The sequence below is a fragment of the Podarcis tiliguerta genome, assembly GCF_965153285.1.
Source record: "Podarcis tiliguerta genome assembly, chromosome: 2".
NCBI classification, from domain to species: domain Eukaryota; kingdom Metazoa; phylum Chordata; class Lepidosauria; order Squamata; family Lacertidae; genus Podarcis; species Podarcis tiliguerta.
Genome location: NC_139535.1, coordinates 9,184,552 through 9,324,225, shown reverse-complemented (window position 1 = coordinate 9,324,225; position 139,674 = coordinate 9,184,552). Strand labels below are relative to the sequence as shown.

Genomic DNA, 139,674 nt, shown 5'->3' with positions numbered 1-139,674 from the left:
TTGCTTTGTCCCGGGTTCAATCCCTGAAATCTCTTAAGTATTTTTTTTTAAAAATAAAAAGAGCATCTGATTGGCTGCCGTGAGAAAAGGGTGCTGAACTTTATCCAATAGCTGAGCTTTCTTATGTTCTAAAACAGTGGTTCTTCAGACATTTTTTCTCCAGGCCACACTTTCAGAATAAAAAATGTGCTCAGACCACACCAGTTTTTTATTTGATAATAAATACTTTGGAAAGCAAAAGGAAACAACACCTTGCAGCGCTTCATTTATAACGTCAAACAAAACTACAGTGGTACTTCAGGTTAAGTACTTAATTTGTTCCGGAGGTCCGTTCTTAACCTGAAACTGTTCTTAACCTGAAGCACCACTTTAGCTAATGGGGCCTCGTGCCGCCAAAGCACAATTTCTGTTCTCATCCTGAAGCAAAGTTCTTAACCCGAGGTAATATTTGTGGGTTAGCGGAGTCTGTAACCTGAAGCGTATGTAACCTGAGGTACCACTGTACTTTATAATGTAATCGTGCGACACTTAGAAAGTGTAAAACAATGCATCCACATAGCAACATGAATTATAAACGAGCCTCGTACCTTAAGTATGTATACAGACTCAATGAGTCGTGAGCTTGCAGCATCACTCGATGCTGTTGCTCGCATTTTGAAAAAAATATCTGGACATACTCTCAAATAAATAAAATCATTCTGATGCTATACTACGTTGAAATGTTTCTTGGTGGTTCACAAACTGCACCTGGTTCAGAGCCTGGCAGCCAGGCTGCAAGTTAGTCTGGGCACACAATGGCAATCCTGGCCCAACTGCAGTGGCTACCAGTTAGTTTCAAAGTGCTGGTTTTGACCCATAAAGCCTTATGTGGATCAGGAACCCAATACCTCAACCGGGACATTTGCAGGGAACCCAAAATGCTTGTTTACAAAGCTATTGTACTACCAACCTTACTGTATGCTTGTGAAACATGGACCACTTATAAACGCCATCTCCAACTCCTTGAAAGATTCCATCAACAGTGTCCGAATTTTTTTTGCACGTCACTTGGGAAGACAGGTGAACTAATGCCAGTGTACTGGAAGAAGCAAAGATCACCAGTGTCAAAGCAATGATTCTTCAATGTCAACTTCGTTGGACTGGTCATGTTGTGCGGATGCCTGATGATCATCTTCCAAAGCAACTACTCTATTCCGAACTTAAAAATGGAAAGCGTAATGCTGGTGGCCAACAAAAGAGGTTCAAAGACTCTCTCAAGACAAGTCTTTAAAAATGTAGTATAAACACTGACAACTGGGAAACACTGGCCTGCGATCGCTTCAGTTGGAGAACAGCCTTTACCAAAAGTGTCATGGACTTTGAAGACGCTCAAACTCAGAAGAAAAGGGAGAAACGTGCTAAGAGGAAGGCACGCTTGGCAAATCCACACCATGATCAACTCCCTCCTTGAAACCTTTGTCCCCACTGTGGAAGGATGTGTGGATCCAGAATTGGCCTCCACAGTCACTTACAGATTCACTGTTAAAGCCTTATTCATGGAAGACAATTTTACTTGGCTACGAGTGAGCACCAAAGAAGAAGAAGAGAAGACTTTGAGGACTACCTCTCTCCATTTGAACCTCCTGCAAACCCTGTGAGAAATCTTCAGGATGGAAACATGAGAAACAGGCCTTTTCAGTGGTGGCTCCCAGTTTGGGGAATCCTCTCCCCAGAGATTCTCGCTTGCAGCCCTCTTTGTCGAGTTTTTTTTAAAAAATTCTGACCCTAAGTCTGAAAGGTTTTTAAGTATTTGTGGCTTTTCTAGGGCAGGGTCTGCTAGGCCCTGTGGTTATTTGTACAGAAGGTGTGTGTTCGTTTTTTATTGACTGTGTTTATTGTAATTGTTTCTGATATTTCTTTTTTCGTGCCTGTAAGTTGCTTTGAGCTGTTTTTATGAGTGAAGCGATTAGTAAGTATTAATAATGCCTGAGGAAGTACCACCCACCTTGGGCCCATAAAAAGCAAGTTGAGACTTTTGTGGGTAAGCTGAGAGCCTTTTTGGACCCTGGGAGATAACCTGGTGTGTCAGATGGAAAATGAATTGAGATATATACAGTACCGTATCTTTCGCTCTATAGGACGCACTTTTTCCCCTCCAAAAATGAAGGGGAAATGTGTGTGCGTCCTATGGAGCGAATGCAGGCTTTGGCGGAAGCCTGGAGAGCGAGAGGCGTCGGTGCGCACCGACCCCTCTTGCTCGCCAGGCTTCAGGCAGCAATCCGCAAGCCTTGCGCACCCGGGGGGAGTTCCCCTGGGCGTGCAAGGCTTGCAGGCGGCAGCCTGCAGCGCGCAGCACGGGACGCCCTTCGGAGGATGCCCCGTGCTTCACGCAGGTGTCGCCAAGCCTTGCGCGCCCGGGGGAACTCCCCCCAGGAGCGCAAGGCTTGCGGGTGGCAGCCTGCAGCGCGGAGCACGGGGCGCCCTCCGGAGGACGCCCCGTGCTTTGTGCAGGTGTCTGCAGCCTGCCGCCCGCCCGTGGGGCGCCCTGAAGCAGAGCGCCCCTCGCGCCGGGCAGACATCGGCCAGCCCCACAAGCTTGGGGGACAGCGGGGAGGCGCAGCGCAGCCATCCCACTGTTCCCCAACCTGGTTTTGGGGGGGAAATAAAGGAAAAAAATTTTTCCTTTATTTCCAGCCCCAAAAAGTAAGTGTGTCCTATGGGACGGAACATCCTATGGAACGAAAAATACGGTAACTTTGTATTAAGGTAACTTTTTTATATGTAACTATATTTTGCAATATTTTATTTAAGTTGTGGTTTCAGTTTTCTGTATACCACTTAGAGATATTTTTAATATATTAAGTGGTATAGAAATTAAATGATGATAATAATATTTTTAAATGCAGCAAGTGTTGGGCCTTATCCCAATGAAGTACAATTAAATTTATTAAAACAGGAATAAAATACATGCTTCTATTTTTGTAATGTCCTTTGGAGACTGGCCAGACCTGCGTCCCAGACCAGTACATCGCTACTCCCTGTTCCTTATCTTGAAACAATGTGTTTAACATCTCCTGTTATAAAAATAAAACTTTGAATTGGTCCAACTTAATCAGTCTTCTAGATTAGTCAAACAAGTTGTGTTCACGGCAAATGCTGTTTTTAGCACTGATGCTTTTAGTATGCCCAGATGCGAGCCAAGGACATTCTTGGTTTTGGTAATATGTCTTACGTAACTTCTATCCGGATACACTTTTTAAAAACAACCGTTGTTTGCTGTTTGATATAGTTTTATTAGATGTTGCTGAAATGGTTTGGCTTTAATGATAGTTAGCTAAGTTGAATCAAAATTGTTGCAGAAGTTGCAATGCATGTATTTTGGGCATACGATTTATCAAATCCTTTCATGTGGTTGGATATCTGTGGAATGTAATCTTGCTTTTCTTTGATAATGGCGGGGGGGTGGGGGTGGGGAGTCTCCTTCCAAAGAAAAAAATGGCTACAAATATCCCTTTGTTTGAGCATCTCCCATCCCTTTTCCTTGTACAATTCTAGCTTTGCTGATTCTGGTAATTATGATTTAATTTCTCAACTCTGCTTCAAATCAGTATTTTAGATTTGTAGTAATATTCGTAAAAATACTTTTATTTTTGTACGGCTTTTATGCCATTAGCCTCATTTATCTTCTTTTCTGTAGTGCTTAAGTTCTGAACAGGTCAAAACTGCATGGTGGTTGTGGGGAGAGAATGTGTGAGGACAGAATGGTCCCTGAGCTTTTTGGAGGAAGGTAGGGAGAACTCGGCTTCTTCCCACCCCAGTTTATTATTTTCTTTATAAAAAATATTTATATACCATTGTATCATAAAAACACACCACTGCGGCTTACAACGTTATAAAAATAAAAAACGGAGTAAAATAATAAAAATAAACATCAGTAGACAGATGGCTACATGGCACGCAAAATAGTGTTTGATATTGAACATGGACTCTGGGGGGTTGGTCTTGTTTTTATGATTATTATTAATTGAGTTTATATACTGCCCTATACCCAGAGGTCTCAGGATGGTTCACATAAAAGATATATATGAGCATACAGACAGTAAGGGTGGTAGTAGGATGCCAGAGGTGAACTTATTTTTGGAAATAAGTTCTTGAGATTGTTAGAAATGCACCACTTAGTCCATTACAGGTATAGGAAAGAAGAGGTTAGTATTCCCCTCAATAAAGATGGAAGATCTCCTAGTGGCTTTTAATACATGCACATGATTTAAACCACAGGGGTCAGCAAACTTTTTCAGCCGTGGGCCGGTCCACTGTCCCTCAGTCCTTGTAGGGGGCTGGACTATACAGTGGTGCCCCGCAAGACGAATGCCTCGCAAGACGGAAAACCCGCTAGACGAAAGGGTTTTCCGTTTTTCGATGCACTTCGCAGGACGAATTTCCCTATGGGCTTGCTTCGCAAGACGAAAATGTCTTGCGAGTCTTGAGCTTTTTTTTCGGTCCCCACCCCCTTTTTCTAAGCTGCTAAACCACTAAATAGCCTTTTAGCAGCTAATCCCTTAAACCTTTAATAGCCGCTAATCTGCTAAGCCGCTAATAGGGTTGCTTTGCAAGATGAAAAAACCGCTAGACGAAGAGACTCGCAGAACGAATTAATTTCGTCTTGCGAGGCACCACTGTACTGTATTTTGAAAAGGAAAAAAAATGAACGAATTTCTAACTCAGATATGCATTTTAAATAAAAGCATTCTACTCATGTAGAAACATGCTGATTCCCAGACTGTCTGCGGGCCAGATTGAGAAGGCGATTGGGCCGCATCCGGCCCCCGGGCCTTAGTTTGCCTACCCATGATTTAAGGTCTTGCCACGTAATTTGTGGCCTTCAATCAGTTGGGAAGAAGCTGTAGCATAGAGCAAATGTTTCAAAGGTAGAAACGTCCAGGTTCCGTTCCTGGCATCTTGAAGCAAATCAGCAAGCAGTTAACGTTTCTCTTTCTTCAGGTGGTGCCGAAGGAACGCCTCACCCTCCTTAAACAAAAGAGAGGAGACCGTGAAGTTAAGCCCGAGAAGCCAGCGGACAGCAAGAAGATGCTGACTGAGGAGAAAGTTGAAGTATCAGTTGCTACTGAGGAGTTAAAGGTTAGGAACATCCTCTCCTGTTTTTCTAGGGCTCCATAAGCCCTTGGCGTGCTGCACACACAAAAAAATTAGATTATCTCTGTGATGTTGGGGTGCCAAAAGGCAAGAAAGAGACCTGAAAGCCTTTATGAGGAGGGGTGTGGTTCAATTGGCAGAACATCTCTTGTACGTTCCTGGGTTCAATCCTCAACATATCCAAAAAGAATTGGGAATGTTCCCGGCCTGAGCCACTGGCCTTAAGTGTAGGCAGTCCTGAGGTGGCTGGACCAATGTCCTGATTCGGTATGAGGCAGCGTTCTTTAACTCTGGCAAATATTCCCACCTCTGCACCAGTGTTAGTGTTGCAAGTTTATATGGAATGCCTGTGGCAGATAGTGTCCAAGAATCGACAGACGCAGCAGTGGAGGAAAAGAAGGCAAAGTTTATTGCTGAGCAATAAAGACCCAGTGGAATCGTTTCCAGAGCCTGGGCGCCGAAACCCCTGTGCATTGGGGTTTTATGTTGTTGTTGTTTAGTCGTTCAGTCGTGTCCGACTCTTCATGACCCCCTGGACCAGAGCACACCAGGCACTCCTGTCTTCCACTGCCACCCGCAGTTTGGTCAGATTCATGTTTGTAGCTTCGAGAACACTGTCTAACCATCTCGTCCTCTGTCGTCCCCTTCTCCTTGTGCCCTCCATCTTTCCCAACATCAGGTTCTTTTCCAGGGAGTCTTCTCTTCTCATGAGGTGGCCAAAGTCTTGGAGCCTCAGCTTCAGGATCTGTCCTTCCAGTGAGCACTCAGGGCTGATTTCCTTAAGAATGGATGTGATTGATCTTCTTGCAGTTCATTGGACTCTCAAGAGTCTCCTCCAGCACCTGAGGAGACTGGGGTTTTATACCTGAGTACAACAGCATAAGGGACGCGGGTAGTGCTGTGGGTTAAACCACAGAGCCTAGGACTTGCCGATCAGAAGGTTGGCGGTTCAAATCCCCGTGAAGGGGTGAGCTCCCGTTGCTCGGTCCCTGCTCCTGCCAACCTAGCAGTTCGAAAGCATGCAGTGCAAGTAGATAAATAGGTACCGCTCCGGCGGGAAGGTAAACGGCGTTTCCGTGCGCTGCTCTGGTTCGCCACATGACCCAGAAGCTTTACGCCGGCTCCCTCGGCCAGTAAAGCGAGATGAGCGCCGCAACCCGAGTCGGCCATGACTGGCCCTAGTGGTCAGGGGTCCCTTTACCTTTACCTTTACCTTTACAAACAACATAAAACATGACATAGTCGTATGTTGCAGCAAAAATCAAACCAATGAGCGCGCATAAGCTCTTCCTCTGCCCATGTAAAGAATACTTCTGCTTTCCTCTGATGGTGCGTCAATTTGCCCTTTACCCTAATTTTCAGCAATAAAGAGGAAAAGAAACCTATTCGACCGTTGAAACCTGAATAACCCCCACCACCTGTTATTGACTTAGAACATTGCATTGTGGCTGGCTGCTTTTTCCTGTTCCCTAACTCAGAGTCGGTCACGACTGGACCTAATGGTCAGGGGTCCCTTTACCTTTACCTAACTCAGCCCCATCTTGTGAGCCTGAGAAGCTGTCTGGAGAAAGGCGCCACCCTGGCACCCTGGAATCTTTACTCGGTTGCAAGTGGCCAATAACCAGGTGCAAAATACGCCTGGAGAATTTCAAACGCTTCTTTGCACCAATGCTGCTGGTTCCAGAGATAACTGGAAAAGGACCTGAAGCTGGTTTTCCTCACCCCAGTTAGGCACAATTCAGCTTCTTGGAATGGAAATGCAAAGTATCTCCCTATTTGTGACGTCCTTCAGAGGCAAGCCAGAGCGCCATACCAGACTGGTTCTCCACCACTTCCCCATCTTGAACCAAGGCGGTTATGTCTCACCTCCTCCTTTAAAAAGAAAGCCTGGAATAGCGCTTTATAGATTACTTAGTTGTCTTCACAGCAGATGCTATTTTTAGCGTTGATATTTTTGGCACGCTCAGATGTGAGCCAAGCACATTCTTGTGTAATTTAGGATTTGATAATGCGTCCACGTAACTTCTGTCCAGATACGCTTTATAAAAATAGCAGTTGTTTGCATTTGATGTCATTTTATTAGTCGTTGCTAAAATTATTTGGTCTGAGAGTAGCAAACTGTTTCATCAGAATTATTGCAGAAGTTGCTTATGATTTATCAACTCCAAAGGAACTTTGGAAATCGGAACATAAGCCTAACAACCAGCTAAACCAGTAAACGATTCCTAGAGGCCCTTCGGATGCTGTTGGACTCTGAATCCCATCAGCCACCAAGCCAGCACGGCCATGGATGATGGGACTTGTAGTCCAGGAATGTCTGAAGGGCAACAGGTTCCACATCTGTGAAGGAGGAGATAAAACCTGGCCTAGCCACATCTGGAAGGTTGCCCATCGCTTGTGCAAGCTGTTAAATGTAATAATACTGCAAAACAAAAACACACCACAAAACTGGTCCGAGGTGTGAGTGGTTCTACCTGGTGGTTTGTTTCAGACAGTGGACCATTTTTCTGGGCTTATCAGACAGCTTGTGTCTGATTTCCAAGCTCCTCAGAGTATAGCTACGTCACTGCAAGATGCCAAGGTACATCGAGTTGAGGTGCTGGCCTGTGGATTGTTTAAACCATGGTTTCCTGTTACACCCATACCAGGAAACTGATTTAATCCCCAGTTATGAAACCAGGACTGATTTCTAACTATTAATTCAGCCACGTGCCCAGCAAACCATGGTTTCTGTCAGAGAAGGCAGAGCCTGTGACCGACATTTGCACAAATGGCAGACAGAATAATACATGCCGGATTCATAAGGGAACACTCCATGATGACCCTACTGCTGTTGCTTGCTGAAACCTTTTTAAACCACAGAAACTGCCTTGGTGACCAGGAATGTTATTCCAAATTGGATCCTAAGGGTTTCATTCTTTCTCCTTCCCACCTCCCATTTTCAGCACGAGAAATTGCAGGAGAGTCCGTTAGATATCATAAGCGAGAAGGTTAAAGAGGAAAGCAGCAGCGACGAACTGATGATCGAGGATCCTATGGAAGAGGAACGCAGAAACAGCAACGAGGTACAGCAACTAAATTGTCCTGGAAATACAGGCAGAAATATTTTCCAAGAAATAAAGGAGGAAAAATTATTCAGTAGTCCTTCCAAGACGATCAGCAATTTTCAAGTGGTCCGCTGGGGAAAGGGGGCAGGGAGTTTGGGAATTTTGTTTGTCAGTGTTGACGCCTTGAATTGGGCTTGGTAATTGGCAAGCAGTTGCAGGAATAAGCCATGATACAATCAGCGCAATCCCTGTTAAGGCTTCTGCACATATCACCGCCATGGGCCATGAGTTTGATGGCACAATGATTTTTAATCTCTGCTAAACCAGCATCCCAAGGCCGTTTGCGCGGAAGAGAATACAACGAATGCTTTTTAAACTTAAAGCCCTAACAAGTGGCCGCTCATGGTGAAGACCCATTTAGTCAGCCGGGAAAGACTGTTGGAACCAAAATGAGATTTGATCGCTTCCAGGAAGTGGGTGCTTGTTGTATCTCGACAGGGGTGCTATTCCACAGAACAGGGGTTGCCACGCTAAAAGCCCTGTGCCAGGTTACTTCTGAGGCCTTTGGGAATTTTAGGATAAGCATCCTGCAGACTGCAGCATGATCTACTTGGGTGTAAAAGGGATAAGGCAGTCTCCCAAGTAAAGTGGTCCTGAGCTGTATGAGGGTCTTATATGTTAGTAACAACATGTATACAGCCATACCTTGGAAGTCGAATGGAAGTCTGGAAGTCCGTTTGACTTCCAAAACATTCAGAAACCAAAGCAGGAAGCTCCTGCAGCCAGTTGCAGACGTTTGGGTTCCAAAGAACGTTCACAAACCGGAACACTCACTTCCGGGTTTGCGGCGGAGTCACAAGGCGTTCAGGATCCAAGGTACAACTGTATATCACAGCTGAAGTGGCTGAAAATGTGGATAGACTTTGTGGCTAGGTTGGGATGAAACTTGAAGAGAGACACTAGGAGAGTGTCTGGCCACACGAATTCTTAATCTTCATGGTAACTGGAGCTGCATATTTCTTTAAAACTCAAAAGGAGGAAGCGGCGGCTGTTGGTTTCTATTGAACTTAGTAATTTTATTCATTGGAAGGTGTTGCCAGATTCCGAAGCGATGGACCTGAGGAAAGAGAAGAAGGAAGAAGATGGAGAAGACGGAAACAGCAGTGAGGAGATAGTGGTAAGGTTTTCTGGGGGTGGAGTTCAGTAGGGTAAGCAGACTCAATAGTTGATCTGACACGGGTGGGCAGATTCCTTATTGACCCAAAACACGGAGCCAAGCCGGCTATCATAAATTACAGGGATTGCCAGCAAAGTGCCCATGGATGCCAGCATGCCTGCCAGTGCCTCCAGCAGTGGCATCTGCAAAAGGCCTTTGTAAATATCCCCTGAAAAATCCACAATGCACAGGAGACCCTTTGCTCTTCTTGCCGAGTTCCTGTTTGCACTGCCTCAGCTTCCCCTAAATGAAAAACCCCCTCTTAAACATGCCCACATTTCATTGGATGAGAGGACTGGGCTCCTTCCCTTCTGCGCTGAACAGGGGAGAGGTGCAAAGAGCTCCCTGTGACTGGCGGGGGTTGATGTGGGTGCCTCTTCCCCTCATCATCTTGGGGAAGGCTTGCCCACATCATCTTGGGGTCCTGTTTTTTGCTCATCAGTGTTACACCCAGTGGCGTAGTGTGGGTTGTCAGCACCCGGGGCAAGGCAAGTAATTTGCGCCCCCCCCCCCCGCTGCACTGTCCCTCCCCCAGATAGTCCCTTGCTCTTTCTCCGCACCGCACGCCTGGCACCCTCCCCTCCACAGTGGGCGGCGACCCGGCGGCTCGGATCGGATTCGCACAGCCAGCACTGCAGGGAGAGAGAGTGAGTGAGCCAGGTAGGGGCAGAGAGCTGTGAGTGCGAGCGCCCCCCCCCCCTGATGTTGCGCCCGGTGCGGCCGGCCCCCCCCTGCACCCCCCACGCTATGCCACTGGTTACACCACGCCACCATGGCGGCCATTTTGTGACTGGTGCCCCAGGCACTTTCTCAATCTCTCTAATATTTATATATTTATTATCTATATATTTTAAAAAGGATAAAAAAAATGTGTTACCACTGCAGTAACTGTCCAGTTACTGTCCAGTGTCAGTGAGTGCCACAGCTGCTGTCCGTTTTTATTAGCTCCTTTTTCCAAACGAACATTAAAAACAAGTGCAAGAGAACAATCTAAAATTTTCACCCAGGACCTCCGTACAGGCTTGTGCCCCGGGAAGGTCACTTTGGTACTGTGGTTTGACTTCACCCCTGGAGGTGCACTCCATTGCCCCTTGGGACAGAGGCCAACAACCTGCTGCCTGTTGCTCTTGCTGGGCTCTCATTTTTTGTAAGAAAATGAACAATTTCGCCCTGTACAGCTCATGGTTTGTGCCTTTCTCTCTCTCTCTCTCTCTCTCTCTCCCCCCCCTCCCCCAACACCCTTCCCTTGCAGGATTCGGGAAGCATTGAAATCAGGTAAGAATCCGCCTGCTTTATTTTTTTTAAAAAAATATATTTTTATTAAGGCTTACATAAGAGAAAAAAGAAAAAAAGAAAAGACAAATACAAAAATACAAAAACAAAAGGAAAAACAGATAAAAACAATTCCATTTTCATAATATTCCTTACATTTACCTATTTCCCAGACTTCCTCATACCTCCCCTCACTGTATTCTAGTTTAAATATTTAATCAGCAAATCCCTTCCCTTAATCTTTGTCTTAATATCTTAATATATCTTAATCTTTATCTTAATATCTTAATGTATTAAACCTTTAATTTCACATCTTTTAACCTTCAAATTTTTCATACTCCTTGACCGCATTATTGCTAATAACCTTTTCACCTCCATCCAATGTCATTCTAACATTCATTAATCTTATAATATTTCTGTAGATAGTCTTTAAATTTCTTCCAGTCTTCTTCCACCGTCTCTTCTCCCTGGTCTCTGATTCTGCCAGTCATTTTTGCCAATTCCATATAGTCCATCACTTTCATCTGCCATTCTTCCAGAGTGGGTAGTTCTTGCGTCTTCCAATAATGCGCGATGAGTGTTCTTGCTGCTGTTGTGGCATACATAAAGAAAGTTCTATCCTTTAACACCAATCCGCCTGCTTTAGGGCTTTTTCCCCAGAGGTGGGGGTGGGAATCGTCATACTTGTGTACATCTGACGCCCCAATCGTACCATACATTCAAAGCAGTATTGTGCCAATTTACACAGCCACGGCTTCCCCCAAAGAATCCTGGGAAGTGAAATTAGTGGGCCTACAATAGCCATGTCCATTAAGAGCCAGCATAGGGTTTTGGGGCCTGGGAAATCAGGGTCGAGTCATAAGATAAGAACGACCTACGATCTTCCAGATGTTGCTGGAATCCCAGTTTGCCACCATTTCTGGCCATGCTGGCTGGGGCCAATGGAAGTCCAGCCTTACCCCTGTTGACCATCTTCCCTGCAAGGAACGGAAAAATAAAACACATCTCTGAGGTATTTTGTGCTGAAGGTCTTGGCAGGGATACGAACCCAGGACCTCTTGTGCATTAAGGAGGCTTTCTATTAACGTAGAGTCTTTTTTTTTTTGCTGTTCAAACATAAAGCTATTTACACGGTTCATTTTCTGTTTACGTATTCCCCCACCCCTCTCTCCCACTGCCTCATAATCCTCAGGGAAGAAGAGGACACTCTGGCGCAGAGACTTGAGGAGCTCAAACGGAAATACGGTGATCTCTGTCAGAACAGCCCTGCCTTCCAGGAGATGATGCTGAGACTCAAAGGTCTGCATCTTCCACTCAGCGTTGGGCAGACAGACCTTTGTTTGTTAAGGGTTTGGGGATTTTTAGCTCTGAAGGGGGAACAAGGGTCCCAGTTTGGGTGCCCTTTAAATGCATGTCCCTTAGCTGCTTAGATCTCTCTTTGCAGTGAGCTGCCTAGTTTGCTTCCTCTTTTATTTGAAGCATTTTTGCTCCACTCTTTACTCAAAAATGCTCAAGAGTGACTTGGAAAGATCTGTCGTAAGAGGGTCGGCCCTCAATCCGAAAAACACAACGCATGTGGAAAAAGTGATGGGGAGGGGGGAAGGAAAAAAGCAACTGCACCTGTTTCTTGAAGTTGCAGTTCTTATAATGACTAGCTCAGATAGATAATTACTATTTATACCCCACCCATCTGGCTGGGTTTCCCCAGCCACTGTGGGCGGCTCCCAACAGAATATTAAAAACACAAACATTAAGAAATTCCCTAAACAGGGCTGCCTTCAGATGTCTTCTAAAAGTCAGATAGTTGTTTATCTCCTTGACATCCATGGGGGAGGTTCCACAGGGCGGGTGCCACTACCGAGAAGGCCCTCTGCCTGGTTCCCTATAGCCTCACTTCTCACAGGGAGGGAACCGCCAGAAGGCCCTCGGAGCTGGACCTCAGTGTCCGGGCAGAACAAGAGTTCAGGTAGCCTGATGGATCGGCTGCTAGTTGATGTCAGTTCAAGGATGGCCAAATGCAGTCAGGCTTCCTCAGCAGAGGCGATGGAGTAGCCTAATGGACTGGCTGCCACTAGGTAATTTAATTTAAGTTGCCGGCTTGATTTCAGGTCTATCTTTGCAGCAGGAGTAGATCTGCTGAAATGAGTGGACCTCATACTTAGCCGCTTTCGTAGATTTCAGTGGGTCTGAAATACAATCCATGAGGACTAGAACCTTGCTTCCAAACGGCGCCTGCAATAATATTTACCTTTGATTAGCCAAATCTGCTGCTGCTGCTCTGTTTGATGAATTCTCTCCTTGTCTTGACTGTCCCTGCAGCCGGCTGGTTAGGCCACAGCAAAGAAGGGGAGCCTTCTCTGGGGAGCTCGGAGCGGCTGCAGCTGAACCGGATGATGTGGGGGGGAGACGAGGTCAGCTTCCCCCGGGGGGACGGCCAGGCCGGAGCATCCGAGGGCCACTCTCTGGACAGCCGGGGACCGATTTCCATCCCTTTCGGCAGGGGCTTCTTCGACTTCAGCGAGTTCGCCGTGCAGCAGAGCTTCTTGCAGAAGAAGGGTCTCCCAGAGGTCTCGAAGGGCTATGGGGTGGTGGGCCTGAGCCCGGGCGGCGCGAAACCCCCGCCGGCCGAGAAGCCCTACAAGTGCAATGAGTGCGGGAAGAGCTTCGGCAAGCGGTCGACGCTGAACACGCACGGGCGGACGCACACGGGCGAGAAGCCCTTCAAGTGCTCCCACTGCGACAAGCGCTTCAGCCAGAGCTCCCACCTGCAGCTGCACGAGCGGACCCACACCGGCGAGAAGCCCTACAAGTGCCTCCTGTGCGAGAAGAGCTACAACCAGCGCTCCAGCCTCATCATCCACGAGCGCAGCCACACCGGGGAGAAGCCGTACACCTGCCTGGAGTGCGGGAAGAGCTTCAGCCAGAAGGCCACGCTGGTCCTGCATGAGAAGAGCCACCGGGGCGAGAAGCCCTACAAGTGCCTGGAGTGCGGCAAGGGCTTCAGCCTGAGCGCCGACCTCATCCGCCACCAGAGCATCCACACGGGCGAGAAGCCCTACACCTGCTCCGAGTGCGGGAAGAGCTTCAGCCAGAACTCGCACCTCATGGCCCACATCCGGACCCACACGGGCGAGAAGCCCCACAAGTGCCTGGAGTGCGGCAAGGGCTTCAACTGGACCTCGGAGCTCGTCGCCCACGAGCGGACCCACACGGGCGAGAAGCCCTACCAGTGCCTCTACTGCGAGAAGAGCTTCAGCGTGCGCTCCAGCCTCAGCAAGCACGAGCGGACCCACACCGGCGAGAAGCCCTACATCTGCCTGCAGTGCGGCAAGGGCTTCATCCAGCGCTCCAGCCTGGTGGCGCACGAGCGCTCCCACACCGGCGAGAAGCCCTACATGTGCCTGGGCTGCGGGAAGTGCTTCCGCGAGAGCTCCCAGCTCATCGCCCACGAGCGGACCCACACCAGCGAGAAGCCCTACGTCTGCCCCGAGTGCGGGAGCTGCTTCAAGGCCAAGGCGGCCCTCATCCGCCACCAGCGTTGCCACCTGGGCCTGAACTCTTTCATATGCGCGGACTGCGGGAAGATCTTCTCGTCGGCCGCCGAGAGCCCGGAGAAATGCCCCGAGTGCGTCAACCTGGGCCTGATGGCCGACCTCGCACAAGCCTCCGGTGAGGCCTACCTCGAGGCGGCAGAAGGAGAAGGAGAAGATGGAAGTGAGGCGAAGATATGAGAAGCGTTTTTTCCTTTCCTCTTGGCCGGTGACCTCTTGCACCCTCTTTCAGGTGAAAGGATGGCGTCAAAGAACTGTGCCACAGCTGAGGGTGAACTCTGGTCTGGTCAGTGAAGGAAGAGCCGGTGGGCACGGTTGCCTTCTCCAAACATAGCTGTGAAAAGGATGGGGCGGCCCTCCCCTCCATTTTGGGCTAACTGCTTCCTTCTCTTTCCTTCTCCTCTTTTTTCCGGCCCTACGGCTCTCCGTTCTCCATGTTGGGCTTGGTAAGGAAGGGGCACTATAGAGGTGTGAGGCTGCTGCCTAGCAACAGCCCACCATGTTCTTCATCGGCCTCCCAGGAAGCAAGAAAAGGCCTGTGCAAGAACAGGCCCAAATGCCTAACGGTTCCCTCCTTGTGGCAATAGCAATGGACATTTTCAGACCACTGGGCGAGGAAAGCATGGGGGGGGGGGGAGATTATGCATAGGAAGGAGGGATGGTGACGTGGTTTGAGGCCTACCCCATTAGTCTCCCCCTCAACCCTTGCCTCATTTTGTTTTTATCTGGTGAGGAGGGTTTGGCGTGGCAATTGGGCAGCCATGTTAGCATTGATTCATGCTGTGGCTTGGCCTAGATAACCCCCTCGCTGTCAAGCCCTAACCGGACTGCAACATTGCTTGGATTTGGCAAATGAATTTCGCCCGGGCTTTGCTTTCCGCAGAATAAGTTTATGAAGAACTGCCCATCAGGACAAGGTGGACCCAAGCTGGGGTGGCAGAATGGGAATAGCACTGACCGCCAATCTGAGCCGGCCGAGGTGCCGGTCCATGTGCTGGCACACAGCAAAGGATTCGAATCCATGCCGGCCATTTTACCCTGAGAAATGGGTTGGAACCGTGGCAGCATAATAGGAATGGACCAGGCTTTCTTTTTTAGATGAATTACGTTTTGATTGTAGGAAATGAATTCAATTTTTTGTCTTGTTTAGCATCTGGCTTGGGTAGCAGTCTCAACTAGCGGTGTATGTGATATTATTTATTTATATATATAGATATATGTACGTCTGTGAACTGTCTCCTCTTTGTCACCCTGAGGGTAGGCTTTTTGCTGGGGGATTTTTATCCTGTCTCACATTCATTTTTCAAACATCTCCAAACTGCTGGAATGGGCACAGAATTGGACTTTAGTTTAGAGATGTAGCAGGATGCGGTGGTAGAATCCAGAAAAGGGTCCCACACCACTCCTGTCCCCCTTTTGAATCACACAGATACGTTTGGTTGAAAGGAGAAAGCTAGCAGATAAAGGGGGGAAGAGTCTAGCCCAGATCACTTATTGCAAGGGAGTTTAAGTGAGGAATCATTTTTAAAAACACGGTTCGGTAGAAGTTACAGCCCCATTTTACACTTCAGGACTCTTGCCACCTCGTTCCATTCTTTGTGGAGACAAGGCCTTAGAGCAGAGATGAGGAACCTCTGGCCTTAAATATGGTGTTGGACTCCATCTCCCATCAACACCAGCCTGCAGAGCAGCTGGGCATGATGGCAGTTGTAGTCCAGCAACGCCCAGGAGGGCAACCTGTCAGCACCTCATACCAGGTTCAAGGAACCTTTGGGTGTTGCTGAACTAGAATCCCCTGGCTACTGGCCATGCTTACTGGGGCGGTGGGAGTTGTAGTTCCTCACACCGGTTTTAGACAATTGGGCGCCAGCCCAAAGAATCATGGGAGTTTCTGTGAAAGGGACAAAGAGTTTCTCCTGCAAATAATTCTCCTCAGCAACCTTCTCCAACCTGGTGCCCCCCCAGATCTTGTTGGACTCCGGTCATCCCTGACCATTGCCGTGCTTTCTGAGGCAACGTTTGGCTCTCCAGATGTTGATGAACTGCATCTCCCATCAGCCCCCACAAGGGTGACCCAGGAATGCTGGGTGTTGTAGTCCAACAGCAGGGTACCATTTCCTCATCTTGGCCTTAGAAGGCCCTGAAGGGCTATTGAAGGCCTCATAGGAAGGGCCACCCCCCCCCTTCACCCCACTCCTGAGCTGCTCGACTGGGGGGTGGCGATCTTGAGTGATCCTTGCCCCTCTACCGCCGGTTCAACAAAGCTTGACTTAGATTGACTTGGTTCAGAAGTAGTCCCTTTTTCAGATGTGGGTACCATTATCTCATGGCCCAGATGCCTCGTCGTTTGAAAGTAGAAATTCAGTGTTGGATTCTCCCTTTACGTGACGAGCTTTCAAGCCAGGGAAAAGAGTGGATTTAGAAGTCTGGCACCCACGTGCTTCAGATATAGGAAAAAGAGGGAGAAAAGCACAGGTGCACTTTCAAATAAGTAGTGCCCCTCAGCGTGTGATGTTTCTGTCACTTATTTCAGATAAATATATAACTGTGGAGAATCTATGCCAGTATTTGGGAAAGGTCTCTTCAGAGTGTGGCATCTGACGGGGGCGCTTTACCGCTGTGCTAGATCCCAAATACAGGAATCTGCTGTCTGAAAGTTGTGTGGTTCCCTAAAAAAAATAACTGAAGGAAGAACCACACATTTCATTCCTGCCAGCAATATAGGAGGTGAAGCTGTGACCCTCCGGAGGACGATCGACTCCAACTCCCATCAGCCCTGCAGCCACCATGGGTCAGAGGGTGATGGGATTTGTAGTCCCACAACCTCTGGAGGGCCGCAGGATCCCCAGCCATGATCTATATCTGCACCACCAGAATCTTCACTGGTGTACGCAAGACACAGGGAGCTTGTAGCCTTCAGTATGTTTTTGAGCTCAGTTCCCATCCCTGGCCTGCATGGGAAATGGTCATGAATAATAGGAATTGTAGACCACGTTTGGAGGGCCACAGATTCCTGTGTTGCATTCTAGGGTTTATTTAAGGCCATGAATTTCCCCTGAAAAAATTGGACGCTACTAGCAAGAAAGGGGAGACGTTACTGAACAGCCCTAACAAACAAACAAACCGACTGCCTGTGCGTAGCTCTTTTTAATCCCTTTTTGCTGATTTTTGTTTTATTTTATAAAATGGTATTGTTCGCTTTCTCTCTCTCTTCATCTCTAGCTTTGCTTTGAATACAAATATGCTTTGTTTTGAATACCTTTCTGCCTCTTTTTCTGCTTTATTTCTTAAGCTGAATAAAATGATCTTTGCAAAAGCAGGATGTTTCCACGCTGGTTGTCTTGCCAAACTGTCAGACTACAACCCTCAGCATCCCTGGCTGTGCCTGATGAGTGTCGGAGCTCCATTTGGAGGGGGCTTCCCTGTCCCAATGGTTAAAAAATATATACTGTATTTTTCTCTATAGGACGCACCCGACCATAGGACGCACCTTGTTTTAGAGGGGGAGAATAAGAGAAAACAATTCCCCCCCTTCAGCAAAGCAGCAGGAGAAACGGAGCCCCTTCCATTTCTCCTGCCGCTTTGCTGAAGGGGTGCTGCACAGAGAGGGAGATATTTTTCCCCTCTTGTTCTCCCCCTCTAAAACAAGGTGCTTTCAGTGTGTTCAAGGTGCATTCACCTGAAGCCTCCGGAGCGCAGCGGGAGTGCCCGTTGGGCTCCAGAGGCTTCGGGTTCCTTTCAACCTGCTCTTTGTGGCTGGCGGGGGGAAGCGCTGCTTTCTCCCACAGCCAGCCCCAAAGAGCAGGCCGGGGAGCAGCGGAAAGGCTGCATGCAGCCTTCCCTCTGCCCCCGAGCTTGTGGGGCTGGCGGTGGGGGGAAGCGCTGCTTTCCCCCACCGCCAGCCTCAAAGATCCCTGAAGCCTTCGGAGCGCTGTGCTCCGAAGGCTTCAGGCAGTGCACCGACCCCTCTCGCTCTCCAGGCTTCAGCGAAAGCAACGCAAAGCCTCCAGAGTGCGGAGGGAGCGCTACCTCTGCGTTTCAGAGGCTTTGCGTTGCTATCGCTAAAGCCAAGGAGCCTGCATTCGCTCCATAGGACGCACACACATTTCCCCTTAATTTTTGAAGGGGGAAAAGTGTGTCCTATAGAGCGAAAAATACGGTACAATACTTAAGTTAAGACTCTTGGTCTATGTAGATAAGATGCACACACACACCCCAACTTGGAATGAATCACTTTATAGACTTTTTTCCAAAGAATTTAAAGCAGAGCTTTCCAAACTTTTCATGTTGGTGACACACTTTTTAGACGCATCATTTTGTGACAGAGTAATTCAGTTTTACTAGCAAACCAGAGGTTAAACTAACCCTTTTCTAGCCGCCGGGAGCATTCGCGTGACAGACCTTCACATGATTGACGCACTAACATGTCACGACACACCGTTTGGAAAGCTCTGATTTAAAGGCTCCGTTTCGCCCACCATTTTATCCTTCCAGCAATCCTTTGAGGTAGATGACGGTGACTTACCTCACAAAAAGTCACCCAGTGAGCTTCATAGCTGAGGGAGGAGTGCGGATTTGAACTTGGGGCTCTTAAACAGCACAACGCCAAACCCAGCCACAATTTGGGAAACCACCATTGGGTGGGATGTGTTGGGTGCCTCATTTTTAGTCAAGATCCCATCTGTGGATGAAACCGATTTAACACTTGCTGTAAATTAAGGGAGAACAGTCCTTCAGCCCATGATGTTCCCTTCAGTACAGTGGTACCTCGGGTTGCAGACGCTTCAGGTTACAGACTCCGCTAACCCAGAAATAGTACCTCGGGTTAAGAACTTTGCTTCAGGATGAGAACAGAAATCGCGTGATGGTGGCGCAGCAGCAGCGGGAGGCCCCATTAGTGGTACCTCAGGTTAAGAAAAGTTTCAGGTCAAGAATGGACCTCCAGAAAGAATTAAGTTCTTAACCCAAGGTACCACTGTACTATCGGTAGCTGTGGGGACTAGCCCACGGCCTTCCAGTTGTTGCTGAACTACAACTTCCAGTCAGGGATTATGGGAGTCACAACCCCCCATCTAGAGGCTGTGTCGGCACCTGGGAAACTCATGCTGTGCCAGTTGCAGCTGGTGAGGTTTGGAAGGGCAGCAAGAAGTGGGCAAGGAGTGTCCTTCAGGCATTACGGAAGAATCCTCGGAGGCTGATGGCAGCAGTTCCCAGGGGACAGTGCAGGATCCTACGGCGACTATCTGCGAAGGACCAGGAAGCAAGTCCCCCTCTATGCTGCTTTTGGCATTTGCCTCTGAACAGTCTTGCTCAGAGCCATAACGCCAAGAAAATCAAAATTCAAGCGTCTACCGCCTGTACCAAACACCCCATTCCAAATTTCCTCTCCACATCAAACCTGTCAATAATAAATTTCCATTTTGTGTGGCTAGGAGGAACTCTTGGGGAGATGGGAAGCTTCGTAGTAATCTGCCTTATACGGAGTCAGACCACTGGTCCATCTAGCTCAATACGGTCTACACTGACTGGCAGCAGCTGTCCAGGTTTTCAAGCAGAAATCCTTCCCAGACCTAAACTGGAGATGCCTATGTTTGAATTTTGGATTTTCTGCATCCAGAGCAGGCATTCCTTGAGCTACATTCCCTTCCCTTCAAAACTCATGTGTTGAATAGCTGGAGGGCAAGTTAATCTTGAAATTCTTCTCTGGCACAAATTTTTTAATCTCAGCCAGAGAATAATTTGGCGTTCTGATGCTCATCTCTTATTTGAGGTGGGCATTACTAGCCTTTTGCTCTGCTCTCATTTCAGATACATCAAGCTTTACCACATCTCTTGTTCTGATTCTCCACAGTGAAGGAAGTTTAGATTGAGACCTGGCAGGTAGTATTAATATCCCTAGCTGTCTCTTAACAGGTGCACCACAGTATGCAGAAATTCAAAAAGCAAGCTTACACCCATCGCTGCAGCACCTGTTGAATTCCTGCCCGTGTTACGTGCTCTCCATTTCTGTAATCCACTTGCCTTGCTGCTCTGATCTCTTTTGTTTAAAACACTTTTATGCAGTGGTACCTTGGTTTAAGAAGAGTTTAGTTTATGAACAACTTGGATGAAGAATGCTGCAAACCCGGAAGTAGGTGTTTTGGTTTGTGAACATTGCCTTGGAATAAGAACATGTTTCACTTCCTGTTGAGTGTGTTCCATTTGTAAATTGATTCCCCCGCTGCTATGGGAAAGCACGCCTTGGTTTAAGAACACTAATACATAATCTGTTTTATTTAATGTTTGTGTGTGTTTCAGTTAGGGCTGCAACATTAAGTTCATTCAATGGTTAGATCAGTTGACTGGAAATGTTTTGATTGAATAATAATAATAGTAATGATTCTCCCAGATTAAATGAGCAGATTTTTAGTCTGTTACAGTCAGGGAGGGTTCGTGGTTTCATGAGTGACAGTCAGTGCTGTGCAACAACCCAACTCTGAAAATTCAGGACTGACACAAGTACTGGCCAATCAGTGCTGTGCAAATCTGAGTTCAACTAAAAAATATACCAGCAGATTTTCCTTGGTCCTGATCCTAAGAAGAAAGTTGTGTGTCAGATACACTCCAAGCACACGTCCGTGACATTTACACTCAGCATAAAACATGCATGTTCTTTGTATCCCAGCCCTGTTAACAGGGGGCAGAGTGAGAAAGGAAAGAACTTGAGGTAAACCAACTAGCTTTATCAAGCAATGTAAGAGATGATCTCAAGAGAAGTAAAGACTGCGTTGAACACAAGGAAACAGAAAAACATAACCAACAAAATAATAACAACAGTGAGATGTATACATCACATTCTTATGTTGAGGACTAGCGCCTTTGCCTCATAAGACCAAATCTTGGGAACTAGATGTGAATCTCCATCTGCTGCAACAGCGGCTCCTCTTCAGGTCCTGAAGATTCGCGTGGAGTTTCCTTTGATGGGCTGCAGTGAATTTTTGCCACTCCAGCTCAGCCAATCCATACTTCTCTGCCCCCCCAACCCTGGTTCATTCTCCCTCGCCATACAAAATGCATACCGCTGATATTAATTCTCTCAGTGCGGCTCCACCTGCACGATACACTTAAAGCAGCATTGTACCACTTTAAACAGCCATGGCTTCTCCTGAAGAACCCCAGGAACTGTAAGAGTGTTGGGAGATCCCCTCTATTTTCCCTCAGAAAGCTATAACTCCCTGGGAAGAAGGACGGAAAACCGGTCTGGGAATTGTAAGCGCTGTGAGGGGAATAGGCGGTGTGTGTGTGTGTGTGTGTGTGTGTGTCTCCCAATGTCTCTCATCACCCTTAATAAACTACAGTTCCCAGAATTCTTCACACGAGTGTTTAGATGGGGACGCCGAGGCTCTTCAAACTGGGCGCTTGGCCAAGGCCAACTAGCGAACTTGCGGCTGAAGCCCTCGATTCGTTCAGAGGGCTTTTGGGTCGTGCTCTGTTATGCCAGCCCAAAGCTTCGAATGTTGAGATGGTTACCCATCTGTATGCAGTTGTGGATGGTGACTGTTGAGCCTGGTGGAAGCCTGACAGTAGATGGCGCCAGAGAGCCAATGTCAGGCAGAGCCGACTGATTCTAGTTCTGTCCTGCCATCTTCCCTGCCGAATTCTTCCAGGGAAACATGGAGACTAAAGAGGAAGCTGACAGACAGTGCTGCCACCCTCTGGACTGGAAGTCGGGTAGTTGGGAGTCTGGCTGGCGAGGTTGGCGGGACACCCCCCTATCTGCCCTTGTGTCTCAGCCACCGCTCCTCACAGGGATTCTTCATTCTACATTAAGGCGCCACCTTCATTTAAAATGTCCTCCCCGATTAAAGCATCGCTGTCTGCCTCCCGCCCGTGGGTTCTTAGGTGGGTGGCAAGGTGGGTGGTTCGAATGAAGCTCTTCCCACAATCGGGGCACTTGTGGGGTTTCTCTCCCGTGTGGATCCTCCGGTGCCGAGTGAAGGCCGACTTCCAGCTGAAGCTTTTCCCGCAGTCGGCGCACTTGTAGGGCTTCTCCTCGGCGTGCGTCACCTCGTGGGAAACCAGCTGCGCCCTCTCGCAGAAGCTCTTCCCGCAGTCCAGGCAGCTGTACGGCTTCTCCCCGGTGTGCAGCAGGAGGTGCCTGATGAGGACGGAGCTGCGGCTGAAGCTTTTCCCACAGTAGGAGCACTTGTAGGGCCTCTCGCCGGTGTGGGTCCTCTCGTGCAAGAGGAGCTGCGCCCTCTGGACGAAGCCCCTCCGGCAGTGGGCGCACTTGTAGGGCCGTTCGCCCGTGTGGATTCTCTGGTGTCTGATAAGGTCCGAGTGCCAGCCGAAACGCTTCTCACAGCCCAGGCACTTGTAGGGCTTCCCTCCGGTGTGGGTCCTCAAGTGCTCGATGAACTCCGAATTCCAGTTGAAGCTCTGCCCGCACTCAGAGCACTTGTAGCGCTTCTCCCGGGCGTGGATTCTCTCGTGGATGGCGTGGTAGGCCCTGCGGATGAAGCGCTTGTTGCAGAAGGAGCATTTGTACGGCCTCTCGCCCGTGTGGATTCTCTGATGTGTCAGGAAGACCGACTTCCTGTTGAAGTCTTTCCCGCACACCACGCAGTGGAAGGGTGTCTCGCCCGTGTGCGTCCTCTCGTGCGCAACGAGCTGCTCCTGCTGCCGGAAGGTGTTCCCGCAAACTAAGCACTGATACGGTTTCTGTCCGGTATGGATCTGGTGGTGCCGGAGCATGTTCGCCTTGGAGCAAAAGCGCTTCTCGCAATCCAGGCACTTGTAGGGCTTTTCTGCTTGGTGGACTTTCTTATGCACGGCCAGTTCTGAGCTCCCCGCAAAGACCTGCTTGCAGGCGGGGCACTGGTGCGCTTTCTCCCTCTTACGCATTTTCCTGCTTCCTGAGAGCTGCCTGCTCTGACTCTTCAGCTCTCCGCAGCTTGAGCATGTCACCCTCGCCTGGGTTTTCTCTCCCAAAAGGTTCGCCCTCCAGCCAAAGTGCTTCCCGCAGTGCGTGCATTTGCGGGTTTTCTCTGGCTTGTAGATTCTCTGACGTCTAAGGCGATGGGAGACGGGCTCTGCGCTTTCCCCGAGGCGCAGCTTGCGTCTGCCAGCCTTCCCAAGCGCCTGCATGTTTTCCGATTCACCGACATCCGCCGAGAGTCCCTCTTGGGATACACTCCTCCTCTGATCCATGGGGTTACCTGCGAGATCTACAGATGCTTCTTCCGGCACATGAGACATGGAAATGTTCTCTTTGGCTCTGTCAGGTGAGGCTCCGGGTTCGGAGAGCTCGAGGTGCAAGGAAATCTCCTCGCTCTCAGTCATGGAAGCACAACCTACGACAACAAGATTTTTTTAAAAAATGAATCTCTTCTTCTTAACAAGGTAACAGCCTGTTGGCTGGATCAGGTCTGTGGCCGGTCTAGTCCAGCCTCCTGTTCTCACACTGGCCAAGTCCTCAAGCAGGACATGAGTACAAGAGCAATTTGTCTAATCCTCTCAAAGCCACCCAGGTTGGTGGCCATTCCTGCCTCCTGTGACAGAGAGTTCCATAGGTTAACTGAGATCTACAGGTATAGGGCAGTATACAAATTTTATTAATAGTAGTACTAGTAGTGATAGGGACGTGGGTGGTGCTGTGGTCTAAATCACAGAGCCTAGGACTTGCTGTATCAGAAGGTCGGGGGTTCGAATCCCCGCGACGGGGTGAGCTCCCGTTGCTCGGTCCCAGCTCCTGCCAACCTAGCAGTTCAAAAGCACGTCAAAGTGCAAGCAGATAAATAGGTACCGCTCCGGCGGGAAGGTAAACGGCGTTTCCGTGTGCTGCTCTGGTTTGCCAGAAGCGGCTTAGTCATGCTGGCCACATGACCCGGAAGCTGTACGCCGGCTCCCTCGCTCAATAAAGCGAAATGAGCGCCACAACCCCAGAGTCAACCACGACAGGACCTAATGGGTCCCTTTACCTTTACTAGTAGTGATTATTATTATTATTATTATTATTATTATTACTATTATTTTATTTATACCTCGCCCATCTGACTGGGTTTCCCCAACCACTCTGGGCAGCTTCCAACAAAATATTAAAATAGTCTGTCAAACATAGTCTGTCAAATAGTCTGTCAAACATTAAAAGCTTCCCTGAACAGGGCTGCCTCAGATGTCTTCTAAAAGGCTGGTAGTAGTAGTAGGAGTATTAATAGCACCCTTTATTGTTCATATAGCTGAGAATTTAAATTGCCAATCTCTTCAGCCAAATGAAACTAATCTGTGAAATCCAAAAGCTTGCATCCTTTTACCAGCAAGAGAAATTGATCCAATCAAAGGAATTGCCTTAGAGAAGTTTTCATTTAATTCTTTGGGAACAACAATTTTTTGTAGACAAAAAATATATTGCATTAAGTCCTGGGAATTTTTTTTGTTTGCTTTATATACAAAAACAACAACTTTGTTGGACTGGTCATGTTCAGATTATCGTCTTCCAAAGCAACTACTCTATTCTAAACTTAAAAATGGAAGTTCAATGCTGACGGTCAACAAAAGCAGTTTAAAGACTCTCTCAAGGCAAATCTAAAAAAATGTAGTATAAACACTGACAACTGGGAAACACTGGCCTGCGATCGCTCCAGTTGGAGAACAGCCTTTACCATGGGCTTTGAAGACACTCGAACTCAAGACAAAAGGCAGAAATGTGCTATGAGGAAGGCATGCTTGGCAAACCTTCACCGTGATCAACTCCTGCCCGGAAACCTATGTTCCCACTGTGGAAGGATGTGTGGATCCAAAATTGGCCTCCACAGTCACTTATGGACACATCGTTAAGACCGTGTTCATGGAAAACAATCTTGCTTGGCTAAGAGTGATCACCCAAGAAGAAAGATGACTATTACTAAGTTGCATTCCAAAGTTTGAATTGTTTCCCATTCCAGTAGGTATGAGAAGGAACCTGTGGCCCTCCACAAATTGCTAGACTACAACTCCCATTGGCTCCAGCCAATGTGGCCAGCAGAGAGGAATGATGGGAGTTGTAGTCCAACCAAAATATCTGGAGGACCATGCAGGCTTCGCATCCTTGTTTCAGTCAATGGTGAATTATTAGTTCACCGGTGCCATTCAGATTATTTCCTCCGGCTCAGATACGGGGTGGGGGGGGGTGCAGTTTTAATGGTATTATATGCTTCACCCACCACTGGGATGTGGCCCCTGAAAGGGAATGTGGCCCTCGAGGTGATAAAGATTCCCTCATCCTTGTCACAGCCAGAGTCTTACCTGTTTTGGAGTCCAGCGCCATCTTATAGTGTCTTTGGGGAAAGAGAAATAGGCTGAGAATCTTGCTTCACAGACATTCCAGCGAAGCTGGCGTATGTTGTCATTTGCCTCTGCGTAAAACAGGAAGGCCAGTCCCTACACGAAAGAAGAGGACAAAAAGAAAGAAAGAAGAGGGTGGCGCTGTGGGTTAAACCACAGAGCCTAGGACTTGCTGATCAGAAGGTCGGCGGTTTGAATCCCTGCAACGGGGTGAGCTCCATTCCAACTCTACATTTTTATGATTCTATATGGGAGCGCTCCCAATAATCTGCCCAGGTATGTGCACAGGTAAAACGGCAGATCTAGCCAAAAGGCAAATCACAGAGAGCTGCACCAACTGTCACAGTGCATACCTAATTTTTAATTATTATTATTATTATTATTAAGGACGCGGGTAGCGCTATGGGTTAAACTACAGAGCCTAGGACTTGCCGATCAGAAGGTCGGCAGTTCAAATCCCCGCGACAGGGTGAGCTCCCCTTGCTTGGTCCCTGCTCCTGCCAACCTAGCAGTTCGAAAGCACACCAGTGCAAGTAGATAACTAGGTACCACTCCGGCAGGAAGGTAAACGGCGTTTCCATGCGCTTCTCTGGTTCACCAGAAGCGGCTTAGTCATGCTGGCCACATGACCCGGAAGCTGTACGCCGGCTCCCTCAGCCAGTAAAGCGAGATCAAGACTGGACCTAATGGTCAGGGGTCCCTTTACCTTTACTATTATTATTATTAAAATTTGTATACTGCCCTATACCCATAGATATCAGGGCGGTTCACATAATTAAACAATTACTGTATATGAAGGTCATATCTTAGGAGGAAAGTGGCTGTAAGGGAGAGTGGCTATGGCACTCATGAAGGGACCCTGCACTTTGGAATCTGCCGCTATATTAGACTACAACTCCCATCATCCCTCACTGTTGGCTACAGTGGCTGATGGGACTTGGAGTCCAGCAACTTCTGGAGGGCCACAGGTACCCTGTCCCTGATTTAATGGGAGATATCAGGGACTGGCAGATTAAGTTGGTGGATTATGCCAAATTGGCAAAAATGACCAGAAGAATCAGAAATCAGGAAGACCAGAATTTTAATAGGGGATGGGGAAAATTTATAATCCATCTTAAAAACTATTGTAAACTGTTGGAACTGTTAGTAGGACTGGAATAACACTTGTAGTTTAATGGTGAATTTTGGACATAACGGAGATGTAAAAGATTTGGATTATCGTGAAAGATGCAGGAGGAAATGGCTAACAATAGGACCCACAAAGAGGAGGAGGAAAGTCTGGGAGATTCTTTGGAATCTTGTTTTTATGTTGTATATTGGATATGTGACTGTAAAACTTTGATCTGAAAGCAAAATAAACAAATAATGATGATGATGATGATGATGGAAGCAGTTGCTCTGCCCCTAAACTCCATGTAGGAGCAAAAAGACACGAACCAGGCAGGACTCGGGAGTCAGGCTACAGGGCTGGCATTCCTACTTACAGGCCTCTATGGTGTGAAATGCCCTGATGTCTGCGGATGGAGGGCAGTATACAAATTGTAATAATAATAATAATAATAATAATAATAATAATAATAATATGCAACTGGTTTTGCTGATTAAGACTCAGCAGTCTCCTTCCCATTCATGAAACTGGAAGCCCTGGGCCCTCTTAAACCCAAAGCCGAAGTGTTGCTCCTGGACCATGGATGAGGGAGTCTATGTGTGGCCCTCCAGGTGGTGCTGGACTCCAACTCCCATCAGCCCCTGCTGTTGGCCAAACTGGCTGCAGGGGCTGATGGGAGTTGAAGTCCAACACCAGGTAGTGCTTAGCCAGGCCCGTTTTAATCCACGACATACACAGGATTTTAATATACTGTGATCAAAAACCGAGGAGAGGAAATGAGGTAACTAGGCATGTAATCATAACCATAAAAACAACAGAAACAACACTTTGGGAACCTGACAACAACGCCAGTCCAGAAAAACTGACAATCCAGCACCCGCCAGATGCTGTTGAACTAAACTCCCATCCACCCCTGACAACTAGGCAGCGCAGCCTAGGGGCTGATGGGAGTTTGGAGCCCCACAACCTCTGGAGGGGCCAGGGGTCACCCCCCATCCCTGTAAGAAAGAAATGTGCCTGGATGACATAACTATTTATATTTATTTAGAAAGGTCTGAATCCAAAAACTCAGAGCAGATCTCTCCCCCAGGTGCAGAAGACATTAGAGGCAATATATGAGAAATGTTTTCTCACAGAATCTCTCTGTCGGCTTTTTCATTCCTTTGTCCTTTCTGATGGCCTTTGTTCCCAAATGCAGCAGACCCCAGACTGGTTTCTTGATTTCTTTTTCACCCTATTGAACATCTGCCTCTGGCAATAAAAAATATAAAAAATGCAAAAATCTGAGGTGAATTGGCTAAAAAAAAAAAAAGAAATATCTCGAGTAGATTGGCATTTATTAAAAAGAAAAGGGCTGGACCGCAGTCCTGTCTCTGCACTCCTATTCCTTAGGAACGTAGCCCTGAGCAGGTAAAAATTAAAATTAATATCAACGCACCCGCAGATCAGTTTGCTTGCGAGTTCCTTCGCTCCACAGACCCGTGGAGATTAAAAATGGTAACAAGGACATAACGCTTCTTGTATCCAATTTCAGGGCCTCGGATCTTACCTCTGGACACAGAAATAAACAGGCCACATTGCTGGCACCCTCCCCCTTTATTTTGCAAACCCGATCTCAGATACACACCCACCCAAACCCCTAAATGCACACACCCTTTAGTTGCATTTTGTGAAACTTACCAGGGGCTGCAGCAAGGCTCCCCCACGGAGACAGCCGCGCCCCGCAAGCCGTGCAAAATAAAATGCATGGGAAGCCCAGGCAGCCCCTTGAGGAGTCGATCATTTAAGGCAGGACGGGATCCACTTTCCTGTCTTTCCCAGTGCAACCTCCGGGAGCCTCTGGTGGCCGCACGAGGTATCACAGAATCGTATAGTTGGAAGGGACCCCTAGGGTCATCTAGACCAACCCCCCCCGCAATGCAGGAATCTTAGAGAAAGCATCCCTGGCACAGGGCCATCCAACCTCTGCTTAAAAGCCTCCAAGGCAGGAGAGGCCACAACCTTCCAAGGGAGCCTGTAGTGACCTCTGAAAGTTTCACAGGCCAGCGTGGAGGATACAGGTGTGCAATGTTTTCCACCCCCAGTTAGAGGGACTCTTTGCTTTTTATACTCCGAGTGAGGAAAATCAAAAGCTGCCTTACAGAATTGTAGAATCATAGACTTGGAAGACAAACCTAGACAGCATCTTAAAAAGCAGAGACATCACCTTGCCAACAAAGGCCCGTATAGTAAAGGCTATGGTTTTCCCAGTAGTGATGTATGGAAGTGAAAGCTGGACCATAAAGAAGGCTGATCGCCGAAGAATTGATGCTTTTGAATTAAGGTGCTGGAGGAGACTCTTGAGAGTCCCATGGACTGCAAGAAGATCAAACGCATCCATTCTGAAGGAAATCAGCCCTGAGTGCTCACTGGAAGGACAGATCGTGAAGCTGAGGCTCCAATACTTTGGCCACCTCATGAGAAGAGAAGACTCCTTGGAAAAGACCCTGATGCTGGGAAAGATGGAGGGCACAAGGAGAAGGGGATGGCAGAGGACGAGATGGCTGGACGGTGTTCTCGAAGCTACCAGCATGAGTTTGACCAAACTGCGGGAGGCAGTGGAAGACAGGAGTGCCTGGCATGCTCTGGTCCAGGGGGTTGCGAAGAGTCGGACATGACTAAACGACTAAACAACAACAGACTTGGAAGGGATCCCCAGAAGTTAGAAGAAGAAGAAGAAGAAGAAGAAGAAGAAGAAGAGGAGGAGGAGGAGGAGTTTGGATTTGATATCCCGCCTTTCACTCCCCTTCAGGAGTCTCAAAGTGGCTAACATTCTCCTTTCCCTTCCTCCCCCACAACAAACACTCTGTGAGGTGAGTGGGGCTGAGAGACTTCAGAGAAGTGTGACTGGCCCAAGGTCACCCAGCAGCTGCATGTGGAAGAGCGGAGACGCGAACCCGGTTCACCAGATTACGAGTCTACCGCTCTTAACCACTACACCACACTGACTTATCTAGTTGAAACCCCCCCACACACACACACACAAAATAGTGCAGGAATCACAACTAATACATTCCTGACAGATGGCCCTCTGTTTAAAAATTTCAGTCCGCCACCTTCTGGGGGAGTCAGAAAGTTTTCTCCTGCTTCACAGGGTGAGAGACAAACCAATAGCTTCAGGTTACAAGAAAGGAGATTCCGACTAAACACCAGGAAGAACTTTCTGACTGTGAGAGCTGCTTGACAGTGGAAGGGGCTCCCTCAGGAGGTTGTGGCCTCTCCTTCCTTGGAGGTGTTTAAAGCAGAGGTTGGATGGCCACCCATCATGGATGCTTCAGCTGAGATTCCTGCATTGCAGGGGGTTGGACTAGATGACCCTTCGGGTCTCTTCCAAGTCTACTATTCTATGGTCTCCAGAAAAGGCATCTGGTTTGGCCCCTGTGAGCACAGCAAGGTGGACGAGATGGGCCACTAGCCTGATCCAGGTGAAGATTCCTCTGGAGGATGATGATGGTGATGATGATATTTATCACATTTATATACCACCCTATACCCAGAAGTCTCAGGGCAGTTCACAGAAAATATCAAAATAATAATAATAATAATAATAATAATAATTTTATTTATGCCCCACCCTCCCCGGCCAGAGCCAGGCTCAGGGCAGCTTACACCAATAAAATCACAGTAAAAACTTAATGGGGGGGAAAGAGGGGGTGAGAGAAAGAAAAAAAAAACAATTTAAAATACAAGTTAAAATGCAATTTAAAATGCAGCCTCATTTTAAAGTAGCTGATAAATCAAGACCATAAGGGGAGGGAAACATAAGGGTCAGACAGAGTCCAAACCAAAGGCCCGGCGGAACAGCTCTGTCTTGCAGGCCCTGCGGAAAGATGTCAAGTCCCGCACAAAACATAAAAACCACAATATGTATATATAATCAAAATAAAAACAACAACCCAATAACACCCCCCGCAAAAACCCCCACATTTTAAAAGGGTATAGGATGTCAATCAGATCAAAGGTCTGGTTAAGGGTGAACGTTTTTGCCTGATAATTAATAATAATAATAATACAGCAGCAGCAAATGAGAGCTTTCTTCATTTCCATGCAGGTTGAACTTTATCATGAAACCAACAAGCTCTCTTCCTCCTGCTGCACAGTACAGCACAGCACACAAACACACAACACACACTCTTTTCTCAGGCAGAAGCACACAAACGCACAGAGGGAAGGCAGGAGGCAGCTCCGCCCTGCTTCGGAGCGGCTTTCTCAGGGTTAAGCGCAGCGAGTTCGAAGTGCTAGAGCGGACAGTCCTCCCGCCCCCGGGCCCTCCGCCGGCGAGAAGGAGGAGGCGGCGGCGGCGGCGCGGGGACTTCCTGGCCCGCCCACCGTGGGGAGGCGGACTTTGGCGGACTCCGGGAGCCTCTTCCCGGCGGGTTCAGAGGAGCGGAGGAGGGAGGTGGCTCCGGGCTGGTCTTCTGCAAGCAGGTGCTTCTGTGGGTTCAGTCCTTGGCCGCGACCCCCTTCCGTGGGGAAGGGAAAGGTCTCAAAGCCCCCCGCCGCGCCCCTTAGGATACTAGGGTGCCCAGGTGCGGAAAGAGGGCAGGGGTCCCGCACCTGGAATGGTTGTTGCAGGGGAACCCTTAATGGTTGTTCAACAGGTGCAGCTGCCAGGGCTCCAGAAGGAGGAGGTGCAGCAGCAGATGCGCCTTTAACATTTTTTTATCATTTTTTATGGGATTTGTGAATTCCTTAAATCTCTTAAAAAAATAAATAAATCCCAAGCACCTCAATTAAAATAAAACGTACATTTAAAAAGTACTGGTAAAAGTCACTTTTTGGTTTGTTTTTAAAAAGGGTTGGTCTTTTTAAATGCAAAATATAAATAAATCAGCATGGTAAAATGAAATTATATGCTAAGATACAAGTCGGCTTTGCAAAATACCGTCACTGTTCTGATAAAACTGATCATAGCTCTGCATAGCTGCATAGAAGACAGCCGTTCAGCAGGTGCAGCTGTCAGGGCTCCTACAACATTATTTTATTTTAATGGGATTTGTAAATGGCTTAAATCTTAAAAACTGCCAAGCAGCTTGCTTAAAATAAAAAAGACATTAAAAAGTATCAATAAAAGTCAGATTTAAAAACAAGTTGATCTTAAAAAAAATAAACAAACTATCAATAAATTGGCAGTTTAAAATATACATTGTAAAATAAAGTGATATGTTAAAATGCAAGTCAACTTTACAGCAGTATTCTGGAGCAGATACCATCACTATGCTGATAACGCCCAGTCATAGCTGCTTAGAAGTTCAGCAAGTGTAGCGTTCAGGGCTCCTGCACCATTAATGGTTGTGTAGAAGGAAGAAGTTCAGCAGGTGCAGCTTGTGGGGCTCCAGCACTTTTCACAGCTGTGTAGAAAAAGTAATGCCAGGCAGTGTAGCTTGCTCTGCAAGTTCTGGCTTCCCCAGCTTTTAAAAGGGATCTTGAAAAGAGAAAATCTTCCTTCCTTATAGGGTGTAATGATGGCCACTGACATACAGATACCTTTAAAAAAGGATCAGGTAAATTAATAGAGGATAAGACCATTGATGTCTCCTAGCCACAGTGGCAACGTTCTCCCTCCATTGTCAAGCATTCTTTGGGGAGAGGGATTGATTGTTAAGCCATTCTGGGAATTGTAGATCCATGAAGGGGGATAGGGTTTCTCATAACAATACTTAGCACCATTAACAAACCACTTCCCAAAATTCCTCCTATACTGCCTTAAGTGTTTAGTTCAGATGGGGCCCGAGGCTGTAGGTTTTGTCTAATGTGTCTTCATTCTCTTTCCCTTCCATTAGGGAGAAGCCTCCTTTCCTTAACCCAGATTCCTAAATTCTGTCTGCATAAGCCACCTTCTCTACCTGTGGACTTCTCTGAAAACAACTGGCCACTGCAGGTCAGGCGCCAGTGGAAAATGGCAGTAGAGCGGGGCGATGTATCGACACTGGGTGTAAAGTTAAAGTCTGCCCCCTGGACTACAATTAAGGTTGAGGAGCCGGACCCAGAAACGGAGCAGAGTCTGGTTCTTGAGATCCAGGAAGGGAGCACTAGAGGATTCTGGGAAAGAACCGTTCCGCCACAGGCCAACGGGGAAGGCAACGAAGAGGTGCAGCGGAGCTGGGAAGCTCAACTTCAGGGCTTTGTGAAGGCGCTCGAGTCCCCTCATTTGGACGGGGGCCGCTCTCAGCCGCCACGGCCCACCCTGCAGGACAATTGCGTTAGGGAGGTGGCTGGAGGACAAAGGGCCACCAAACTCCCACCAGGCCTCTGCTTGGAGGAGTCGCACAAAACCCTGCTGCCCCAAGATGGGGCAGGCGGCGGGACAGTGAAGGAAGAGGCCCCGGAGGGGGAGACGGTCGCTGAGGATACTCTGCGGCTGCGCTTCAGACATTTCTCCTGCCGCGAAGCGGAGGGGCCGCGGGACGTGTGCCGGAGGCTCCGCGAACTTTGTCATCGGTGGCTGAAGCCTGACAGGCGCACCAAAGAGGAGATTGTGGAGCTGGTGGTCTTGGAGCAGTTCCTAGCCCTTCTCCCGAAAGAAATCCAGAGCAGGATCAGGGCCTGGGACCCAGAGACTTGCTCCCAGGCGGTGGCCTTGGCGGAAGATTTCCTGATGAGGCAGGGGCAGGATGAGGAGGAAGAAAAGAAGGAGGTAGCTGGGTTTGATAACTGAGTGGTCCTCGTCCAGCCTTGCTTTATTTTGTTTATTCCGGGGATGGGAAACCACCTTCCAGATCTTTGCCAGACTTCAACTCCCATCAGCCGCAGCCAGTGTGACCAATAGGCACTGGATGATGGGAGTTGTAGTCCAGGGATTATTTAACTGTAAGCCACTTTGGGGGCACAAGAACACTGAGTAATGGCTTTGTCCTCTGCAGGATTAGCCAGTGTGGTGTAGTGGTTAAGAGCGGTAGACTCGTAATCTGGTGAACCGGGTTCGATTCCCTGCTCCTCCACATGCAGCTGCTGGGTGACCTTGGGCCAGTCACACTTCTCTGAAGTCTCTCAGCCTCACTCACCTCACAGAGTGTTTGTTGTCGGGGAGGAAGGGAAAGGAGGTTAGGGTAGTGATAAGGTGGGATATCAAATCCAAACTCCTCCTCCTCTTCTTCTTCTTCAGATCACTCATCAAGATGGAAAGGCCAGGGCTCAGTGGCAGAGTTTCCTGACCTCTCTCATAATGCCAAAACTCATGGCCTGAATGTTGGAAGTTTCAGAACAGACAAAAGAAAGAGTTAAACTGTGGAACTCGCTGCCACAAGAAGCGGCAATGGCCACCAACCTAGATGACTTTAAAAGAGGACTAGACGCATTCATTGAGGAGAGGGCTCTCAATGGCCATTAGCTACGATGGCTGTGCTCAGCCGCCACAGTGAAAGGCAGTAATGCTTCTGAACACCACTTGCTAGAAAGAGAAGGGGAAAGGGCTCGGATCCTGCTTGTGAGGCAGCTTGTTGGCCCCGTGAGAACAGGATGCTGATCCAGCAGGCTCTTCATATATATATATATATATATATATATATATATATATATATATATATAATTTGCAGAATATACATGTAGGTATCTGTTCAGAATGAGACCAAGAGCATCAAGTGATACTGAGGACAATCCTAGCAACGTTTTCCAATGTATTTCTTATCAACAAAAAAATGTGGTGCGGTGTGTGAGCACATTTTTATTCTGAAAAGTGTGGCCCAGAGAAAAAAGTTTGAGAACCACTGATCTCGGAGGAAGCCCATGAGTTCTAGTGGTACAAGACACAGGGAGAAAAACATTTATCTTGCCTGCTTTCTCTGCTCCTCTGTTACGTTCCCCTGCCTAACTTGCTTTTTCCCTTAACTAAATATATAGGCATCCGTCAATGAAATGCTGTTTCTCAATGCTGTTTCAGGTAATGAGGTCATCCAGGGATAAGCCAGATAGTCTTCCTACGGCAGAAGCGGAACCCCTGGACTTGTGCCAGACGCCAGCCCTGAAGGAGATCAAACAAGAGGAGGACTTGGATGTTACCACGCAGGGTAAGGACCTTTTCTGTTATTGGATTCAGAGTTTCCAATTAGGGGCTTCGTCAAAAGACATTTGATGAATCTGGCATCCGGTTCTGGTAGGAATGTTTCCCCACCACCCCCACCCTAATTTTGCTGCTTGCCGAATTCTGCACATGCTGTAGGGCTGGGTGCTTTATCAAATATCGCTGAAAACTGGTTTGAATTCCATATTGTCTTATCAGTTTCGTAGTTTTTGACTTAGCAATGTATTGCGAATCATGATACGTGTTTGTGTGCGCGCTATGCAAAAATCGCAATGTGGGAAAAACCATGACCATCCTCATTTCAGACATTGTGATATATCAGCACAGTCGTACCTTGGAAGTCAAACAGAACCCGGTCCGGAAGTCCGTTTGACTTCCGAAACGTTTGACTTCCAGACCGCAGCTTCTGATTGGCTGCAGGAAGCCGCGGAAGCCCCGCCAGACGTTCGGCTTCCAAAAGAACGTTAAAAAACCAGAACAATCACTTCCGGTTTTTGATCATTCAGGAGCCAGAACGTTCAACTCCCAAGGCGTTTGGGAGCCAAGATACGACTGTATATCACAATGTTTAGCTGGTGATATCTCACAAAGTTGAAAAGCAGCTCCATCCTTAATCCAGATACTGTGCTATATCTGAATATTGTGATGTTTAGCCAGTGATATATTGTCATGTTGAAAACCGGATATCGCCCAGCCTAACACACTGGAAGGTCGCTTTGAACTCTATGATTCTATGACTCGAGGGGGCTCCACCTCTTATCATCCCTGACTGTGGGTCTTGCTGGCTATGTTCTGGCGGAGGCAGTGGGAACCACAGGAGGGGAGAGAGCTCTTGGGGTCAGATCCTGCTTGCGGGTTTCCCCCAGGCATGGTTGGCCACTGTAAGAACTGCTGGCCTAGGTGGGCCATTGGCAGGATCCTGCAGCTGGGCTCTTGTTACATTCTCATGGCTGTGGAGGCTGATGGGAGCTGGATTCTTCACTACATATGAAATAGATCAGGAGTCAGCAAACTTTTTCAGCAGCGGGCCGGTCCACTGTTCCTCAGACCTTGTGGGGGGCGGACTATATTGGGGGGGGGGTGGAATTAAAGAATTCCTATGTCCCACAAATAATCCAGAGATGCATTTTAAATAAAAGGGCACATTCTACTCATGTAAAAACACGCTGATTCCCGGACTGTCCGTGGGCTAGATTTAGAAGGCGATTGGGCCGGATCCGGCCCCTGGGCCTTAGTTTGCCTGGGCCTTAGGTTGCCTACCCATGAAATAGATCACCGGGAGGAATGGAAATGGGATGGAGCAGCTAAAATTCTGGCAGAACAAAGGGTGGCATTCAACATCACACTGAGTTAAAGGTCCCTCAGCGGTCTACGAGTTGCGCTTGCACAAGAGAAGGCCACGGATCTCACAGCTGGTTTCAAAACTGATCGCTGTAGCCGCTGATACTTCTAGTTGCACAACTGTTTTGCTGGATGTCTTAGCTTGCAACCGCTATTCTTGCCCTTACATTGGTGGACAAGAGAGCATTGAATCTGGACCATAGGTAGGATTCAGCTTTCTCAGAATAGACCCATTGACATGAATGAACATGACTAAGTTTGTTCTGTTAATTTCAGTGGCTCTGCTCTGCATAAAATCTGTTAATTTCAGTGGCTCTGCTCTGCATAAAATCTGTTAATTTCAGTGGCTCGGCTCTGCATAAAATCTAGTTGAATAACACCTATAATATACCTTTTCTGCTCATTTTAATTCTTTGCATTTATATGTATATCAGCATATATATCTCTGCTAACAAATAATCCCCGTTCTCAAATCTTTGCTGCAGGGCTTGGGTGTATTGTTCTTAGTATTTGATTTGGATTTCAATAAAGTTCTACATGGGGATCCAAGGATATCTTCTATATTCATGTCTCCTGTTGTTTTATTAAAATGTGATTCGAGGATCCCTTTTCCACTGTTCAGGGAATCATTCAGTTTCTGCATTCTCCCCCTTTGTATTCTAGAAAGTAATTTGAGGAAGGAGAAGACCCATACAGAAGTGTCTGGAGACGTGCAGCCATATTGGATATCGTCAGGGATCTGCGACCAGCACATTTCCCCCCATCCTGATTTTTGGGAGGCCTCTGAGAGCCGCATGGGAAGTGGACCCGAGAATGAAAGTTTGGTTCATTGTCCTCAAGGCTGTTGCAAACAATTCAATGGAACAACCAACCCTCCGAGAATCTTCAAAGGCGAGGGACGGATCTCTTGCACTGAGTGTGGGCAGCTTTGCAGAAGCGATCATGGTGAAGATTGGAGAACGCACTCGGAAGAGAAGCCTTACGAGTGCTCGGATTGTGGGAAGAGGTTCAGCCGGAAAGCCGACCTTGTCAGTCATCAGAGAATACACACGGGGGAGAAACCCTACAAATGCCCAGACTGCGGGACCAGCTTCAGCGACTGCTCGAGCCTCAGCAGGCACCGCAGGACCCACAGCGACGAGAGGCCCTACATCTGCTCGGAGTGTGGGAAGAGCTTCGCTCAGAGAGCAAACCTTATTAAGCATCACCGGACCCACACAGGGGAGAGGCCTTATACCTGCTTAGAGTGCGGGAAGAGCTTCAGCCAGCAGTCGAACCTGATCTTGCACAGGAGAACCCACACGGGAGAGAGGCCCCATAAGTGCCCTGAGTGCGGGAAAGGCTTCAGCCGGAGGTCCCACCTCCGCGTCCACGAGAGAGCCCACACCGGAGAGAAGCCGTTCCTGTGCCCGGTTTGCGGGAAAGGCTTCAGCCGGAGGCCTAAGCTGGTGACGCACCAGAGAATCCACACGGGAGAGAAACCGTACGAATGCTCCGACTGTGGCAAAGGTTTCACGGGAGCCTCTAGTCTGAACAGGCATAAGCGGATTCATTCCGGGCAGATCCCACAGGTCCCCCCACGGCAACTGATTTTTAACAGAAGCCATGTTTTGAACTGAGCAACGGTTTTGAGGGAGGGTAGCAGCACAGTGTTAGGCCCCAAAGACCTACAGGCCCCAACGCCTCACTTCTATGCACAATGGACTCTGGTGTCGTGGTTTGAGCGTCCGGCTAAGACTGTGAATATCCGAGGCTGTAGTCAATTCACTCCCAGCCTGAGCGGACCCATTGAAGCGAAAGAACCTACATCAGTCATGTCCGTTAACGTCTGTGTGTCTACTCTGAGTAGGACTAGCATTGAATACGACCGCTGGGATCAAATCCCCACTCAGCCATAAGGCTTCCTTAGGGGACCTTGGGCTAGGGCAGTGGTTCCCAAACTTTTTCGGGTCACTGCCCTCTTGGTTCCATAAGCTCGCCCCCCCCCCCCAGTGCCCCCTACACTATGAAAGGCATTATTCAGAATAGCGGTTTCCACGACCCGCTGAGGAAGATAACAACACAATCAAATTCAAAACAGGAACAATTAATTGCACAGATATTCTAAATCCAGTTAAAACTATTTCGTAGCGTTGGAAGGGACCCTGAGGGTCATCCAGTCCAACCCCGTGCAATAATTTAGTTTAATTCAACAAAATTGATTAACTTGATCCCCTGATGCCAGCTTTTCAAAGTCTGCTGGTCACTTACACTTCCTGTGTATATTGTTGTTCTTTACATTTTAAGCAATGTGCTCCTTGTATTCTCTTTCCTCCACCCCGGCATCCCTTAGAGTCTGCTTGAATTTATTTTGCCACAAGTTTGTGTTCCATTTTGTTCCCTACATTTGAACAAGACTTACGTTTTCTGAAAGATGCCTTCTTGCCTCCAATAGCTTCCTTGACTCTGCTCATTAACCACGCTGGCATCCTCTTGGCTCTGGTGGCACCTTTCCAATTTATTCTAGCTGAGCTTCTGTTATTGAGGTTTTGGTGCCGCCCCACTTTGGGACAGAGATTTGACCCCTTTGGCTTTCCTTTTCAAAATTCTTTATACTAATTCCTTAGTTTTTGTAAGTTTCCTCAGTTTGAAGTCAAACATGACTGAGTTGGACCTCCTTGGCCTTTGTTCAGTCATAAATATATTGAATTTGATAGCGCTTGGGTCGGCATTTCCGACCCAAAACCACTTAAGTGGTTCAACACCACTTAAGTACCCTGCCCCAAAGTCCTAAGCAGCACTTAAGATCTCAGCCTAGCCTGCCTCACAAGGTTGTTCGTAAGGGGAAATCCTTGCAAGGTGGGGTATAAAAATGTAATAAAACACATGAAATAAGTAAAAAACCAACGTATGGGCAGTGATGTGCGATCCCCTCCCCTGGAAAAGTGGATTTTGTGTGATCCCTTGGCATATTCACTTAATGAGGGGTGAACAATGCATGTATGAACTTGCCGCAAGAAGGTGATTTCAGGTGCAGCTGGAGATCTTTTAGATGGCACTTGAAGCATCAATATGTTGCTGGACTCCAATTCCCATCATCCCTGACCATTGGCCATGCTGGCAGGGCCTGATGGGAGCTGGAATCCAACAACTTCCAGAAGGCCATAGGCTCCCCATTCCTGGATTAAAACATCCACTGTATATTTTGGAATCTTGTTTGTCTGTTTAATGTGCATTTTTGGACACCTCTTAAGATAATTGTGACCTAATTTCCAGTTACTGTCCCTGAGTTCAACACACAGGCTTTCTTCCCTGTTTGGATACAGCTGGACGCCATTTTGAATCAAGATGGCTGACTGGACCCTTCAGAACAACACTGATTTAAAAACTGCAGTGATTTTGTTGTGGTCGTTGTTACTTAGGGTTGTATCCAGTGCTGGTCCTACTCAGAGTAGACGGATTGAAGTGAATGGGCATGACTAACTTAGGTCCATTAATTTCAGTGGGTCTACTCTGAGTAGGACTTCACTGGATACAGCCCTTAGGATTCCAGAGGATTGCCTGTGTATGAGGCTGCTAGTCAGTAAATAAAGTCCTGCTTATCCACAAAGTTCCTTTCCAGTTGTCCTTCTGTTCTCTGGCTTCCATAATAAATGCCCATAACCAGCTGTTCCCTGGGTTCATTCCCTTCCCTTCTCCTCTCTTTAGGGTCTAAAAATCCTTTGCAGTGGACTTAGGCTCAATCTGTACTATACATTTCAGGCAGTATTGGAACTCTTCAAGCAGTCGTGGCTTCCTGCAAAGAATTCTGGGAAGTGTAGTTTTTTTAAAAGGGGGGGCTGAGAGTTGCTAGGAGACCCATAATGCCCATTCTACACTTTTGGTGTGGCAGCTTTTACACTTCAGAACTCCCTGCTCAATGACATTCGGCAGGTGCCTTTTCAGCGCCTGCTAAAATCTTTTGTGTTTAGGGAATCCTACCTGGACATGTCTAGACAGCATCTTAAAAAGCAGAGACATCACCTTGCCAACAAAGGTCCGTGTAGTTAAAGCTATGGTTTTCCCAGTAGTGATGTATGGAAGTGAGAGCTGGACCATAAAGAAGGCTGATCGCCGAAGAATGGATGCTTTTGAATTATGGTGCTGGAGGAGACTTGAGAGTCCCATGGACTGCAAGAAGATCAAACGCATCCATTCTGAAGGAAATCCGCCCTGAGTGCTCACTGGAAGGACAGATCCTGAAGCTGAGACTCCAATACTTTGGCCACCTCATGAGAAGAGAAGACTCACTGGAAAAGACCCTGATGTTGGGAAAGATGGAGGGCACAAGGAGAAGGGGACGACAGAGGACCAGATGGTTAGACAGTGTTCTCGAAGCTACCAGCATGAGTCTGACCAAACTGCGGGAGGCAGTGGAAGACAGGAGTGCCTGGCGTGCTCTGGTCCATGGGGTCACGAAGAGTCGGACACGACTGAACGACTAAACAACAACAACCTGGACATGTAAAATTGATGTGTGTTTTAATCTGGAGTACTAGTTTAGAATGTATACCGTATTTTTTGCACCATAGGGCACACCGGACCATAGGGCGCACCTAGTTTTTATGAGGGGAAATAAAGAAAAAAAAATCATTTCCCCCATCCAGCCCCAAAGAGCAAAGAAGCCAAGACAGCGAGCGGAATCCATCCAGCCAGGTGAGGCTGCGCACTGCTTTGGCAGAAGCCAAGACAGTGAGTGGGATGGATCCGGCTTGCTGTGTTGGCTTCATTTTTAGCTGCGGGGCTGGGGCAGGGGAAGCCCAAGCTTCCCCAGCCCCCAGAACGGGTCCGGGAGCGGTGGCAAGGTTGCGCACAACATCGCCTTCGCTCCCGGAGCTTGCTGCTATCCGCAAGCCTTCTGAGCCTGGCAGATAGCTGCCTGAAGCCCGGGGTGCGCAGCGGGAGTTGGCGCTGCGCTCCCCGGGCTTCAGGCTGCAGGCCAGCGGGAACTCCCGTCACGCTCCGAAGGCTTGCAGATACCTGCCTGAAGCCTGGAGAGCGAGAGGGGTCAGTGCGCACCGACCCCTCTCGCTCTCCAGGCTTCAGTGAAAGCCTGCATTCGCCCCATAGGATGCACACACATTTCCCCTTCATTTTTGGAGGGGGGAAAGTGTGTCCTATAGAGCGAAAAATATGGTACTTTTTAAACTCCTGGTTCTAGTCACCTTTTTATATAAACTTGTTATGAACATTGGTTTCTACAGACATTTTTCATCTGCTTTGTAAACTGCTTAGAGGTTTCATTTGCAGTCACGTGGTATACAACTTTTGTTGACTGAATAAAATGCAAATACAGTCAAACCTTGGTTCCCGAACGGCTCCGTTTTTTAACGTTTCGGCTCCCGAACGCCGAAAACCCAGAAGTAAATGCTCAGTTTTTGGAAGATTTTTCGGAAGCCAAACGTCCAACACGGCTTCCACTTGAGTGCAGGAAGCTCCTGCAACCAATCACAAGCCGTGCCTCAGTTGTTGAACGTTTCGGAAGCCAAACAGGCTTCCGGAACAGAGTATGTTCAACAACTGAGGTTTGACTGTAGTACAGCCTGTGTCAACTGAGGAGATCTGTAGGCCAGGCGCAGGAAACCTGTCCACCCTCCAGATGTTGCTGAACTACAACTCCCATCATGCTCTGCCATTGGGGGCAGATGGGAGATGTAGTCCAGCGACATCGGGCACACCAAAGGCTCCCTGCCAGTGTTAGAAACTCAGCGTATAAGCTAGGCGCCAAATTTCTATGATCTCAGCTACATTGCTTGACTGTAGCTTGCTATTACAATTCATTGGCCCCAGTATGCAAGGAGAAACACACAACGGAAATGGTACTGAAGATGGGCTAAGGCCGAGGTTTTTAAACTGTGGTCGCCAACCAGGTGCCCACAAACCTTCACGCAGTTGCAATTGGACCCTCGCCAGTAGCAAAACGCGCCTGGGGAATTTCTAACACTGCTCCCTGCACCTGCACAAAGGTTTATGCCTTGATAATCATGCCTCCAGCAAGAGAAAGCCACGAAAAATTAAATGATTGAAATGATAGCGTTTGAGAGATGTAAGGGAGCTTGGAGGTGGTCCAGACTAGCCTTCGCCAACCCGGTGCCCTGCAGACGTTTTGAAACACAAATCCCATCCCCCCACTGGACTACTGTGCTGCCTTCCATGTGGGGTCTCCTTTGCGCTTGGTCCAGAAGCTGCGGCTAGCGCAAAATGCGTCCGCTCGGTTACTGACAGGAGTGAGACCCTGACTGCATATGATGCCTCCGCTCAGAGATCTTCCCATTTGCAAACAGGCCAAGTTCAAGGTGTTGCTATTCGGTCCTTAACACCTCGGGACCAGTTTGCTTTCCGGATCGCCTTACCATATTTGACCGCCTCATTCTGCAAAATCGGCACTTGTTATGGGTGCCACATACGGTAATACCCATTCTGTTTGTGTAAGAAATCTTTTAACATGGCAGCATTTACACTTTTGACCCCAGGCAGGCAATTTTGCTGTATTCTTCTTGGCACCTGCTTGAAACATTTTTGTGAGGAAGCATAGCCAGACATGTAGAAGTTACCTGTGTTTTATCTTTTTTAAAAAACAAAAAACCTGTTGATTTTAATTTTTTGAATTTTGGTTTTATCAATAATTTAAATTTTTAGAGGGCATTTTAAAAAGCAATAAAGCAGTTTAGAAATTAAATAATAGTAAATAAGGTCTTTTCCAATCCAGCCTAGCTCAATACAGGATGCAACTACACCGTCTCTTGACAGATGCCTCTCCAGACTTTGCTTAAATTTTCTAACAGGATAATTCTGTACATGTTGACTCAGAAACAAGCCTCATCATATAAATGCCATCTGTGGAAAAAGCTTCCGGCATCAATCACACCTTACCAGAAAAGGGGAACAATGAATTAGGGGAGCAACTCCCCTTTGTGGAAAGGTTGCAACACTGGGGCCTTTTGGTTGAGAGGAAAGGCGAGGAAGAGGGAACAGGCTAGAGGCGCATACAGTTTTGTGCAGTGTGGAGAAAGCACTAAAATTTGCCGTCATCCAACGAAGCGGAATGTTCTGGAATCCTGCGCCGCCCAGGCCACATGACGCAGAGGAGGAGGTGGTGGTGCGCAGGTGCAAGGCAAGAGCATGGGACCAAAAAACGGGACATTCTGGGATGCAATCAGAAGCCGCGATGGGTTTCTGTAATTGTCCCTGACAAATTGGGATAGTTGAGCGATAGGACTCTCCAATCAGGCAAAAGCACCTGAGGGGGAGGGGGGAGCAAGGCTGGTGAGGGATATGTCCCCAAGTGTCACATAGAGTGTCCTGGAAAGTCACACCTGGCAGAAAGGCCGGAAGTTTCCTATCTCTAATAGAGGTAATGGTAAAAGGACCCCTGACCATTAGGTCCAGTCGTGACCGACTCTGGGGTTGTGGCGCTCATCTCGCTTTATTGGCCGAGGGAGCCAGCTTCCAGCTTCCGGGTCATGTGGCCAGCATGACTAAGCTGCTTCTGGCGAACCAGAGCAGTGCACAGAAACACCGTTTACCTTCCCGCCGGAGCGGTACCTATTTATCTACTTGCACTTTGACGTGCTTTCGAACTGTTAGGTTGGCAGGAGCAGGAACTGAGCAACGGGAGCTCACCCCGTCACAGTGGATTCAAACTGAGCGGGGATTCGAACCGCCAACCTCCTGATCGGCAAGTCCTAGGCTGTGTGGTTTAACCCACAGCGCCACCCGCATCCCAATCTCTATCATACAGGATTAAAAAAAACCAAGAGTAGATTCCTAGACTCAGCCAAACCATCAGATTGGGATGCGAGTGGCGGCCTCTTGTCTGATGAAGTGAAGCCTCCAGAGGAGGGCAACCAAAATGGTCAAAGGCCTGGAAACGATGCCTTATAAGGAAGGGCTAAGGGAGCTGGGCATGTTTAGCCTGGAGAAGAGGAGGTTAAGGGGGGATCTGATAGCCATGTTCAAATATATAAAAGGATGTCACATAGAGGAGGGAGAAAGGTTGTTTTCTGCTGCTCCAGAGAAGCGGACACGGAGCAATGGATCCAAACTACAAGAAAGAAGATTCCACCTAAACATTAGGAAGAACTTCCTGACAGTAAGAGCTGTCTGACAGTGGAATTTGCTGCCAAGGAGTGTGGTGGAGTCTCCTTCTTTGGAGGTCTTTAAGCAGAGGCTTGACAACCATATGTCAGGAGTGCTCTGATGGTGTTTCCTGCTTGGCAGGGGGTTGGACTCGATGGCCCTTGTGGTCTCTTCCAACTCTATGATTCTATGAAGCCTTCGCTTCCTGTTCCTCACACACTCGCTGCATCATGGGATGGGAGGTTATGGGCTGTTCTTATTTTTATTTTTTATGTGTTTTTATATTGTGATTTTATCTTGGGAACAGCGCAGAGACCTGCGGAATTGAGTCATCTGCTTGGACACTCTGAGAACAGGAAACTGAACTTGATGGACCATTGACCTCCTGCAGGCTTTTCTCACTTTCTGATTTACTGTTGAATGTGGCGCAAGTTTGTGTTGGCGTGTGTGGCTGTACTGTGAATTGAACGTTGCCCTTTGTGGCTTGTCCAAGTTACCCAAGATTGATCGCAAGGCTGATGGAGCAATAAACACGTCCTTCTGTGAATGTGTATGTGCTAGCCACCTTGACAGGAGCACCTATGTGGCCTAATAATAATAATAATACTTCTTTTAATAATACAGTGGTACCTTGGGTTAAGTACTTAATTCGTTCCGGAGGTCCGTTCTTAACCTGAAACTGTTCTTAACCTGAAGCACCACTTTAGCTAATGGGGCCTCCTGCTGTTGCCGCGCCTCCGGAGCACGATTTCTGTTCTCATCCTGAAGTAAAAGTTCTTAACCCGAGGTACTATTTCTGAGTTAGCAGAGTCTGCAACCTGAAGCGTATGTAACCTGAAGTGTATGTAACCCGAGGTACCACTGTAATTTTTTAAATTAATACCCCACCCATCTGTCTGGATTTCTCCAGCCACTCTTGGCAGCTTCCAGCAAAAATAAAAACATAATAAAATGTCAAACATTAAAAACCTCCCTAAACAGGGCTGCCTTCAGATGTCTTCTAAAAGTCAGATAGTTGTTTATTTCCTTGACATCCACAGGGAGGGTGCCACAGCTGAGAAGGCCCTTTGTCTGGTTCACCTCTCTCCTGAATACAGTGGTGCCTCACAAGACGAAAAGAATCCGTTCCGGGAGTCTTTTCGTCTTGCGGTTTTTTTCGTCTTGCGAAGCAAGCCCATTAGCGGATTAGTGCTATTAGCACTATTGGCACTTTAAGGGCTAAAAACGGCTTTTTAAGGGGTGGGGGATTAGCGGTTTTGCTGCTAAAATGCTTTTAGCAGCTTAGCGATTCAGAATAAGGGGTTTTGGAGCAAAAAAAAACCTCAAAATTTTTCGTCAAGTTTCGTCTTGTGAAGCAAGCCCATAGGGAAATTCGTCTTGCGAAGCGCCTCTGCAGACGGAAAACCCTTTCGTCTTGCGGGTTTTCCATCTTGCGAGGCATTCGTCTTGCGGGGCACCACTGTAAATGCTCCCTGGGACTAGAAGTGTATAACTACCATCCTATTGCAAATACAGACAGCCGGTTGTGCAAGGCAAGGACCATTTCCTTCACCCGATCCCATTGTAAGAGTTCTCTTTCTCCCACTCCAAGCTTTCCAGAGTAGTTTTCGGTCATGCATTTTACTACCCAAGACAGGCTCGTTTCTTTATTAATATCACCAACAATGTACAAACGAATAAAAACCAATAGCAGGATTCGCTTCCTCGTTCTTTTAAAAATTCAGTCGAAGAATATACATTCCCTGGTGCGACAAGAACTGCCTTCCAGGGTCTTGAACAACTGTGATTGTGTTATTCGTAACAACAACCCCGGGGTGTAGGCTGCCGATATTTGCCTCCCTTTTCTTGGCTAAGTGAACCCAGATCTCTCAGGTCTTAGTCTGAAACTAATAAAACTGGAATGATATGACAAATAAAGGATGAAATAAGGCAGTTTTATACATTTTACTTCCACCAGCCCATCTACTTGAAAGAAGTACCTTAGCTGCTTATCTACAAACCCCTTTGGTTGTTGTTTTTTTAAAAAATAGAAGCTACCAACTGGGATAGAGAGGATTTTCATTTTACAGGATTTTCCACCTATGTGAGTTCTTGAATTGAGATCAGTGGTTCCCAAAATGGGCAGTACCATCCCCTGGGGTGGGGGTGGGATTTCCTAGCTGGGGGCTAAGAGGCAACAGGAGAATTGGAGGGACCCCCAGGGGTCATCTAGACCAACCCCCTGCTGTGCAGGAATCACAGCTAAAGCATCCACGAGAGACAACCATCCAACCTGTTTAAAAACCTACAACAAAACAGATCAAGTTCACCAGTTGGTTAAATAAATTAAACTAAATCATTCCCAAACCGGAATTAAGATTGCCAGAAGAAATATGAAACAACCTTGATGGCAGAAAGTGAGGAGGAATTAAAGAATCTTTTAATGAGGGTGAAAGAGGAGAGTGCAAAATATGGCCTGAAGCTCAACATCAAAAAAAAGGAGATCATGGCCACTGGGCCCATCACCTCCTGGAAAATAGAAGGGGAAGAAATGGAGGCAGTGAGAGATTTTACTTTCTTGGGCTCCATGATCACTGCAGATGGTGACAACAGTCAGGAAATTAAAAGATGCCTGCTTCTTGGGAGAAAAGCAATGACAAATCTAGAAAAGCATCTTAAAAAGCAGAGACATCACCTTGCCGACAAAGGTACGTATAGTTAAAGCTATGGTTTTCCCAGTAGTGATGTATAGAAGTGAGAGCTGGACCATAAAGAAGGCTGATCGCCAAAGAATGGATGCTTTTGAATTATGGTGCTGGAGGAGACTCTTGAGAGTCCCATGGACTGCAAGAAGATCAAACCTCTTCATTCTGAAGGAAACCAGCCCTGAGTGCTCACTGGAAGGACAGATCGTGAAGCTGAGGCTCCAAGACTTTGGCCACCTCATGAGAAGAGAAGACTCCCTGGAAAAGACCCTGATGTTGGGAAAGATGGAGGGCACAAGGAGAAGGGGACGACAGAGGACGAGATGGTTGGACAGTGTTCTCAAAGCTACCAGCATGAGTTTGACCAAACTGCAGGAGGCAGTGGAAGACAGGAGTGTCTGGCGTGCTGTGGTCCAGGGGGTCACGAAGAGTCGGACACGACTAAACAACTAAACAACAACAAGTCATTTGAACTGAACTTTAAATCAATGTGCACTTAACTGCTGCTGTTTAGAATTTTATTGTGTTAATCTCTTAAGGGAGTTGTGCAAACTGCTATCCTGAATAATGCTTTTGAAAGGGTGGGGCACTGGGCACAAGCTTATCAAAACAATGGCCCGAAAAAAGTTTGGGAAACGCTGATCTGCAGTAAGGATAGGGAAACCTGTGAACCCTCCGAAGTTGTTAGGCTACAATACTCATAATTCCCGACCATTAGCCATGCTGACTGGGGCTTAAGGGGACTTGATCCAGAGGAGAGCTCTGAGTTTCTCCAACTCTAATGTAAAGAATACGTGAATGACATTTGAAGCACATTCCATTTGATCCAGGAAGCCCAAGGATTGTGCTGCTATACCGTGGTACCTCGGGTTAAGAACTTAATTCGTTCTGGATGTCCGTTCTTAACCTGAAACTTCTTAACCTGAGGTAACACTTTAGCTTAATGGGGCCTCCTGCTGCCACCGCGCGATTTCTGTTCTCATCCTGAGGTAAAGTTCTTAACCCGAGGTACTATTTCTGGCTTAGCGGAGTCTGTAACCTGAAGCGTCTGTAACCTGAAGCGTCTGTAACCCGAGGTACCATTGTACAGTGTAATCACACGTCAACCCTCTCTCTGGAGCGGCACCACAACTGGAACAGCAGTGCGTCACAACCGGCCGGAATTTCTCAGGAAATGCTCAGGCGGAGCCTTCATCTGTTCCCACAGGAGTTTCTCCACCTTTGTGGGTTATCTGATGCTTAGTGAGGATTGCGCTTCGGCTAAAGCTCTTCCCGCACTGTGAGCACTGGTACGGCTTCTCCCCCGTGTGCACTCTCAGGTGCGAGGCCAGGTGGTCACTCCGATGGAAGCTCTTCCCGCACTCTGAGCACTTGTACATCTTCTCCTCCGTGTGGATTCTCCGGTGCAAAGTAAGGTGCGGCCTCTGGCTGAAGGACTTCCCGCACTCCAGACACTGGTAAGGTTTCTCCCCGGTGTGGATCCTTCGGTGCAAAGTGAGGTGCGTGCTCTGATTGAAGCATTTCCCGCACTCCTGGCACTTGTAGGGCTTCTCCCCGGTGTGGATTCTCTGGTGAGAGGTAAGGTGTGTGCTCTGGCTGAAGCTCTGCCCGCACTCCTTGCACTTGTATGGCCTTTCCCCTGTGTGGATGGTGCGGTGGATGGTCAGCCGCCTGCTGTGACTGAAGCTCTTGCCGCACTCCAGGCACGTAAACGGCTTCTCTCCCGTGTGGGTTATTTTGTGGAGGATAAAATAGGTGCTCTGGCTGAAGCTCTTCCCGCACTCCAAGCACTTGTACCGTTTTTCTCCCGTGTGCATCCTCTGGTGCTGAGAGAGATGCCCGCTCTGCCTGAAACTCTTCCCGCACTCAAAGCACTGATAGGGCCTCTTCTCAGTGTGGATTCTCTGGTGTACGTTAAGGCGTGACTTAGAACAAAACATTTTCCCGCACACAGGGCACTTGTTCCTTCTCTTTTCCTCCTGCACATCTACTTGGGCTTTGTGGGCCTCCCCATCCTTGCTGGCATTGGACGGTCTCCCGCGCTTAAATCTGGTGGGCGTTTTCCTGCCTTGCTGCCTCGTGGCTTCATCTTGAGTACTGGTGCTGACATCCACATCTAGATCTTCCATTTTTGTAGACGCTCCTCCTGGTTTGCCTTCGTTTTCCCTCTCCCAGCGTCCTCCTACTGGAGCAGAGAAAGAAATGAGAGCCAAGGAGAAGAGACACCAGTTAACTGGAATATTATTTCATCAGTCCCCAAAAGAAGCAAGCAAGCATTCCCTATTGACAGATAATCTGGGCCTTGGCCTAATACTACTACTACTACTACTACTACTACTACTACTACTACTACTAATTTATTATTTATACCCCACCCATCTGGCTGAGTTTCCCCAACCACTCTGGGCGGCTCCCAATCAAGTGTTAAAAACATTTTTATTAAAAACTTCCCTAAACAGGGCTGCCTTCAGATGTCTTTTAAAGATAAGATAGCTGCTTATTTCCTTCACATCTGAAGGGAGGGCATTCCACAGGGCAGGTGCCACTACCGAGAAGGCCCTTTGTCTGGTTCCCTGTAACCTCACTTCTTGCAATGAGGGAACCACCAGAAGGCCCTCGGCGCTGGATCTCAGTGTCCAGGCTGAACAATGGGGGTGGAGACGCTCCTTCAGGTATACAGGACCGAGGCCTGAACAAGTATACCTGAACAAGTGTCTCCACCCCCCATCGTTCTGGGCCTTGATGCTCCACCACTAAGCTTCTCCTCCCCAAAGGTTCTCCTCCTCCCTTTCTCTCTGCTCAAGTACACATTGGAGGTTTTTAAGCACAGGCTGGATGGCCATCTGCCTTGCATGCTTTAGCTGAGATTCCTACATTGTAGGGGGTTGGACTAGATGACCCCAGGGTCCCTTCCAGCTCTACGATTCTACGTTCACCTTACCCAGCGAATCTTGGCCGTCCTCCTGCTTGACTCCCTGGGACACGAGCCTCTGTGCACTGCCTGAAGGAGCATCCTCTGCCTCGGGGAAGGTAGCGGCCCAGTCCATCAACAACACCGACACCTGAAACGGTTAGGGATTACCAAGAGAGGTAAGAGGTGGGGCAATGGGTCAGCGCGCCTGGCTGCTAACCAGAAGGCTGTTGGTTCAAGCCCACCCAGGGATGGCTGTGGGCAGGATTCCTGCATTGCAGGGGTTGGGCTGGATGACCTCTGGGGTCCCCTCCAACTCTACAATTCTATGAGAAATGAGCCATCTTGACCACGGGGTGCCCTCAGCCTTGCCAAGTTCAATGAGGCAGTTTGGAACAGGTTTAAAGTCAACCCATATGCAAAAAGCACCATCTTGGCGCATGGTCCTTAAAAATGGTGTGTTTCTTGGGTTCTTCCTTTCCTAGGTTGGGAAGGGAAGTGTGTGTCATCAGAACAAGAGAAGGATAGGCAGAGCCATGGATTAAGTGTCCCTGCTGATCTTGAACTTCAATCGCCCATGTATTGCCCACCCTTCACCGGCAAGTCTCAAAGCAGCTTACAGAAAAAGTAAATTCATAAATTTAAAAACGGCGAAAAACATTTGTTACTAATAATATTATTATTATTAGGATTATTTTGGTGGTGGTTGTTTATTGCCATCCCTTCAGTGGCAGGATAGGTTACAACATAGCTGTCAACTTTTCCCTTTTCTTGTGAGGAATCCTATTCGGAATAAGGGAATTTCCCTTAAAAAAAGGGAAAAGTTGACAGCTATGGGTTACAACCGTTTAAAATCAGGAATTAAAAATAATTTAAACAGATTTTGGGCACTGAAAACTGGATGGGTTCCAAAAACACACGTGTGAGGTGTCAAGAAATAAGTGCACCTTTCGCAAGTTTGCAACACCCGACCCGCTCTCCTCAGATCTTGGGGGTGCCTGGGAATAATAATAATAATAATAATAATAATACAATGCAGCCCTATCGGCAACACAGAACCTTTGAGGATCTTGAAAAACAGGATAAAGCCTTTTTACAACTTGAACAGAAGTAAGAACATTTTATAAAAAAAGACAAGCAGGATAAATCACTGACTGCACAGCTTGCTTGCTTGCTTGCTTGCTTGCTTGCTTGCTTGCTTGCAATATCCTGCTGTTCAGGATCCACAAACTAAGAAGTCTTCCCCCACTTTTGCCTTCCTGCTTCTCCGCCTCGGCTCTTCTCTCCTAAATCCTTTTTGAGCAAACAGGCTCCGCAGGCGCTGATCTCCACCACGAAACAATTCAATGAACAGCAACACCCCTCAAAACACACACACAACCCTCTCCCTAAAAGAGGAGGGGCAGGAAATGACTTCAGCCCCTTTGCAGATCTTTCCTTCCTGCCAATTCGCTTTTCTAGGGGTGCAAACTCGCACACTTTAACCCTTAAGCCGAATTGCAGCGACGCAAACCCAGTTCTATATTGGGAACTGTAGTTTGCCCGGCACCCGGCACCCTTACATTACAGTTCTTATGTTTTTGGGGTTTTTTTCAGGGGGAAGGAGCATATGCTTTTAATGTATGATGCCTACACACGAAAGCCAATGTGATGTAGTATTTAAGGGTGCTGGACTAGGACCGGGGGAGACCTGAGTTCAAATCACTCCTGGGCCAGGAAGCTGGACAGGCAACTGCCTCTCAGCCTAGCCTACCTTGCAAGGTTGTAGTGGGGATCAAATGAAGAGGGGGAGAACCATGAGCACCACTTCTTGAAGAAATAAAGGTGAGAAATAAATACCATAATTAGCAAATCAAATCTTTGCAATGGAAGAGCTCAGGGCGAAGACCTCGGTTCAAATCTCGCCTCTGTGCCCAAACTCCACAGAGTAAGGGGTCCAATTGCTGGAAGCCACAGGAGAGGGGGGGGGCTCTTGAGGCCGGATCCTGGTTGCTGGTTTCCCACAGGCATCTAGTTGGCCACTGTGGGAAAAGGATGCTGGACTCGATGGGCCATTGGCCTGACTCTGCTAACTCTCTTTTTCTATGCGCACAGCTAGCAAGATGTTTGCCCGCGAAGCTGCCCCGTACCAGAGGTTAGCCTATTTGTTCACCAAGGCCAGTATTGCCTGCACGGGCTGGCAGCGGCTCTCTCGGGTCTCCAGCACAGAAAGGTCCTTCTCTTCGCCTTTTAAGTGGCCGATCCCAAGGGGGCCTTTTGCATGTCAAGCATATGCTCTGCCACCGAACTACAGCCCCTAAACTGCATGCGCACTTAGGTTTTTATTTGCACTGTCAGACCAACCTTGATGCTTCCAATTTGGCACAGGCGAGGGATATTTAAAAAATGCAAAGGAAAGCACCTCTGTGCTCTGGTTGTCACAAAGGGTTAAGCTGAGAGAGTCGGGATTTCTAGAGCGGCACTCCGGACGGAAATTGTTATGACTACTGAAGGCCCTCCTCTTCCTTTTCTCCCCCCTTAGCGACTCTATGGTGCTTTTCTTTGCTGCAAAGTAGAGGCTGGAAAAGAGATTTTTCAGCTCCCGGGAGGGAATCCGGTAAGTGGGAAGCGCCTTGAGGCAGGAGCAGAGAGCTGGCCTGCAATAGGAAGGTTTGCTTTAGGGATCTAAGAGGACTCCCTGCTGGAGCAGACAGACCCCTCCCAGACCAGCCTCCTGCTCCCAGCCAGACCTGGGCAGCCAGACCTCTCTGGGATGCTCAGAGGCGGCGAGGCAGCAGCAAACCTCTTGCTGCTCTCTGCCTCCATCATTTTGCAGGTAAACTACTCCTGAACATGCAGGTTCTGCGGAGCTGTGATGAGTTTTGGAACATCCTCTGTGGATTTCTCTATCCCACCCCCCACCTCTTTTAAACATAAAGTCTATCAGGGGCTATTCTTCATCATGGCTATGTCTTGCTTGATCAGTTTTCAGGGACATTATGTCAGGGGTGGTCAGAAGTCAGATGGGGTGCTTTGCAGTAGATTCACTAAGTGTCTCTAAGGCTCCTTGATTGCCAGTTGATTAGAAATAGCAGCAACAACTCCTTCTCCCGCCCTGCAAAAATGAAACAGCTTCTGAATGTGAGAAAGCGCAGTGGGAAACCAGGACTGGACTCTTGTGTGAAAGGGCTGTAATCAGGGTGCCATCTGCACTATGCATTTAGCACAGAGCCTAGGACTTGCCGATAAGAAGGTTGGCAGTTCGAATCCCCGTGACGGGGTGAGCTCCCGTTGCTCGGTCCCTGCTCCTGCCAACCTAGTAGTTCAAAAGCACGTCAAAGTGTAAGTAGATAAATAGGTACCACTCTGGCAGGAAGGTAAACAGCGTTTCCGTGCGCTGCTCTGGTTCGCCAGAAGCAGCTTAGTCATTCTGGCCACATGACCCGGAAGTTGTACGCTGGCTCCCTCAGCCAATAAAGCGAGATGAGCGCCGCAACCCCAGAGTCGGTCACAACTGGACCTAATGGTCAGGGGTCCCCTTTACCCTTACCTAATTCCACTTTAAACTGTCATGGCTTCCCCCAAAGAATCCTGGGAACTGTAGTTTGTTAAGGGTGCTGAGATTGTTAGGAGAGCCCCCTACTCCCCTCACAGCTACAGTTCCCAGAGGACTGAGCATGCTCAGTATGCACGGAATACTGACTGCTGATGGGTGGGGTGGAAAACATGGGGGCAGAGAATGGAAAGGAGTATCCTGGACAGGAGTGTTCCACGATGCAACTTTTTGCTTCAGCTCCCACTGATTCTCTTTCCTTGCAGAGGCACCGGGCCTTATAAACAACCCTGGACCTGGCAGCTGACATCACCGAGAAACATGGGATAGCAGTGTGTGAGTGACCCCTGCCAAGCCCCGGAGTTAAGAGGGGTGATGGCGTCCGAACGCAGGGATGCAGCTGTCTGGTCTGTCCCCCGAGATGCCCTGCTGGAGGACACAGTGAAGACAGAGGCCCAGGAGGAGGCCCAGGAGTCTGAACCAGAGGAGGCTGCAGGGAGCCTCAAGGAATTGTGGGAAGGGACCATAACAGAGCACATTAAGCAGGAACCCGAGGAAGGGCCTCCGGAGGAGTGCTGGGGAGCTCAGTCTCAGGGGATCCTGAAGGCTGTGTGGTCTCCGCAGCCTGAGCCGGGAAACCTGCAGCTGGCCAGCAACGGGCCAAGGGACGCTCAGGCTTCCTTTGAGGGCCGACCAGACATTGGGCGAGGCAGGGTGATCCGCCACCTGCCTGGCCCTGGAGGAGACGTCCCCCAGCCCACCCACAGCGTTTTGGCCCTGGGTCGTGGGGAAGTGAAGAAGGAGGCTCCCAGCCAGGAGGTGGAGCGCCTGTGCTTCAGGCAGTTCCTCTACCAGGAGGCCGAGGGGCCGCGAGATCTCTGTGGGATGCTGTGGAGGCTCTGCCATCGGTGGCTGCAGCCGGAGAGGCGCACCAAGGAGCAGATCCTGGAGCTGGTGACCCTGGAGCAGTTCCTGGCTGTCCTGCCCCCGGAGATGCAGAACTGGGTCAGGGAAGGCGGGCCGGAGACTTGCGGTCAGGCAGTCGGCCTGGCGGAGGATTTCCTGGAGAGGCAGCAAGAGAACGAGCACGAAATACAACAGGTGAGAGGGCAGGAGAGCAGTCCTGGGAAGAACAAAAGGAGCAGTGGCAAGGAGCCCAGAGGACTAGCCATTGGGGCAGTTTTTGCTGGCTGTAAATGTGCATTGGACTGACTGTTCCCTTAGATCAGGCATAGGCAAACTCGGCCCTCCAGATGTTTTGGGACTACAGTTCCCATCATCCTTGACCCAGTGGTCCTGCTAGTTGAAGGCCAAAAACATCTGGAGGGCCGAGTTTGCCTACGCCTGCCCTAATGGTTTGAAAATGGGATCTGGCCGAATCAGCAGGGGTTGGCTTCATTGGCAAAGTAGAACCTCCAGGTTCTGAGGCAGTGTACCTTAGAATGCCACTTGCTGGGGGAAGACTAAGGATGGTGGGCAGCGCACTCTCTGCCCTAAGGGACCAGCTTCCACTGCTGTGAACAGGCAGTCAGTGTGGTCTCTGGCCCTTCAGGGCTCTGTATCTGGCATCTGGCATCTGTGGATGGTTTCCTGTGCTCCAGTCCCTGTCTTGAGATGGGCTGCCACATTCTGCACCAGCTGGTTTAATGCATCCCCCTTCAAAGACAGCGCAGAGGACAGCCTTTGCCTGAAGAAGGTCTCCTTGAGAGTCTGGAGAGCTGCTGCCAGTCAGTGTAGGCAATACTGTGAAAGATGGGCCAATGGCCTGACTCAGTCAAAGGCTGGGAGCCTGCAGCCCTCCAGATGTTGCTGGACTCCCACTCCCCTGACCCTTGGCCATGCTGGCTGGGGGCTGATGGGAATTAGAGTCCTGTAGCGTCTGGAGAAGCTCCAGAGGTCCCCCACCCCTGAATATCAGGCGATTCGCACCCATTTCTTTGTCTTGTTCTTTCTGCTGTTTCAGGTCCTCTGGCCCTTCAAGGAGAAAGCGGATGATTCCCCTGAGGCCGACAGGGCTCTGTCAGACTCCGGCGAGTGGTCGCTCACCAAAGTGGAGGATTCGGCTGCTGATGCCCCTTGGCTGGGTAAGTAGTCTTTGGCTGGAGGGAGTTCTCTTGCAGGGCGGGTTGTGCAAATGAGGGGCCACCACTATAAAGGCTCTGCCCACATATCTAGTGCACACCAATTATTATGATTATGATTTATTTCATTTCTATACAGCTTTATATTTTTAAGAAAAATCTCAAAGGAGTTTGCAGAATATTAAAACATCAATAAAACAATTTGAAGAAAGTCAAATATAGAGTACACAGCCAAAGCAACATAATTAACAGAAAACTAAAATGTGATCTTAAAGATAATAAAATGAAACATTACAAAGGAGGTGAAGTACAGAATACATATTTAACACAAACAAAGTTAACAAAATAAACATTTTTTTAAAAAAACATTACTAGTAAAGTAAAATATAAAATGCACATTTAAAACAGCATAATTAACAAGAGAATAAAATATTATCATAAGCATGACGCGGCTGTTTGGCAGGCACAAAAAGATGGGGCAAAAGAATCCAACTGTTAGGGTTTGTTGTCAGGCATAGCAATGTCCCTCTGGTCTCACCAGGAGCCTCTTTAGTAGAGCTGGTGAGTGTGGGCCCCGCCCCCTGGGCCTGGTGGAAAGGGCTTTGCAGGGAGCAGCCTTCAAGACTCACAGCCAGGTAATCTAACTGACCTTATAGATGCACTAGCAAGCAGGATCTCCGAGGCCACTCTTAGGGCTTGTGTGGGTTCCTGTAGGTGGTCCTTCAAATAATTGGGCCCCAAACCCCTTATTTGCTGTGTAATCTGATCCACGCCATCCTTTCTTCCTGCTGAAGGGAAATCTCCCTTTGTAAGGATTCTCTGTTTTTTTTCAACAGACAATGAGAGGGCATGTTGGAAAAAGAATCTGCCAATCAATTCTGAAGGAGCTGAACCACGTTGGATGCTGCCAGGAAGAGCAGAACAGACAGTTTCCCGTTATCCTTACTGGGGAGAAGCATCCGAAAACCAGCAGGAAACTCACCCCCATAATGAAGAAGGCAAATCCATTCCTTTCCAGCTGCCTGCCATGCCAGTCCAGCAAAGGTTCCTCAAGGGTGAGACATGCGCTGAGTGCGGAAAGTCCTTTCGCTGCAAGGCGGAGCTCACCGAACACCAGAGAATGCACTCAGGAGATAAACCCTACATCTGCTCCGACTGTGGGAAGAGCTTCTGCAGTAGGAATGTCCTAGTTGCACATCAGAGAATCCACACCGGGGAGAACCGCTTCAGTTGCTCAGATTGCGGGAAGAACTTCAGCCAGCAATCGCATCTTACGGCACATGAGAGAACCCACAGGCAAGAGAAGCCCTTCGTTTGCCCAGATTGTGGACAGAGCTTCAGAGGGCACAGCGGGCTTGCGGCTCATCTGAGAATCCACACAGGAGAGAGGCCCTACCATTGCCCAGACTGCGGGAAAAGCTTCCGGCAGAGATTTGACCTTAACCGACATCAGAGAATCCACACGGGCGAGAAACCGCACCAGTGTCCCGACTGTCCCAAAAGCTTCAGGAACAGGTCGGCTTTTGTCGTGCACCGGAGAATCCACACCGAGGAGAAACCGTACCCGTGCTCAGGGTGTGGCAAGCGTTTCCGTCATCGCACGAACCTCCTCACGCACGAGAGGCTCCACACGGGAGAGAAGCCCTACAAGTGTACGGTGTGTGATAAGAGCTTTGTCGAAAGCTCGTCCCTCATGAAACACAAGCGAGCCCACACGGGCGAGAAGCCCTACAAGTGTGCCGAGTGTGGGAAATGCTTCTCTCAGAACGCTGGCCTGGTTCAGCACGAGAAGATCCACACGGGAGAAAAACCCTTCCAGTGCCCGGACTGTCCCAAAAGCTTCCGGGACAAGTCGGCCTTTGTCGTTCACCACAGGACGCACACGAGGGAGAAACCGTTTCACTGCTCGATCTGCGAGAAGAGCTTCAGCCATCGCTCCAACCTTCTCAAGCACGAGAGAACCCACACTGGGGTGAAGCCATACAAGTGCCTGGAGTGCGGAAAGGGCTTCACTCAGAAGTCAAGCCTCCTCTCGCATTCAAGAAGCCATCGGCCCCGTATACCTGAAGGAGCGTCTCCACTCGCATCGTTCAGCCTGGGCATGGAGGTCCAGCTCCGTGGAGGGCCTTCAGGCAGTTCCGTCACTGTGAGAAGTGAAGCTATAGGGAACCAAGCACTGGGCCTTCTCAGTAGTGGCGCCTGCCCTGTGGAATGCCCTCCCCTCAGAGGTCAGAAAGATAAACAACTGCACAACTTTCCGGAGAAATCTGAAGGCAGCTCCGTATCGGGAAGTTTTTAATATCTGAAGTTTCATTGTATTTTTATATTCTGTTGGAGGCCGCCCAGAGTGGCTGGGGCAACCCAGTCACATGGGCAGAGTACAAATAATAAATAATGATGATGATGATGTTGTATACATTGGCTTAGAGGGTGGGGAGTACTGTCTCCCTGGACATCCATGGAGGGGCAAATGGCTGAACAATAAAATAAGGTCACCTATCTGCTTTTAGAGATCTTCAGTTTCTTGGCATTTACTGCCATTATCAGTTGGCAACGAGGAATATTAGGAGAAGTGTGTGCTTTTTATCTGGTGCGAAAGGAAGGGGAGGGCATCGGGACACAGTCATCTCTCATTGCGAACGTCCTTTCCATATCATTCAGTAATTAAATCCTGCAGGGATGAAAGAAGCACCTAACAACATCAGGAAACCCAAAGGGCTGTTGAGTCCCAACAGCAGGTTTACCACAGCTTAGTTTAATTTCTTCAAATGCCACTTTCCCGCAAGAACCCCTGTCCCAAAGCGGCTCACAATGAACATTATAGCTTTGTGGAGCTGAATAATTATAAAGATGCCTGACATTTAAAAACACGCCCATCCCAATTTGCCTCACCACATATCAGTAAATTCAAATGTGGCAAAATCAACAGTTCAGTAAAACACGGGATAAATTCAGGATCACAATGGAATAATCTAGGTTTAATACAAAAGCAGGGGGGTAACTGAAGTGAATACATAAGTACAGTGGTACCTTGGGTTAAGAACTTAATTCATTCCGGAGGTCCATTCTTAACCTGAAACCGTTCTTAACCTGAGGTACCACTTTAGCCAATGGGGCCTCCCGCTGCCGCCACCGCATGATTTCTGTTCTCATCCTGAAGCAAAGTTCTTAACCCAAGGTACTATTTCTGGGTTAGCGGAGTCTGTAACCTGAAGCATCTGTAACCTGAAGTGTCTGTAACCCAAGGTACCACTGTACGTAAGTAGTATAAACCTGATTTTTCTCCGCAGCCAACTCTAGTTTTGCTGCCCTTTAAGGAGCCACAACAATTCATACTATAAATGCTGTTCAAATCGGTGAGGTGGGGTTTCAGCCGAGATCAAGGTTGGCTAACCTGCATCACTCCAGGCACTCCTGAACTACAACCCCCATCACCCCTGGGCATTGGCCCCATTACTTGGGGGTGCTGGGAGTTGTAGTTCATCAGCATCTGGAAGGCCTCAGGCTAGCTCTTCCTGGGATGGCCACTTCATCTCTCTCCAGAGGAAACTGATGGCAGCCAAAGGCAGGTGCTGGGGAGGAGGGCAAGATGGTGAAACCCTTTTCCTCGCCCTCCCAGGGGCTTCATCTCATCGTGTTGCCTTTGCCATACAGCGGCCAGATGCTTGCAGGAAACCCACACATAGGGGGCATGGAAGTGGGGCGATTTTGCTGGCAATGTTCCCTGAAGGAAGCTGAGAGTTCAGCCAGAAGAAGGAAAGTGCTTATAAGAGGAATAATAATAATAATAATAAAATTTTATTTATATCCCGCCCTCCCCAGCCGAAGCCGGGCTCAGAGCAGCTAACAAGCAGGAAATTGCCCCGGGAGACCACCTGGGAACTCTGTGACCCTCTAGATGGGGTTGATGAACTACATTTCCCATCATCGCTGGCTATTGGCCATGCTGGCTGGGGCTGATGGGAGCTGGAGTCCATCTCAACGTCTGAGGGCCACAGACTCCCCACTTTTGGCTTAGGCCCACCACGATCAACACGGCACTCTCGAAAGTGTTTTGGACTCCCACCAGCAGGGCCGGTTGTGAGGGATGATGGGAGTTGTAGCCCCAAGACCTGGCAGGGAACAGGTGGGCGAGGTCTGGCTTCGGCCTAGGCGGAACTGCTTCAAATCATCTTGCTGCTTCCTTGGAATTTATAAAAATAAAACCCTTTGCCTTTTACTTCGGCCTCTCTCATGAAAGGAGGCAACGGCCCTCTCCCTGCTGCTCATCACCAGGGCCTGGTATTTGGAGGCAGACTGCTTAATAATAATAATAAATGTTTATTTATACCCTGCCCTTCCTGGTTCAAAAACGGGCTCAGGGCGGCTAACAACAAATTTAAAACAATTATAAAAGCAGTATAAAAACATGAATAACAATTAAAAAAAATCAGTTAGATAATCCCCAGGGCTAGCTGGCTGAATTAATCCTACTTGGGCCAGCGAGGAGGCCAGGGGAGAATTAGCTGTGGGGTCTCAGAGCGGGTGATCATCATAAAAAGGGGAGGGGGAGGGAAGAGAAGGGAAGGGAAATAAAAGATCAGGCTGAATTCAAATTAAAGGCCCGTCGGAAGGAGGTTAAATCCTGCAGGGCCCTAGTCTCATGGGACAGAGAATTCCACCAGGTCGGAGCCATCACTGAAAAGGCCCTGGCCCTGGTGGAGGATAGTCTGACTTCCTTAGGGACTGGGACCTCTAAACTATGGTTATTCATGGACCTTAAAGTCCTTTGTAGGGCATACTAGGAGAGGCGGTCCTGTAGATACGAGGGCCCTCAGCTTCTGGGCATGTAGGCACTCCGTTGGCTGAGGCAGATGGGAGTTTTAGTCCAAAACAAGTGGAGGGCACCAGGTTGGCGAAGGAGGCTCCAATATAATTATATCACTGGTTCTATGGGCTGCTGTTGTCTTCATGCTTTGCTCAGAGGCTTCCCAAGTGGAATCTGCTTGGCCACTGTAAGAAACGGGGTGCTGAACTTTACCATCTTTAAATGTGAATTAACAGGGCTAGTCTTACGAGCAAATTTTTTTAAATCTGTTGCAGCCCTACTTTTGAAATATCTTATGGCAGAGGGGGTGAGGGTTGGAATTGTTCAGACTTCAGTGTACATGAGGAAATTAATCTATACAAGGGCTCTAACGCATTCTGTAGTCACGCCAAATGAACATTTGGGAATGTGGCGTAAAAATGGGAAATGGTTTTTTAAAAATCTGGTTTCTGGTCTTCATGAGTACAGCAATAGGCTTAACAAACAGAACAAGTAAACCTGGGGAACTGGGGGTCAGAAATAGGTTTCTGTTCTTAGGGGAGGCTCCTTGAAGTTGCTCTCTTCGTTCCCTTCACAGCCAGAAGAAGCAAAACATTTTCTTGATGTTAGAATCTGGATTGCCTGTGGGGAATGTCCGAAACAACCCCAAAAATCCAGCAGATATGGAACCCTGTCCACAAGTGCTTGTGGAGGAAGCCAAAAATGCTGGACCTGATCTTAGGAAACATCAGAGTACCCATGGAAAAGAAACAATTGTAAAAGCATTAGTGACCCAAAAAAGGGGGGGCAGTGTATAATTTTGTGCCATTATGGAGTGCTCTTTGGGGGTTGGGATGTGGGAACAGAGAAAAGAACAGAGATTCAAGTAAGTGCTGCTTAACCAGAAAAAAAAAATGGAGGGAGGGAGAAAGGACGGAAGGAAGGAAGGACAGATAGTCATACCACTTTAAACAGTCAAGGCACCCTGCTCAAAGCTTCCTGGAAACTTGTTGGTTGTTGTATGCTGGCAGACATAGGCATTATACTTAGCAGAATCTCCTACCCAAAGTTAGAATCAGTTAATTGTAAGTTGGCAGGAAACCCGAGGGAATTTCAGGACAGATTACCATCAGCACTTTTAAAAATCTTTATTATGACAGGCAGCCACCCAACCTCTGCTTATAAACCTCCCAGGAAGGAAAGTCCATCACTCCCCGAAGGACACCGTTGCACTGTCAAACAGCTCTTACCTTCAGAAAGGTCTTCCTGATGTTTTGTCAGAATCTCTTTCCTGTAACTTGAATACATTGGTTCAGGTCCTACCCTCCAGAACAGGAGATCCACGTTGGTAGTCATTGCTACTTTTCCTCGACAAAAAAGGCTCCTCTATCCTTTCTATACCTATTTACTCAGAAAGCAGTCCAGCGCTTTTACTCCAAGACAAGTGAGTATGGGACTGCAACCTTCAGATTACGTTCTGGTAGCAGAGCAGGGCTGGAAGTTTCAGCGAATGCTGAAGGTTTTTCAGGAAATGCTTAGGAAAGGAGAAACATTTTGGAGAGAGAGAGGCCCAAGGCTATTTGGTAGTGATTGCAGCCCTGCCATGAAACAGCACACAGGTAGCAGCCCAGAGGAAAAAGAAAGAGATGGGGAGACACCTGATCCTATTACTCAAATGTTACCCCATCTCTTGTGGGGGTGCAATTAGTGCCAGCATCGTCTGTTAAGAGTTTGGGTGTAATCTTCGATACCTCCCTCTCTATGGAGGCGCAGATTACAGCTATAACAAAGGCGGCATTTTTTCATCTCCGCCAAGCTAAGCAGTTGGCTCCTTATCTCTCTCACCCTGACCTAGCCACTGTGATCCATGCGACGGTCACCTCCAGACTGGATTATTGTAACTCGCTCTACATGGGGCTGCCCTTGAGACTGACCCAGAAACTCCAGTGGGTGCAGAATGCCACGGCAAGACTCCTTATGGGGTCTTCACTGCGAGATCATATTCATCCGGTACTATACTAGCTGCACTGGCTCCCGGTGGAGTACAGGATCAGGTTTAAGGTGCTGGTTTTAACCTTCAAAGCCCTATACGGCCTAGGACCCTCGTACCTACGGGTCCGCCTCTCCTGGTATGTCCCACAGAGAAATTTACGGTCTGCAAATAAAAACATCCTGAAGATCCCAGGCCACAAAGAGGTTAGGCTGGCCTCAACTAGAGCCAGGGCTTTTTCGGATATGGCTCCAATCTGGTGGAACGCTCTGTCACAAGAGACTAGGGCCCTGCGGGACCTGACATCTTTCCGCAGGGCCTGCAAGACAGAGCTGTTCCACCAGGCCTTTGGTCAGGGCGCAGCCTGACCCCCTCCTCTGGCAATCTGCAGAGAATTTTGCTTAATGGTTGCCATCAATTTGATTTTAATTAATTTTATAATGAATGTTTTTAGAATGCTGGATTATTTTGATTGTTGTTAGCCTCCCTGAGCCCAGCTTCGGCTGGGGAGGGTGGGATATAAATAAATTATTTATTATTATTATTATTATTATTATTATTATTATTATTATTATTATTATTATTATTATTTTCACAGCAGCAGCAGCAGCAGCAGAATCTACCCCTTCTGAATATATTTAGATTTAGATATATTCTCTCTCTCTCTATATATATATATATATGTATATAAAGAGAGAGATATATATTAACTAATAAAGCTCTTCAAATCTCTCCAAAAAGGTTCAAATGATGCTCATTCCACTTCCACCAAACTTATCCTTCAGATCTCTCACCCCCTGGAAATATTAACTTCTACTGCCATGCAGGTTATCTTGGGGAGAAGAAAGGGCTCAGGAGTAAACCCTACACAAATCCAGAGCAGAGTCCCTAAGACGGTTGGATGGTACCTTTAATAATAATTTATTATTTATACCCCACCCATCTGGCTGGGTTTCCCCAGCCACTCTGGGCAGCTTCCAACAGAACACTAAAATACAATTACCTATTAAACATTAAAAGCTTCCCTAAACAGGGCTGCCTTCAGGTGTCTTCTAAAAGTTTGGTAGTTATTGTTCTCTTTGACATCTGGTGGGAGGGCGTTCCACAGGGTGGGTGCCACTACTGAGAAGGCCCTCTGCCTGGTTCCCTGTAACTTGGCTTCTCTCAGCGAGGGAACCACCAGAAGGCCCTCAGCGCTGGACTTCAGTGTTCGGGCTGAACGATGGAGGTGGAGACAGTCCTTCATGTATACTGGACCGAGGCTGTTTAGGGCTTTAAAGGTCAACACCAACACTTTGAATCATGCTCGGAAACGTACGTCTTTCTGGCAACTCCTGCAGCCAAGCTGGTGCCAAACGTCTTGCTCTGCTTTCCTTTGGACCACATCAGTGAGGCTGAGATGAGAGACCTTGTCGTCTGGGCAGCCCAGGATCTCCAGACACACTGCCCCATGGAGGTCACTAGCGCAGCAGTTTGACTTCACCCCCGGAGGCACACTCCATTGTCACTTGAGATAGGCCGGTGCCAACATGGCATCCATGCACATCTGCTATGGCTGAAGACAGGATGAATGGGTTAGGGAGAGGTGGATTGTGGTCCCTTCCCCCCCTGTTGTGGACGGGATGAAAGGTGACAGAGAGTGCAAGAGACTTAATCTGCTCTGCAAGATTTACTTCCATGTCAGTATAAAGAGAGCCCTGCTGGATCAAGTATAAGGTCAGTAAGAGCCCAGACTCCTGTTTTCACAGTTGCCAACTGGCTACATCTGGAAAGCAGGATGTCAGCGTAGCAGGACTCCCCACATGTGATTCCCAGGAATTGGTGTTTGGGAGTATATACTGTATGGCCTCTGCCAGTGGAGGGAGAACACAGGCATTGATAGGCACAGACTTATCCTCCATGAATTTGTCGAATCTTCTTTTAAAGCCATCCACGTTTGCCAGCCATCCCTCCATCTTACAATCATAGAATCAGAATCGTACAGTCCAAAGGGACCTGGAGGGTCATCCAGTCCAGCCCCCTGCAATGCAATATTGTGGGAGCAAATGTGTGAATAAGCTATTTCCTTCCTCTGAAGGCAGCCCTGTTTAGGGAAGTTTTTAATGTTTGATCTTTTATGTTTTCAATATCCTGGGGAAGAAATGGAGGCAGTGAGAGATTTTACTTTCTTGGGCTCCATGATCACTGCAGATGGTGACAGCAGTCACGAAATTAAAAGACGCCTGTTTCTTGGGAGAAAAGCAATGACAAACCTAGACAGCATCTTTAAAAGCAGAGACATCACCTTGCCAATAAAGGTCCGTATTGTTAAAGCTATGGTTTTCCCAGTAGTGATGTATGGAAGTGAGAGCTGGACCATAAAGAAGGCTGATCGCCGAAGAATGGATGCTTTTGAATTATGGTGCTGGAGGAGACTCTTGAGAGTCCCATGGACTGCAAGAAGATCAAACCTCTCCATTCTGAAGGAAATCAGCCCTGAGTGCTCACTGGAAGGACAGATCCTGAAGCCGAGGCTCCAATATTTTGGCCACCTCATGAGAAGAGAAGACTCCCTGGAAAAGACCCTGATGTTGGGAAAGATGGAGGGCACAAGGAAAAGGGGACGACAGAGGACGAGATGGTTGGATAGTGTTCTTGAAGCTACCAGCATGAGTTTGACCAAACTGCGGGAGGCAGTGGAAGACAGGAGGGCCTGGCGAGCTCTGGTCCATGGGGTCACGAAGAGGCGGACACAACTCAACGACTAAACAACAACAATATCCTGTTAGAAGCCACCCAGAGTAGGTGGGGAAGCCCGGCCAAATCTGTGGGGTATAAGTAATAAACTATTATTATTATTATTATTAATCTCTTCGGACTCTTCCGACATTCGGCTTCAATGGAAGAACCCGCTGGGCTCTAGTATTACGAGAAGGAAAAAAAGAAGTTCTCTCTGTATAGAAACTAACAGAAGCCTTCTGGTACGTTCTAATGTTTAAAAGTTCTCCGGTCTTTTAGAAGGCGGAGACAGCACAGATGTTGTTTTGTGCACTGACTTGTTATCTCTGCCCAAGGCCGTTCACTCCCGGGATAAGCTGTATCAATTGTCCGCTGGGAGCATTTTCTCTCTCATTCTTTCACTCTACTGTTCTGTTCATTTTACATTTTTGCATTTGTGTGGTGTATTTTTACGCAGAAACTGGATTCTGCTCTGCTGAACGGAAAAAAACCAGTAAACTTGTACTAATGGTTTTTCTGGCCTGCTCTGTCTTTTTGGAATCCCACTACTCTGCTCCTTTACTGAACAAACAGCAGCCAGGGGTATCCCGTGGCCTGGTACACTGTTTCCTGACATTCTCTCCAAACCATGCACACATTTTATGTATAATCATGCCTCTCTCTATCGGCCCTCTGCTCCTTATTTCTGCACTAAAACCTTCAGTCACAACAACCTTTCTTGTAGGGAAGTTCTGCCATCTTTGCTGCCCCTTTCTGCCCCTGTCCCAGCTGAATTGGTGTGGGTAAGGTCACAAGGCAGCCCTGGCTCCTGCTGTTCGCCACTGGAGCTGCTGCCTCTTCACTTTGGGTCCAATCTGTCCAATCACCCAGGAGGAGAGCAATAAGGCAGGTGTGGGGAACCGGTGGCTCTTCAGATGTTGGTGAATGACAACCCCCCTCAGTCCTAGTGAGCATGGCCTATGACCAGGGGTGATGAGAGCTGAGCTCCAGCAACACCTGAAGGCTTGTAGGATCCATAAGGAAATGGAGGGTGTGCCATCTCCTAAATTTTGAATCTGCCCGGCATGTTTGAAGATGACATGAAGATGACCAGGAGGTTCTCAGAAGGGAGGGAGCTGAGGGCTGGAAGTGGGACTTATTGCAAAAATGTGGGCTTTGTGTCCAATAATGCCAATTCTAGGCACCAAGCCAGGATCAGGTGCATGTTATAGATGTATTGATAAAAAAAACTTTGACTGCAAGCTATCCACCTAGTCCTAGAGCACTTGGCCCTCCAGCTGTTTTGGGACTACAAGTCCCACCATCCCTTGCTAATAGGACCAGTGGTCAGGGATGATAGGAATTGTAGTCCCAAAACATCTGGAGGGCCACGTTTGGCCATCTCTGACCTAGAGGTATGTTCCTCCACCCCACCAAACCTTCAAGGTTCAATATTCAGCACGGCATCCTTAAAAGAAGGCGGCGATCAGCAATATGCCTGAACCCATTACAGACATTTCCACAACGAACTGCTTTCCTCTACTCACTCAAAAACAACAACAACCAACCACTCCCAACTTTATTTTGTGTGACAGGTGTTTCTGAGCAGCTCTTCAGAGTCCCTGAGTTTGGATAGAATTCTAACACTGGAAAAAATCAGTAGGGGAGAAAAACCCTGTAAATGGAAAAACGGGCAAGAAGGACTCAGGAGCAGGCCAGCCTCTTCTGCACTGGGATTTCCAACATCAGGAGGTTGTTCTCTTCAGCGTGCGAGTTTGCTGGGTACCACTTTCTGCCAAAAATTTTTTACATGGCACCCGCAGCTTAAGATGCAGCTGGTGAGCTGAAAGCTATTGCGTGAAATTCAGTGTTCAGATATCACATGTTTGGCCTCACTCACATTTTGGCTCCTCACCCCTCAAGCCCCACCCCCACTCCCAAAACAACAACAACAAACTCTCAAAAACTTCTTTTCCAGCATCCAGTGGTTTCTTGGTTTTCCCCACCTAGTTATGTTGGCCTTACTCTTACCTTCCCTTCCCTTTGCTCTTACCAAAGTACAATTAGTGACAGTTTCTCCGACTGAAACCATTCCATGACATCACAGCAGCTCTGACCTATCAGCCATTTCTAAGGTCACATCCACACCACCCATTTAAAACGCTTACACTGCTTCCTCCAAGGAATCCTGGGAACTGCGGCTTGTTATGGGGTGCTGAGAGTGGTCAGGACACAGCTAACAACTCCCAGCACCGAGCTTCAATTCCCAGCACCCTTAACAAACTACAGTTCCCAGAATTCTTTGAGGGAAGCCGCGGCTGTTCAAGCGGTGCAAGACCACTTTTAACTTGATGGTGTGGCCGTGTGTGAAATGGCCGAGTGATGCAAAAAGCTACTTTATGCCCAGAAAGGAGAGCCAACGCAGAGGTTTCGCCAAAAGTCCAGACGCGCTACAAATTCTCTCTCATGTGGACTTTCTTATGTTTCGTAAGAGCTGGCCTCTCCCGGAAGCTCCTCTCGCAGATCAAGCATTTGTAGGGTTTTTCTCCTGTGTGGATTCTGAGGTGTGCCATGAGCAACGCCGTGCGGGTGAAGCTTTTCCCGCAAACAGAGCAGGTGTACGGCTTCTCCCCAGTGTGGACCCGCCGGTGCACAATGAGGTTGGAGTGCTGGCTGAAGCCTTTCCCGCAGTCGGAGCAGGTGTACGGCTTCTCTCCGGTGTGGGACCTCACGTGGTCGGTGAGAGCGGAGCTCCGGTGGAAGCTCTTCCCGCACTCCAAGCACTTGTAAGGTTTCTCGCCCAGATGGATCTTCTCGTGCTGGTGGAGCCCGGAGCTCCAAATGAAGCTTTTGTCGCAGTAGGAGCACGAGTAGGCTTTCTCGCCCGTGTGGATCCTCTGGTGTCCCAGCAGGCAGGAGCCCTGCATGAAACTTTTCCCGCAGTCCAGGCACTTGTACGGTTTCTCGCCGGTGTGGATTCTCAGGTGTCTGTTAAGGTGGGAAATCTGATGGAATCTTTTCCCACACTCGGAGCATTTGTGGGGCTTCAGGCCAGGGGCCGCGTCTTCGCGCTCAGCTACGTCCGAACCAGCACCAAAGTCCCTCCCGCAGTCTCGCAAGGGATCCTCTTGCCTCGGGATTTCCTGGGGCAAAACGGCCGAGGCTTGCCTCTCCGGCAAATTATCTGCTGGAAGATCTGCATCAATAAAAAGAAAAGAAAACAAGAGCTGTTACAGTCAAATGAAAACGTGGGCAGGGTTCGAATTATGAGCAGCAGGTTGAAAACAGCAGTAAGTGGAATATGAGGAACGGCTGGTGAAGATGATGGACTATGCCGAAATGGCAAAATTGACTGGGAAAAACAGAAACCAGGAAGAGAAGAATTTTAAGAAGGAATGGGGGGAAATTATAATGTACTTAAAGAGAACACTGTGAACAACTAAAAACTTTGGCAGGGTTTGCTTGTAAAGTATGAAAAACCATGGAAAAATGACTATTGCTTTTAAAAAAAACACAAATTAGAGAAAATAAGATAAGCAGTTGGGGGGAAAATTGATAATAGTAACCACGGAAGGGCGGAGGGAAGTCAAAAGATTCAGGGAATCCTAAATGCAGAAGTGAATGATTTGTTATAATTTAAATTTGTTATGTAAAACTTAATAAAAATATATTTACGGGACCGCCTCTCCTGGTATGCCCCGCAGAGGACCTTAAGGTCCATGAATAACCATAGTTTAGAGGTCCTGGACCCTAAGGAAGTCAGACTATCCTCCACTAGGGCCAGGGCCTTTTCAGTGATGGCTCTGACCTGGTGGAATGCTCTGTCCCATGAGACTAGCGCCCTTCAGTATTTAACCTCCTTACATTGGGCCTGTAAGACAGAGCTATTCCACCTGGGCTTTAATTTTAATTCAGCCTGGTCTTTTATTTCCCTTCTCTTCCCTCCCCCTCCCCTTTTATAAAGATTACCCGCTCTGAGACTAATTCTCCCCTGGCCTCCTCACTGGCCCAGGTAGGACTAATTTAGCCAGCTAGCCCTGGTGACTATCTAATGTTTATTGGATGGATTTCCCCCAAACTGATTTTTGAACTTTGAATTTTATTGTTATTCATGCTTTTATACTGTACAGTGGTACCTCGGGTTAAGTACTTAATTCGTTCCAGAGGTCCGTTCTTAACCTGAAACTGTTCTCAACCTGAAGCACCACTTTAGCTAATGGGGCCTCCTGCCGCCGCCACATGATTTCTGTTCTCATCCTGAAGCAAAGTTCTTAACCTGAAGCACTATTTCTGGGTTAGCCTCCCTCTGCCGCTGCACCGCTGGAGCACGATTTCTGTTCTCATCCTGAAGCAAAGTTCTTAACCCGAGGTACTATTTCTGGGTTAGCGGAGTCTGTAACCTGAAGTGTATGTCACCTGAAGTGTATGTAACCCGAGGTACCACTGTATTTTATGCTGCTCCTATGTTGTATTACAATTAAGTGTTTTAAATTTGTTGTTAGCTGCCCTGAGCCCAGTTTTCTGAACCAGGAAGGGTGGGGTATAAATCAAATCAAATAGAAAACAGCGATAAGTGGAAGAGATGATAATTGTATTAGATTAAAATATGTCATACAAAGCAGTAGATATAAGACAGGAATAAAACTATCATGAGAGTAAAGATGGGAAGTCAAAATTTTAGAAAAATTGTACACTGAAATAGAAGTAAATTTGGAAATCAATAAAAAAATATGTCTTAAAAAAAAGAAGAAAAGAAAAAGTTGTGTTTTAGCCAGATAGAGCAACAGGGGCAGACCACACACCTGTTTCAGGCCAACCCTGTCATGGCAATAAGAGTTTGTGCTGGCTCAGGTGGGCAGTGGGAGCCGATGCCCTCTCTCTTCTTCCTCACATCGCTTACATTTTATTCCTTTTTGCCTTCATAGCAGCCGCAGGAACAGCAGCAGCTAGCGCTTCTCACCCCCTGCCTCCTGGCCTGGCTCTGAGAAAGGGTCAAGGCGTGTGGGTCTTCCTTCAGAGCAAGGCATTCTGGGAAAGGTGGCAGCAGCGAGAGCCACTCAGGCGCCGCAAACGCTTACCCTGCAAAGAAGCATCTCTGCCGCTCTCCGGCTCGTCCGTTTTGAAGGTGCCTCTCGCTTTGGAAGAATACAGGCAGACCTCCGCCAGAAGCCCAGACACCTGGAACAACACAAAGGGCATAGCCAGGGCAGAATATGGAAGTACCTCATTTTACGCTCAAATGACTTGTGCGAAGCCAACAGGACACGGCTGAAGGCTGAAACTGTGCAACTCAAGGGGACTGGGTGCGAAGAGAGATTTTAAGCTTGGTTCTCAGGTAAGGCCTGCTCAGCACATTGGCTCTGGGATTGGTGGGGATGCTCTCGCAAGATCTCGCGGGAAGTCGAGTTGTCCTGCGAGATCTTGCAAGAGCATCTCCGGCACTCCCAGAGCTGGTATGCTGAGAGGGCCTTGCCTGGCAAGCAAGGCTGAGAGTTTAAGAGGTCTTTTCGCACCAGTAACCCCAAGTAGACCTGGTGCAAAAAAGAGCTTTACAGCTCTCAGTCTTGCTTGCTGGGCAACACCTGTCCTGTTAGGAGCTCAGTGGCTTTGGGAGCGTTGAGGGTGCTCTCTGTTTCCCTTATTACACCAGCTGTGTATAGAAATATTTTCTATATTTTCATGTACAAACATAGCTCTTGGAACCAAACCCCTGAGAAAGGTAAGGTATTGCCATAATCACAAATGGATAACAGCAATCCATTATACATGGGGTCGACCTTCAGCTGGTCTGAAATAGGCCACAAAAATTCGTAACTGGGCTTGGCAAATACAATCCCCCCTTGGTATGCTAGTTTCAGCTGTTCGTGGACCAGGACAGCTTGGCCTCAGGAATCCCCGCTCTCTCTCTCTCTCTTGCACTTCATTCTTTATCGGTTTATAAACAATGCATCCAGTCTGCTTGCAACACTAAAACACAAAACTATAACAAGTAGCCCACCACCAATACCAAACAAGACAAAATATCTTGAAAAGAAAACGATAAAAGTAAATTTCTTCTCCGCCTGATGACTTCCGACCTCCTCTGCATGGTTCGTTCCTTGTTAACTGCATCTGTTTTTCAATAAACTTAAACAATATTACATGTTGTTTATATTCTTTTTAACTTGAGTTATTACAACAGTTAATCAAAGCATATTAAATATTTGATGTGGGGACAGTGTTCTTTCAGATATAGTCTGTAGATTTTCCACTCTTTTTTAAACTTTTGGGTCGATCGGTCCCTGACCTTTTTTGTCATAATCACGAATTCTATGTACTCAAACAGTTTAACCTGCCACTCCTCTTTAGTTGGCAAATACAATCTCCCCTTGGTTTGCTAGTTTCAGCTGTTTGTGGACTAGGATAGCTTGACCTCAGGAATCCACACTCAATATCCACATGGCTGGATTGGTTAAAACTGTGGCACATGTGCCCACAAGAGGTAATACTAGCCACCAGCCTGGAGTCACAACACTTCCCAGAGCTAATACCTGAGCTGAGCTATGGAACTCCTCGCCACAAGGTCTGTGTAGGTTTAGAGCACACTTGAAGCACACTTCCTCCTCAAAGGATCCTGGGAACTGTTGCTTGAAGCTCTGTGTATGGCAAATAATTCCCAGCACAAACTACAGTTCCCATGATTCTTCATGGAGGGGGCAGCGGAATGTGCGTACACGGCAAAGGAAGATCCTTTGGCAACTGGAAAAGAGGGATTCGCAAGAGAAAATGATCCGATTCCTTCCCCGCTGATTATACCCAACTCTGTCTGTCTCCATCCGCCACCATTTATTTCTGAGATCTATCCCAGAAATCTCCAGGCCCATCAACTGTGGCCTGGGAGTAGAAGAATTGAAAAATCCTAGTCTAGGTAACAGACAATTTAGGTTTGGAGCAGAAGGGAAGTCCGGACAGGGGAAAATGAGAAAAAGAGGGGAAGCCGGGGGGACGGAGAGGCAGAGCGGAAAGGCTGATCCATACCACTTTCTCCATATGTTGCAAAGGCAACAGCGGCCCCAAACCCTTCTCTCCCGCTCCTAGAGACTGGGGGACTTCACCGCCTGCCCCCAGGGGCTCCTCTTCCTGCCTCAGCATGAAGTCCTCTGCCAGGGCCACCGCCTGGGCGCAGGTCTCTGGATCACGATCCTTCACCCAGCTCTGAACTTCCGGCGGCAGGACGGCCAGGAACTGCTCCAGAATCAGCAGCTCCAGGATCTGCTCCTTGCTGCGCCTCTCGGGCTTCAGCCACTGGTAGCACAGGAACCAGAGGCGGCTGCAGACCTCGCGGGGGCCCTCAGCCTCCCGGTAGCCAAAGTGCCGGAACTGCCGGCGGCACTTCTCCGTGTCGGCGGCCTCTTCATCCAGCGACGCCTTCTCCTTGACTTTCCCGCAGGCTGCCTCACCGTCTGCTAGCGGTCCACCACCCGCCCCCTGAACGTCTCTGCCGGGGCCAGGCCACGGCTGGGCCCCCCGCTCTCCTCCGGGTCGGCCGCCAGCTTGACCTGACCCCTGGAAAAGAGAGGACGAAGCCTCGGCATGGCCCCAGGGGGAGGGCGTACCCCCCCAGATTGTGTGAAAGGGCCGTGGCTCCCTTAGGAAGTGCTGCCACCGAGGCTCCCACTGCTGTGCCAAACCTTCGTCGGCTTCCTCTTTGATGTGCAGGGACGTCATTCTTTGGGGAAGTTCGGTTGGGATGCTGGGAGACGTTTCACTCTTTGCCTCCAATTCTTCCTCCGGTTTGGGGCTCAGGAGTCCACACTGCAACATTTCCTCCGCTGGCTGTAGCCCGGCTTGGAACCGGGGAAGCAGATCTCCCAGAATCCCTTGCTCGGCAGCCATTTTTCTCGGGCCAAGGCTTTACTCCAATTCGCCTCTCACACACACACAAACAAGAAGCTTTGGGGGGAGTTTCTTCTTTCTAAGTTTACTTGGCTTCTTGTCCCAGGCTAGCCCCAGCAGCAGAATCCACAAGGGTCTCTGAAAAATATAATTGAGGGGTTCATTTATTTCTGAGCCGGTAACAGTAGAGGTTGGTTCAACAGCTGTCTTCCTAAGGAATAAAAATATACACAGAAATGAAGGAGAGCAGATAAAACTCAAAACCTTTGAAAGGTAAAGGGACCATTAGGTCCAGTCATGGCCGACTCTAGGGTTGTGGCGCTCATCTCGCTTTACTGGTACAGCTTCCAGGTCATGTGGCCAGCATGACTAAGCCACTTCTGGCGAACCACAGCAGCATACGGAAACACCATTTACCTTCCCGCCGGAGTGGTACCTATTTATCTACTTGCACTTTGAGGTGCTTTCCAACTGCTAGGTTGGCAGGAGCAGGGACCGAGCAACGGGAGCTCACCCCGTCGCAGGGATTCGATCAAAACCTTTAGGGGTAATATTATTTTGATTCTAGATATCCCAATTTCTCATTCTGCCAGACCATGCCTCACTTCTTCAGGGTCATAAGGGATAGAAATTTGGTGTGTCCCCCGCACCCCCAGAAATGGAAGCTGAAATACTAAATTCTGCCACCGATAGGAATTTCCGGGCTCATGCAGAATACCATACGGAAAGTCAATACAGCAAACATTTAACTCTCCCCCTCATTGCTTTTTATTTATTTATTTTATGTTTGCTAAATTCCCAAATATTTCATATTTCAGGCACAGAACGAGGAAGAAATCAGGAGTTTGATTACTTTTCAAGAAAAGCTAGATATTATAATGCTCTATTTCTGAACCGTACCATTAATACCCTGGGTAGGACTTAAATACATTTGTTAAATATCATAATATCAAAAAATTCAGACTGTCTTTTAGGGCATAAATTATTTTATTTTATACTTTATATTATTTTATATTTTATTTTATTTAAAACAAATTACCTGAACAAAGAAAGCTATCATGTTAACAGGAAGAGTGCTAGTTATGTGCAGCTTTTAAACATTATTTACCGTAGATGGAGGTGCATTTAATTGTATGAAAGACCACTACAACTGGAGGTAGTATTGTTCAGACAGGTGATTGGTGCCGCTGCCCCTTTAAGACTTGTATAGCAGAATGAATTTCATCCACAAACTACATCTGTGGGCATGCCCTCTGTTATAAGAGACAAAACCTACGGGACCGCCTCTCCTGGTATGCCCCACGGAGAGTCTCAAGGTCCATAAATAGCAACACCCTAGTGGTCCCAGGCCCTAAGGAAGTTAGATTGGCTTCAACCAGAGCCAGGGCCTTTTCAGCTCTGGCTCCGGTCTGGTGGAACGCTCTGCCTCGTGAGACCAGGGCCCTGCAGGATCTGATTTCTTTCCGCAGGGCCTGTAAGACAGAGTTGTTCCGCCTGGCCTTTGGCTTGGAGCCAATTTGATTCCCTCCCTCCCTCTCTTTCTTTTTTCTTTTCCTTCCCCTCCTAAAATGAGGCTACATTTTAATATTTTAATGTTCCATTATTTTAATGTTGTATTTTACTTTTGTTTTTAAGTTGTAATCATTCATCTTGTTTTTATTATTGCTTGTAAGCAGCTCTGAGCCCGGCCTTGGCTGGGGAGGGCGGGGTATAAATAAAAAATTATTATTATTATTATTATTAAAAGGGAAAGAGGTTGGGGAACAGTAACAGAACAGAATAATGGGGTTTGTTTTTGTGGGTGCTGCAGACGCCTGGATGAGAATGCTATCCTTTCTCTAGGGAAGGATGTCCCCAAGAGGATGATTAAACTATTTATGTAAGCAGCAACAGAAGCCAGAATCCTATATGTGCAGAAATGGAAGGAAGGGGGAGTTCCAACCAAGGAAGAATGGATCTTAAAACTAATGGATTGTGTGGAAATGGCAAAAATTGACAGCAAGAGTTAAAAGGTCAAAACGAGGAAGTACTACAGCCAAATGAAATCGAGAGCAGGATCCAAAATTTAAGCAGAGGGAGGGAAATGACAACAGTGGTGCCTTTTAACGTTCTTTTAAGAGCTGGACAGCTCAGTTTTGTTAGAGCCTGGTGCTGATCAAGCCAAAGTTGCAGGTTTGACCCCCATATGGGCAGTTGCATATTCCTGCATTGCAAAAGTGTTGATCTGCCCTCCAGCTCTACAACCAGGCAGAGGGCCTTCTCAGTGGTGGCGCCCACCCTGTGGAACGCCCTCCGATCAGATGTCAAGGAAATAAACAACTATCTGACTTTTAGAAGACATCTGAAGGCAGCCCTGTTTAGGGAAATTTTTAGTGTTTGATGTTTTATTCTGTTTTTAATCTGTTGGGAGCCGCCCAGTGGCTGGGGAAACCCAGCCAGATGGGCGGGGTATAACAATAATAATAATAATAATAATAATAAATTCTATGATTTCTCGTGAATTTATCATGGTATAATGTGTTTCTGTTTTTAAACATGCCACTTGGAGAGATTGGTAAGAAGCAACTAATAAATCATAGAATCACCACAGAATCATAGAGATAGAAGGGACCTCTTGGATCATCCAGTCCAACCCCCTTGCAAGGCAGGAACATGCAGCTGTCCCATACAGGGATTGAACCTGCAGCCTTGGCATTATCAACATCACACTCTAAGCAACTGAGCTATCTAGGCCCTCCTGGAAATATTAATATTAATAATAATAATGTCACATGCAAAGCACTAGAGTATATCAAACAGTACAAGGATATGGGAGACACAAACAAAAAAAATAAGATCTAAAAGAACTATGGTATATCACATAGTGAGACAAAACATAGGGATGAACAGAGTCAATACTACTGGTCTGCCTAGCTAGCAGCTGCTCTCCGGGGTTTCAAAATGGGAACCTAGAAATGCCACCAGAGATTGATTGAGCCAGGGATTTTCTGTCCCAGGGTATGAATTGTAGCAGAGTAAAAAAAAGCAGTGCAGATTCCAAAACAACACGTGGTTTCAAAAAACGACTCAGATGCAGCCAACTTCATTAGCAAAATTTACCCAGGCAAATTCACATAACAAGATCCCGATCCCTGGATAGCAGAAAAACTCTTTAAAATCCAGTTGCAGTAAGACTTAACAGTAAAAACAGAAACCTTAAACTTAACGTACTTATGTACAATGCACTCAATGAGAGAAACAAACTGAAGAGAAGAGACAGATGGAACGAAGGGAAGCGAGAAACCAGTCATTCCCAGCCTGTAAATTAATAATAGACAGTTAAAAACATCTTGGCCTTGAGAAACGTGTTAAGGTTCACAGCCAAAATAGCACCTGCGTGCTTCTTAGCAGAATGGAAATTTGCAAACCAGCTAGAAACTTCCAGCTTGTGCCACATGCAGAGAACATACCAGAAACTTCTGCTTGAAGACGAGAAATGGTTTCTATATTTTATATAAATGGCTTCTATTTGAATCAATGTTTCCGTACCTCAGAAGCGCTATACCTGACATCTTCTGTATGCATAGCCAATACTCTGCCACTGAGCTAGGGTCCCCTTCAAGATAAACCAAGATTCTAGTCCTCATGGGCAGCTGTTTAAACAGGACTCCTTGTCAGACCAGGGTAGTCCACAGTGACAGGCTCTCTTCAAAGGGCATCAAGAAACATATGTGTGTTCCAGATCCAACTTAGCACCCCAAAAATGTTTGCCTTCATTTCCCTTTTAAAGGCGCAGGAGCCCTCTCCCACCTCACCTGCCCACCTTTGGCACAGATTTAACACCCGTCCGGAAACATAAAACTTAAATCCCAACAGAAAGCACGAATATCACAATTCTATCCAGGTTTTCTCAGGAGTAAACCCCGCCATTTCCAACGGAGCTTGCTCCCAGGTGCGTATAGGATTCTTGCAGTCTAGGATTCTCATCCCCAAAGGGCATGTGTCATTTGCTGCTATTAATAAAATTAATTCTAAGTCAACATATCAGGTGGCCGGCCACAAAGCATGAAAACACAGCCAGCTCAATGGGAACGGCATAAAATGATATATATTGTAGAAGGAGTCCTAAAGAACAGAGAATCCTGGCGATATATATATAAAACAAAAGGGGTGTGTGGACACAATAGCAATCAAACGGAGGAGATTTTAATCCCACCTTCCCCCGCAGCAGTTATGGTGTGGCATAAAAGCAACTACGTAAATTCCCATGAGGTTGCAGTGAGAGATCCTAATTCATTTTGTAACGCTTGGATTGCAAACAGCAGATAAATTTAATTATAATAATAATTATTATTTTAAAAGGTGGCATAATCCTACGAATCGGCCAGTGCAGATTTTAGCCTTGGGATTTATTTGTTGCAATTGAAAGGTCCTATTCCAGCCTTTCAAACTCACCCCCACCTCAGGTCTGCAGCAAGGAAAACACAACAATAGCTCCACAGCACAAGCTTAGCTGGGAGCTGGAGGAGGAAGGGACTTTGCAGTATTTACAGTCCGCCCCCCTCCTCCTTTTCAAATTTCTTGGCTTCTCTGGGAACCAGTGCTCTGTGGTTTTAACCCTTTTAAAGGGCCACCCTTGGAAGCAAAAAGGAGAGAAATGGTGATGAGCAGCAGCGGCTGATGTCCATCGGGAATGATAGGGCGGAGGGCAGGGAGCCCGACAGTAGGTGGCGCCGGAGAGCCGATGATCAGCGGAGAGCCGACCAATTCTAGTTGAGCCACCCATCTTCTTTCCTGCCCAGCTCTGCAAAGGCAACGCTAGGGAAGAGGAGAAGGTTGACCGGCAGAGCCATCCCCTGGAATGGCTTTAAAGCAGGGGTCAGCAACCTTTTAAAGCCGTGGGCCGGTCCACCGTCCCTCAGACCAAGTGGTGGGCAGGACTTTATTTGGGGGGGGGGGGGAATGAACGAATTCCTATGCCTCACAAATAACCCAGAGATGCATTTTAAATAAAAGCACACATTCTACTCATGTAAAAGCACACTGGTTCCCAGACCGTCCACAGGCCGGATTGAGAAGGCAATTGGGCCGCAGGTTGCCTACCCCTGCCTCAAAGGAAGGAGATAGCTGGCCAGGGGCTGGCTGAGGGCAGGCTGAGGTTGATGCTGGGTTGCCTTAATGGGCCAGCCTCCATTGTGAGGGCATCTGAGCAGCACTGCAGATTCACTGTGTCAGAGTCAGCGAGGACTTCATAGAATCATTGAATAGTACGGTTGGAAGGGGATCCAAGGGTCATCTAGTCCAACCCCCTGCAATTCAGGAATCTCAACTAAAGCATCCATGGGTCAATCCTCAGCACATCGCCAGGTGGGGGCTGGGAATGCCCCCCAACTCTTACCCTGGAGAGGAGCTGCCAGTCAGTGCATGTAGACAATGCTGAAGACACAGAGCTGGGAAGCGCAGTGGCAGGAGTTCCTAAAGGCCCTCGCTTTGAGTTGGCCACCTTGCCACATCTATATCCCGCACTGTCATCAGATACAAAGTTGTTTATGGCCCTGAGGGAAGATGTGGCAGACACTGGTCAGTCCCTTCAATGAGAGGCGGAAAGGAAGCCACCGGAAGGCGTCCACCAGGCACAAGGTGATGATGAGAAGGTCAAGGAAGAAACCCCCAGAGAGGATCTTTCCAGTAGAGAGACGTGGCGGCGATGCTTCTGGCAGCTCCGCTACCAGGAGGCCCAGGGGCCCCGAGTGGTTTGCAGGCGGCTCTGGGAGCTTTGCCACCGATGGCGGACCAAGGAGCAAATCATGGATCTTCTGATCCTGAAGCAGTTCTTTATGGTCCTTCCCCAGGAGATGAGGAGCTGGGTCAGGGAAGGCAGGCCTGAGACCTGTGCCCAGGCGGTGGCCCTGGCAGAGGATTTCTTGCAGAAGCGGCCCGAGAGACTGGAAGGGCGAGAGAGAGATGTAAGTCAGTAATCCCAAGAAGAGGAGAGAGGCGTAAATCAATAATCCCAAAGACTCCCGGCATCAGGGATGTGTTTGAGGTTGTTGTTAAATTGTGGGTGAACATATCAGACGACACAGCGATTCTTCAAACAGCTCTTGTTTATTCACAGGCCAGAACAGAACAGAACTGAAAGGTTCAGCCAGCCTGCTTATATAGAGCTCCAGTACAACATAACTGTAACAACTTTCTGAAACTATCCAATCACTGAACATCACTTTCAATCCCTTATTTGCATATGTGGACCTGAGTGAAAACTATCTACAGTATCCCCCTACTGGCCCAAGGTGAGAACTTCAGTACATAACAGTTGTGATTTAGGATAAGGGAAGGGGCCATAGCTGAGTCGCAGAGCATCTGAGTTGGTTGCAGAAGGCCCCATCTCTAGGTAGGACTCAAGGTTGGGTAAAGACTCCCTGTCAGAAATCCTGTTTAGCTGCTGCAAGTCAGTGTGGACAATCCTGAGCTGCTTAATAATAATAATAATAATAATAATAATAATAATAATAATAATAATTTATTTACATGCCACCCAACTGACTGGGTTGCCCCAGTCGCTCTGGGCAGCTTCCAGCAAATTAAAACATCAAACACAGTAAATTCAGCAGCCAGGTTGCTCATCGGAGCAAGATGGTTTGAGCATATTTCACCAATCCTGGTCCGACTGCACTGGAGTTTAGTTTCCGGGCCCAATTCAAAATGCTGGTTTGGACCTATATAAAGCCTTAAACGCCTCAGGACCGCAGTACCTCAAGGACCGCCATATGAACCTACCTGCATCCTGAGATCATTTTCCGAGGCCCTCTTTTGTCTGCCGCCTCCTTGAGAGGTCCAGAGGGTGGCAACACGAGAACGGGGCCTTCTCTGCAGTGGCTCCCTGTCTGTGGAATCCTCTCCTTCCAGGGAAGTTCGCCTGGCACCTTCATTAAACACCTTTAGGCGCCAGGCAAAACCGTTCCTTTTTTACCAGGCCTTTGGTTGACCTGATCAACATCCTATATACCCTTTTAAAATGTGGATTTTGGGGGGTGGCGGCGTTTTATTGGGTTATGCCTATGGAATCTCCAGGTAGGGTTGGGAGAGATTCGCTGCATGAAACGCCAATCAGTGTAGACATTACAGTTCCCAGTGTTTCCTCTCTGTGTTTTTTCTTCTCCTGGTCCATCCACTGTGAAACAGAAGAAGCTGGACTCCCTGTAGACAAGACTCACAGGGCTCCCCTCTTCCCATAGGGGAAGCGATGTGGCTGGAAGAAATCCAACTGGAACAGCTTTCCTCATCATTTTATGGCCTTGCCAATAATTTATCCCATGGAACTGGGAAAAGTACAGGAGTTTATTAAAAAACAACAACAACCAATGTGTCACTGAGATGCTGTTAATCTCGCCCATTCAAATCTCTTTTATTTTATTACTCTAATCTAATCTTTGTTACAGCTTTCTGGCAAGATTACATTTTATGATCATATATGTAACTTGACATTGGTATTTCTATGGTTGTTAAACACTGTAAAGGTTGGCGGTCAGAGGTCAGTACTACCCAATCTGTTAAACTTTGCAGAGTAGAACAGTTTAACAGCTTTAATTGTCTGCCTTAATTTAGAGTACAGTGAGTACATGGGGATCTGGAAGCTTTTCTGAGAATCAGCCTAAGAAATCCAAGCTTCTAGCCCTCATGATTGCAGAAAGACCTTGAAAACGTAATATGATCTTACTATATCATAAAGTTGTAATGCTGTCATCATACTGTCATTTGCAATGCCCCCAACAGGTGGCCATGATAACTCCTGTGTGGTGACAAAACAGCAGGTAGGCAAGTAAGCGCAGGTGGAGCAGGTGGCCCAGGTGAGCCTTTCAAAGGAGGGAGGGAGGTGCTTCAGAGTGTGATATGGCAGACTGAAGTGCCTTCCTCTCTCCAATAAAAACACCACTGGATCAATGTTTAAAGGAGAGGGGTGCTTTAAAAGGGGTTGAAGGCAGGGTGGATTTGATTTAAATCCAATTGATTTAAATCACTAGTCAGTAAGACTTGATTTAAATCATTATTTTACAGAAAGACTCATTCTTGCTGGTATAATCTTAATATTTACAACCAGATGAAGGTTTCATTTTTGGAAAAATAAATTTTCAGGGTAGTTTTTACAGTTATATCAAAAATTACTGATTTGTTTATACTGTTAGAAATACATAGACATATTTGTGAAATTATTGTGAGGTTTAATAAGTTAACTGTTTATATTTGGACAACTTTTCTATTGCACTTTACTGGAAGGAGAAAAACAATCATTTCCTTAATAACAATTTAAACAATTTATTTAACTAAAACAACAACATGATAGCATACGTATCCATGTTTCTTAACTGATGTGGTTAAACAATTTAGAAAACCCCAAAAACTTAGACTGAATTTTAGCACACATGAAAAACGTAAGACAAATCCTTATTTCCAGATGAATAGCCTTTGGACTATAATGTAACTTAAATAGAAAACTATCTTTAGAAATATTTTTCCTCCAAATGCACTTTATTTTAAAAATCCAATTAAAATAAATCTGATTTAAATTTTAAAATCTGATTCTATGTTTTTTTAAAATCATTGATTTTTATCCACCCTGGTTGAGGGGGAGGTGTGGTGGGAGGGGAAGAAGAAGTTTGGGCAGGCTGGGGGGGGGGTAGATAAGGGTGAGGCACAAAGGAAGGGCATTGGTCAGGTATAAAGGGGTGGTTCTTCTCATTGTTAACTCTCAGCTGTCCTGTCTGCGCCTCACCTGCAGCAGGAGTTGGGATGGGGGTCTTTCAATTTTAGTTCCCTTCGGTTCTTGGTTTTCCCACTCTTAAATTTGGTTCTCTACATTTTTGCAGCAATCCAGGGGTCAGCAAACCTTTTCAGCAGGGTGCTGATCCACTGTCCCTCAGACCTTGTGGGGGGCCGAACTATATTTTGGAAAAAAGAATAATAATGAACGAATTCCTATGCCCCACAAATAACCCAGAGATGCATTTTAAATAAAAGGACACATTCTACTCATGTAAAAACACCAGGCAGGCCCCACAAATAACCCAGAGATGCATTTTAAATAAAAGGACACATTCTACTCATGTAAAAACACCAGGCAGGCCCCACAAATAACCCAGAGATGCGTTTTAAATAAAAGCACACATTCTACTCATGTAAAAACATGCTGATTCCCGGACTGTCCGCGGGCCGGATTTAGAAGGCAATTGGGCTGGATCCGACCCACAGACCCACCCCTGCTTCAAATGTTATTTTCAGAAACCCTCATGGGAATTCTGCAGCATTTTAGTGTAATATATAAAAAAATATTTAAAAATTGTCCAGTAGGACCTGAGAGACCAACTACCGTATTTTTTGCTCTAGAAGACTCACTTTTTCCCTCCTAAAAAGTAAGGGGAAATGTGTGTGCGTCTTATGGAGTGAATGCAGGCTGTGCAGCTATCCCAGAAGCCAGAACAGCAAGAGGGATTGCTGCTTTCACTGCGTAGTGATCCCTCTTGCTGTTCTGGCTTCTGAGATTCAGAATATTTTTTTTTCTTGTTTTCCTCCTCGAAAAATCAGGTGTGTCTTGTGGTCTGGTGCGTCTTATAGAGCGAAAAATACGGTAAGTTTGTTCTTGGTATAAGATTTTGTGCGCATGCACACTTCTTCACATACCAGCATTTTAGTGTGGATTTCTTTGAATCAACACATTTTTTTGTATGCAGTTTCGACTAACATGAACACCATTTCAAGCAATTTCCCCCAATATAATACATTTATTTATGCTATTTTCACTAATACATTCAATTTACATATACATTTGCCTAATAGATCCTTTTTGTAAACTTTGGCTTGTTGGTGAACAGCACTGCAAAATTCAGAGAAGTGCAAATATGAGAAGAATGGGTGTGTTTTGGTTATCACATTGTTTCAGAAAGTGTGAATTTGGCAACTTTGGTTCCAAATATGAGCTGAATTTGCCGCCCTCCCCTCATCCCTTGGAGAACTTCTGACTCGGTGCTCTTTAGTTTCCCAGCATCTCTGATCCATGGAGCTGATTGCAGGTCAGCGTCACACAGAATTACCATATTTTTTGGCATCGTGCAGCTCTCCCACGGCTTGTGGAGAGCTGCCTGCACCCCAAAGCCTGGGGGCGCACTGAGCTCAGCGCCCCCCAGGCTTCGGGCTTTGCGCAGCTCTCTTCAAGCGGTGGGAGGGCTGTGCGAAGTCGCGCAGCTCTCCCACGGCTTACGGATAGCAGCCTGTTCTGGGGGCTGGGGTCGGGGGAAGCTCGGACTTCCCCCGCCCCAGCCCCACACCTGGGGGGGAAATATATATTTTTTTCTTTATTTCCCCCCAAAAAAAACTAGGTGCGCCCTATGGGCCAGTGCGCCCTATGGGCCGAAAAATGCGGTACCTCATTTTTCCATGTATATGACGCCCCCATGTATAAGACAAGCCCCAATTTTATACCTAACGTTTTGGTAAAAAAAAACCCTAGTCTTAGACACGGAAAAATACAGTAATTCTTATCTTTAGAATCTTGGTAGATAACAGATAACTGCTACCCATAAAAAGGGGGGAAGGAAATGAGCCCATAGTTAAAAAGCAGAGTGAGAGGGAGGACAGGGAACGGCAGCGAGTGTTGTAAAATATAAAGTGGGCAGGGCAGATCTCTTGGCCTGTGGATCTCCTGCCAGCCTATAAGGGGAAGTCCTTTTTCACACTGGCAGGGAGGGTCCCATTTGCAACACTCGAGCGGCCTTGAAATTGTCCTTCTGCAAAAAAAGGGAAAACACAAATTGGCAAGTAGCTCATTTGTATGGCCTGCAGAAGGGACTAGAGCTGGCAAAACATCACAGCAGATCTTATTAGCGGCTTCCTTGTTAGGTAAGTGGTCTTATTTTTGAATCTTTGCAAAGTGTTTTGTAATGAATTCATTTAGACACGAATGAATGAATAAGCGAATTAAAAATGTGCAAGAACTTGGTTAAGGAGGATATTAAATTGCAAGGCTGCTGTTGACCTTATGTTCTTACCCTAATAGCTTTAGACCCTTTAGCTCAGGGGTCAGCAAACTTTTCCAGCAGGGGGCCGGTCCACTGTCCCTCAGACCTTGAGGCGGACGGACTATATTTTGGGGGGAAATGAATGAATCCCCACAAATAACCCAGAGATGCATTTTAAATAAAAGGGCGCATTCTACTCATGTAAAAACACCAGGCAAGCCCCACAAAAAATGCAGAGATGCATTTTAAATAAAAGGACACGTTCTACTCCACGGGCTGGATTTAGAAGGCGATTGGGCCGGATTTGGCCCCCGGATCTTAGTTTGCCTACCCATGATTTAGCTCAAGATGGTCTACACAGGCTATGCATTTCTTTCTTTCTTTATAATAGTATTTATTAAGTTTGCCATTTTAACAATCCAATAAAAACCACATTAAAAACATTCCAAATTAGAATACAATCAAACAGTCCAGATTTTATGCCAAATTATAAATCTTTGGATGACCACCTATGTTCTGGAGATCGAGGAGCAATGATCTCACGTGGTACCTCATTCCTTAATTAGTCCGCATTTCTAATCCACATTTTCCCCAAATATATGCATTTCTGGATGTACACTTTGGCTGAAGAGGTGCATTGCAAAAATTCATAGACGTTTGAGTTTTGAAGGTTAGCTGTGTTTTGGTTCTAGAAGTGTGAAATGGGTGTATCCCCCTTAGCATGCACAAAAAATCCAGTTTTGCCAAGGGAGCTTTGGTTTGATCCAGAATCGAGCAAGCCTCACCTCTTCTTCTTGTGTGTGTCCCTCGCTACTCCAGAAAGTGCCTCGCTGAATTCCCTTCTGCCTTTCAAAGCGTATCTAGATGATGAGAGGGCGAATGGGGAGTTTAGCTGGATGTTCTTCTGACAAGATCCTCTGCAGCCTGGTCGTCATCCTTGTGGGCTTGTTCCTTCTGTCAGGTAAAGGTTTTCCCAGTGCTTCTGTTCATTTGCCTACAAATTCAGGAGGACAAGGGCCTGTTCACTATTAATATACAGTAAGGTAAAAGTAAAGGTACCCCTGCCCGTATGGGCCAGTCTTGACAGACTCTAGGGTTGTGCGCCCATCTCACTCAAGAGGCCGGGGGCCAGCGCTGTCCGGAGACACTTCCGGGTCACGTGGCCAGCGTGACATCGCTGCTCTGGCAAGCCAGAGCCACACACGGAAACGCCGTTTACCTTCCCGCTAGTAAGCGGTCCCTATTTATCTACTTGCACCCGGGAGTGCTTTCGAACTGCTAGGTTGGCAGGCGCTGGGACCGAACGACGGGAGCGCACCCCGCCGCGGGGATTCGAACCGCCGACCTTTCGATCGGCAAGCCCTAGGCACTGAGGCTTTAACCCACAGCGCCACCCGCGTCCCTATATTAATATACAGTACTTCTTCTTAATTGTATTCCAGTTCAACAATTACTTTGATAAAATACATCTTTTGTGACATGCAAATGGCCTTAGATACCTATTAGGTCCATAAATTACCATATAACATATACAGTGGTATATACAGTGGTACCTCGGGTTACATATGCTTCAGGTTACTTACGCTTCAGGTTACAGACTCCGCTAACCCAGAAATAGTGCTTCAGGTTAAGAACTTTGCTTCAGGATGAGAACAGAAATCGTGCTCCGGCGGCACAGCGGCAGCAGCGGGAGGCCCCATTAGCTAAAGTGGTGCTTCAGGTTAAGTACAGTTTCAGGTTAAGAATGGACCTCCGGAACGAATTAAGTACTTAACTCGAGGTACCACTGCACAGTCACACCTCATGTTACGTTTGCTTCAGTTTGCGCATTTTCAGGTTGTGTCCCGCGGCAACCCGGAAGTACCGGAAAGGATTACTTCCGGGTTTCACCGCTTGCGCATGTGCAGACACGCAAAATGACATCACGTGCATGCGCAGAAGCGGATAATCGCAACCCACGCAGATGCGGGTTGCGTTCTTTTCAGGTTGCAAACGGGCCTCCGGAACGGATTCTATTCGCAACCAGAGGTACCACTCTATTCAACACAAAAAACGGCAACAATTTGTTGTCGACAAAGGACAGCTGGACATATAAAGGGCCCCATTACCTTCAGTAGCTTAGGGCCGCATCAAACCTAAATCCGGCCCTGCCTTGCAGTGTTGTAACCTGCCCTGTGACCTTAGGGTGTCGGGTGGGAAATGAACAAATGAATACTAGTAGTGATTAATAATAATGAAGAAGGGACTAGATGGGCCACAGGGCCAGTGTGGTGTAGTGGTTAAGAGTGGTGGACTCGTAATCTGGGGAACCGGGTTCGCGTCTCCGCTCCTCCACATGCAGCTGCTGGGTGACCTTGGGCCAGTCACACTTCTTTGAAGTCTCTCAGCCCCACTCACCTCACAGAGTGTTTGTTGTGGGGGAGGAAGGGAAAGGAGAATGTTAGCTGCTTTGAGACTCCTTCGGGTAGTGATAAAGCGGGATATCGAATCCAAACTCTTCTTCTTAAGCAACTCCAAGCTTTCTCCCTCCGGCGGCTTCCAGCTGCCTCCGAGTGCAGAGGCAGAGCAGAGCCCTCCTGGGAAGGAGCCATGGAGGGGCTGAATCTCCTCCGTGAATTTGTCCAACCCCCTTTTGAAGCCATCCAAGTTGTCGACCATCACTACCTCCTGGGGGATGGAATTCCATAATTTAACTCTGTACTGCATGAAGAAGGACTTTGTGGAGGAATGATTATTTTAAATTTTTATTTATTGGATTTATATACCGTCCTATACCCTCAGGGCGGTTCCCACAAAGGATCACAGTATGCCCTTGATCATTTTGGGGGGTGCCCTTTACTGGACCTTTTCCAAGTCCACAAGACCCTTTTTGAGACGAGGCAAACAGAACACAGTACAGTGGTACCTCGGGTTAAGAACTTAATTCGTTCTGGAGGTCCGTTCTTAACCTGAAACTGTTCTTAACCTGAGGTATCACTTTAGCTAATGGGGCCTCCTGCCGCCGCCACGCGATTTCTGTTCTCATCCTGAAGCAAAGTTCTTAACCTGAGGTTCTATTTCGGGGTTAGCGGAGTCTGTAACCTGAAGCGTCTGTAACCCGAAGTGTCTGTAACCTGAGGTACCACTGTACACAGTATATTCCAAAAGGGGTCACATGGATTTGTAAAATAGCATTATGAAAGTGGCAGTCAACCTGTTCATTGGGCCACCTACTATAACTTCAGAGTCTCTTTCCTGGTCCATCACCTCCATTTCAGAGTTAATGCAAAAGCACTTTTTTTTTGGCACTTCAGTCACTACGTTTGTATTGTGCAACATTTTTTTATTTTTCATTTGTTATGCTTTATATTTCAACTGTCGCGGATCTCTGTAAAAAATCACTGGCTGCCCCAGAACACACACACACACCAGCCAGATGTGCTCCAGATAGTCTACATATTTTATTTAAAAGGATTTATATAGTGCTTAATCTTAAAAACATCTGAACGGATTGGGGCTGTGCTGACTGGGGCTGGTGCAGGTTGCTGGTCGATACATTCAGGGCACCGGCTTAGGGAAGGCTAGGCTATGCAGCTGATGGATTGCTTGAAAAATGTCCTCACTCTCTTCTCTTATTTCTCTTGCTACCCATGTCATGAACAGAAGCTGCTTCTCTGAAAGGGAAGCAACTGGTCCTGTCTGGGCAGACACGGAAATACCCTTCCTCGGCCGGCCGCGTTGCCGAAGGCTTGCACAGATTTACCGTGTGCATCTATCTGAACAAGACTAATAAAAGTGTGGGGACATGGGCGGCCTTTTCTTATGACATCAGCAGTTCCTCCAGGTACCCCAAAGATGTGGAGCTGGCTTTGTTTGCCAATAATTATACCCTGCAAATGTCCCTTTTCGGCACCCTGGTTGATTTGGGGGAAGATATCATGGTCCCCAAGATGCACCAGATGTGCTGTGTGTGGGACGGGAACAAGAGCTTGCTTGAGGTCTTCCATGATGGGGGCAGGATGATGAGCAAATTGCTCCCTGAGCTCCGGCGCAAGTACCTGAAGCCTCATGGGACTTTTGTGATTGGCTGCCTCCACAAGAAGCAGGCTGAAGACATCCGCTTCGTGGGCACCCTGCATTATTTCCAAATGTGGAGTTCCGTGCTGGAGGAGCAGCAGATGAAGAAGTGTTCCTCTGGAGATCTCGTTAGCTGGGAAGGCGATTACTGGTCCTTGAATGGCGCAACACTTGAGTCCGACCATCGCCAAGATTGCGGTGAGTATCATGCCAACAGAGACTGCGCAGGAGCCTCCTCCATCTTGCTTGTGCCCATCATTTTGAACAATACATTTTCACGCGCACACCCCAATCTCTGAGCCTCAGGAGACCCCAGGGCTGCCTGCGCTCACCCAGGTTTCAGTTTCCTTGGAATGAAGGCTGGCGGAGACTATGGTGTCTTTAGGATAAAAAAGGTAAAGGAACCCCTGACCATTAGGTCCAGTCGTGACCGACTCTGGGGTTGCGGCGCTCATCTCGCTTTATTGGCTGAGGGAGCTGGCATACAGCTTCCGGGTCATGTGGCCAGCAAGACTAAGCCGCTTCTGGTGAACCAGAGCAGCACATGGAAACACTGTTTACCTTCCCGCCGGAGCAGTACCTATGTATCTTCTTGCACTTTGATGTGCTTTCGAACTGCTAGGTTGGCAGGAGCAGGGACCGAGCAACGGGAGCTCACCCCGTCACAGGGATTCGAACCGCCAACCATTTGATCAGCAAGTCCTAGGCTCTGTGGTTTAGCCCACAGCGCCACCCGCGTCCGTCTTTAGGGTATATGGTGTTATTTGCCCATATGTACGGGGTGAGCTCCCGTTGCTCGGTCCCTGCTCCTGCCAACCTAGCAGTTCGAAAGCACGTCAAAGTGCAAGCAGATAAATAGGTACCGCTCCGGCGGGAAGGTAAACAGTGTTTCCGTGCGCTGCTCTGGTTCACCAGAAGCGGCTTAGTCATGCTGGCCACATGACCCGGAAGCTGTTTGTGGACAAACGCCAGCTCCCTCGGCCTATAGAGCAAGATGAGCGCCACAACCTCAGAGTCGGCCACGACTGAACTAAATGGTCAGGGGTTCTTTACCTTTACCTTTACAACCTGAACATGGGGTGGAAGGGCTCACAGCATTAATCCTACAGCAGATCTTGTTTCCCATTAGATTCCCAGGGAGATCCTCAAGCCACAGCTTTGGGACCGGCACACAGAGCAAGAGAAGCCTTTGTCTCTCCAGCTTCCAGCATCAGCCAAAACTCTCAAGCACAGACAGCTTTGGCCTCTTGTTCCCCATCCTTTGATGGCTGGTAGCATCAACCAAATGCTTTGTTATCTAGGGGTTTATCTGCACTGGAGCAGAAGGTGGATTCACACCAGCCTGCCTCCCCATCAGGGTAGAGGAATCCACATGATGCCCTTCCCATCTCAGCACTGTCCCAGAACTTCCACCCTTTAGAATCATATCACAGAACCATAGAATTTTATGGGATTCCAAACACACTCTAGTCCAACTTTCTGCAATTCAGGAGGGGAGGGGGGGCGTTAATCCTTGGGAAATCCAAAATGGCCAGGATTTTTTCAAAACCCTAATTCAAGCAGGGTGGGGGGATGAGCCTTGGGACAACACTAGGGTGGGGTGTACGTCACTAGGTCAATGGGGAGACAGGCCAGTGCAAACCCACCTAACTCCAGGGTGGACCAAGTTCTCTAACCAAGCTTTTGAGATCCTGGTTGGAGACAGAGCGGCAAAGCTTTATTCATTAATCTGCCGTGCGAAATCTCTGCTGTGGCGTGTGGGAACTTCTGCACAAGCTATAAATTTCCTCCTTTGCCTTTTATGGCTGTTTTTGACAACCTGAAATTTATGAAAAGCTGATAGTACCTGGAACAGATAATGGGGAATGAGGACAAAGGAGGAGAACAACAAGCAGGTGGCTGAATTTATTGGAGCGCATGACTGGCCAGCAGATAAGAGCCCCTCTGAGGTCCTGTTGCTGTTCACCGAAAGGCAGCTCTGCCGTTTCATGAGCATCACGGGAAATGGCCCTCAGGGAACTTGTAGGGGGTTCAAGCTGTGGGATTTTATTCCATCTCAACTACTCCCTGCCATAGAAAGCTGTATTCTTGCCCCACAGCTATTTAATCTATTTTTGAATGACATGAAACATCTAGGTAAAGGTAAAGGGACCCCTGACCATTAGGTCCAGTCGCGGACGACTCTAGGGTTGTGGCGCTCATCTCGCTTTACTGGCCGAGGGAGCCGGCGTACAGCTTCCAGGTCGTGTGGCCAGCATGACTGAGCCGCTTCTGGTGAACCAGAGCAGTGCACGGAAACGCCGTTTACCTTCCCGCTGGAGCAGTATCTATTTATCTACTTGCACTTTGATGTGCTTTCGAACTGCTAGGTTGGCAGGAGCAGGGACCGAGCAACGGGAGCTCACCCGTTGCAGGGATTCGAACCGCCGACCTTCTGGTCAGCAAGTCCTAGGCCACCCGCGAAACATCTACCTGTTGTGAATGGCCGCTCTCCTAGGTTAGGACCTAAGGCAATTCCCATATTTTTATATGCAGATGACACTGTCCTCCTCTCCTGCACCAGAGTTGGGCTCCAGAGATATCTAAAAGCATTCTTTCATTAACCTATTACTCAAACTCCAAGATCTTGGTATTTTCAAAGAGTTGGATCCATGTGAATGGTGTATTGGTGAACCCTGTCTTTATTTGTATTTATGCATTTCTCAATCTTGTATTTATTCGTCTCTGTGCATTTCTCCCTCTTTTCAACAGGGTCACGTGACTTTAACTATACATCTTTAGCTCCACCACTGACAAGCAAAGGCCCTGACCCCTCAGTCACAGGTACGTAGCGAATAGAATGGGGTGATCCGGGTTAAAACCTTGCCTCATGGGCAGCTGGCTCTGGACAGGGAACCTGTGGCCCTGCAGGTGTTGGGCTCCAACTCCCATCAGCCCCTGCATGGCCAATGGTCAGGGCTGATGGGAGTTGGAGTCTGGCAGCATCTGGAGGGCGGTGGGCCCAGTCCCAAGTCCTGCATTACAGGGAGATAGCAGGGCCCTGGCTGGGTCTTCTTACAATTATTTGCTAAATTTATATCCACTTTTTATTTATATCACAAAATACGTTATATACCAATTGATTGTAGTAAAAGCATCATCATCATCACTGTCTCAAAGCTGTTTAATCATCCAAGGTAGCTAACAAAAATGTATATAATAAATAATAAAATTCTCTTGATAATATTCTCCTCTCATCAGTTATCACAAATTTAAAAATGCCCAGTTTTCTAAGTTGCGTATTTCTCTTGCCTGGCATAGATAAAAAAAATTGTCCCAAGTATTGCTCTCTCAATGCATTATGTAAAGAGCAATATATATGTAATAATATGTACAAGATTTTCACCCTGTTTTAGACCACAAGCACAGGTAGATTCAATTCAGAATATGGCGTGTTTCTGAACCTTCCTTCCGAAACAGCTGAAGCCATCAGATTTGAGTGGGTTTTGTAGAGTGACAGAGATGACATGTATTTCAAGATGTTCATTCCCACTGGAAATGCTACCCTGGAAACCACAGTTGTAGTTTATCAAGGACCCCAGTACAGCTTCTACCACATTTCCTATTGGGCCTCCTGAGACTCAGTGAAATCCTGAGCCAACTCTAATGTGGTTGTAATTGTGCCTCTGCCTTCTTTAGCAACAACCTCTAAGTCTGCAGCCACACTTCTGGACGATGGTCTTCCATGAATCTCTTCTGGGACTGTTCCTTCACGGGCTGGTGTGGAGGACTCCCTGGTCCTGAATGGTGTAACTGTGCCCCTGAAGTAACAGGTGTGCAGCCTGGGAGTCATTTTGGACTCACAGCTGTCCATGAAGGCACAGATCAATTCTGTGTCCAGGGCAGCTGTCTACCAGTTCCATCTGGTACGCAGGCTGAGACCCTATCTGCCCACAGTCTGTCTCACCAGAGTGGTGCCTGCTCTGGTTATCTCCTGCTTAGACTACGGCAACGCGCTCTACGTGTTGCTACCTTTGAAGGTGACCCAGAAACTACAACTAATCCAGAATGCGGCAGCTAGACTGGTGATTGGCAGTGGCCGTCAAGACCACATAACACCGGTCCTGAAAGACCTACATTGGCTCCCAGTACATTTCCGAGCACAATTAAAAGTGTTGGTGCTGACCTTTAAAGCCCTAAACAGCCTCGGTCCTGTATACCTGAAGGAGCGTCTCCACTCCCATCATTCTGGCCGGACACTGAGGTCCAGTGCTGAGGGCCTTCTGGCGGTTCCCTCCCTGCGAGAAGTGAGGTTACAGGGAACCACGCAGAGGGCCTTCTCAGTAGTGGTGCCTGCCCTGTGGAATGCCCTCCTATCAGATGTCAAGGAAATAAGCAACTATCCTACTTTTAAAAGACATCTGAAGGCAGCCCTGTTTAGGGAAGTTTTTAATGTTTAATGCTTTATTGTGTTTTTACTATTCAGTTGGGAGCCACCCAGAGTGGCTGGGGAAATTCAGCCAGATGGGCCGGGTATAAATAATAAATTGTTATTATTGTTGTTGTTATGATAATGATGATGATGATGTTATAAAACCAAATGGACAGTGTCTCCTTCCAGGTCTGATGAAGCCACACCCAAAGCAGAACCAACAACATCAACAGCTGATGGGGTTCCTTCTAACTCTTATGTGACAATACCAACCTCTGACAGAGATGGAACAACACGTCAACAGGAGATGATTGCATCCACATCTCAACCCGATGGAACTACCCCTCAGGGCATCCCAACTCAACCCACCTGGAACATGCCAACTTCTCAGTATGCTGAGACAGCTCCCCAAAGCACCTGGACTGTTCCCACCTCCAAACCTACGCAAGTTTCTTCAACCTCTAGATACGATGGGGTGACACATCAGGCTTCTGAAACTGTATCTGTTCCTCATCTTACCAATACAAAACTTATCACTGAATCAAAAGCATCAACCATCGATATAAATGCCAAGACCACGCTGGAGACTTTTTGGTCTACACCAGCACCCACAGGAGTTCCAGGTAATAGATGGGATTTACATTAAAACTTAATGTGGAAGCAAGATATTAAGTTTACTTAATTCAAGAAAACCATATGAAGATGATGTACAGGGGGTATATGACGCCCGTCAGACTAGCCAAAATATACAAATTAAAATCAAGTAAGTGTTGGAGATGTCATGAGGTAGAGGGAACAATGTATCATGTGTGGTGGGGATGTGGGAAAATTAAAACATTTCTGGAGCAATATTCATGAAGAATTAAAAAAAGATGTTCCAAACATCATTTGAGAAAAAACCAGAAGCGTTTCTATTAGGCTTAGTTTCAAAGGACATCCCTAGTGACAATAAAAAAGTGTTTTTATATGCTACAGCCGCTGCCAGATTGCTAATAGCTAAAAATTGGAAAGGGGACAAGATTCCATCAGTGATTTTTTTTTTTTTGCAACCTTCTCAGTGGCAAAAGGAGAAAAGATTCCTTAAGCAGAATAATACTATTAACGGCTACCCCATAATAGGAGTCTTGGCACTTAAAGGTAAAGGTAAAGGGACCAGTCGCGGATGACTCTGGGGTTGCGGCGCTCATCTCGCTTTACTGGCCGAGGGAGCCGGCGTACAGCTTCCGGGTCATGTGGCCAGCATGACTAAGCCGCTTCTGGCAAACCAGAGCAGCACACGGAAATGCCGTTTACCTTCCCGCCAGAGTGGTACCTATTTATCTACTTGCACTTTGACGTGCTTTTGAACTGCTAGGTGGGCAGGAGCTGGCGTCAAGGGGATTTGAACCGCCAACCTTCCAATTGGCAAGCCCTAGGCTCAGTGGTTTAGACCACAGTGCCACCCACATCCCATGGCACTTAACCGGCACTTAACGCTGCTATTGTCTTTTGCTAATTAACATACAGCTGGAGGAGGGACTGCCCTCCTCTTCATATCTAAAGCTGAATGTCCCACCTTTTGTCAAAGTAATGAGTCTGCCATCACCTGTGATGATGCCTCTCTAAACCAAGCTCCTGGGAAAACAGGCTTGAATTTTTTTACCGATTTCAGAAATGATGGGGAGAACCTGGCACCCAGGAATTTTAGGGGATCCTTGCCAACTGCCAACCCCCAACACTACAAAATATTTGGGAGACCTTTCCAGGAGAGTTCTTAGTAGCAGGAGAATTAATACGTCATTCCGCTCCGCACAATCACAACCAGCCATTAGCAATGCAGTAAGCAGCACATTAGAAGAAGCGAATATGGATGTTCTCCTATTATTTGGAGACGATTAATGTGTAAAAGTGTGAAGCTGTGGCGATTCCATGATTTGAAGGGCAGTTGAATAATAGAGGACTTGATTGGTAGCTGCAGTTCTTGGATAACATAGATACAAGCTTACTAAACTCTGGAGAGCAAAAATATTTGAGCTTTCTGTAGTCCATAATTGCCCAAGACTTCAGAAAAGAAGCCCATCCTAAATATCACTTTCTTCGTCTTTCTCATCCATTTACTTAACAAAAAAGTCTGAGAGCAATAAGGAGAGATAAGTGAAAGGAACCGCTGGGGGGAAAGCATACGCAAAGCCACCATCTCAGGGCATCAGCCACAGCTTTGCATTCAGCAAATTAAATGCCCACTTCCCAAAAAATAGCTGTGTTCCCCACAAACAATGATGTGTAGGAAAAGTCACTTGCGAAATTCAATGCGGATGTAATTCTCCTTCCTCTCTTGTTGCAGAAACATTCTATAAAATCCAGATGAACTTCTCTGTGTTCTCCAATCCTCCAGAGACATTTGATTACTACGATGTTAAGAAGCTCTCAACAAAGTGGGTGAGAACTAATTCTTCTCTTGCCCATCCCTGAACACCGGTTTACATGTTAGCAGATTATAATCAATTCCACCATACAGAAAGTGGAGCACAAAGTCAACCCAAACTATGTTGTTGTTTAGTCGTTTAGTCGTGTCCGACTCTTCGTGACCCCATGGACCAGAGCACACCAGGCACTCCTGTCTTCCACTGCCTCCTGCAGTTGGGTCAAACTCATGCTGGTAGCTTCGAGAACACTGTCCAACCACCTTGTCCTCTGTCGTCCCCTTCTCCTTGTGCCCTCCATCTTTCCCAACATCAGGGTCTTTTCCGGGGAGTCTTCTCTTCTCATGAGGTGGCCAAAGTATTGGAGCCTCAGCTTCAGGATCTGTCCTTCCAGTGAGCACTCAGGACTGATCTCCTTCAGAATGGATAGGTTTGATCTTCTTGCAGTCCATGGGACCCTCAAGAGTCTCCTCCAGCACCATAATTCAAAAGCATCAATTCTTCGGCGATCAGCCTTCTTTATGGTCCAGCTCTCACTTCCATAACCCAAACTATAGGCCTCTGGTTTTCATCTAGCACTGAGCTATTGCCCTGGTGGGATGGCTTCCACTTGCCCAACAGAATTTCCTCTGCCTCTATTCCCCGGGCGACCCTGCAGGCCTGCCCCCCCCCATTTGGTTTAGGGGTTCCCTCAACCCACTGGAGGAGATTTGGGGCAGGCAGGGGACACACACAGGGGGAGGCGAGTGAGAGAAAGCTACATTCCGCAAGAGGAAGACTTAATTACAGAACAGCATTTGCCATGTATGTGCCCCACTATGTGTGAATGCTTAGGGGTCTGTTCTGGGGTGGGTGTATTCATTCCTAGTTGTGGGTCAAGCTCAAGGGATTAGCAGCAATAAGCTCTTTTAAGGCAGCTACTACCGCAATGTTTAATGGTTGGCTTTTCACAGAGGATCACCATCGTTAGACAAAATGCTGAACAATTTTTACCCAGGGAAGCAAACTATAGTTAACTTTTTCTCTCCCCTACAGTTGATGAGTTTATTCTCTGATTCTAAATTTGTTGTTACAAACCATAACATCAAGGCAAACGCTCGGTGAGTATTTTATCTGTCTGTTTGGTTGTTTTGCTTTCTGCCGCTCTTATCAAATGTAGGAATAGGGGGTTAGCAATAATGCATTTAAAACCAGACCAAAAACCCACATTACTAAGGAGCAGCAGTATGGGCAATGCAGTACTATATATATTCCAGGGAGGGCGATCAACTCCCCACTCAGCCCTGAAGCTCACTGGGCGACCTTGGGGCCCCGTCACTGTCTCTCAGCAGTCTAACCTACCTCTCAGGGTTGCTGTGAGGGTAAGAATATGCCACATATATCAGTCAAGTTCAGGATGGGGAGGAGGGCAGTGTTTCCATGGAGCTCACTCATTTAAGATGGAACCGACTCTTTTAAGATGCAGGTGTTGGGTGCTTAGTTGAGCAGCTAAGGTCATTGCCAGGGGTCAGCAAACTTTTTCAGCAGGGGGCTGGTCCGCTGTCCCTCAGACCTTGTGGGGAGCCAAACTATATTGGGGGGGGGAGGAGGAGGATGCAGGAGAACCAGAAGCCCCGGTGGCTGCTTACCTGTGTCTTGCGAGTGGCAGGGGCTGGCAGCGAAGGGACGATGAGCGGTGTGTGAAAGGACTCTGGAGAGGGGCTGCTTAAAATGGCGGCTGCTGGAGCGCTGCTGCTGCTGCTGCTGGCACCAACAGAGCCCAGCCCCCTTCCTCCTCTAGGCAGGGCGGGGAGAAGCCAGGAGGAGGGAGGGAGGAGACGCTGCCGCCACCACCCAAGGAGGGAGAGGGAGGGAGAGGGAAAGAACGAGCGCACTGGCGATCCACGCGGCGATTCCCAAAGCATCCGCAGGCTGGATCCAGAAGGCAATTGGGCCTGATCCGGCCTGCGGGCCTTAGTCTGCTGACCCATGGTCATTGCCTTCACAAAGGGACTAGTTTGGCTGCTCCACCAGGTTCCCTCATACAGTGGTACCTCGGGTTAAGTACCTCGGGTTAAGACCTCGTTCCGGAGGTCCGTTCTTAACCTGAAACTGTTCTTAACCTGAAGCACTACTTTAGCTAATGGGGCCTCCTGCTGCCGCCGCGCTGCCGGAGCACAATTTCTGTTCTCATCCTGAAGCAAAGTTCTTAACCCGAGGTAATATTTCTGGGTTAGCGGAGTCTGTAACCTGAAGCATCTATAACCCAAGGTACCACTGTACACCCTAGCCTCACAGATATAGATCACAGGTTTTGCAAGGAATCCAGGGTTTCATCCACACTGGACCCCCCCCCCGCCAGCCCATAATACTATGCAGGGTTGCTGAGCGTCCTCCCCTCCCATATTGATGTTTGCCTCTCCCCCCCCCCCCCCGTTTCTGTCTGTTCTGTCCCCCCCACCCTCACTGCTTTTTGATCCAGAGTCCCTAATCCACAAAGGAGGGAGCGCATGAGAACTGGGGTATGTATGCATTTTATGCACCATAGTTTGCACAAAGCCTCTTCCCCTTTCTCCTTCTTACGTAAAATAGTCACTTGGGTGTTGTTTTCCTCTTTTCTTCAATCTCTTCTTTGCATCTCATGCTTTTAGGAAATTAGTTCTCACGGAGTTCTGGCGCCTGAAGGGGGGATTGCCATGGCAGCAGTAAAGGATGCGCCATGGCAACTGGTTTGAGGAGGTTTAATGGTAAACATGTCTTGCTTTTGTACATTATGCAAAGATAAACAACGGTGGCATATAATCTTTTACGCAACTGGTCCAGAACAATTCAGCCTGTCTTTAATTCCCTGCCACTTCCATTGCCATCAACTATGGGCCAACAGTAGCCAGAACGGAGACATGATGCTTCCTCATACTGCTGCTTTCCAGGTGTTTGGAACTAAAACTCCCATCAGCCCCAGCCAGAGTGGACAATGGCAAGGCATCATGGGAGTTGCAAAGGCCATCTTAAACCTACTCGGACTTGTAACTACCGTATTTTTCGCTCTATAAGATGCACTTTTCCCCTCCTAAAAAGTAAGGTGAAATGTGTGTGCGTCTTATGGAGCGAATGCAGGCTGTGCAGCTATCCCTGAAGCCAGGAGAGCGAGAGGGATCGGTGCGCACTGATCCCTCTTGCTGTTCTGGCTTCAGGGATAGCCGTGCGAAGCCTCTTCAGGGCAACGGGACGAACGCTCCCCCTGCCCTGAAGAGGCTTGGCATGGCTATTCCAGAAGCCAGAACAGCAAGAGGGTTTGCTGCTTTTGCTGCGCAGCGATCCCTCTTGCTGTTCTGACTTCGCTTCGCTGGAGAGGCGCTGCGCAGCTTTCCCTCTCTGCACAGCACCGCTTCAGCAAAGTGGGAGCCCCTTCAATTTCTCCTCCCACTTTGCTGGAGAGGCGCGGCGCAGAGAGGGAGAGAATATTTTTTTCTTGTTCTCCTCTAAAACTAGGTGCGTCTTATGGTCTGGTGCGTCTTATAGAGCGAAAAATATGGTGATTTTGCAAGTCATGTGGTTACTACCAAGAGTAGTAAGTAGTAGTAGTAAGAGCTCTACTACCTAGAGAAGTAGGGTGGTGTGGTGTCGTCATGCTCAGAATTCCCTTGCCTGCCAATGATGAGGAAGGTGTGTGCGTGCGTGTCAAGGCAAGGCACCTCTGAGCACAATGATGTTGTGCCAGGTATTTTTGGAGATACAAGATGGACCATTTTTCTCTCCTCCCACAGTTAAGCAGCAGACCATGCTCTCTGAATAATGCTTGGTTCCCCCTGGGCTGTTATGGAATTTTGCCTCCTCCCTTTTAGGGTTCCCCCCACATATACCTTTTGTGCTTCTGCAGACTTTGAAGTTCTCCCAAGCCTGCTGATAGCTCAACGCTTGTGTGTGAGTGATGCCTTTCCGTCAGAAATCCGTACGCTGAGAAGGAGTTGAGTGGTTAAGAGTGTTCTTGCATCCATTGTAATCTCTGCTTTGGAGCTTACTGGAAACTGTCTTCTTGGTTTCCAGTGGAATTTAAGCATGCATAATATTCTCTGGCCTACATCTCAAATCTTGGAAATATTGTTGTGCTCTTGAGTGGTGAGAGACTTTGGGGATGCCTGCACCTGTTCAGAATTGGTTTCCCTACAATGAAGGGCATTGGAGATTGTGGTGTCTTTAAGATATATGGTTTAATCTCCACCTATATACAAACTGACTGTTGAATGGAGGGGCTCACAGCATTAACACCCCAACAGATCTTGGTTCTGCATTAGGTTTCCAGGGAAGCCCCAAGTCCAGCTTTGAGTCCAGCACAGAGCAATACAAGCCCCTGTATATCCCGCTTCCAGCATCAGCCAAAACTCACAAACACACAGATCCCCTTGGCCTATTCTCCTGTTGTCTCTATGCCTGCCTCCATTTGTCTCTATGGCAACAGAGCAGCCTCTTTGGACATGTCAATGGTGGTACATAACTAGACAGCTGAAGTCATTATCTTACAAAGAAAATGGTCTGACTGGTTCAGCGCCCTTTTCTGCTAGATTCTAAACTAGAGTAGCAGGCCCTGGAGGAATCCACAGATATAATCCAGACTGACCCCTGGCCCCAATCGTGTAACAATATAAATGGTTTTTGTTTTTGTTTGCTTCGTAGAATCTCCCTTTCCCGTCCTCAGGTACATCCATTTTTCAGAACTGGCTGTTCCTCCCCCCCAACCCCCAAAGTCACCCTTTTGAGATTTCCTGTATCCAAGGAATCTGAAATTGCTTTAAATTGCTCCAAATGTTCCAGGAGAGCCGAGTGACTTTCAGTTTTTCCTCATCACAGAGTGAAAAACTGCAGAAGGCAATTATCAGAGCATTTAATAGTCAAACTAAGGGACTACTCAAAATGCCGTGTGATGTCAGAGAAACATGGTGTCGTGCCAAAGGCATTCATGGCACACGGAAGGCAATTGACGTTAGAATATTTCATTGCAACAAGTATGAGCTAATCAGCTGCCTTTCTTCTGCTAAATCATCTTGATTGAGCTCTTGCACTTAAGATATCATTCCTTAGTAATCGCCTCTTTTTGAATTTTTTATTTTTTTAATTTGCATATTGTGAACTGAAGAGAGATGAGAAGCAGGCTCCTGAAAGGTAGGCTGTTCATTTTCCTCAAGTAGTTGTTTCTATACTTTCTGCCTCCGGAAAGTGATTTGCACATTCACTGCGCTCATGCTGCAGAATCTACATGCACATTGCTGAGGATTCTGGGATATGTTGCCACAGGCCTCACCATTAGCCCATGTAATGTCAAGCGCTTAGAACGTGCCACAAATGCTTCCAGGAAGTGGCATGTTGATGAAGAGGGGGTGGTTTAATAATAATAATAATAATAATAATAATAATAATAATAACAAATTTTATTTATACCCCGCCCTCCCAGCCAGAGCCGGGCGCAGGGCAGCTAACACCAATAAAATCACAGTAAAAACATAATAGGGGAAAAAGAGAAAAGGGGAAAAAACCAATTTAAAATACAGGTTAAAATGCAATTTAAAATGCAGCCTCGTTTTAAAATAGCCAATAAATCAAGACCATAAGGGGAGGGAAACATCAGGGTCAGACTGAGTCCAAACCAAAGGCCAGGCGGAACAGCTGTCTTGCAGGCCCTGCGGAAAGATGTCAAGTCCCGCAGGGCCCTGGTCTCTTGTGACAGAGCATTCCACCAAGTTGGGGCCAGTACTGAAAAGGCCCTGACCCTAGTTGAGACCAATCTAACCACCTTGCGACCTGGGACCTCCAAAATGTTGTCATTTGTGGACCTTAAGGTCCTCCGCGGGGCACCCCTTCTTACACAGGAGATCCAAGCCAGTGGCAGAGGGTCAGGAAGGCTAGAAGCAGTTGCTACTCAAAGGCAGGCAGCCGTCATGAAAGGGGCAGCCAAAATTATCAAGGGAATGGAGTGCCACCCCCATGGGAAATGGTTGCAGAGTTTGGCGCTTTTTAGAGAAAAGGGGTGACATCAAAGGCAATTATAAAACGTTGCACGGTGCACAAACAGTGGATGGAGAAAAGCTTTTCTCTCTCATAACATTGGAAGTCGTGGGACCATCCAATGTAGAGGAGCGTGGGCAGATTTGAGACAGACGAAAGGAAGGCTTTCTTCACACAGGGCATCGTTGAAAGGATGGAAATGGTTTCAATGGGAGGCAGCGATGGCCACCGGCTGGGACGGCCTTAAAAGACAACTGGACAAATTCATGGAGGAAGAGAGGGCTGTCGATGACTGCTCACCATGATGGCTATGCTCTGACTAGGGGGACGAGGCTAGTTCCCTAAAGGGTCCAAGAACACTCCTGACACCTTCTCAAAACCCACCCAGCTTTAGAGAAGCAGGCCGTCAGCAAAGTCTAGGCAACACGATGACCATGTACATACGCGATAGACAATATTTTATAGAATTCCTTCAAACCATAACAAGTCATAAACCCATCTCATAAACTGCTCCGTGACTACATTATTACATGAGCCCTGTCCCACAGCATTTGATATTTTCATTTGCATACATTCATTCGAAATAAGATGGGTTTATGAAGCAATTCTATATCCTCCCACCACACTGACGAAGAATTCTGCGAAACAGTAGTCAATATCCGGAATCACTGTTCAGTGTTGGACATCATATTTGCTGAATACACAAAGCTTCACAGCTTGTCTTTCATCATCGTACAAAGTCTGGTCTTTCATCATCGTACGGAGATTTTCAGAGGCTTTGAGACTAAAGATTTCATTTTGGACTTGTTATGGTTTGAAGGAATTCTATAAAATATTGTCTATTGCGTAATGTACTGTTAGGATATAGTTCCGTTCCACCTTTAGAACAGGCATGTGGAGTTGTTGTATGTCACATGTCTGCTTACTTCCAGCACAGTCTGCTGGGAACTTCCGTTGTATATAGCTTTTGCCTATGCTGTTTGCTTGGACACGAAGGGAAGCAGACATGTTTTTTTCCTTTGTCCTGGTGCTGAATAAACGCTTGTAAATATGCTTACATATGCCTCTGTCCGCTACTTCCGTTGCAAAGAGTTCTTATCTCTGCTGGCTTGCGTGCTCGGTCTCTAAAGGTCTCTGAGTCGCAGTTTTTGATGCTGTTCTGAGAATCGGAGTTCGCCCGGCTGCCGGCCAGAGGGCTGGAGCCAGCTGGGGGCCTGCCAATTGCCCCTGTCTCCCCGGACGCATCCCAACATGTACATGGTCATCGTGTTGCCTAGACATTGCTGACGTTCTCTTTGCAACACAGGGGTTTGTTTGGTTACTTAGGGAAGGAGGCAGCAGGGCTCCAGCATCCTGCCAGAGACCTGGCGTCTCCTTCTCAAAGCCCTGGAGGCTTCTGTTCAGCTTCGGGAGGGAGGCACGAGGCTCATGCATGCTTGCTGTGTTCCCCTACGAACCATTTCATCACATGCCACTGGCTCTGCCTCCAATATGCTTCTGGAAACAGCAGGAGGAGGGAGGGCTGTTCTTGTGCTCAGGTTGCAAGTGTGGGCATCCTAGTAAAGACATCTGGTTGGCCAGTGTGAGAACAGGATTCTGGACTACATGGCCCTTGGCTTGACCCAGCAGGCTCGCTCTGCTCTTATGTTCAAGTTTATGGCAAAGACGTGAAAAGCAAATCCATGTTTAATGTTGTGGAGCTGGCAGGCAAACGACTGATGAAGTTGCCAGATCACAGCATCTCTCCACCAGTGAGGATCTCCCTCTGAAATGTGAAAATTATTTGAGATTCCAACTGCCTTGAGCTTTGCAGGGAAAGCACCTTTTACATGTGGTGAATAACTGAACGCTACTTTGCAGATGGGAAGAGGAGGGGCCGTGGCTCAGGGGTCTACTTTGCATATAGAAGATCCCAGGTTCAGTCCTGGTGTCTCTGTTGGAATGTGTGCGGGGAGATGGGGGCAGTTGGCAGGCCCCCGGCTGGCTCCAGCACATCGGCCAGCAGCCGGGCAAACTCCGGTTCTCGGAGCAGCATCAAAACTGCCTCAGAGACCTTTAGAGACTGAGCACACAAGCCAGCAGAGATAAGAACTCTTTGCCACAGAAGTAGCGGACAGAGGCATATGTAAGCATATTTACAAGTGTTTATTCAGCATCAGGACAAAGGAAAAAACATGTCTGCTTCCCTTCGTGTCCAAGCAAACAGCATAGGCAAAAGCTATATACAACGGAAGTTCCCAGCAGACTGTGCTGGAAGTAAACAGACATGTGACATACAACAACTCCACATGCCTGTTCTAAAGGTGGAACGGAACTATATCCTAACAGTCTCCAGGCAAGGCTGCCAGAAACCACAGAGAGCCGCTGCCGGCCAGTGTTGGCAATACCAAGGCTGTGTGTACACGATTCCTTTGGTGCACCTTTGAAGCACATTTCCTCCCTCAAAGAATTTTGGGCACCGTTCACCCCTGGCGGTTACAATTCTAATTATGTTATTTGTTTATTTCATAAAATTTGTATGCTACCTGAATGTAGAAAACCTCAAAGCAGTTTACAATTCCCAGCAATGCTTGACAAACCTCAGTACTCGGCAGGGCTGGCCTGTCCATGATGCCATCAAATGCCATTTAAAAAAAAAAAAATATATTTTGACTACGTCAGACCAACACGGCTACCTACCTGAATCTAGTGCTCTGAATGTATTTTATAGGTGTAATGCATACTCAGCCTGAGCTAGACGGAGCAATGGTCCAACTTAGTACAAGGCAGCCTCCTGTGTTTCAAAAGGAACTCGCCTGCCCCAGCAGCCTTTTCCAGTAAATAAGCACCGTGGAAATCCATAGGACTGGCTGACTCAATTAATAATAATAATAATAATAATAATAATAATAATAATAATAATAATATTTCTACCCCACCCATCTGGCTGGGTTTCCCTAGCCACTCTGGGCAGCTTCCAACAAAAGATTAAAAATACATTAAAACATCAGTCATTAAAAACAGGGCTGCTTTCAGATGTCTTCTAAATGTCATATAGTTGTTTACTTCTTTGGCATCTGATGGGAGGGTGTTCCACAGGGCAGGCGCCACTACCAAGAAGGCCCTCTGCCTGGTTCCCTGTAATCTCACTTCTCACAGGGAGGGAACTGCCAGAAGGCCCTCGGCGCTGGATCTCAGTGTCTGGGCTGAACGATGGGGGTGGAGACGCTCCTTCAGGTATACTGGGCCGAGGCCGTTTAGGGCTTTAAAGGTCAGCGCCAACACTTTGAATTGTGCTCAGATACATACTGGAACCAACCTTTGGAAAGGACTTAATGTGAAAACCCTGTTAAAGCCCCTTGGAAGTTATGAGAGACGCTCCTCCTCCTTTCCCAAACCAGCTCCACCATTAGTGTGTTAGTGCTGGTGGAAGGCTGCCCCAGCTTTGGTTGCAGTTTCACCATTTCTAGAGAAAGACGTTGATGGGATGTTCGTTGGCAACAACACCCTTTGAGCTTAATGCCCCTGTGACTGTATTGATTGATCGACTGGGCATCCTCTGAGCCAGAAGAACCTCCCCTGATCCCTGATCTGTGAGGGTTCCCTTTGTGTCTTCAGAAATGAGGGAAATGCTCTCTGCACTGGCTTAGGGGCAAAGGTAGAAGTCTGTATTGGAAAGAGATGCCAAGGTTGAGCCCCAATGGAAAGTGCAAGTGTCTGTCTGTCTGTTTGTCTGTCTGTCTGTTGTGCTTTCAGCTTTTCCTCAAAGTCTGTCATCAAGGCCACATCTCACGAACTCAGAGAAAACATCAGGAAAAGGTTACTGACTGCATTGAATGGCAATTATACTGAGAAGCCTCTTTCAATGGAATCTAAAGATGTCGCTGTCGTTTACTTTGGTAATGTATCCATCGGATTTAAGCTGTTAAATCGAGGTTGGCTTATTTGTGCTGTTTCATACAGTGTTGCATGGATTGATTGATTGATTGATTGATTGATTGTGTGTGTGTGTGTACAGTGGTACCTCAGGTTACAAACACTTTGGGTTACAGACTCCACTAACCCAGAAATAGTACCTCGGGTTAAGAACTTTACCTCAGGATGAGAACAGAAATCGCGTGGCGGCAGCGGGAGGCCCCATTACCTAAAGTGGTACCTCAGGTTTCAGGTTAAGAATGGTCCTCCGGAACGAATTAAGTTCGTAACCAGAGGTACCACTGTATTTACTTACTGTGGAGGTTACTTCTAATGCATTTTTCAGTTTAGCAATTTTATCTGCTGCTCAACCCCTCAGCTTCTAAGCGCTTTACAGCAGAAATGCGGGTGGGGATATAATACAGGAATACACTGCAGAAATCAGTTAAAAGTTAAGCACAAAACCAGGGGGGCAAAAAGCATTATTTGAAATGCCTGCTGAGAACATACAGTTGTTAGACTTAAGGCTTGTTTGGTTTGTTGTGAGCCACTTTGGGCACAATTTCTGTGGGAAAGTGACACATTAGAAAACAGATGGTGGTGGTTTCTTAATCCTGACCATCCCCCAAGGAGCGCAAAACAGCACACCCAGTTTTCCGTTTTCTATTCTTACAACGATCCTGCGCGGTAGGCTAGGCTGAAAGATGGTGAACAGCGCAAGATGACGCAGTGAGCTTTGTGGCTGGGAGGGGATTCGAACCCGGCTGTCTGTGGCCTCAAGGCTCAGTTGAACCGCGGCCAGGTGAGTGGTGCAGCCCTGCCACAACATCTGCTGCTGTGAGCATGCCAGTTTCTGCACCCCGCTGGCTCGATAAAGAAATTGCTGGGTTGCAATTTTGCACTTTGTGCCCTCAAAGGAAAAGGTAAACACAATTTTCATTGTGGTGGGTGTGAGCAGTGCCCTGGCCAATATAAATCTCTGTGTATGAAGAGATCTCTTTACCATCTCCTGGTAAATTAACTGTTGTATATATACAGTGGTACCTTGGTTCTCAAATGCCTTGGTACTCAAGTGCCTCAGTTCTCAAACACCGAAAACCTGGAAGTAAGTGTTCTGTTTTTCAAACGTTTTTGGGAAGCCGAACGTCCGATGCGGCTGTTGGCTATTGTTTCCGGGGCACCTGCACCAATCAGAAGCCGCACCTTGGTTTTATAACAATTCGGAAGTCAAACGGACTTCCAGAATGGATTGCCATATTTTTCGCCCTATAGGGCGCACCGGCCCATAGGACGCACTTATTTTTTTGGGGGGGAGAATAAAGGGGGGGAATTATCCCCCCCCCCGAGCCCCAAAGAGCAAAGAAGCCAGGATAGCAAGCGGGATGCATCCCACTTGCTGTCCTGGCTTTGTTTTTAGCCTCGGGGCTGGGGGTCTTGGAGCGAAGGCGAGGTTGCGCCCCCCGACCCCATCCCCCAGAACGGGACCCAGAGCGATGGCAAAGTTGCGCACAACCTCGCCATTGCTCCCGGAGCTTGCCGGGCTGAGGGGATAGCTTCCCTAAGCCTGGAGAGCGAGAGGGGTTGGTGCGCACTCTCTCCAGGCTTCCACGAAAAGCCTGCATTCGCCCTATAGGAAGCACACACATTTCCCCTTCATTTTTGGAGGGGAAAAAGTGCGTGCTATAGGGCGAAAAATACAGTAAGTTTGGTGCTTTTGTTTTTGCTACCCATTTTGCATTTTTGTTTCTGAGGCTATTTTGGTTAATTTGTTTTTGTGACTGTGTGGAACCCTGTTCAGCTACTGATTGCTTGATTGTGTGACTATGGAAATGAATAAAAGCCCCCCATCCAAATAATGGCTATCGTCAGTGCAGTTAAGGAAAAAAAATAATTTTAATTTTTGTCATCTACAATACTGTCTTATTTATTTTATAGTACAATATATTGATGATTGCTTTCATTTTATGGATCAATGGTCTTGTTATATAATAAAAATCATGTTAAATTGCTGTTTTAGGGGTTGTTTTTAAAAGTCTGGAATGGATTAATCCGTTTTGCATTACTTTCTATGGGAAAGTGTGCCTTGGTTTTGGAATGCTATGGTTTTGGAACGGACTTCCGGAACAGATTAAGTTTGAGAACCAAGGTACCACTACATATGAAGAGATCTCTTTACCATCGCCTGGTAAATTCACTGCTGTATATATACAATTCAATAGCAGTATACTGTGGATGCGATGGCAGTTTTAGAAGGGAGTTAAGACAAATGCATGCAGGGCTGGACTAACCGCTATCAGCCATGACAGCTAGAATCTCCACTTTTAGAAGCCGGCTGCCACTGATTGTTCATTTGTTGGGCAGCAAAACAGTGGGAAGGGCTCTTGCCTTCATGCTCTGGGGGTTGTTGGGGGAAAGGATGCTAGATTGGCTGGGTCCAGTGGAATTGGCTCTCATTGTCTTCTCTTGCTCCAAGACCCAAAGCCGTGCTCTCAGCACACACCGCCATCCAAATACAAGGGGACCTACGATTGGCCGGAGACAGCTCCTGCCACTGTGGCATCTCAGCACTGCAAGATGAATGGAGACCAATTTGCTACCAGAGCGTGGTGAGTTGTAGGTCCTTCTCTCTTCTTCCTCAACCTCAACACATTTCACCTGTATGAATGCATTTATACCTTTCTGTGAAGGTTCATAAGGCAGTTTACATGAAAGCAACAGCGCTTTCAAGGCCTTTTACAAGACAAGATTAAAAAAAAAAATTACTAAGTTTTCCATTTTAACAATCCAATAAAAGCCACATTAAAAAATTCCAAATTATAAAATAATTGAACGATCCAAATTTTATACCAAATTATAAGTCTTTGGTTGACTTCCCATGCTCTGAGGTTCAGGGAGCAATGATCTCACTCACAATTTTGCTGCTTCTCTTAATTAGTCCAGGTAGTTCCAATAAGACATTCCGATATTGATCCTTCATTTGTTTTTAACAGCCTCTGAGTTCGTCTAGCAGGCGGATTAGACCAATATAGTATGATTCTGTGTGGAAAAAAATCCTTCATGTTTATTTTCTTTGTTTACCTCTTTCTTCTCCAACAATCTATCCGTGGCAATTCACTTTCACTTCTCACTCCTGTAAATTCCACTGTAACACATCCCAAGCTGGAGGAAATCTGGCTTTCCGCTATTTGTACCAGGCATATACCGTATTTTTCCGCGTATAAGACTAGGTTTTCCCCCTAAAAAATAATGTCTTCCCCCCATTTTCTTAAATCTGAGTCCCCCAAAATAGTCTTATACTTGGGGGCGTCTTATAGATGGAAAAATACGGTATCCAAACTTCTTTGTTTTATCTCCTTCCAAGACAAATAAGCCTGTACTTTAGCTAGAAACCATAATTTCCATTGCCTATTCTTTTATTGATCCGTTAAAAGTAATTGCAAAATTCATAAACCAATTCCACACAGTTAATTCTGTAGTTAAACCTTAATCATAACAATAATGAAGTAATCTTTCTTTTAGGCAGTCAGTCCTTCCAGGGATATTTGCCAAGTAAGATAGCAAATGGAAAATATAACAAAAGGAAATAATGGAGGCTCACCCCACTTCCGTTCCGACATACCAGTCCCATGATGATAATCCTTCTTCCACTCAAATCCTTTGGTACCCGAATGGCTGAATCAGTTAGCAGAATTCTTTATCTCCCCTCGCTCAGAGCATGCCCGTTAATTAAGTCCAAATTTCATCTTCAAAAGCAAGTGTTTGTTGCTCATGGCGACAGCTTTGGAGAGTTGCCAAAGAAATGCATGGTGCTTTACACCCAACCCCCCCAGCCCCCTCATTCCTTCCAGACTGGGAGCAAGTGTTGGGCTATCTGTGGGTGGAGCTGCCCCCCCAACCCTGGGGGGTTTGGGAGGGTGATTACTCCCATCTCATCCTCAAAATATTCCGTGTGAGACAGCTCTGATGCAATGGGCAGCCGTTCGCCATGGCCGCCAAACAGGAAGACAAGATTAAATGCATAGACTCATTGGAGTTGGAGTCATCCAGTCCAACCCTCTGCAGTGCAGGAATCACAGCTAAACAATGCCTGACAGGTGGCCATCCAATCTCGGCTTCGTAACCTCCAATGAAGGATGGTCTACCATGTTCTGAGGTTCTGCCTTCCACTGTTGAACGGCTCTTAACTGTCAGAAAGGTCTTCCTAATGTCGAGCTGGAATCTCCTTTTTTGTAACCCGAAGCCATTGGTTTGTGCCCTACTCTCCAGAACAGAAGAAAAGCTTGCTCCCTCTTCCATGGGTAGGTCCCTGAGATATTTTAAGATGGCTTTCATCATGCATCTATGCGACGCACCTCTGTGCTCTCTGAAGCCTGCGACTGCTATCCTTGTTCCCCAGGCCCAGAATGATACAGCACAGTTCCTGATAGTCCTGCTTAAATAATAAGAATAAGAATAAGAATAATAATTTATTATTTATACCCCACCCATCTGGCTGGGTCTCCCCAGCCACCCTGGGCAGCTTCCCAAAAAGTAATAAAATACAGTGGTCTGTTCAACATTAAAAGCTTCCCTAAACAGGACTGCCTTCAGATGTCTTCTAAAAGTCTGATAGTTGTTCTTCTCTTTGACATCTGGTGGGAGGGTGTTCGACAGGGCAGGTACCACTACCGAGAAGGCCCTCTGCCTGCTTCCCTGTAACTTGGCTTCTCGCAGCGAGGAAACCGCCAGAAGGCCCTCGGCGCTGGACCTCAGTGTCTGGGCAGAACGATGGGGGTAGAGACACTCCTTCAGGTGTACTGGACTGAGGCTGTTTAGGGCTTTAAAGGTCAGCACCAACACTTTGAATTGTGCTTGGAAACGTACTGGGAGCCAATGTAGGTCTTGCAAGACCAATGTTATGTGGTCTTGGTAATGCATGCTCTTAATTTCTCTTGGTTTCTCTTTCTCTCCTTTACATTTTGAAGTGTGATTAATATCAACACGGGAAATGCTTATTGGAGGAGACAAAACCTGACTGTGTGCCAGCTGGTGCAAACGCTACCTAATACTATCATGGAACTGAAAAACATGACCATCACAGTGGGTAAGTGGGTTTTCTTTGCTTGACATACAATCATAGAATTGTAGAGTTGGAAGGGACCCCCGAGAGCAATCCAGTCCAACCTGCTGCAATGCAGGAACCTCAACTAGATAAAATATGGCAGATGACCATCTAACCACTGCTTAAAAACCTCCAAGGAAGGAATGTCCACCACCACCTGGGAGAGACCATTCCGCTGTTGAACACCTCTTACTGTCAGAAAGTTCTTCCTGATGTTTAGTTGGAATTTCCTCCTTTTTTTGTAACTGAAAAATTGGGATACGGGTCCTACTCTGCGGAGCAGGATAAAACAAGCTTGCTCCATCTTCCATGGGACAGCCCTTTAGATATTTGAAGATGGCTATCATCAGGCTTTTGTTGGGAAATCTGAATACGTGCAGCTACTCACACAGAGTCAATTAAGGTTTGGCAGACAGCCAGAAGGCAATCTGAAGGAGTAAGTCTGCCTGGTGATAACAGAGGCATGGAGACAGCTCCCTGATTGGTCAAGCTCTCTCTGAGGAATGATAATTAATGGCCTACTAACTGGAATTAGTCCAGTTAGGAATCAAGGAGGAATGATTTTAGCAAACCCCGGTGGTCATAAACAGCAGTAAACAGGAGAGGGAGGATGGCATGGAAAGATAGGCATCTTTTTCATCTCCTTGTGAACTCTCTTCCTGGCCCTAAGATTAACAAAACCAAGAGAAGCTAAATCAAAGCTACCTAATATCTTTATGCCTGGTGAAGCAACCAGCAACTGGTCTGTGTACGTGACTTGTCAAGCAAGAGAAATAGGACAGAGATGCCGAGGCGTGGATTGATCAGAAATCATATCAAATGGCTCAAGCCCAGTCAACGCAATGCTTTCATTTCTGACGCAAATGGCTTGCTCCATATTTTTATAATTCCTCATAGCAACCCCACCTGATCACTGCAGCTTTCAACTTTGCTAGGAATCTGAACTTGTGCTCACTTCATGAGTGTGGCTCTCTGGGGGTGGGGTGAACAAGGGGTCCACGTTCTTGGGTGCCCTGCCTGTGGCCAAGCTCACACAAGGTTTGGGAGGATGGAAATCCAGCAAGGAGCCTTGGGATAATGGTGAGAGCCTTAAAAATGTGGCCGGGGTTGCCTCACCCGTTCACGGTCAGGAGCCACAGACCAGAGAACAAGGTCTTTCAGGTCCCTGGGCAAGGCAACTTGTTCAGACAGGGTTCTAGATCTTTATAAGCCTATATCCTTCCTTGACTACCATTCCCAGGTCGAGAGAGAAAGAGAGGCATGTTGGTCCCCATACCAATACAGTGGTACCTCGGGTTACAGACACTTCAGGTTACATACGCTTCAAGTTACAGACTCCGCTAACCCAGAAATATTACCTCAGGTTAAGAACTTTGCCTCAGGATGAGAATAGAAATCGTGCTCTGGTGGCGCAGCGGCAGCCGCTGGAGGCCCCATTAGCTAATGTGGTCTTCAGGTTAAGAACAGTTTCAGGTTAAGAACGAACCTCCAGAATGAATTAAGTACTTAACCCGAGGTACCACTGTACCAATACCAAGTAGTCTCCTGGTGATGCCTTCATTCGTGAGGAAGAAGAACCTACTTGCATTTTTTTTTTCTGTTGCAGAAAACGCTGAGGAAGTGGCAGATCTCATTTTGATTCTGCTGAATTCTTCTACGCTGAGTAAGGAAAAAATCGAGGTCCTTGTGAGCAAGCTCACTGAAATTGCCAACTGTGAGGAGATCAGCGAGGCGCTGGGGAGGAAAGCATTACAAATAATAGATATCATTCTGACACAGGCAACCAACGCTCAGGGCTTGCAAGGACAGATCAACAGGTAAGGGGTCTTGCCAGAGAATCAGTTGCTACCCACACAGGAAAGAAGGATCCTTGTGTGACTTTAAAGTGTGGATAGGACAGCCGAGGAGAGCCAGTGTGGTGTAGTGGTTAAGAGCGGTGGACTCGTAATCTGGGGAACCGGGTTCGCGTCTCCGCTCCTCCACTTGCAGCTGCTGGGTGACCTTGGGCCAGTCACACTTCTCTGAAGTCTCTCAGCCCCACTCACCTCACAGAGTGTTTGTTGTGGGGGAGGAAGGGAAGGGAGAATGTTAGCCGCTTTGAGACTCCTTAAAGGGAGTGAAAGGCGGGATATCAAATCCAAACTCTTTGCCCAGCTGCTTATTCTCCAGGGTTTTTTGTGCTCCCGCTCCCATTTGCCTCTGACACCTATCGGCCCCCACATTATACAGCCATGCTGGCTGATGGGAGTTGTAGTTCACAAACATTTAGAGGGGACAAGCTTTGCAAAGCCTGGCTAGGGGATTTAATACTCTCTTGTATTAACCCCTTCCCCCCAAACCCAACATTCATAAAGGAAACTTTGTCAGGGAAGGGCTAGTGTAGGAGGGCCCTCCTTCATGGCATGCAGTCTACATGGAGGGAGTCTGGATCTCACAGCATGGTCCTTTCAAGAGGAACTTGTTCCCCGCAGCAGTCAAAGGCATCTCTCCCAGCCAGCCTTCAGCCAGCCTGCCCAAGATGGATCTCTCTCTTGCTTCTCTCCTTCTTCTTCCCAGCACACCTGGCTAAAGACTCTCTTTTCCTGTCACTTCACACCCAGTTACCCTGGCAACCTTCTTTCTCCCAGGCCCAAGATCCTCTTAGAAGGGCCAACATGACTTTTTGTCACGTTAATGTCTCTAACCCCAGGTGAGGCCCTGGCTTTGAAAAGAAGCTTAGCCTGTACTTTTCCACTGGCCTCCAATCTTCCCTTCACTACTCAAAATAATCAAAATCCCTACCATTTATTAATTTCTAGGGTTAGGGGGTTCCCCACCCCCCAAATCCATAACACTATAGTGGGCACAACAGAAACCTGTTGGAATGGAGAGAACCAGTTATCTCTGGATGCAAACTTTTTAAGAAGAGCAGAGAAGGGTGTACCGGAAGTGGTGTCACCCTGTATGTTAAAGGCAGATTGAATCCTGCAAGCTAGGAACCCCCAAAGGGACAAAATCCTCCACAGAATCATGGCAGGTGGTGAGCCCAAGCCCCAAGAGGAGTGGAAGCGCTATCATCCCCCCCTGGTGAAAATGCTCAGAATGGGGGAGGCAATTGAATCAAAATGCTTCAACTTATTTAAAGCTGGCTGGCTGTGGACCAAATCAATTTTGCCAGCCAGATTCACTCCAAGGGCTGCTGGTTCAACCCTGGACCTAAACCAATCTCATGGTAGAGGGATGAGTTTGGGATATGGAGGCGGTGCCTAAAATTGTCAGGGTCTTTGAAATGCAATGTGGGATCCTCGGCCTCTCATTTTTTAACACGTGGGAATCAAACATTATGTTGGGGGGCTGAAAATAGACTATAGACTTGCCGAATAAAAAGTGCTGGGTTGTGTCGTGATTCTCCGCACAGCGTTCGCCCTCCTACTGTAGCCTGCCAAGCTGTAGCGATCTGAGCTTTTACACAGCACCTTTTCTCTAGTTAAATTAAGCTGTTTTTTCACATCAGGGTCATAGGCAGGACGGGCAGATTGCTAGGGCAGCGGAATCCAGACAAGGGGTGTGTGGGCTGCTCTATCCCCTCCCCTTCACCCTTAGGACAACCAGATCCAAGATGCATGCAAGAGCATGCAAGCACTTACTAGGAAAGTAGCTTCCAATTGCTACAAGCCGAACTGAAAAATCTGAAGGCTGCTTCCAAACCAGGACCAAACAAGTGTCTTTTTTTTGTTTGTTTTTGTTTCTCGCTTCAGGACCTTTTTGGGCAGCAGATGGTGTGAACAACTGTGAAACTGGAGGCAGGCTTCCTAATGCTAGGAGGAGACATGATTTGCTTTTGTCCTCCATTTGCCCACTTAATTCAGTGAGAGTATCAGAAGAGACTGGCTGCTGGAACAGGCAATGGCCCATCGAGTCCAGCAGCCTATTCTCACAGGGGTAGTAGTAATAATAATAAATAATAAATAATAAATTTATCCATCCATCCATCCATCCATACATACATACAGGTAAATGGTGAAGGGACAACCTGACCATTAGGTCCAGTCATGGCCAACTCTGGGGTAGCGGTGCTCATCTCGCTTTATTGGCCAAGGGAGCCGTGTACAGCTTCCGGGCCATGTGGCCAGCATGACTCGCTTCTGGCAAACCAGAGCAGCTCACAGAAACACCGTTTACCTTCCCTCCAGAGTGGTACCTATTTATCTACTTGCACTTTGACATGCTTTCGAACTGCTAGGTTGGCAGGAGCAGGGATCAAGCAACAGAAGCTCACCCTGTCACGGGGATTCGAACCGCTGACCTTCTGATCGGCAAGTCCTAGGCTCTGTGGTTTAACCCACAGCGCCACCCGCGTCCCACGTATGTTGGTGTAGTAAGGACCAAATACATGGGTCGATAATGAGAGAGAAGGGGATCCCACGGTCTAGTTGTGAGAGCCATAAAACAAAGCTCACTTGTTTTGTTCCCTTTGTTGTTTAGCATTTTAAAGGTTCTGGAACAAATAGGTTTCAAGCTGAACTTCAGTGGGAAAAGTGAGTCCATCGTTCTCCCAAGGCTGGCTTTGGCTCTCATGCGCCCAGATCCCGTGAATTTCAAGGGAGTTGCTTTTGGGGTCATATCCTATGACTCTGCAATGGATCCACAGGTAAGAGGCCCTTCTTTTGACTCTGTCCTTCTGCCCCACGACCAGTTCCCGCCAGGTACAGAGGGTTGCTAAGTCAAAGTCTCCCACTCTTCCAGTGATAAATGGGGTGAAAATGGGCTTTGCTCTCTGGACTGTGGCTTAGATGTACATAGGGAACTTGGAAAGGCACACAGGTGTGAGGAGGATGACGATATGTGACCATCTGTAGTTTTGTCTGGAGGTGACTCTAGCCCCCTGTTATGTACTGAAGTTCTCACCCTGGGCCAGCAGGGGGATACTGTAGATAGTTATGCAAATGAAGGATCGAAAGTGACATTCAGTGATTGGATAGTTTTAGAAAGTTGCTACAGTAACGTTGTACTGGAGCTCTATATAAGCAGGCTGACTGAGCTCTTCAGTTCAGTTCTGTTCTGGCCTCTGAATAAACGAGAGCTGTTTGAAGAATTGCTGTGTCGTCTGATATGTTCGCCCACAACTTAACACCCCCCAAACATGTTCTCTTCCACGCAGATTGATATCCGCCAGGCACCCTTTGATACGGCCCTGGCATCCATATTTTTGCCAGAACTGCTGAAGGGTTACTTGGAGGCCCAGTCCTTTGAGCCAGAAGATCACACAAAGATCCAGTTTTCTTTCTTCGGAACAACTTCGCCGTTTCAGGTAAAAATGGCCACCCCCGAATGGCACAGGCAGATCAGGAAGCAAATGGCAAGAGGAAGCTCCAGAATCTCTCTCACACACATTTCTTTCTTTCTTTCTTTTTTTAAAGTAAATTTTATTGGTATTTTCCACACAACAACAACAACAACAACATGAAAAATATCAGAAAATAACAATATACAAAACACAAAAACCAGCATATAAAAAAACCCAAATCCATATCTTACAAGTTAATAATATAAACACTAAAAAGAAAAACAAACATTGACTTCTACCAATCCCACAGCACCTCCTTTACCTCTCATTGTATCTTCCCGTTTTCTTGTTTTCCTTATCATCTCTATCCTGGCATCTAGATATAAATCCCTCTTTCTTATCCTTTCACTTCACAAGGTTATTCCAGACCCAGCCAGATTTCTGTCCTCGAATCTTGGTTTTTAAGGTATTCATTTAGGCACTCCCATTCCTTTTTCACTTCACTTTTTGGTTTTTATCTTATTATATCTGTCAATTTGGCTAATTCTAAATATTCTCACACATTTCAATTGGCCTTCAGCATAGTCCTTTGACTGCCTGCTCTTTCTTTCTTTCATTCTTCCTTCCTTCCTTCCTTCCTTCCTTCCTCCCTCCCTCCCTCCCTCCCTTCCTTCCTTCCTTCCTTCCTTCCTTCCTTCCTTCCTTCCGATTTTCCATATAGGTTCACAAGGCCTATAGGTTCACACAGTTTTTAAAATTTCTAAACAGATCCAAATCAGGCATATCAACAATCAGACAATCTCAGTTTCCACATGCCTTATTTCTGTCAAAGAGGCTGGGGAGGAAGACAGAGCACGTCTCTCAAGGTTGCCCCAGAGGCCACCACAGAGAAGGCTCTGCTCCTGACAGGTAGCTTTCTCACTTCATGAGAGGAAGGTGCCTGGAAAAAGGCTTTGCTAGCAGATTTTAACAGCTGATGCTGCTGGGGTACATGCAGAAGATATTTGGGAGTCCAGACCATGAACATCCTTGAAGACAGCTTGAATTGGGCCGAGGAACCATCTGCTAACAGTTGCACTTTAAAAGCACTCCTTATAATGGCTAATTTGGGTGGCGAGGCCCACCAGAATTGTAGCCCAAGTGAGAACGAGAAGCAAGTAGCACCAAAAATCTTAAAAGGGGGTGAAAAATTCTTCCAAATCAGTCCAGCAAAGAGTAAGCATGCTCAGTAACTGCAGAATGTAGAGTGATAGTTGGGGGGAGGGGCAGACAAAAAAACTTTGCTTTCTATATTTAAAAATAATAAGAGTTTAAGAAACAAAGAATTGATCACCTTTTTTTAAATGGCAGTGGTTGTTCAGTTATAGCCAAATATTGGAAGATGTTTGGATGTGGACTTATTAGAAATTTGGTGGGTACTGTTTCTTGTTTTTCATTCCCAAAATTAATAAATTAATAAACAATTTAAAAGAAAAAGAGGAGGTGGGTGGGAGAGGAAGAGCTGGTAGGGTTGACAGTTAATTCAGATCTTGCAAATCGCTCATTCAACCAAAAATGTATAAGAGAAAAAGAGGGTTGTTGTGTTGTGTTGTGTTGTGTTGTTGTGTTTACCAATGGTTGGCTCCCAAGCTATGAAACTTTGCACCTGTCTGTTACAGGAAAAGAATAAAAAACTGATCACCTATGTTGTGGGCGCCAGTGTTGAAAATGTGGTTGTTCAGAACCTCTCGGAGCCGGTGAATATAATTCTGCAACATATAAACTCAACGACGGTATGGTATCCTGTTGTCTCCAGTTGCATAAGTGTTGATTCTGCAGCATTAGAGCGCATTGATTGCTGGCAGATAGAGATGCTTTTGCTTTGACTTGGGGATGATGCTAAACGGCAGCTGTTGGAATTCAAGAACGTAGGAAGCTGCCTGAACACGGAGCCAGAACAGTGGTGTATCTAATTCCATATTGTTTACACTGACTGGCAGCAGCAGCTCTCCAGGGCGTGCGTTGCTTGCTGTGCACCCCCCGGACACGCGACACGCCGCCTGGGACACGCACCAGCCACGTCCCCAGATGTACGCTGCTCCCGCTGCCGGAGCAGTTAACTTTGCCACTGCGCTCTGCTGCTCACCTGCGGCCCTTCCCAACTTCTGGAAGCAAAACACCTCCTAAGCAAGGGGTGGGGAATGTTTTAGAGACCGAGTGCCCAAACTGCAACCCAAACCCACTTACCGTATTTTTCGCTCTATAGGACGCACTGGACCATGGGACGCGCCTTGTTTTAGAGGGGGAGAACAAGGGAAAAAAATTCTCCCCCTCTCTACTCAGTGCCCCTTCAGCGAAGCGGCAGGAGAAACGGAGCCCCTTCCATTTCTCCTCCCACTTAGCTGAAGGGGCGCTGCGCAACTCTCCCTCTCTGCTGAAGCCAGGAGAGTCTTGCTCTCCCGGCTTCAGCAAAAGGAACCCGAAGCCTGCGGAGTGCAGCGGGAACTCACGCTGTGCTCCCTGGGCTTCAGCAGCTATCCCTGAAGTGTGGAGAGCGAGAGGGGTCGGTGCACACCGACCCCTCTCGCTCTCCAGGCTTCAGCGAAAGCAACACGAAGCCTCTGGAGCGCGGAGGGAGCGCTCCCTCTGCACTTCGGAGGCTTCGCGCTGCTATCGCTGAAGCCAAGGAGCCTGCATTCACTCCATAGGACACACACACATTTCCCCTTGATTATTGGAGGGGGAAAAGTGCGTCCTGTGGAGCGAAAAATACAGTATTTATCGCAAACATTTAATACAGGATAATAACAATTAACACGGCCATTTAATATGGGATGATAACAATTGTCTGCATGTACACATACAAATAAATAAATAAATAAACCCAGCCAGATGGGCGGGATATAAATCTATTATTATTATTATTATGTTTTGCTGTTTGATGAGAGTTTGCCTAAGAACCCCATGAATCCTAACCTCCAGTTCTGTGATGAAGGAAAGGCAGGCTATTGGTGTACATAAGACCAGTCTGGATAGTTAGCCTTGCTGAAGACTTGACATTTTCATCCCCCAAAAAGTTTTTGAGTTTCTGCTGAAATTAGGCTGCATTTTAATGTTGTATTTTAATCTTGTTTTTAAGTTGTAGTTCGATCAATTGTTTTATATCTGGTGTTAGCCACCCTGAGCCCGGTCTTGGCTGGGGAGGGCAGGGTATAAAATATTATTATTATTATTATTATTATTATTATTATTATTATTATTATTACATAGGAGCAGCCATTATGGTGCCCTTCACATGTTGCTGGACTCCCAACCCCACCAGCATGGCCAATAAGCAGAGATCAGAAGTGTTATAATTCAGTAGCATCTGCAGAGTCCCATGTTGGCTACCCCTATAGGAAAGAATAATATCAGCTGAAAGAAGGTACTTGTCAGACCACACAGGTCACCTAGAGAAGGAAAAGCACAGGTCCAGGTGGTTTTGCCTTCCCAACCCGTTATTCAGCTCTAAATCAGGATAAACATCATTCCACAGAAAACCCACTTGACTTTACTCTGATCCAGAGGGAAGCAGTGGGTTCCCCCCTGGGGAAAGTGGTGGGTCAAGCGGATGAGCCCTAAGTCAACCCTAAGTCATAAAGAGATGGAATCATTGCTCGCTCAACCATTTTAGCCAAAACTGTTGGATTTCAAGCTGGTCTGTAATTTCCAAAATCACCAAGCTGAGAGAAGGCTTATTCAATAAAGGTGTAACCGCTGCCCCTCTCAGAACAGATTTCTTGCAATGTCCTTCATGCAGAGAAGCACTGACCACAGCCAAGTTAAAATCTGAGTAATTTGTCCTGCAAGATGGAGCTGGTTGGCTAGAGGTACCGATACTGATTTTGGAGGCTGAACTTGCTTGGGGACTGGTAGTACCTGGCTGGCTTTATTTCGTGTGTGCATCCACCTTCGGCTTATTATCTTCATAACAGCTAACAACATAAATAACTATCTGCCTCTTAACCGATCAGCCTGTCTGTTTTCAATTGGGGGGGTAGCGGCTGCCCACTTTGCCAACCCCCAGCAACAGCCCTGCTGGGGCGATGGCGCACGTGCCCACAGAGAGGTCTCCAAGTGCCCACTCTGCCACATGTGCCACACGTTCCCCACCACTGTCCTAAGCCATTCCTTTTGCTTTTCAGGGCAATGAGTCTGTGCACTGTGTATTTTGGAACTTTAAGAAGAACGGTGAGTATGAAAGATATAACTAGCTCTGCTCTGGGCCAGAACAAAGGTCCATCTAGTCTGGTGTACTGATTTCCGTGGCGTCCCTGGGAAGCCCACAGAGAGCGCTTGAAGGCAAACAGGCCTTCCCTGCTGTTGCTTCCCAGCGCTATGCAAACAGGGCATCATTGTGTTCGCATCTTCTCCTCCAGAGGGTCTCCTTTTAATCCAGAGTCTGCCCGTTGTGTCCTCTCCAACAGAAGCCAGCTGTGTCAAATGCAGCTGCCTTAACTTTAACGACTACTGCAATGCGCTCTACGTGGGGCTACCTTTGAAGGTGACCCGGAAACTACAACTAATCCAGAATGCGGCAGCTAGACTGGTGACTGGGGGTGGCCGCCAAGACCACATAACACCGGTCTGGAAAGACCTACATTGGCTCCCAGTACGTTTCCAAGCACAATTCAAAGTGTTGGTGTTGACCTTTAAAGCCCTAAATGGCCTCAAAGGCCCAGTATACCTGAAGGAGCGTCTCCACCCCCATCATTCTGCCTGGACACTGAGGTCCAGCTCCAAGGGCCTTCTGGTGGTTCCCTCACTGCAAGACGCAAAGCTACAGGGAACCAGGCAGAGGGCCTTCTTGGTAGTGGCACCCGCCCTGTGGAACGCCCTCCCACCAGATGTCAAAGAGATAAACAAGTACCTGACATTTAGAAGACATCTGAAGTGGTGTCTGTTCAGGGAAGTTTTTAATGTGTGACATTTTAATGTATTTTTAATCTGTGTTGGAAGCCTCCCAGAGTGGCTGGGGAGACCCAGCCAGATGGGCAGGGTACAAATTATTATTATTATTATTATTATTATTATTATTATTATTATTGAGGTACCTCGGGTTACATACGCTTCAGGTTACATACGCTTCAGGTTACAGACTCTGCTAACCCATAAATAGTACCTTGGGTTAAGAACTTTGCTTCAGGTTGAGAACAGAAATTGCGCCCCGGCAGTGCGGCAGCAGCGGGAGGCCCCATTAGCTAAAGTGGTGCTTCAGGTTAAGAACAGTTTCAGGTTAAGTACAGACCTCTGGAACGAATTAAGTACTTAACCCGAGGTACCACTGTATTGTTATTATTTATCTGGACAAACTCTCCATCTTGTTCAGCTTTGATTCAAAACTCCTCGGTGGTAACTTGATTCTGCTCCCAGAGAGAATTTGGTGGATTTGACCCAAGACTTGAACGGCTTTCAAAAAAGGATGGGTCAAATTCGTGGAGGAGCATAAGGCTCTCCATGTCTTGACCACAAGGACTGTGCTCTGCCTCAGAGGCAGCAGCGGTTCTGAATACCAGCAACTGGAGGGGAGACTGCTCTCGTGTTCAAATGTGCCATCAGATCTGGGAGAAGAGGAGGCTGGATGAGATGGGACATGAGCTGCCTAAAGTGGAGCCAAAATGGAGCCCCAGCCCAATTCTACTAAGAGGAATTCTTCAGTGCAGGGATGGGAGGCCTGTGACCCTCCAGATGTAGTTGAACCCCAACCCCCTTCAGGCCAAGCAGCCAGCATGACCATTGGTCAGGGAGGATGGGAGCTGTCACCCATCACCATCTGGAAGGCCACAGCCTCCCCTTTCCTGCGTTGACAAGTCTTGCTGCTCCACTCAGATGCCAAATCATGCCTGAAGTGGGTCACTTTACCAAGCTATGTGGCAGGGCCAGACCCAAATTAGGCCATGAAAAGTAGGCCATGAAAATAGTACAGTGGTACCTTGGTTCTCAAACTTAATCCGTTCCGGAAGTCCGTTCCAAAACCAAAGCATTCCAAAACCAAGGTGTGCTTTCCCATAGAAAATAATGCAAAATGGATTAATCCGTTCTAGACTTTTAAAAACAACCCCTTTTAAAAACAGCAATATAACATGAATTTTACTATCTAACGAGACCATTGATCCATAAAATGAAAGCGATAAACCAGGCTTCCTCAACCTTGGCCCTCCATATGTTTTTGGCCTACAACTCCCATGATCCCTAGCTAGCAGGATCGGTGGTCAGGGATGATGAGAATTGTAGTCTCAAAACATCTGGAGGGCTGAGGTTGAGGAAGCCTGTGAAAAACAATGTCCTACAGTCACACACACACACAATCAATCAATCAATCAGTAGCTGGACTGGGTTCCACACAGTCACAAAAACAAAACAAAAAAGAGCCACAAAACAAAAACACAAAATAAATAGCAAAAACAGACAGACCTCAGCGTAACACTCAAAACGGAAGTGTGGCACTCAAATTGGAAGTGTAACACTAAAAATGGAGCATGTTCAGCTTCCAAAAAAAGTTCGCAAACTGCAGTGTTTGGGTTCCACGTTGTTTGAGAACCAAGGAGTTTGAGAACCAAGGTACCACTGTAATAATAAGCGGTTATGTTCTGATTTATGGTTTTAGCTGTTGCCCATGACAGCATTTAACACTTCACCAGCTGGACACAGACAGCAAATCATTACTTATTTAAAACCGGGATGGAGGGCGAAATGTTAGGTTTGCTCCAAAGTGAATCACTTCAGTATGACCCTCTTTCATTAAATCCAGAACAAATGTAGTATTTAGGTCAAGACTTCTAGGCAAAAATGCAGCAAATTCAAAGTTAGCCGAGAATTGCATGATTTGAAGGAGTAGCTTGAGGGGAGTTGTAACTGAAATAAAATTTTGATGCCTTCAAATGTGCGTCCGTAGTTCAAAGTTCCAGTGCAACAGCTCCCGGCAGCAGAGAATTATGCCTCTTTTTAAATGGGATGCAGCCAAGTAAAGCACAACTTTCAAGGTTTCTTTCTCCCACGAGTTTACCAACACCACTCTTAAGTGGGCGATCTGAGAAGTGCATGGTGGGAGCATGATAGGCTTAGCGCCTCTCCGCCCCTCCCTGTGATGGTTGCAGCTAAGCCCCAAGTCAGCAGGAGCCTCTGCGGAGAGTCACACATCCCCCGTGTTCTGTTGGGGAAAGATCTATAAATGGTGAGGGACGAGTAACTGCAGATGGAATCTCTTCTTTTCCCTGCTGCGCAGATAACCAAGGAGGCTGGGATACAGCAGGGTGTGAGGTGCAGCGCACAAACGCAAATTACACAATCTGCAACTGCAGTCACCTGACCCATTTTGGAGTCTTGCTGGTAAGCTTTTGTCGCTGTTTTGTCAGAACCAATTGCCCCATGTGGTTCCTGCAAAGGACAGCGCGGAATGTCTCTTTTCGTTCAGTTCTATGGTTGTTATTCAGTGCTTCCCCCCCCCCCCAAAAAAAATGTTTAGGGGTACTCTCATTTTGACTCAAGAAAATCACCATTTTATAGTTCCAATCGGGGAAAATAAATACAGCAAATGGACAAAAGTACAAAGATTCGCAAAATGTTTAGGGGTATGTGTACCCCTGCGTCCCCCCAGAAAAAAGCACCAGTTGTATCACTGTGGCACCAATCTGGTGGAACGCTCTGTCCCAAGAGACTAGGGCCCTGCGGGACTTGACATCTTTCCGCAGGGCCTGTAAGACAGAGCTGTTCCACCAGGCCTTTGGTCAGGGCGCAGCCTGACCCCCTCCTCTGGCAATCTGCACAGGGTCTTGCTTGCTGGTTGCCATCAATTTGTTTTTGATTGATTTTATGGTGAAAAGTTTTTAGAATGTTGGATTGTTTTTATTGTTGTTAGCCGCCCTGAGCCCAGCTTTGGCTGGGGAGGGCGGGGTATAAATAAAATTTATTATTATTATTATTATTATTATTATTATTATTATTATTATTATTATTTTAAAATCCTATCCTCAACATCAGAAAAGAGGGCTGGGGTTCCGTTGTGGATTCAGTACCTTTGGCTTAGTAGAGTTGGTATAGTGGCTAAAAAATGTGCCCACCGCCCATGCCCCACAAGTCAAACCCCATCCCACAGCCATGATGTCACTGGATCATTTTGAAGCAACAAACTAGTATTAGTGTAATAGTTTGAGAGCTTTAAGTTTATATCTGCTGGTGCAAACAGCAGATTTTGGGAAACAATTTCAACCAGGAAAATGGCATAGGGCGAAAGGATTCAACCTTCTCCCATAGTGCCTTGGGTCTGATCCAAATCACTCACTTGTGTGTACACACACACACACACACACACACACGTGAAATGCCAGAACTTGTGATACTACTTCTGGAGGTTATATTTCTGGAATTTGCAAAATTGCGTGGAAAATTTGCTCCTGAGGGTTTTGCAAACTGTTTCCGCACACATACATTCATACAGGCATTCCAAAATTTGCAGTCAAAAAGCATGAGCCGCGAGGTTTCAGAACGCAGGAACAAGGATGAGCTTAAGATAGAATTGGCTCACCCTGAGCCTTAGGTCTTATGTGAATCTTTCCTTCCACTCCAAATTTCACAGAATACTTTTTTTTTGGGGGGGGGAGTGGGGCAGGGGAATCATGATCCATAGAAGCCAAAAAATCCACACCTCAGTCAGCAATGCCCAAACAGATACAGTGGTACCCCGCAAGACGAATGCTTCGCAAGACGGAAAACCCGCTAGACGAAAGGGTTTTCCGTTTTTCGATGAGCTTCGCAGGACGAATTTCCCTATGGGCTTGCTTCGCAAGACGAAAATGTCTTGCGAGTCTTGAGATTTTTTTTCGCTCCCCACCCACTTTTTCTAAGCTGCTAAACCGCTAATAGCCTTTTAGCAGCTAATCCACTAATCCCTTAAGCTTTTAATAGCCGCTAAACCGCTAATAGCGCTAATCCGCTAAGCCGCTAATAGGGTTGCTTCGCAAGACGAAAAAACCGCTAGACGAAGAGACTCGCGGAACGAATTAATTTCGTCTTGCGAGGCACCACTGTATCATTTTGGGTCTGTTTCCTCACCAACTCTTCCAATGAGAGGCTATTGACTTCCACCCTGGTTTCTAGGACGTATACCGGACGGTATGTGAGGATAAGATTTTAACACTGGTCTCCCACGTGGGATGTGGCTTTTCCTCCATCTTCCTCGGCTTGGCTCTAGTGGTGTACCTTTCCATCGAGTAAGTAGGACCCAGCTGCCATTTTCTATCCGACAGCAACGTTTATTTACTTAGATTTTATACAGCTACGTAAGCCTGTTTCCAGGGCCAAATCTGGTTTGTGGTTCGCCATCCTTGCAGCAAGCAGCGTGGGGTTCTTGCGACGCAGAAGGGGCAGACTTTGGCAATATGGTGCCAAAGGACAAAATTTGCCACCTCTCTCCCCAAATTTCTTATTTTCACAATAATTCATTTTGGTAAAGGTAAAGGGACCCCTGACCATTAGGTCCAGTCATGGCCGACTCTGGGGTTGCGGCGCTCATCTCGCTTTACTGGCCGAGGGAGCCAGCGTACAGCTTCCGGGTCATGTGGCCAGCATGACTAAGCTGCTTCTGGCGAACCAGAGCAGCGCACGGAAACGCCGTTTACCTTCCCTCCAGAGTGGTACCTATTTATCTACTTGCACTTAGACGTGCTTTCGAACTGCTAGGTTGGCAGGAGCAGGGACCGAGCAACGGGAGCTCGAATCGTGGGGATTTGAACCGCCGACCTTCTGATTGGCAAGTCCTAGGCTCTGTGGTTTAACCCACAGCACCACCCACGTCCATTCATTTTGGTACCGTTGCTTTTTTATGGAGCTTCTCTCAGCAGGTATAAATATAGGTCTGTTGTTGTTGCTTGGCTCCACTCCCCTGGTGCCTGCGATGCCCTAACTCCGGGGCTGCATCCTGCTCTAGACCTTCCCACTGGAGACTTAAAGGGGCTGCGTCTTGGGCACAGGGGGCGAACGAGCCTGAAATATACTCAGAGTCGCAAAGTGATTTCATGCTCTTTATTCAGCTCATAGTGGTGAGGAGGAATGAATGAAAGTCCCCTCACAGTATCTGCCTTATATACATTATTTACACAATGGGCTGCACATGATTGGCTAATTCCGGAATTCTACTGTAAGCCAATCAGGTTGTGGATTCGCTTCTATCTGGAGCATGATTGGGTGGTTCCTGCCAACCAATCATACTGCTGCATTGTTCTAGGACCAATCAGACTGCTGCATTCTGAATCCTATTGTTCTAGGACCAATCAGACTGCTGCCTTTTGGATCCTATTGTTCTAGGACCAATCAGACTGCTGCAGTTTGGATCCTATTCAACTCAGTACATAACAGAGCCCTTCACCTCTTTCGTTCCAGCAAGCTCCATGGGGACGACCCGTCCAGAATCCTCGTCCACCTCTGCTCTGCGCTGCTGATGCTCAACCTCACCTTCCTGCTGGACTCCTGGCTGGCCTCTTTCCAGGTGCGCGGCCTCTGCATTGCCGTGTCCGTGGCTCTCCACTACTTCCTGCTGGCTGCCTTCACCTGGATGGGCCTGGAAGCCGTCCACATGTACTATGCGCTGGTCAGGGTCTTCAACACTTATGTCCCGCATTACATGCTCAAGGTTTCCCTGGCTGGCTGGGGTAAGTGCAGGGCAGGGGGGGCACTTCCCATCTTAGGGCCATATTACTTCACAGGGAATCTTCTGGGGGCCATATACCAGCAGTGGGCGGAGTGGGGGTATGTGATTTCCCCCTTGGTGCAGGAGGTGGGATCAAGACCCTGCAGAAGGCAGAGGGGCATCCCATCTGTCTCTCCACCTCTCTACCCGATTTTCACTCTCTCTTTCTCTCTCTCTCTCTGTGTTTCTCTCTCTGTCTCTCTCTCTGTCCTTCTATCTGTTTTGTCTCTCTTTGTCCATTCTCTCTTTGTCCATTCTCTCTTAATCCATTCCGGAAGTCCGTTCCAAAACCAAAGCGTTCCGAAACCAAGGCGTGCTTTCCCATAGAAAGTATTGCAAAATGGATTAATCCGTTTTAAAAACAACCCCTTTTTAAAACAGCAATTGAACATGAATTTTACTATCTAACGAGACCATTGATCCGTAAAGTAAAAGCGATAAACAATGTACTACTGCCACCCAATCAATCAATCAGTAGCTGGACTGGGTTCCACACAGTCACAAAAACAAAACGAAAAAGAGCGGAGGTTCAGAAGAAGTGTGATTGAAAGTCAGGAGCAGCAGAGAACTATCTCAAAAGGCCAGTTAGAATAGTAGAGTTTCAGTGCAGCAATCGCGGATGAATCACTTGCCTCCTGATCTTCCCAAAAGGGGCTGGGCATATTTGTGGGAGAAATGTCTGTCCGTGTCTCTTGGTCGCGATGGCACACTAGTTCCTAGGGAGTGGCTGTGGCGGGGGCCGCTGCTTTCTGCAAGTCCTGCTTGGGGTGGGATTTCCATTGGGACGTTTAGCCGGCCTGAGGGTGGGGAGACAGCCCTTGATCCAGAGGCTCTAAATGGCAAGGGCAGGGAAAGGGAGCTCACTCCCTAGCAAAATCCCTCATTGCCTCTTCTGTTTCAAGGCATGTTCAATCACGGCCTAAACTGAGGTCCAGACATTTAAAAACCAACAAACCTGCTATCCCAGCCTGGTTAACCCCCTAGAAACACTGATTCCCATAATTAAATACAATATACTCACCTAGAGACTACCTTACATTGCGTTTAAAACCAAAATCACATTTGGATAGAAACTGTTTTTCAGTTTCATCCAGTGCTTCACCAACAGCACTGGCTCCTGGTGGAGTACAGAGTCAGTTTTAAGGTGCTGGTTTTGACCTGTAAAGCCCTATGCAGCCCAGGACCCACGTAACTACGGGACCGCCTCTCCTGGTATGCCCCACAGAGGACTTTAAGGTCCACAAATGACAACACTTTGGAGGTCCCAAGTCACAAGGTGGTTAGATTGGTCTGAACTAGGGCCAGGGCCTTTTCCATACTGGCCCTGACTTGGTGGAATGCTCTGTCACAAGGGACAAGGGCCCTGAAAAAGTGTCTCCACCCCCATCGTTCTACCCGGACACTGAGGTCCAGCGCTGAGGGCCTTCTGGCGGTTCCCTCACTGCGAGAGGCCAAGTTACAGGGAACCAGGCAGAGGGCCTTCTTGGTAGTGGCACCCGCCCTGTGGAACACCCTCCCTTCAGATGTCAAAGAGAACAACAGCTACCAGACTTTCAGAAGACATCTGAAGGCAACCCTGTTCAGGGAAGCTTTTAATGTTTGATGCATTACTGTGTTTTAATATTTTGTTGGAAGCCGCCCAGAGTGGCTGGGGAAGCCCAGCCAGATGGGCGGGGTATAAATAATAAATTATTATTGTTATTCAACGTATTCTCAGAGCCAACAGCATTGTGTTTATTTCAGTGGACTCTCCCAAGTGAAATGTCATAAGCTGAATTAAATCCTTGCCTTGTGCCTTTGCTGTCACCCATCCCCGCACTCCCCTGGTGATACAGGTTTTCCTGAGGACTCTCGTCTTCCTCAGACGGGTCACAATTGCATCCATGCTGGTCTTTTTCCTTTCCGGCTAACCCATTCTTCTTTCTCCCCCTTTGCCATTAGGAATTCCTGCGGTCATCGTTTCCACGGTTCTCATTATAAGCAGAGACTTCTACGGGGTTTTAAGCGACCCCCTAAGCAGCAGTCCAGTCACACCTTTGTAAGTCTCTATGCTTTGATTCTCCTCAGATCAGCAGGAAGGAGGTCATACCTATATCCCCTTCCTTTCCCCCCCTTTTTGTTTTTTTTTTGGGGGGGGGAGGAGAATTCAACCTTCCTTGCTTTTCGGTACACCAAGCTGTTCACTCCCTTCCATCTGATGGGTCAATTTATGGTCCTGGCCTTTCTCAAGGAGATTCCTCTGTCTGTTTAGCTGTGTGCATAAAATGCCCAAACAGCTTACCGTATTTTTCGCTCTATAAGACGCACCAGACCACAAGACGCACCTAGTTTTTGGAGGAGGAAAACAAGAAAAAAATATATTCTGAATCTCAGAAGCCAGAACAGCAAGCGGGATCGCTGTGCAGTGAAAGCAGCAATCCCTCTTGCTGTTCTGGCTTTTGGGATAGCTGCGCAGCCTGCATTTGCTCCATAAGACGCACACACATTTCCCCTTACTTTTTAGGAGGGGAAAAGTGAGTCTTATAGAGCAAAAAATACGGTACAATTCCTTTAGCGCTTTGCAAATCATATATATTAAGATCATGTAGGATTTGTAACCAGGAAGCCTGGCCTACTGCATAACCCACTCTAGAACTTATTCTGCAATTTCCAACATAAAATTCAAGTTTGTTTATTGAGGATTGTATCCAGCCTTAGTCAGTTTTTGTTGTCTTAAGCGCCTTCCTTTTCAACAAGGCTTTTAAGTTGAGTCTGCTTCTGCGCTGGGATTGGTTTTAAGATGTGTTCGTTGTCTTATCATTTGTTTGGGGGAAAGGAGAGGATATGAATTTAACTAACCACCACTGATGGGTGTCTCATTGAAAAGCCTCAAGAGAGACTTCCAGCTATCACGAGCCCATCTGAAAGAAATGACCCTGCCGGCAGCCTTAACAACGTCTCTCTCCCTCCTCGCCTTGTCTGCTACAGTTGCTGGATCCGCGATGACCTTGTGTTTTACATCTCTGTGCTGGCCTACTTCTGCTTGGTGTTCCTGATGAACACCATCATGTTCATCGCGGTCCTTCTGCAGATTCACAGCATGAAAACGAAGGGTCCTGGCCGAGTCAGCAGCTGGAACCACAGCTTCCTCCACAGCTTGAAGCGGGTGGCCAGCTTAATGGTCCTGCTCAGCTTAACGTGGGGTTTTGCCTTTTTCTCGCTGGGCTCCATGCAGACATTGTTCTCCTACCTCTTTGCCATTTGCAACACCTTCCAAGGTAAGCGTTTGCACACAGGTGGGTGGGCTTCAGAAGAGCTTGCTGAGTCGGGCCAGAGGCCCATCTAGTCCGTCCTCTTGTTCTCACAGTGGCCGTTTATGGGATGTCCATTATGGGAAACCTGCAAGCCAGACATGAGTCCAAGAGGAGCTCTATTTCCCCTCCTGCGGTTCTACCTCTACCTCTCTTTTAAATCAGAACCAGTGAGGGCAGTGAAGGTCCTGTGTGAGTGCCTGGAGGCGGCTGGAGGATGCAAAACTCACTTGGGACCTCATTGCTCAGTCCAGCTAGCGCAGCACTGTCCACACCAGCAGTTCTCAAGCCTTTGTGGGCCACTGACCCTTGGTTCCACAAACTCATCCCAGTGGCCTCTGTAAAGGTAAAGGTAAAGGTACCCCTGCCCGTACGGGCCAGTCTTGACAGACTCTGGGGTTGTGCGCCCATCTCACTCAAAGAGGCCGGGGGCCGGCGCTGTCCAGAGGCACTTCCGGGTCACGTGGCCAGCGTGACATCACTGCTCTGGCGAGCCAGAGCCGCACACGGAAACGCCGTTTACCTTCCCGCTAGTAAGCGGTCTCTATTTATCTACTTGCACCCGAGAGTGCTTTCGAACTGCTAGGTTGGCTGGACCGAACAGCGGGAGCGCACCCCGCCGCGGGGATTCAAACCACCGACCTTTCGATCGGCAAGCCCTAGGCGCTGAGGCTTTAACCCACAGCGCCACCCGCGTCCCTTAGTGGCCTCTGTGCAACCCTATAAAAAGCAGTATCCTCTCCCCCATGCTTTTTAGCATCTACATGAAGCCGCTGGGAGAGATCATCAGGGGGTTTGGGCTGGGTGTTCATCAGTATGCAGATGATACCCAGCTCTACCTCTCTTTCAAATCAGAACCAGTGAAGGCAGTGAAGGTCCTGTGTGAGTGTCTGGAGGCAGTTGGAGGATGGATGGTGGCTAATGGATTGAGGTTGAATCCTGACAAGACAGAAGTACTGTTTTGGGGGACAGGAGGCGGGCGGGTGTGGAGGACTCCCTGGTCCTAAATGGGGTAATTGTGTCCCTGAAGCACCAGGTGCGCGGCCTGGGAGTCATTTTGGACTCACAGCTGTCCATGGAGGCGCAAGTCAATTCTGTGTCCAGGGCAGCTGTCTACCAGGTCCATCTGGTACGCAGGCTGAGACCCTAACTGCAACTAATCCAGAATGCGACAGCTAGACTGGTGACTGGGAGCGGCCACCGATACCATATAACACTGGTCCTGAAAAAGGCCTACATTGGCTCCCAGTATGTTTCCAAGCACAATTCAAAATGTTGGTGCTGACATTTAAAGCCCCAAACGGCTTCTGTCCAGTAGACCTGAAGGAGCATCTCCACCCCCATTGTTCAGGCCTTCTGGCAGTTCCCTCCCTACAAGAAGCGAAGTTACAGGGAACCGAGCAGAGGGCCTTCTCGGTAGTGGCGCCCGCCCTGTGGAACGCCCTCCCATCAGATGTCAAAGAAATAAACAACTATCTTACTTTTAAAAGACAGCTGAAGGCAGCCCTGTTTAGGGAAGTTTTGAATGTTTAATGCTGTATTGTGTTTTTAATATTTGGTTGGAAGCCTCCCAGAGTGGCTACGGAAACCCAGCCAGATGGGTGGAGTATAAATAAATTATTAGTAGTAGTAGTAGTAATTCAGCAACTAAAACTCAGAAGCATTATGGCCACCTTGCTCTCTGCTGACAGCAAAATCTCTTGGTCTGACTCTGACCCATTCTGCAGTTGAAGAGATGATGGCAAAATTGTGGCCAGAGGAGTGGGGAGGGGGGTATAATTTAATGATTGTTTTTCCTGCTCCCTGCCCCCTGACTCCTTCCTCTAGGATTCTTCATTTTCGTGTTCCACTGTCTCATGAAGGAGAACGTGAGGAAACAATGGCGAGTGCATTTCTGCTTGGGAAAGTTTCGGCTCAGCTGCTCTGGTATGACATTCTCATATATATAAAACCAACCCTTGGGTATGGGCTGACATTGTTCTCTGTGGCTGCTTTTGCACTTGTTGTCATCTGAGCTGCCCCCTGCCTGTATTGGAGGGACTGTGATGGAGCAGCCAATAATAATAATAATAATAATAATAATAATAATAATAATAAATTTTATTCATATCCCGCCCTCCCCAGCCGAAGCCGGGCTCAGGGCGGCTAACAACATTAAAATAGTGCAACATTATAAAAACATTATAAAAATTAATTAAAATCAAAATTGATGGCAACCATAAACTAAAGTTTTGTAAAGATTGCCAAAGGAGGGAGTCAGGCTGCACCCTGACCAAAGGCCTGGTGGAACAGCTCCGTCTTGCAGTCCCTGCGGAAAGATGTCAAGTCCAGCAGGGCCCTTGTCTCTTGTGACAGAGCATTCCACCAGGTTGGAGCCGCAGCCGAAAAAGCCCTGGCTCTAGTTGAGGCCAGCCTAACCTCTCTGTGGCCTGGGACCTTCAAGATGTTTTTATTTGAAGCCCAGCCATTGCCTTGCCCAGTAAGAGGCCATTATAGCACAGGGAGTGAGGGAACTGAACCCCCTACGAAAGTCCTCAGATACAATCCACCAATCCTGTATGCTATGATATGTGTTAACGGTAAAGGTAAAGGTACCCCTGACCGTTAGGTCCAGTCGCGGTCAACTCTGGGGTTGTGCGCTCACCTCACTCTATAGGCCGAGGAAGCCGGCGTTTGTCCGCAGACAGCTTGCAGGTCATGTGGCCAGCATGACTAAGCCGCTTCTGGCGCACCAGAGCAGCGCACGGAAACGCCGTTTACCTTCCCGCCGGAGCGGTACCTATTTATCTACTTGCACTTTGACGTGCTTTCAAACTGCTAGGTGGGCAGGAGCAGGGACCGAGCAACGGGAGCTCACCCCATCGTCACGGGGATTCAAACCGCCGACCTTCTGATCGGCAAGCCCTAGGCTCAGTGGTTTAGACCGCAGCGCCACCCGCATCCCTTATGATATGTGTTAGGATTAATATTTATTATATTTTAAAATGAACATCGCATTTTTAAATCTTTTTTTAAAAATAGATTTAAGTGTGGCCAACAACAAAGGCTCAAAATACCAAATGATTTAAAACAATGCAACAAAAATTAAAATGAGTTATTTAAAAAGCCCAAGAACCTCATATACAGGGCTTTAAATAGAGCGAAACAGCAGTTAAAGGGGAAACAAAGCAACAGCAAGCCTTTAAAAAAATCTATTTAAGTTAAGCGGAGGCACAGGTTCTGTGTCTGTGTCTCTGTGTGATGGTTCTGTTTTTTTAGGGCTTTATAAATTCCAAGTATGACCAGTCCTTGTCCCAGGGCGATTCCATTCTCATACAGACACAGCTAAACAACAGAGGAGGCAGCGGCAGATGAGAAGGAGGTGAAGGAAGCTATGGAAAGAATATCTGACGGCTTTAATTCCACGTTCTTTGGCTTAGTTTACAATAAGGCATGGGGAACTAGTGGGATGACCCCAAAGGCTTCTGGGAAAAGCCGAGTTTTGAAGAAAGACCTAAAGTAATCTAGACTAGAGAAGAGGTCGTGCAGATACATTCTGGGAGGCAGTTCTAGGCCTAAATGGCAGCAAATAAAAAATGGATTTCAGGGGGGCAGGAGACCGTTTATGCTTTCACACCCTCCAAAGCCTGCCCTCCTATGCTGTTTCAGATTGTAGCAGCTCTGCCGCAACTCTGGGGTATCGCCATAACTCGCAGAGGACGTCACCCCATTCTTTGAAGTCGCAGAGCTCTTGCTCCACCAGCTCCACATCCAATGGTTCAGGAAGCTTACCAGGGGCTGCTCCTGAGACTGGTGAGTAGGAACTATATATATCCAGATAGCTGGATAGATATATAGTGCTATGTACCGAAGTTCTCACACTGGGCCAGCAGGGGGATACTGCAGATAGTTTTCCCTCAAGTCCACATATGCAAATAAGGGATTGAAAGTGACGTTCAGTGATTGGATAGTTACAGAAAATGGTTACTGTTGCGTTCTAGTAGAGCTCTATATAAGCAGGCTGGCTGAACCCTTCAATTCAGTTCTGTTCAGTGTCGTCTGATATGTTTGATGGAATCCAAGCCTTTATCAGGAGAAACTGGCAACTCTCCCAGGCACCTGGCTTGGTCTCCTGTTGACCTCCCGGTCTGCTTTCCTGGCAGGATCCAGGCAGAGGTCGCGATAGGCGATCCTTCTCAGCATGAGAAGAACACACACCCTCTTTCCTGCCCCCCCGGCAGGGGAAAGAGATAGACAGAAACGTATTTACATGTCTTTATTTCTGTCTCTGCAGCGTTACAAAAAACATGACTGCTCTCTCCAAACTCCAGCAGTCGACTGAACAAACACTTCCTGTACAGCTCATGTTACACTCTGAGCTAATTCCGGTGCCCTCTGTTTCCCACAGACACTCCCAACATCATGTGATGTTGTTTTCAAGCAATCAGCTCGCAGCAGCATTGCTTCTATATCGTAACAATGTTCACCCACAACTTAACAGATAGATGATAGATAGATAGATAGATAGATAGATAGATAGATAGATAGATAGATAGGATCGTAGGTCACAGGCTACCAGTACTGCAGGATGAGATGGGAAATGGGCGATAGCATCCGGAACTGGCACTATGGAGGATGACATTTCAAAGTGAGGGGTTTGGTGCACCCTGTTTTTGAGTGCTTTTTCTGAGAAGACTCCCCCAAAGTAGAAAGCTAGCACAAAAGGTAATAAAGTTCTCATTCCCCCACCTGCCACGATGGCTGCTTTGATACTTTTTTTGAAATATCAAATTCTTTCAGAAATTTTATCTCCCTCTTATTATTATTTTTTTTATGCGTTTGCTTGTCTGGTGCCGGAAGCAGCCCCTCCTTAGCCTGTCTCTTGAGCAAATCTGGCACTGGCTTGCGAGGTGGGTGGGTTTGTGGGTGAAGCATCTTCCTTTCTGGGAAAAAAAATGTTCCTAATAGTTTCCTAGGTTTTGCAGAACATCTTGAAAACGCAGAAAGAAAAATCGTATTTCCAGCTTCAGCTTTCCTGGATTATTTTCAAATGGCGTGAATCATTGGAGGGGTGGTTGACTCCCTCTGTATTTATTTCCTAGATGAAGTTTTGCACAGCACCCGCCACGCATCCTTTACTCACCAGAAGGTCAAGCTTCCTCGCGTGAGAAGAATGTCACCAATGGATGCAGAGCTGCACTGCACTCAGAAAACGAGTTTTTTGCCTTGAGGGCCTGTCTGGTTCTTCCTGGGTCTCTGGCTGCCCAGTCTGCTCTTTACAGTCCTGACAAATCAACGGTTGGCTGAAGATCTTCTTTCAGCCTCTCCTTCCACCCTTCTCAAAGTACAGTGGTGCCCCGCAAGACGAATGCCTCGCAAGACGGAAAACCCACAAGACGAAAGGGTTTTCCGTCTGCAGAGGCGCTTCGCAAGACGAATTTCCCTATGGGCTTGCTTCGCAAGACGAAAAATGACGAAAAAAATTGAATTATTTTTTTTTGCTCCAAAACCCCTTATTCTGAATCGCTAAGCTGCTAAAAGCATTTTAGCAGCAAAACCGCTAATCCCCCCCCCTAAAAAAGCTGTTTTTAGCCCTTTTTTAGCCAATAGCGCTAATAGCGCTACTACGTCAATGGGCTTGCTTCGCAAGACGAAAAAACCGCAAGACGAAAAGACTCCCGGAACGGATTCTTTTCGTCTTGCGAGGCACCACTGTATTCTGAGCCAATTCAATAAGTTAGTTTCAGTTAAGGATTTAGAAAAGCCTGCCAGTTGAGCAGGCAAGCTCTCAACCTATGCCCCATGAAGACGAACGATTGGACAGACCAGTGGTTGCAAACCTAAATGAAAATGAAGTGAAGGATTAACATCGGAATCGTTTATTGACCAATTAAGAAATGCAATGTGATATTAGATGATTAGCCCTCCGCAAAATTCAGAGCATGGGAAGTCACCCAGAGATATATAATTTGGCAATATATTCGGCTTTTTTATTGTATTGTAATTTGGAATGTTATAATGTGTTTCTTGTTGGATTATTAAATTGGAAAACTCAATAAAATATAATATATAAGCAAGTAAAGAAGAAGGCTGTCTGACCTCTAATCCTGACCCTAACCCTAAGTTCTCCTCTGAGGAGGTGGAGCTTGAGACAGCCACCTATTTAAGTTTGCAGCAGGTGGTGGACTCTGTTGGTGGAGCAACACTCAAATATCTCTGCTTTTGAGCTTGCCTTGCATCTGGTAATCAGCTGCCTGGGGTCCTGATAACCTAAAGCCTCACCTGGGCTCTTGCTGTGCTTTGCCAGAATGGATCAGGGCTCACCTGAACAACGGGCACTCAGGGCTCAGAGAAACAAAGGGAACCACACAGGTCTTGGCAGGCCCAGACCCGGGGGGGGGGGGATATGGGGCACTTGGCCTGGGCCTCCAATTCCAAAGGGGGCCTCCGCCAGCATATTCACAATCGCAGGGGACTATTGTATATCTATATTTTCCATTTTATATGCAGATACGGTTCTAGCCTTGAAATAAAATTATTTGTCAGCATAGCTTTTGTGAAAATTATTTATATACAGTGGCACCTCGAGTTAAGTGCTTAATTCGTTCCGGAGGTCCGTTCTTAACCTGAAACTGTTCTTAACCTGAAGCACCACTTTAGTTAATGGGGGCCTCCTGCTGCCGCTGTGCCGCCGGACCCAATTTCTGTTCTTATCCTGAAGCAAATTTTTTAACCTGAAGCACTATTTCTGGGTTAGCGGAGTGTGTAACTTGAAGCGTATGTAACCTGAAGTGTATGTAACCCAAGGTACCACTGTACTTATTTATAAGACTTCAGTTATCCCCAGGGTAAAAAAAAGGGGGTGGGCACATTATCCACCTGGCCTGGGCCTCTGCCTGGCTCTGCAAGGCCCTGGGTCTTGGATTCAACAGTGAGAGAGTAGGAGCAAAATACACACAGACCAGTGCAATATAAAATCGTAAGTGAAGAACCAGGTTGGCTAATTGGTCGGTGTCAAAGTCAGTTGTCTCCAAAACCTCCAGTTCTTCCTTAGAAGGCCCATTGCAAGAAAACAATAAACACGCCTTCCCTTTGATTGCACCCTTGTCCACCACTGATTCATTTGTGTTTTTTAAATCCCACCCTTCTTCCCAAGAGCTTAGGGCAGTTTACGTGGTTCCTCCTCCCCCTTGCCTTCGACTTCATAGAATCATAGAGTTGGAAGAGACCATAAGGGCCATCGAGTCCAACCCCCTGCCAAGCAGGAAACACCATCAGAGCACTCCTGGCATATGGTTGTCAAGCCTCTGCTTAAAGACCTCCAAAGAAGGAGACTCCACCACAATCCTTGGCAGCAAATTCCACTGTCAAACAGCTCTTACTGTCAGGAAGTTCTTCCTAATGTTTAGGTGGAATCTTCTTTCTTGTAGTTTGGATCCAAACTTCAGAAGAACTAGGCTGAAAGGTGGTGGCTGGCTCAAGGTTCCACTGAGCTCTGCATTTTATTTAAAGATGTTGCAAGACTTTGCTGGCTCATGGATCTGCCCCCGGGGTTGGTGTGTGTGCACATGCCTATGTTTGACTGGCTGCTGTCCTTGAAGGCAGGGTGCTTGGTAAAGGGGCCTCTGGCCGGATCCAGCTGCTCCCAAGCACTGCTGAGGGGTGCATGTGTGTGGAGTCTGTCTGCATTACTCCTTCCTTGCAAGGGGTTGGACTAGATGACCCTCGGGTCCCTTCCAACTCTACAGTTCTATGACTCTCTCTTTCTGCGTGTGTGTCTCCTGCGAAAGCAGCAGTCTAGAAGAACACCACAAGCTGAATTTTATACGTTTTCCTTGGACTTCTCTGCATGTTCTAGTGATCTCACAGTTTCCCAAATTGGCAGGAGAGGGAAGGGAGATCTCAAAACGTGGAAGAGCCTTTTCGGATTGGACCAAAGGCCCATCTTGCCCAACATCTGGCTTCCTACAATGGCCAACCAGGTGCCCCCAGGAAGCCCCAAGCAGGGCTAGGGGGCATCTGCTCTTTCTTGTCATTTGCCTCCCCCTGACACACACATCACCTGCTAGTATTCAGAGGTCTACCGTGAGGGCTTATAGCCACTACAAGACCTGTTTTCTCTATGAACTCAACTGAGCCTCTTACAAAGCTACCTGCTAGTAGCTGTCGACACAGTTCAGGGCGGAAAATTCTGCAGGTCAGTTCTTAATTGTACTAAAAACTTCCTCCTTCGTGCCTGCCAGTGCCTTCCATGGGAAGACCAGGAAATGGACACACACACATGAGAGAGAGAGTTCTCTCTATCCACTTTAGTAAAGGTAAAGGTACCCCTGACTGTTAGGTCCAGTCGCAGACGACTCTGCGGTTGCGGCACTCATCTCGCTCTATAGGCCGAGGGAGCTGGCGTTTGTCCGCAGACAGCTTCTGGGTCATGTGGCCAGCATGACTAAACCGCTTCTGGTGAACCAGAGCAGCTCACGGAAATGCCGTTTACCTCCCCGCCGGAGCGGTACCTATTTATCTACTTGCACTTTGACGTGCTTTCGAACTGCTAGGTGGGCAGGAGCAGGGGCTGAGCAACGGGAGCTCACCCTGTCGCGGTGATTCGAACCGCCGACCTTCTAATCAGCAAGTCCTAGGCTCTGTGGTTTAGATCACAGCGCCACCCATGTCCCACTTTAGTTAAGTTAAAAATCCCTCCCCTTGGAGACAGTTTATTTCACCCTGAGGATACGTATGATGGTTAATAAATCTGGCCTATGGAAGTGAATATGATTGCTGGCTGTTCCGTTCAGCCCCACTTCCCACCCATGAAGGCTTTCAATAGTTGCTCATCATTGGTACCCAGAGCTGCCTTAGCAGGGATGGCGGCTGAGTGAGTCTCCCCCACATGGGGGAGCAAAATACAAAAGGCTCTTTTATTCCCACGCAGAAGCAGTTAGCGATGACTGGGGAGAAGGAGAGGAGGAATATTTCAGTAAGAACCTTTCCCTGAAGGCAGCAGTAAGAGCTCCCAGGCCGATAACGCAGTGACTTGATTTGGGCTGTAACTGGCAAGGAAGGCAATGTAAAAGTTTTTGTGGGTCATTTTAGGAAGGAAAGGGACGTGGGTGGCGCTGTGGGTTAAAGCCTCAGTGCCTAGGGCTTGCCGATCGAAAGGTCGGCGGTTCAAATCCCCGCGGCGGGGTGCGCTCCCGCTGTTCGGTCCCAGCGCCTGCCAACCTAGCAGTTCGAAAGCACCCCTGGGTGCAAGTAGATAAATAGGGACCGCTTACTAGCGGGAAGGTAAACGGCGTTTCCGTGTGCGGCTCTGGCTCGCCAGAGCAGCGATGTCACGCTGGCCACGTGACCCGGAAGTGTCTGTGGACAGCGCTGGCCCCCGGCCTCTTTGAGTGAGATGGGCGCACAACCCTAGAGTCTGTCAAGACTGGCCCGTATGGGCAGGGGTACCTTTACCTTTACCTTAGGAAGGAAAACAACCAGAGAGGTTGGATGCAGGCAGTGAACAAACAAACAAAACCAAGTTAAAAGTCTTAAGATGTACAGAGAAGATCTGCGAGGAGGATCTTCAGCATCCCTGAATTCTGCCCCTTTGAGATCCAGTGTGGCAAAGTATCAGACTAGGACCCAGGAGACCAGGGTTCAAATCCTCTCACTGCCTCTCTCAGCCTCACCTCCCTCACAGGGCGGTTCTGGGGATTAATTGAGGAGAGGGGGGAACCATGTTCAGCTCCTGAAAGAATAAGGTGGAATGGGAATGAGGTAACTAATAAAATGAAATAAATCTTGCAGAGCAGCCAGAAGGACAGTGGCGTAGCGTGAGGGGGGCTAGAGGGGCTGTTGCCCTGGGAAATAAACCAAGGAAAATAAACCAGTTTGAGTGGCTTTTTTAAACAACAAGGTGGAGTAAAAATGTCATGAAACAATCATAAAATAAACGGCCACTGCCGCTGTCCCCTCCCTAGCTCCCCTCTGCTGGGAAAACCCTTCCCCACCACCCTGCTGCCGCCCTGCCCTGACAGGGGGCGCAATACTTGCCCTGGGCACTGGCAACCCACGCTACACCACTGGGTCAGGAGACAGGAATTGATCCTTAAAACTATATCCTTAGGAGTTATCAAGTCTATGAGCCAAGAGAAAACTTTGGATCAGGACCGTATTGAAATGAAGGGGGGGGGGGAAGAGACCCAAGAATAAGAGTGTCCAAGGTGAACATGTGTCTCTAAACGACTGAAGAGAAAGTTAACTTTCACATCACCAGTGGAGTAGAATTGAGTGAAGAAATGGTGCACACCAATGTATCCTTTAGCACATTGGGGTCAACCTCCTAAACTTCCTAACTCAGAAAAGGCAACCCAAATGGTTGAGGGGATGGAGCAAATGCCCTAGGGACATTCTAGTTAAGGAAAAAGCAAGCACAAGGTGAAAGCAGCGTTAGGGAGCAAGGGAGAGTTGCTCTTGGGCTTGAGTCCTGCCTAGTTGGCCACTGGAAGAACAGGAAGAGCCTCGTTGGGCTTCATCTAGCAGACTCTTCTTATGTTAAAGGTAAAGGGACCCCTGACCATTAGGTCCAGTCGTGGCAGACTCTGGGGTTGCACACTCATCTCGCTTTATTGGCCAAGGGAGCCGACGCACAGCTTCCGGGTCATGTGGCCAGCATGACTAAGCCGCTTCTGGCGAACCAGAGCAGCGCACAGAAACACAATTTACCTTCCCACCGGAGCGGTAGCTATTGATCTACTTGCACTTTGACGTGCTTTCGAACTGCTAGGTTGGCAGAAGCTGGGACCGAGCAATGGGAGCTCACCCCGTCGCAGGGATTCGAACCTCCAACCTTCTGATTGGCAAGTCCTAGGCTCTGTGGTTTAACCCACAGCGCCACCTGCGTCCCCTTCTTATGTTAAGAACAGGTAAAATGGTAA

General features: G+C 47.5%; 8 protein-coding genes across 14 annotated transcripts in view; 5 read left to right on the top strand and 3 right to left on the bottom strand.

Moving 5' to 3' along the window:
- LOC310672918 (uncharacterized protein) overlaps nt 1-17,538 on the top strand; it is a gene marked incomplete at its 5' end in the record, with an annotated part of 19,520 nt that extends 1,982 nt beyond the window's left edge. Inside the window, 6 exons of the mRNA XM_083430602.1 lie at nt 4,981-5,118; nt 8,079-8,198; nt 9,271-9,357; nt 10,649-10,671; nt 11,861-11,967; nt 12,988-17,538. Coding sequence (XP_083286728.1) covers nt 4,981-5,118; nt 8,079-8,198; nt 9,271-9,357; nt 10,649-10,671; nt 11,861-11,967; nt 12,988-14,399 — 1,887 coding nt within the window. The 3' untranslated portion in view covers nt 14,400-17,538. The remainder of the gene's footprint in view (nt 1-4,980; nt 5,119-8,078; nt 8,199-9,270; nt 9,358-10,648; nt 10,672-11,860; nt 11,968-12,987) is intronic.
- A 3,382-nt stretch (nt 17,539-20,920) lies between these two features.
- LOC310670503 (uncharacterized protein) lies at nt 20,921-28,874 on the bottom strand. 2 transcript variants are annotated; one of them, XM_083425955.1, is made up of 4 exons: nt 28,309-28,874; nt 27,763-27,879; nt 25,482-25,616; nt 20,921-23,551 (listed from the first exon to the last, which is right to left on the bottom strand). In XM_083425955.1, the coding sequence occupies exons 3-4, from the start codon at nt 25,501-25,503 to the stop codon at nt 22,020-22,022; spliced, it is 1,554 nt and encodes a 517-aa protein (XP_083282081.1). In that variant the 5' UTR covers nt 25,504-25,616; nt 27,763-27,879; nt 28,309-28,874; the 3' UTR covers nt 20,921-22,019. The 2 variants fall into 2 exon arrangements, with proteins under 2 accessions (XP_083282081.1, XP_083282080.1); XM_083425954.1 differs by lacking the exon at nt 27,763-27,879 and having other exon boundaries at nt 28,309-28,549.
- Nucleotides 28,875-30,952: 2,078 nt separating this feature from the next.
- On the top strand, nt 30,953-39,617 carry LOC310670553 (uncharacterized protein). Its single transcript, XM_083426076.1, has 4 exons — nt 30,953-31,095; nt 32,451-33,304; nt 34,547-34,673; nt 36,692-39,617. Exons 2-4 carry the CDS (start codon nt 32,567-32,569, stop codon nt 37,645-37,647), a joined length of 1,821 nt encoding a protein of 606 aa, XP_083282202.1. The 5' UTR covers nt 30,953-31,095; nt 32,451-32,566; the 3' UTR covers nt 37,648-39,617.
- Nucleotides 39,618-47,313: 7,696 nt separating this feature from the next.
- On the bottom strand, nt 47,314-51,578 carry LOC310670713 (uncharacterized protein). Its single transcript, XM_083426410.1, has 3 exons — nt 51,560-51,578; nt 49,751-49,871; nt 47,314-48,994 (listed from the first exon to the last, which is right to left on the bottom strand). Exons 1-3 carry the CDS (start codon nt 51,560-51,562, stop codon nt 47,988-47,990), a joined length of 1,131 nt encoding a protein of 376 aa, XP_083282536.1. The 5' UTR covers nt 51,563-51,578; the 3' UTR covers nt 47,314-47,987.
- On the top strand, nt 51,235-57,834 carry LOC310670213 (uncharacterized protein). Of its 3 annotated transcripts, none has more exons than XM_083425108.1 (4): nt 51,235-51,544; nt 53,519-54,353; nt 55,216-55,336; nt 56,170-57,834. In XM_083425108.1, exons 2-4 carry the CDS (start codon nt 53,628-53,630, stop codon nt 57,630-57,632), a joined length of 2,310 nt encoding a protein of 769 aa, XP_083281234.1. In that variant the 5' UTR covers nt 51,235-51,544; nt 53,519-53,627; the 3' UTR covers nt 57,633-57,834. The 3 variants fall into 3 exon arrangements, with proteins under 3 accessions (XP_083281234.1, XP_083281233.1, XP_083281235.1); XM_083425107.1 differs by lacking the exon at nt 51,235-51,544 and adding an exon at nt 52,079-52,316; XM_083425109.1 differs by lacking the exon at nt 51,235-51,544 and adding an exon at nt 52,359-52,535.
- Nucleotides 57,835-66,371: 8,537 nt separating this feature from the next.
- On the bottom strand, nt 66,372-77,215 carry LOC310670414 (uncharacterized protein). 3 transcript variants are annotated; one of them, XM_083425741.1, is made up of 4 exons: nt 77,116-77,215; nt 71,824-72,819; nt 69,885-69,984; nt 66,372-68,002 (listed from the first exon to the last, which is right to left on the bottom strand). In XM_083425741.1, exons 2-4 carry the CDS (start codon nt 72,679-72,681, stop codon nt 67,257-67,259), a joined length of 1,704 nt encoding a protein of 567 aa, XP_083281867.1. In that variant the 5' UTR covers nt 72,682-72,819; nt 77,116-77,215; the 3' UTR covers nt 66,372-67,256. The 3 variants fall into 3 exon arrangements, with proteins under 3 accessions (XP_083281867.1, XP_083281869.1, XP_083281868.1); XM_083425743.1 differs by having other exon boundaries at nt 77,122-77,204; XM_083425742.1 differs by lacking the exon at nt 77,116-77,215 and adding an exon at nt 73,721-73,946.
- Nucleotides 77,216-83,409: 6,194 nt separating this feature from the next.
- On the top strand, nt 83,410-92,749 carry LOC310670831 (adhesion G-protein coupled receptor G4-like). The gene is made up of 5 exons (XM_083426615.1): nt 83,410-83,553; nt 84,492-84,633; nt 87,315-87,926; nt 90,480-90,551; nt 92,329-92,749. The coding sequence occupies exons 2-5, from the start codon at nt 84,537-84,539 to the stop codon at nt 92,400-92,402; spliced, it is 855 nt and encodes a 284-aa protein (XP_083282741.1). The 5' UTR covers nt 83,410-83,553; nt 84,492-84,536; the 3' UTR covers nt 92,403-92,749.
- A 1,716-nt stretch (nt 92,750-94,465) lies between these two features.
- On the top strand, nt 94,466-134,093 carry LOC310670174 (adhesion G-protein coupled receptor G4-like). 2 transcript variants are annotated; one of them, XM_083424986.1, is made up of 20 exons: nt 94,466-94,557; nt 95,577-95,641; nt 97,003-97,042; nt 99,655-99,680; nt 104,256-104,398; nt 106,888-107,020; nt 109,379-109,497; nt 111,122-111,332; nt 113,980-114,145; nt 114,656-114,805; nt 116,440-116,517; nt 118,945-118,990; nt 122,025-122,128; nt 123,896-124,008; nt 125,177-125,445; nt 127,425-127,521; nt 128,451-128,740; nt 130,601-130,699; nt 132,422-132,565; nt 133,855-134,093. In XM_083424986.1, the coding sequence occupies exons 1-20, from the start codon at nt 94,483-94,485 to the stop codon at nt 133,980-133,982; spliced, it is 2,496 nt and encodes an 831-aa protein (XP_083281112.1). In that variant the 5' UTR covers nt 94,466-94,482; the 3' UTR covers nt 133,983-134,093. The 2 variants fall into 2 exon arrangements, with proteins under 2 accessions (XP_083281112.1, XP_083281111.1); XM_083424985.1 differs by having other exon boundaries at nt 116,440-116,553.
- The last annotated feature ends 5,581 nt before the right edge of the window (nt 134,094-139,674 follow it).

Coding starts and splice junctions, on each gene's coding strand:
- LOC310670553 (XM_083426076.1), top strand. CDS start 32,567: ATGGCAGTAGAGCGGGGCGATGTATCGACACTGGGTGTAAAGTTAAAG. Junction 33,305..34,546: donor AGGAGGAAGAAAAGAAGGAG/GTAGCTGGGTTT, acceptor ATGCTGTTTCAG/GTAATGAGGTCATCCAGGGA. Junction 34,674..36,691: donor CTTGGATGTTACCACGCAGG/GTAAGGACCTTT, acceptor TTTGTATTCTAG/AAAGTAATTTGAGGAAGGAG.
- LOC310670503 (XM_083425955.1), bottom strand. CDS start 25,503: ATGGCGCTGGACTCCAAAACAG. Junction 23,552..25,481: donor GGCGCTGGACTCCAAAACAG/GTAAGACTCTGG, acceptor TTGTTGTCGTAG/GTTGTGCTTCCATGACTGAG.
- LOC310670174 (XM_083424985.1), top strand. CDS start 94,483: ATGAACTTCTCTGTGTTCTCCAATCCTCCAGAGACATTTGATTACTAC. Junction 118,991..122,024: donor TTGGAACTTTAAGAAGAACG/GTGAGTATGAAA, acceptor CCTGCTGCGCAG/ATAACCAAGGAGGCTGGGAT. Junction 132,566..133,854: donor AGGGGCTGCTCCTGAGACTG/GTGAGTAGGAAC, acceptor TTTATTTCCTAG/ATGAAGTTTTGCACAGCACC.
- LOC310670713 (XM_083426410.1), bottom strand. Junction 48,995..49,750: donor GGACGGCCAAGATTCGCTGG/GTAAGGTGAACG, acceptor TCTCTGCTCCAG/TAGGAGGACGCTGGGAGAGG.
- LOC310670213 (XM_083425108.1), top strand. CDS start 53,628: ATGGCGTCCGAACGCAGGGATGCAGCTGTCTGGTCTGTCCCCCGAGAT. Junction 54,354..55,215: donor ACGAGCACGAAATACAACAG/GTGAGAGGGCAG, acceptor CTGCTGTTTCAG/GTCCTCTGGCCCTTCAAGGA. Junction 55,337..56,169: donor TGCTGATGCCCCTTGGCTGG/GTAAGTAGTCTT, acceptor TTTTTTCAACAG/ACAATGAGAGGGCATGTTGG.
- LOC310670831 (XM_083426615.1), top strand. CDS start 84,537: ATGATGAGAGGGCGAATGGGGAGTTTAGCTGGATGTTCTTCTGACAAG. Junction 87,927..90,479: donor CGACCATCGCCAAGATTGCG/GTGAGTATCATG, acceptor TCTTTTCAACAG/GGTCACGTGACTTTAACTAT. Junction 90,552..92,328: donor CCCTGACCCCTCAGTCACAG/GTACGTAGCGAA, acceptor GTCTCCTTCCAG/GTCTGATGAAGCCACACCCA.
- LOC310670414 (XM_083425741.1), bottom strand. CDS start 72,681: ATGGCTGCCGAGCAAGGGATTCTGGGAGATCTGCTTCCCCGGTTCCAA. Junction 69,985..71,823: donor TGCAACATATGGAGAAAGTG/GTATGGATCAGC, acceptor GTGTTGTTCCAG/GTGTCTGGGCTTCTGGCGGA. Junction 68,003..69,884: donor CAGAGATGCTTCTTTGCAGG/GTAAGCGTTTGC, acceptor TTATTGATGCAG/ATCTTCCAGCAGATAATTTG.